This window comes from Henckelia pumila, chromosome 1 (assembly GCF_033568475.1).
Source record: "Henckelia pumila isolate YLH828 chromosome 1, ASM3356847v2, whole genome shotgun sequence".
Lineage (NCBI taxonomy): Eukaryota > Viridiplantae > Streptophyta > Magnoliopsida > Lamiales > Gesneriaceae > Henckelia > Henckelia pumila.
The window spans coordinates 149,070,605-149,214,783 of NC_133120.1; the positions used below are offsets into that span (position 1 = coordinate 149,070,605).

General features: G+C 37.1%; 7 protein-coding genes across 8 annotated transcripts; 6 read left to right on the forward strand and 1 right to left on the reverse strand.

The window, feature by feature from the left end:
• The first annotated feature begins 33,576 nt into the window (after positions 1-33,576).
• LOC140874195 (uncharacterized) lies at positions 33,577-34,746 on the forward strand. Its single transcript, XM_073277476.1, has one exon. The coding sequence runs from the start codon at positions 33,577-33,579 to the stop codon at positions 34,744-34,746; it is 1,170 nt and encodes a 389-aa protein (XP_073133577.1).
• A 140-nt stretch (positions 34,747-34,886) lies between these two features.
• LOC140874196 (uncharacterized) lies at positions 34,887-36,617 on the forward strand. Its single transcript, XM_073277477.1, has 5 exons — positions 34,887-35,037; positions 35,137-35,348; positions 35,394-35,741; positions 35,928-36,023; positions 36,228-36,617. Exons 1-5 carry the CDS (start codon positions 34,887-34,889, stop codon positions 36,615-36,617), a joined length of 1,197 nt encoding a protein of 398 aa, XP_073133578.1.
• Positions 36,618-36,650: 33 nt separating this feature from the next.
• Positions 36,651-37,430, forward strand: LOC140874197 (uncharacterized). The gene has a single exon (XM_073277479.1). The coding sequence runs from the start codon at positions 36,651-36,653 to the stop codon at positions 37,428-37,430; it is 780 nt and encodes a 259-aa protein (XP_073133580.1).
• An 843-nt stretch (positions 37,431-38,273) lies between these two features.
• On the forward strand, positions 38,274-38,669 carry LOC140874198 (uncharacterized). The gene has a single exon (XM_073277480.1). It carries the CDS (start codon positions 38,274-38,276, stop codon positions 38,667-38,669), a length of 396 nt encoding a protein of 131 aa, XP_073133581.1.
• Positions 38,670-50,842: 12,173 nt separating this feature from the next.
• Positions 50,843-89,459, forward strand: LOC140878606 (sister chromatid cohesion protein SCC4). 2 transcript variants are annotated; one of them, XM_073282230.1, is made up of 14 exons: positions 50,843-50,897; positions 59,055-59,366; positions 59,685-59,836; positions 60,747-60,888; positions 61,223-61,339; positions 63,968-64,469; positions 64,611-64,649; positions 64,870-64,991; positions 66,589-66,735; positions 84,167-84,256; positions 84,342-84,466; positions 85,761-85,966; positions 88,797-88,921; positions 89,036-89,459. In XM_073282230.1, exons 2-14 carry the CDS (start codon positions 59,154-59,156, stop codon positions 89,222-89,224), a joined length of 2,169 nt encoding a protein of 722 aa, XP_073138331.1. In that variant the 5' UTR covers positions 50,843-50,897; positions 59,055-59,153; the 3' UTR covers positions 89,225-89,459. The 2 variants fall into 2 exon arrangements, with proteins under 2 accessions (XP_073138331.1, XP_073138327.1); XM_073282226.1 differs by lacking the exon at positions 50,843-50,897 and having other exon boundaries at positions 59,046-59,366.
• Positions 89,460-98,114: 8,655 nt separating this feature from the next.
• On the reverse strand, positions 98,115-99,488 carry LOC140874199 (uncharacterized). Its single transcript, XM_073277481.1, has one exon. It carries the CDS (start codon positions 99,486-99,488, stop codon positions 98,115-98,117), a length of 1,374 nt encoding a protein of 457 aa, XP_073133582.1.
• A 15,348-nt stretch (positions 99,489-114,836) lies between these two features.
• On the forward strand, positions 114,837-116,702 carry LOC140874200 (uncharacterized). Its single transcript, XM_073277482.1, has one exon. It carries the CDS (start codon positions 114,837-114,839, stop codon positions 116,700-116,702), a length of 1,866 nt encoding a protein of 621 aa, XP_073133583.1.
• The last annotated feature ends 27,477 nt before the right edge of the window (positions 116,703-144,179 follow it).

The window sequence follows — 144,179 nt, forward strand, 5'->3', positions numbered from 1 at the left end:
AAATCACTCGTACCCCATGATCACGGACCGAAGTCCCTTCACGCATGCGGCACGTCATCAACTCCTTAACAGTAGAGAACCTTTCAGCCCTCGACTGAGCCCCAAAAAGTTCCTTGAGTTGCGTGTGAATGTCAGCAGCATTCACCGTGTCCTCAAATCGCCTCTGGAGTTCATCAGACATCGAGGCTTGCATATAGCATTTGGTCTTGATGTCATGGTCACACCATGCATCAAGTTTGGCCAATTCCTCCGGACTTATGTCAGCTGGTGCTTCCTTCGGAGGTGCTTTCTCTAACACGTAGAGCATTTTCTCCGAAGTTAAGACAATCTTCAACTTCCAGAACCATTCCGTATAGTTGGCGCCAGTCAGCTTGTTTTGTTCGAGGATCGAGAATAAAGGATTTCGCGAATTCATTGTATGAAATACTGAAAAGGAAAAACAGACATATATCAATGATTTTTTAACAATTTACTAAGACATAAAATAGGCGAATTTAATTTTATGAATCTCACTCCCACTATTTTAACGATTTCACCACCCTCTAGTGAAAACGGGAAACTTTTTCCTTAGTGAGAACATGGAGTCCAATTGACAAACTTATGGTCCCGAATAATATCAGCCAACCATAATTCTCAAAAGGTAGAGCCCAATTGCTTCCAAAGCAACCCCCATGTATTTACCTCATGTCCAATAAGGGCCCAATAATATGACGCCGTTTAAAGTGACATGTCAAGATGACCCATCAATATTAAGTTGTGATGGACGGTCGCCATGTGGATCCCCCAATAATATGAGCCGATCCCATGGGAGTTCCACCCAACTTACAACATTTGTCGATCCAATGTACAGCTTTCCGACGGACGGGCCCCCCAATAATATGAGCCGGACCGTATCCGCGGTGATCATCACATACATTGACCGTTGATGGAAGGTAGGAACATTTAAACAATATTTAAATTTCCTTTATTTATCTTGATATAAATTTTAAATCATATTTAAAATGAGGGATTTTATTTATAAAAATATTTGTCTCATCATATTTAATTTATTGCATGCATTGCCGGATTCACGCAATTTATGTCTAAACATGCATACAATCATAATATCACATATTATATAGGATGATCGATTCCATTTCTAATTGACCGTGGTTGCCAATCACGGGTCTTAGTCCAATCCTAGGTAATATGCAGTATGCAAATGCAATCCTATTACATATGCTTCCAATTTACATTTCTTCAGTCTTCATTGTCTGCTGGGCCCACCATCTTCAAATCTTGATCTCCCACTAAATCTAATGTATTTACAATAAATAACAATGACAAGTAGGGGATACATTTTTAGGGGGTGGGAACGGGCTATAAACCAAGCCCACTTTTATTACATATGACATTCATATCGGGCCATAAACCAGGCCCATTAATAAAACCAACAACAATAAAGACAAAATGTAAATTCCTAACATACACTACAAAATTGGTCATGGCAATCGATCATCCTTATCCAATAACATTTAATTCAAAATTAATTTATTGGATAACATGCTGTGGCAATTCAAATTTAAACAAGATAAAATCATATTTTATATATAAAATCACATTTCACATATAAAATCATATTTTATCTCCATATCAAATAAAATCATATTTTATCTATAAAATCCAATTTTACAAATAAAATCATATTTTACTTAATATATCATAAGATCATATCTTATCATCAATTGTACCAAAATAATTGATTTCAAAATTCAATTTACGGATAAAATATTAAAATTTTCCAAAAATTCAAATTTATCCAAAATCAATTTTAAAATTTACGGACTCGAACAATTCGATCCGAAATCTCGTGAACCAATCAAAAACAATTTTTGACCGGACCAAAAATAAAATTTTAAATATTAAAATTAATAAAAATATAATTTTTCCCGCGGGCCGCCCGGGACATTCCCGGGCCGGCCCGCACCCGGGGCGCGGGCCGGGGGCAGCCCGGCTGCCCCCTTAGGGCGGCGCCGAGCGCCGCCCTGCGCAGCGCCTGGCGCTGCACTCGGCGCCGACCCTGGGCAGCGCCGAGCGCTGCCCTGCGCAGCGCCCAGCGCTGCGCTGGGCAGCGCACAGCGCTGCCCTGGGCGGCGCCGTGCGCCGCCCTGGGCGGCGACGGTCGCCGCCTTGGGCGGCGCCGTGCGCCCCCTTTGGGCGGCGGCGACGGTCGCCGCCTTGGGCGGCGCCGTGCGCCCCCTTTGGGCGGCGCCGTGCGCCGCCCGGGGCAGCAACAATTGCTGCCCCACCGGGCAGCGATCCAATCGCTGCCCGGGTTTTGCCCCGAAAAAAAAAATTTTTTTTTTTTTTATTTAAAATATTTATTTTGTTTCAAAAACCGAGACTCAAAAATTTTGTACAATTGATTAATTCAATCGATTGATCTGAGCAACCTGGCTCTGATACCACTGTTGGAAAACTGGCGAGTTCCCAGACCAATTACGATTGATACCCGGTGCAGCGGAAGTTTAAAAATTTTCTCATGGAACGATTCCATGGTGTGGGTATCAACCGTTCATCGATTGAATTACGTGTGTGTAAAATTTAAATAACAATTAAATAAATTTTACCTCAAATCTCGCAACGAGATTAATGGACACCAACAGAACAATTCTGCTCTTGTTGTCTCTCCCTGGAACCGATGAACGCCTTCAATCAGGTCCACGAACAGAGGTTTAATCCCTCTGATAGATTGCACTAGAAAATCTATCAGAAGTTTTCTGCGAAGAGAATACACGAATTTGATTCGTTATTCCTTACTGTGATTCAAAATCACAGACCGGAATTTCTCTGTGACAGAGCAAGGGGGCGGCCGAAATATTATTTGAGAGAGCTAGGGTTTTTCGATTTTTGCTCTCAAAAATTATGACCTGTTGTGTGTAATTTCTGTACTGAAATAACTTATTTATAATGCAGGCCACTAACACCTTAGGGCCCATTAGTCATAAGCTGGGGCCCGACAAGCAAAGCCCACTCGTTCAGAAATTAATATAAAATTCATCGTGACTCCGATTGATGAAACGATTTCACCAATGTGCACAGAAACCATTTCTGCACGTTTTAAAGTCAAAATAAATTTTCCTGAATCCGAATTCAGTGGTTTCCAAAAAATGTCCATCCCTATGTCATTTTAGGAAATCCTACTCCCTTACTCTTATTTAAGAAGTCCAACTCCTTAGTTCATTAAATTTAACTCTTTAAATTTAACTATCTCAACGGGGATTAAAACTCCATTACACTGTGTGACCCTCAATGGTTCAGGGATACAGCTAGCCGTGGGCTCACAACTCCTTGTGACTCGGAACAACACTTTCCGACTTGCCCAACGAATCATGGTAAAGCGCCTAGCAACATCGCCCCATGATTCCCTAGGTATCACTGATAGTGCCTACAAGAACCAGTAGATTTTGGTTAGCGTACAGTACGGTCCCTTCATCCAAATATCCCGATCGAATCAACAACCATTGGTATATCGAGAGTCGCTCAAGATTCGATAACTATGCAATACATCTTGAAGATCAAATTAGTGACATCGCATGTGCTACTAAGAAACCATTTCTTAAATCACATCAAGTACTCTGGCCAGAGATTTGTCACACTAATATCTCCTCAGATCGCATAGGATATCCACACTCGCAAGTATGTGGTGAATCCTTGACAACAATGCATTGACTCCTATATGTGTCGTAACTGTACCCAATCTCGACACCTGATGACCCCTCAGAGTCGGTAAACGAGTCAAAGCACAGTACTAGCATATAGAGTCTCCATGATGTTTCAAGTCGTAAGGACTAATGGTGTACAACCAAAACCGCGGACTTTATCCACTCGATAAGTGATAACCACTTGGAAAGTCCGGATAGGGTAGTTCGACTATTCATCCTATGAATATCCATTTGCATGCTTCGAACATCTCCATGTTCCCTACCAATGAAACGTGGTACTCCGCATCGCAAATGCTAGTCTCAAACTCGAGCGATCCTTATCCTTATTATCGGACGGCTCAATCGACTAGGAACGGTTTTAGAATATACAGTGGCTATAAGATGTATTTCATGATAGACATCTCCATGTTCTACCACATCTTACATACACTATAGTATATTCAAGGTCTTTATCAAAACAACAATAGTATATCACAATATAACAATATGAAGTAATATAAAGTCATTGCCATAAAAGTGTAAATAATATTAAACAAAAGATTGTTTATACAAAGAGTCAACAAAGCCCATAGCCACACAGTTGGCTCACTGGGCACCCACTCTTACAAAAGATTCTCACAATCTCTGGACACAATCCTGATTATATTCCTTGCAAAGACGGTGCAACAAATTAAGACTAAGGTAGCTTACCTCAATAACCCACCTGGACAATCATCAAGGCTTCACGGGCATAGGCCATGCTTCCCTCTCGTCTTAATTAGTCTTATACAATCTTTAACATCTGATATAATCCCATTACTGATGAGATTAATCATCATGGTGCAATTTCTCCTATTCGAGTCTAAGTCTTGACACAGCATCCCATCCAGTATCTTGGATAACTCATATTACAGGAAGACCATAACCACAACTCTGGTAACAACCCCTAGTCATTGCTGGTATAATCCGTCTACCTACTAGATCCACTAGTCTAGAAGTATCTCATAGGTCAAAACCTATCTGCTCAGAGTACACGCTTGTCAAGAAGATCCTCCAAGACTGGTTCTCACAGCAGAACACTCAAACTAATATCTCTGGCACATCAGACGATATCGAAACCCACTGATATCAAGCTCGATATCCAAACCACGGTCATACCCTGTTGTGACTGCTGCCAAATCCCTAGACTAATTAGCCTTCCCACCACCAATTCTGAAGCACGAAGGCTCCCAAGAAATCCTCTGAAGTACAAAGACTCCTAGAGTAACACTAGCGTAGGGTCGCGCCCCATCACGTCTAGTCATGGTCATAGTCCACAACTCTCGGCATATACTGGACCTGGTTCATGATGAAAACCCATCATCACAATGTCGCAACCTAGAAGGTCCAACATACTACTGTTTTAAGGAAACAACCTAGAACAAACCCAATGTTCTAACCCGAAAAATATTCTCATGCCTACTGATGAATCACCTCATTGCTGGCACTAACTTAGGTCACCTTAGAAAATGCCTAGACTAAACATAAGTCACATTGTTCTAATCGGCCCAATCAAACCCTATGAGTTACCACAGTTGAACACTAATCAACTAATCGTCATGCCAAAACTTAGCAAAATCACTTGTAGATTATTCACGAATTGCTGGATAAATACTACATGTATCATTACTTCAAGTTATGAACAAGTTCTTTATTACAATCTCATGTAATACATACAGTATTCAAAATACAATGAAAATGTACAACCAAACTTGAAATGATACAACCAAAGTATGATGATTCATTACAACTGAAATACTGTTTACAACTACAACAATACAGTATTTAAAATCATCGTACTAGTCTTCGTTTCTTGATCATGAGGTATTTACTCTAATTTCCAAGCATCGACATAAGCATGCTAGTAGAGTATATTTCCTCAATCTCCCCATATCTCTTAAAGATCTGCACGAATACATCCGAAATGATCCGTTAAATGAAAGATCTTAATTTCAATCTCTTAAAATACGAGTGGAGAATCTTCAGAGTAGTGTCATCATGGTATGGACGGTACAGATGCAAACATCAAGTAAGTTCCCACCAATCCTCTGGCATCCGGTACTCGATCCAAAGCTAGGATCCACATGAGTAGAAGTCTCGAAAGCTCGGACATGATCCATCGCTCCTGTCCGCACTTGCTGGAATTCCATAAGCCAAATCTTAAAATTCCTGCCGATGATGATAATCTTCGGGAAACCTAATCACTGCATCATCAACTCTTCCAAGGTCTCATCAATCCTACAAGGATAACCCAAAGAGTCTCATTACTATCTCCCAAGTCTCTTGCATGCATTCTCTGATACCAATAAATGTAGCGACCCAGCCCGGATCCACTACCTAATCAGAGTTTAGAGCATAAATAAGCATGAATTTAAAATAAATCGCTGCGGAAGACATAAATAAAAGCAGACAGGCAGAATACACTCGGTTAAACAAATTCTATTATACAACCCAATCGAATAAATAAGCCTAAAGGGCAAAAACCTACATCTAATCCTGCTGTTTCCAAGGTCACTGGCCACTCCAAGCTCCTGATGCTCAAACCTGACCTACACCTGCCCCGTCGAATGGGGTGTCCAGACACAAAGAAAATATTGGACGTGAGCGACTACTTTCAATAAGAAAGCAATGATATATAAAATATATGCTGCACGTAAATGACTTTAAAACAATGTTTAAAACCAATAAGCTCCGGGCGCCATGAATACACAGTACCGTGCTGAGAGAGCGACTCCGCAGGGTACTCGTATATTCCCCTATCAACTATAGCGTCTACTCCACCGTTGTGGTTGCTCCTAGTGATAGCAAAACCAGAGGCTGAGCATCCCCAAACACGAATCCATAAGGAGTAACTCATCACCGATGGAAACTGTCATGACTCATATCATACCATATGCAGTCTACCGTAAAAACATGCATGTGCTAAAGCCGTAAAACATGGTAAAACATATAGCACATACTCATGCAACACATATATCATGTTGGCCATCTCAGTCAGTACTTACTTACCTTACTGCAGGCGTTTCCTAGCAGTCCCACTCTAGGTTCCAAGCCTATCATCAACTCTACAATGCAAATACTCATGCATCATTCAATAAGCTCTAAAAGCCTTAACTAAGCTATTGCATACTCCTAAATATTTTTAGGAAGCAAAAGCTATACGTGCGTCCGTCGTCAGCCCGCTGATGATAATTGCCTCAAAACTAGGCCACAGCTCCGCTACGATGCTTGGATCGCCATTCCACTTCCGAAATCCCAAAAGGACATCTAGAATTCTCTAGATCTAAGCTAGAAGGCTAAGAAATCGAGAGAGAAAAGAGAGAAGGCGCGTTTGAAAATGAAATCTTGGCCCCCTATTTATAAGTGAAGTTCGGAGCCTCCGATCATCCAAAGTCCCATCAATGACGTCACCAATGACGTATTATTCTCGGACAGCTGGCCATGTAGTTCGGATCCTCCAATCCATTTCGGAGCCTCCATTCCAGTTCGGATCCTCCGAACCCTCCGAACTCTCGGAACCTTCCCGGCCATTTTTGAGTGTCTTGGATCCATTTCTGGACTTCATTAATCCATTTGAAATTTTCTTAATCATGTTTTACTTAGTATCAACATGATCCTACAATTAGTTGCTCATTAATTGTTAATTCTGGATACGGGTCACTACATGAATGCATTTCAAGATACGATGCAATGTTAGGATGCCTTTGTTTCAAACATCTGTACAAGTCATCAAATTTAGACACTTTGTATGCATTTGTTGTTTTCATAAACAAATCAACCCCACCTTTTCCGCCAGACACTCTTTTAAGATTTTGTGAAAGATGTCACGAGCAATGTACATGTGATGCATGCTCATACACAGTACGTACAGCATTAATAATAGATATATGTCTGTCATAAATTATTACCATGTCAGGATCATCATTAATAAACTCCTTCAACTGCTGCAAAAACCAAGTCCAAGAATCATCATTTTCAGAATCAACAATGCCCCATGCTATAGGATACTGATGAAAGTCACCATATTGAGTTGTAGCAACAAGTAAACAGCCTCTATATTTGCACTTTAAAAATGTTCCATCAACAAATATAACTTTTCTCATTCTACGAAATCCATCAATGCATGCCCCATATGCTAAAAACATATATTTAAATCTACCTGTTGAATCTGTCACCAAATAATTTTTTGAGTCTTTATTCACTTTCTCAATCATATGCAAATACGAAGGCAATAATTCTATAACTCTCTTCAGGGCTTCCAAGTAACTTATCCAAAGCAACTTGTCTTCCCCTCCATGATTTGAAATAACTAATTTCAGCACCTTTGTTTTGCATCATCGTGATAATGGTTTTTGGTTCAGGTAAGCTGAGTTGTCCTTTAAAATTTTCAACCAAAATCTTTGCTACAAAGTCTGAAGTTTCTTGTCGGTGCATTTTCCTCCGATATGAAAGGTCACAAGTATGGATGTTACGATAAACACGTACAGAGAATCGTGATGAATTCTGTATTTGAGATGCACGTATTTTCCATTTGAAACTCGGTGTCACACATATAACATCATAAACTTTTTTGTTGGATTTTCGAACATCTACTTCAAAGGAGGCATTTAAACAAATCTTAAACAGCTCTGTTTGAAATTCATCTTTGCTCTCAAACTCTTGACCAACAAAAAAGTTAGACAAATCATTAAATGAATAAGTCACATTACCTTTAACATCTTTTACTAGTGTATTCTGTGTTGTATACAATGCACGCTCATCAACATAATTCTCTTCACGATAAGAAGATGCAACTTGTGTATTTCTTGGTGAACACAATGTAAGCTCAACATGATTCTCTTCATTCACAGAATGCTCCACTATTTCGGTCACCACATTATCAATCTCTGTTGTTTCATCCACCAAAGCTTCATGTTCATTCATTCCATTTTCTAACTCATTTTCAAAAAATACACCGTCAAAATATTCATCATATGTTCTATTATCACCATCATAAACTTCAGTTTCATAATCGGCAACTCTCTCATCATTAAGATCTCTACATACTTCAATATCTCTTGCATTGTCATTTGTTTCAACATTAGTTTTGAAGCCACTTGTTTTGATCATTTCAATATGAAGCAAAGGTCTAACATGTGAAACGCCAAAAGACAGATATGTTTCCAATTCTCGTAAGCTTTTTATATATATTGGTATTGGATTGCATCACTCAAATTTTGGCAAGTAACTTAGCTTCAATACCATATCTTGCCTATCCAAATGAAGTGTCTCAAAAATTGCATCTTCAATATCTTCAATACTCACATTACTCTCATCAATAGATATAGCATGTCATCCCGAATTACTTCCACCATACCATGAATATTTATGTTCACAATCAGTCTTCTACTCGCCATCAAAATTAATTAAGATTTGAATCATATCTCGGTTCATAAAATCTGTAACAAAAAATAAAAGAATAATAAATAACCTATTGAAAATTAACCAACTGATCGTAACCGACTGTAATATAAATCTTAACCTACTGAAATTTAACCAACCGATTTAATTCTTGCAACAACTGCAATATATAACATAACCAACCGATCGAATGCTATTAACAGACTGTACTATATGGCTTAACATACTGAAATGTAACCAACTGATTTAATTCTGTCAACCGATTGGAATATATAACGTAACCGACTGAAATAAATGATTCAACAAACAATGACATATCAAATTACATGACAAATGGATAACCCACAAACATTAAAACATAAATGAGCAAACAAAATACTTTATATATATATATATATATATATATATATATATCTAGTGATAAAAAAATTTGTGAGAAGGAGAATGCCATTTAACTTTGATTTTTCATCTAGATTTCTTTGGATAGAATAAATGATGAGGTCACACAATAAATTAAATGAAAATTGAGAACAGTTGGAAAGAAGAAGGAAGCAGAAATGGAACCGATGAACTGAAGAAGAAGTAGAAATGGAACCCGAGAGGGAAGCCGTTTTTTTTTGTGGGTTTTTGTTCTTTCTCAATGCTCACAAGACCCAAACCCTTATTAACTATTAAGTAGTATTTATCTTAAATATTAAATTAAAAAAGTCTATTGACCAAAAAAAATATGAGAAGCCTACAGACTTAAATGAATTTTGTTGGGGGACCATTTGCAATGCTACAAATTTTCCTTCAAAAACTTGCACCTATAAAAACCTAAGTTTAAAATCCCAAATTAAAGTATTAAATTGGGTTTTACTAGTCCGAGTTTAAGAAAATTCTAACTTTTGAAAAAGTTAAAGAATAAGCTCAAGATGCGCTAAAAATGATTTTTGACACCTGAAAACTTCTAAAATCAAAATTTCATCTAATTTCCTCATTTCTCCCAACTTATAACTCTGGAAATAAAATCTTGGAATTTATCGCCGAAATCCACCATCGCCGTATCCCAGAACTGGAAGTCACTGAACTCAAGAATCTCAAAAATAACAACTTTATAATTAAACAAATAACATCTAGAGGAAATTTAAGCACTAACTTAGGAAATAAAATCAAAACTTTAAATATTTTGATGTCACGGCGATAAATAGTATATTTAAATAATAGCAGAGTAATTAAAATAATTTAAACAACTAGACGAACGGTTAAAAGTCATTTAAATAATACACAAGCGGAATAAAAATCTTTAAAACGACCTGGACAGTTAAAACCATTTAAATAAATAATCTAGGCATTTAAAATAATTTAAAATAACTAATCGATAAACTTAAATTATTTTAAATAAATAAAATGGACAATTCAAATCATTTAAATAGGCAAATATTAAACATTTAAAATCATTAAAACAATTAAATTACACAATAAAATCATTGAATAAATAGATAATATTTTATTAAAACATAATTCAAATAAAAAATTTAAATCAATTAAACTAAAAATAATAATCATAATATTTATTTAATTTAATGCATGCGATTTAGTAAATTGGATTTTTAGGTGATACAATTCCCTTATCAAAAACCAATTAATTCCTCAAATTTCCTAATCTCCTATTATCAATCTTAATCTCATATAATCTCGATTAGGCTAATTTGAGGGCGTTACAGTTATGTTGTTTTAAAACTAAGGCAGTTGCTTCTCTTTTATAAACAAAAATTTTGGAATTCGAACAGTCTTCCGACTGTCTAAACAACAGAACAATAAATCTAAATAAAGGATATAGAACTTCTCAAGGTAGATCTAATTCATAAGATATAGAGTTAGAAAACAAGGTATCCCTTGAAGATGTCAAAAAGAGGCTCAAAGAAAGTTATAATGAGCATCCTTTGGCATGGTGGGATAGAAATCAACTCAAAGTCAGCCTTACTTTAAAAAAAGACAAAGAGTATGAATTCGTTAGATATAAGTCTATCCCAATGAACATAACAGATCAAAGGGATATAAGGATGATTATCAAGAAACATTTGGACCTTGGTCTAATAAAGGAAGGAGTTTCACCATACAGCAGCCCAAGTTTCATAGTCAGAAATCATGGGGAAATAAAGAGAGGTAAGCATAGTCTAGATATTAACTACCAAGGTATTAATAAAATTCTGGAGTTCGATGGGTACTCATACCTAGTAGAGAACACTTAATCAGTTGTGTCCGAAATGCTAGAGTGTTCTCAAAATTTGATTGAAATTCTGGGTTTTATCAAATTTGGATGAAAGAAGGTAGTAAGAAATTCACATCCTTCTCTACACCACAAGGACATTATATTTGGGAAATGAGGAAAATCGAATTCCTTGGCATTGATATTGATGAATCTGGAGTAATTTTATAGCCCCATATTGTGGAAAAGGTACAGAATTTTTCAGATAAACTCAAAGACGTAAAACAAATCCAAAGTTTTCTCGGAGTGGTTAATTTTGCAGGGATGTTCATAAATAACCTATCAATGTACAGGAAGGTGTTCAGTCATTTTTTAAAAAAGGATGCAAGGTTTATATGGATCGATGAACATACTAAAGAGGTAAACCAACAAAAAGAGATATGTAAGAAAATCCCGAAAATGGCTATACCCGTAGATGAGGATGATTTGATTTTATTTACAGATGCCAGCGACGATTGGTGGGCAGAAGTCCTTACTTTATCGATCCAACCCGGATCCACTACCTAATTAAAGTAATTAGTGCGTGCAGTAATTAATTAAATCATAAAGAGCGGATGATTTAAAATACAACAAATCTAATCAACAGAATAAAGCCAACGACAGTAAAAAAAATGTATAATATTCTTATACAACCAAATCGAAATTTTTAGGGTAATAAGCCCTACCACTAAACTCTCACAGCAACTGGCACCGACCTCACTCCTGGTGCGAACCTCCTGGACCGTCCAGCCTCAAACCTGACTCGCCACAAGGTATCCCAAAAACACCAAACAGAGGAGCGTGAGCATCTACTCTCAATACGGAAGCAATGATATATAAACAAATATGCAGCATATAAGTGAATTTAAAATCTTGGGTAAAATAGTCTGCTCAGGGCGCCACCGAATATACAGCACCTTTCCAGAGAGCGACTCCGTAGGGGTACTCGTATATTCACCCTATCAACTATAGCGTCTACTCCACCATCGTGGTCGCTACTAGTGATAGCAAAACCAAGGGTTGAGCCTGTAATGCCCCACTGTATCAAGACGGGTCTTTTCAGCGTGCTTATGTCCTCACTCACACGCACCCTGGAAAACTTTTCAGGGGGTCACCCATCCTATAATTGCCCCAATTCAAGCACGCTTAACTTTGGAGTTCTTATGTGATGAGCTTCCGAAAAGAAGATGCACCTTCTTCATATGAATAGTACATATGAAATCTTTTAAGCCCTCCTCAACCATGTAGTCCCATACCTACACAGTCTCAGAATCCCTCTCATTTCGGCACGGGATCGGTTCATTCATGTCTCCCTCCGCCTAGAAGCCTACCAGGAGCCGCTCATTGTCCGTGCAACCTCTTGGCACCGGCGATCACTCTCTGCCTCTTCAGCCCCGGGCGTCACATGCCCACCAGCTTCCGCTTGGTTCATCCCCGAACCATACCGTACTAAGAGAGGTCGGCTCTGATACCAATTGAAATGCCTACTACTAATAAATGCGGAAAAAATTTTTTTAAAATAACTAAGAATAATACTATACATATATGCGCATACATATATGTATAAACATTAAAAATACTGCTAATAAATAAAATTCTTTAAAATAAAAACTTAAATAAATAATAATATTAAACCACTGAAAATCTCTCGTCGTGCTAAATAAAAATAATAAAATTAATTCGCTCAACCACTGGAAACTGAAAATACGAAACATGTTTTATAAAATCTCAAAGGTACTCAAACATGCAAGACTCAATGCGACGGTCACAGGGCCACTGCCATGCTTGATCATACATCCTCGCCACCGGTAGGAGCTACAAACGAATCATCACACTCACCTGCACCATATAGCGTAGTGAGCCTAGGGGCTCAACATGTCTAACCCTTTATAACAAGGGTTAAAAATAATGCATCACATAATCATACTAATACATATAATATCATGAGTATGCATGCATGCTCTTAAAAATGTGCACTGTAGACTCTTGCATACCATATCTTATAACATAACATCCATCATACTAATCATATAATCCATACGTAAATAGAGCATGACTTAATCATAAGTAACTGTGAAGGTTATATCCGTATATGTGGCTCGTAAACATGAGCGATTGATCAGTCTGAGAACCATCGTACGTGGCGGTGGATAAATCCACCTCTATGCTGGTAGTAAACTACCTCTGTGTCAGTGGTAAAACCACTTCTATGCCGGTAGTAGAACTACCTATGTGCTGGTGGTAAACCACCTCTATGCCGCCACATAACTTCAATTTCCATAAAAATATTTTTCATGCTCAATTCTTAATCATAAACATATCATAAAACTCTTCATGTATGCATGCACTTAAAATATGTCTGTAATATATATTTAATTAAATTTTCATAATAAATATACTTTTACTTAAAATAGACTTCATGCATAAAAATAATTAAATATGCATTTCGGACTTAGTTTATTTTCATGGATTGGTCCAGACTGCTGATCACTCACTCTAAGTCCATTAAACTTAAATAAAAGCCCAATGGAAATAAATTCTTAATTAAATGTCATTATTCATAAATGGACCTAAATAAAAATATTTAAGTCCATTAACTTAAGTTAAGCCTAAAAATCATGTTTTATCCCAAATAACTTAATTAAACTTAATTGGGCCTAAATAAAGATATTAAGCCCACTAACTTAATTAAACCCAATAAAACTCTAAACTGGCCCAAAAATGCACTGACTGACCCGAAAATTCTCATGGGCTCCCAAGCCCATAAAAATCATTGGGCTAACTTAAATAAATTATTTAAGGTCCAAATAAAATTATTTGGAGGCCCAGATAATTTTCTAACTAATTATTAAAGCCCAAAAACCAATTAAACTCTTAATTAATTAAAAATTAAAATACTCGAGCACGGCCCACCTAACCCGGACCCGGACCCTACTGACCTGACCCATGACACCCCAGACCCGACCCGGACCACCCAGACCCAACCCAGCCCGAAACCAACATGCACAGCCCGTTTTCCTTTCTCCACCAAAACCTGCGCAGACCACTCTCCTCTCAGCGGCGTCGGCCGCCTTTCTCCGGCCACCAACGGCCGGAGTACCACCACTTACATCTAGCCAACATCAAGACCTTTCCATCAAGCCAAAAAGCAACCAAAACCGTGACCTATACTGCACAAACGACCCAATCTTCCAAGAACCCTAGTCCTAGCTGCACCCTGTGCGCGACCCTCTTATTCCGGCCGTTCGGCCGCCTAGATCCCGCCATCACTGGCCGGGATACTACTGGTAAAACCTTCCCCTATGTCTTAGGGTTCTAACCCAACTGAAATCACCCTAAAACATGCTATGTGGACCGAGAACGAGCCAATCTCCCAACGCTGCGCAATCTGCGCGAGCTGTTGCACCAGCTTATTTGGCTTTGGTTTCGGCCCTTCTTGGCTCAAACCACTCAAACCAACTAACCCTAGGGACCCTAAGGCAACCCTCTGAACCATGAACCAGCAGCCAACCCCATCCCATGGCAGAAAACGTGAGCATCAATCGTGAATCATGAAGAACATAAGGGCTGTGCAATAACTCATTCAAAACCTTGCATGAAATCCAATAAAAATCAGAACCAAGCACGAATGATTTGTCATAAAACATGTAAATAACTTATATGGTGAGAAAAGAAGAGATTAAACATGCATTTGATTTAAATCGAAGCTTCCACGTGTACGGCTCCGGGACGACGAATCTACGAAAAACTCTAAATTTTCTTGAAGAAATTGGCTATGGACGTTGTTTGCTTCTGTTGAAACGTGAAGAAGGAGGTGGAGGAAAGGGGTTGTCGGCTGAGTGGGGTTAGGGTAGGGTAGGATAGGTTTTAGTTTTAAAATTTTATAAATAGGATTAAATTAGGATAAAAACTAATTTGAGATAATATCATACCTAAATAAATATTTAAAAACTCAATAATAACTTATTAATCTGATAATAAACCAAAAATCCCGAAATAATAATTTAGAGGATTTTTAAAATTTAATAAAAGTCATTAAAATGGCTTATTTTGGCTAAAAATCAACCCTTAAATAAATATATAAATAAACACTAAAATTTACTTGACAAAATACCTTAAAATATTATTTTAAGGCTCATAAGACTCATAAAATATTTTTGGCTAAAAAGATTGGTATCTCGTGCGTCCACGGTCCCGTCTACGCGCTCAAAATAATAAATTCCTTAAAAGTCTAAAGTTTCCATAATTATGGGTTAAATACTAAAATAATTTAAAACATGCACATAATACACATAATAACACATTAGTAATATTTAACTTATATTTTTAAAAATTTAAATAATTAATTTCCCTAATTATGCATGCGAATTTACGTATAAAAATTTCCGGGTGTTACAATTCTCCCCCCCCCCCCCCCCTTAAATTGAATTTCGTCCTCGAAATTCGACTGATCAAACTCTAGTAACGGAGTCCTTCAAAAATCCAATTTACTAAAACCACTATTACATATCTAGTTCCCAAGTTTCGGTATCCCAAAAGTCATGCTTCTGCTGCGCACTCTGATAAACAAAATATTTTATCCTTCCCAAATCTATTTATTTAAACGTGGTGACTTGAACGTCAAACTCAATACAGCTTACTTAGTAATACCAACCACGCGAACCCTTAAGTATTATCAAAGATTATCCAATTCTTTATCAAACTAACTCCACAATTATTCTTATTCTCAAAGATTCAAGATCTTAATACAAAACATATTTATCATCAATTTATACCTCATATAATTAAGAGTACAAACTTAAAACCACAAACCATCAAACTATAACCTTATGGTACAATTGCCATCTCCAAGAAAATCATGACTTCTTCGTCAAAGGAAAAACCTTAATAGTTAAATGAATGACAATATGATATCTGTGAACACAACTAGCATAATTTGACACATGCGGACTTAATTCCCAAAATATATATTAGCCTCTAAAAAGTAACATTTTAAATTCACCAAAGAAGAAAATGATACAACCCTCGATTAATCGATCTTGCGAGGAATCCTACTCTTGCCTTAAGCAATAATTTTATTGGTATCACAAAAACTTAATACCTCTTATCGGAATTTACCTTTATTTTTTCTATTTATCGCTATACCTTCATAAAAATTTCCTAGATAGGCCCGCTACCTCTTACCATCAACAACCCAATAATTTACCAATGAAATCATTCTAACTTAAAATCAATAAGTTACTACAAAAAATCAAGTGACAACCCATATATCATAAATATCAAACTTAGTTTTAACAACATAAAACTGAATTCCCAAATTCGAAATTTCTTGTGGTCCACCTGTCATATAACATGTCTTGGGCATACTGCGTCACCACACATTCTTCACGTAAATTGCAATGCATAACTAAGTATTTTAAAACTTTGCTAAGTAAAGTCTTAAGTCATAACATATGCTCCTGATAAATCATAATAAAACATTTAAAACTTACAGACCGGTAGTAGGATTTTTGAGCTTCACGTGGCAGTAGGACACCCTCCAAGGACCGCGCTCTGATACCAATTGTAACGCCCCACTGTATAAAGACGGGTCTTTTCAGCGTGCTTATGTCCTCACTCACACACACCCTGAAAAACTTCCCAGGGGGTCACCCATCCTATAATTGCCCCAATTCAAGCACGCTTAACTTTGGAGTTCTTATGTGATGAGCTTCCGAAAAGAAGATGCACCTTCTTCATATGAATAGTACATATGAAATCTTTTAAGCCCTCCTCAACCATGTAGTCCCATACCTACACAGTCTCAGAATCCCTCTCATTCCGGCATGGGATCGTTTCATTCATGTCTCCCTCCGCCTAGAAGCCTACCAGGAGCCGCTCATTGTCCGTGCAACCTCTTGGCACCGGCGATCACTCCCTGCCTCTTCAGCCTCGGGCGTCACATGAAATAAACACTAAAATTTTCTTGACAAAATACCTTAAAATATTATTTTAAGGCTCATAAGACTCATAAAATATATTTGGCTAAAAAGATTGGTATCTCGTCCGTCCACGGTCCCGTCTACGCGCTCAAAATAATAAATTCCTTAAAAGTCTAAAATTTCCATAATTATGGGTTAAATACTAAAATAATTTAAAACATGCACATAATACACATAATAACACATAAGTAATATTTAACTTATATTTCCAAAAATTTAAATAATTAATTTCCCTAATTATGCATGCGAATTTACGTATAAAAATTTCCGGGTGTTACAGAGCCTCCCCAGACACGAATCCATATGGAGTAACTCATCACCAATGGAAACTTCCATGACTCACATCATACCAGATGGAGTCCAGTGTAAAAACATGCATGTGCTAAAATAGTAAACATGGTAAAATACATAGCACATACTTATGCAACATATAAGCATATATATCATGCCGGATATCTCAGTTAGTACTTACGTACCTCTAACACTATAGGCCCAATCCTAGCACACCAGTCTAGATCTCACGCCTACAAGTTCACACTACTGCATCTACAATGCAAATACTCATGCATTACTAATTAAGCTCTAAATGTCTTAATTAAGCTATTCCATACTCCTAAATATGTTTAGGAAGCTAAAGTTATACATGCGTCCTTCGTCAGCCCCCTGTTGACGATTGCCTCAAAACTTAGGCACAGCTCCGCTACTAGCCCCGTAGCGCCTAGCCACTTGCGGCTCGTCAATAGGACACCTAGAAAGCCTTAAAACTAGCTAGAAGAAGAAGAGAGGAGAAAGAGACTGGGTGCACTCAAGAATGAGCTCGGCACCCCCTTATATAGACGGAGATCGGATCGTCCGATCTCGGGTTCGGAGCCTCCTATCCAGTTTGGACCGTCCAAACCCTCCTTCCGATCTCTCCTGGCCATACACGTGTCTAGCTTTCAGAGGACGCCTGCCGACACTACTTCGGAGCCTCCGATCTCACCTTCGGAGCGTCCGAAGTCCCCTTAGTGATGTCATCAATGACGTAATATTATGGACAGCTGGATGCTATAATTCGGAGCCTCCGATCCGGTTCGGACCGTCTGAACTCCTTCGGAGCTTTCGATCCTCTGATCACAACTTCCGAACCCTCCCTAGTTCGGACCCTCCGATCCCTGACTTCGGACCGTCCGAACTCAGGAAAATCCTAAATCATAATTTAATCCAATTTAGATTAATTAATTGTGATTATTCTCTTAATCACCTTATATTGGGTAGGGGTCATTACACTTACTAAGCTCACTCCAGATGGGGAAGTACCATGCAGATACTGTAGCGACCTTTTTACAAAATCTGAGAGTATCAGATGACATATCAAAGAAAAGGAATTTTACGCAGTTAAAAAGTCTTTTGAAAAATGGCCTTTATTTTTACTTGATAAAAAATTTACCTTAAAAGTTGATAATACCCGGGTAAAAGCTTTCTTAAGGAATAAAATTGAACCTAAACTAGAGAAAGCCATATTATTAAGATGGCAAGCTTTTTGTCAAAATTATATTTTTGATATTTTTATTATTAAATCTCATGAAAATATTCTTGAAGATTTTTTAACAAGAGATGGAATGCAGTGACATGGATTCCATCATAAAAATTCAGATGCATCTTCGGGAACACCTTGGGTTGCTTCAAACCAAGTTCAACAAGTTAGTCATTAATGCTGAAATGACTGGCAGGTTACAACAAGCTGATCGGATCAAAGTATCTAATCGAATTACAGGATGTTTTCAAGCTCAAACTCAACTTTGGGCTGCTATTCAAGGGCCAATTGTGAAGGCTATAGAGAAACCAATGGTTTCTCATAAACATGAAATGATAAAATCATTGATTTTACAAGAAGAAAAAATACAACCATTGGTTGTAGAACAAGACGTTGGGGATTCTAAAACCCAAGAAACAAGTGTTAATCTATCATCATCTTTTGATGAATTGGATGAAGCAACAATTGATGAGCAAAACTCATCAAGTCAACCCTCCGCCTCTGGGTAAAATAGGAAGGGATCAATCTTAGGCCCAATACTGACAAGGAAGAATCTAATATTGATACTAATCCAGCTATTATTTCTCCATTCCAGGTTTATCAAAAGGTGGGAGAAATTGAATACAAGGAGTGAAATGAACCTGAACACTTGCAGGGTTGATGTTGCAGTAATATATCCAAGGATTTGGCTGAAAAACAATTTCAATCCTAAGGATGCAAAACTCTGGTATGAATTTGGGGCTTTGGACTCAGTTTATACAATATCACCAGACTTTCCGGAGATATCACAGTTACCAAAATAGATACATGAAGAAGTCCAAGAAACATGGGCAAATAATGATCATTTGTCCAGAGGAGATGTGCTAGAGTTATATTTTTCATTGCAGCTCCATAACCAACAGGGAAAGGATCACAAGAACCCTTTCATTTCATCAAGCTGAGGAGACCTGATATAAATAGTCATAAATTTATCAAGGATCCTAAAATTGAAGAAATACCCTTGGTGTCCACTTTCGGAGAAAATGAAATGTCAACCAGAAGGGCATGAGGTATTTGGGTTTGTCTTACTGAGGTGGACAAATTCAAGTTTCCGTTCAAATTTTATTAGAATTCAGTGAATGGATCGTTCTTGTTAAACACAATGACAGGAAAAACTACGACTTTTGTGGAAGAACTCTTCGAAAAGAAGAGGAACCTTTTGTGGAACAACAAGCTGCCGGAAAATAAAGAAACTCGCCTGAAATTTTGTAACATGGCTCATATCGGACGATGATTAGAAAATATTTGCCCAGAATGTTCAAATCAGAAGGAGCCAACATTTGGAAAAACCTTTAGACCCCGAACAGATCGGAAGGATTTTTTCGAGACAAGCAAAGGTGGACTGGGATCACTAAAGACGCGTTTTCACAGGGGCCCAATTCAAAAGCAAAAGATGTCCCGACAACAATAAAAAAGACATGCGAGGAGAATAAAGCCAAAAGTAAAAGACAGGCATGTGACTCTTGCACTAGTAAAAGATGCCATCAATAATGGCATAAAAAATACAAGACAACTGTAAGATTCCCTGAAGTTTTTTGGTGAAACGAGTGAAACTACAGCTATAAATACAGTCATTTGAGAAAGTTGAAGATATCGATCATTCCCTTCAGTTTTCTTACAAATTAAAAATATTATAATATTTCTCTTTCTACGTTTGTATTAAGTTTTATAATTTTATGTATTTCAAGAACAAGGCTATGATGAGCAGCTAAACAAGTTATCTCCTCCTTTTCAAAGAGTTTGATTTATTTAATAATATGTTGTCTGAATAAATTTTCGAAACTCTTCCATATCATGTTGTTTTCATTCAAAAATTAAGCGATTACTATACGCCTTAAGGCAGGAAACAAAATAAGGATGTGCTAGGTGCTGCTGAAGGAGTCTGCGACAGGAACCATCGGTTGCAATCGCGTGTTTCGGTTGTGAGGAACAACCTGTAAAACCCGGAGGACGTAACCCAACAACATCTTGGTCAAAGAGGTAATCTGTTTTAATTTACTTACGGAAGCATGATGGGATTAAGCTTTATAATAATAAAATAGAAAATAAATGGCAGAATAGTTATTATTTATCGGGTGTTTGGCTAAACTTATTAAAAAGAGCTTATAAGCTCCTAGTGCTTAAAAGCTATTTTATAAAACAGTTTTTAAGCTGTTAGAACTTATTTTAAAAATATGCTGTTAAAGTGTTTGGAAAACCTTATTTTAAACAACTTAAAGATGTTGATATGTTTGGTATTATAAGATTTTTTTTATTGTCTAAATTACCAAAAAGGGTATAATTCTATGAAATAAAATTTTGAGTTATATACATACGAAAATAGTTTTAGAATAAATATATATTATAAAATAAAATTGTTTTAATATTTTACTTTAGAAAAATTTATGTGATTTGTAATTTTTTTAAAAAATAATAATATTTAATATTTAATGGGTGGAGGATATGATGGAGATTTATGAAAATATTCAAGTATATTTTAGAGAGATAAAATATTAAAATAAGATATTGTTGAAAAAAGTATATCTCCCCTTGCTTTTTTTTTAAAAACAGTTTATAAGCTATCAAACAACTTATTTTGACAACTTATAAGATGTTTTTAAAAAATTTTGCCAAATAAAATTTGAGAGCTTAAAAGCTCTAAAACAGCTTATAAGCTGTTTGAAAGAGCTTTTAAGCTCTGCCAAACACGCATTTAGTTTCAAGGTCATATTCGAGACACTTTTTAATTAATAAGAGATATTTTTAGGATACGAAAAACAAAAATGATATATTTAGTACAATAATGAAAATATAAAGATATAATTAAGATTTTTTCTGAAAAAATACCTACAAACTTACCCAATCTCTTGAACATTGTCGTTGAAATAAAAACAAAGACGAAGTTTATATACCCCCATTTGCGCCATTAAAAAAACTAGACCAATCTAAAATGTTGTTTTAAAAAGTAGACCATGCAAAATTTTATTTTGGTCAAATGACCTCTTCCAAATAAAATAAATAAATAAAAATGCATATCAGAAGAAACGCTTAGGCTGGTGAAACCCTTCCCTCTATCTCCAACAGCTCTTCTTTTCTTCTTCATCATTTTCTCCACCATTGATCATCTCTCCTTTTTTTTTCATTCTTCCTCTACAATACTCAAGATAACATTGTAGTTTTGTTTTTTCTTCTACAAAGCCTCAACTTTTCTCAATATAAAAGGATGTGAAAGCTTAGGTAAGATTTTATTTTTTCGCAAAAAAAATCTACTTTGTTTGAAGATTTACTGTTTTGTATTATTGTGTATATATTGTAAACAAAAATTTTCATATTTTTTGTCTTTGATTATTCAGTTTCCCAAAACTACAAGTTCAGTCGCCCAACTATGTTATTCAATCGTCCAAACTGTTTAATGGGCAAAAATATATTTTTGTTTATAGATTTAATGCTTTTTATTATTGTGTATATATTGTAAACATAATTTTGCATATAATTTCATCCTTAATTGTTAGTCGCCCAACACTATAAGTTCAGTCGTCCAACTATGTATTCAGTCACCCAAACTGCTTAATCACAAAAAATATATTTTATTTATCGATTTACTGCTTTGTATTATTGTATATATAGTGTCAACATAATTTTTCATGTATTTTCATCATTAATTATTCAGTCGCCCAACACTATATGTTCAGTCGCCCAACTATGTATTCAGTCGCCCGATCTGTTTAATCGCAAAAATCTCTTTTATTTGTTGATTTACTGCTTTGTATTATTGTGCATATATTGTAAACATGATTATTCAATATTTTTATCCTTAATTTTTCAGTCACCCAACATTATAAATTAAATTGTCCAGCTATGTATTCAGTCGCCCAAATTTATATGTTATGCAATCTGTATTTTTTGACATCATTATCACTTATTTTGTATAGGAATGATGATCATCCAGACATTGATTAATTCTAATGGGGAGTGGAATATTGATGAACAAGAAACTTATACATGGTTATGCAAATCAAAAGAATGGACAGCGATTTCAATTGATGATGGAAATTTGACCGTAGACGTTGTTGTGATTGAAATATATGAGATACTTGGCATGAATAAATCAGAAAATGAGTTGAAGTTCAGTTATTTACCATTAGTAGATACATGCAAACCATGCCCAATCTATATACGTGATACACGATCGTTGACGACATATTTATCATTTGGTGATGCACGTACTAGACCCGTGTTGCATGTGGAAGTCATTAAGATTTGTGATATTGGAGTTCATAAAGAAAATGATAATGACTTTCATGTTCACTTTGGAGACGTGGATGTTATAAATGCATATGTTAGAAGAGAAGAATGTGTTTTTGATGCAAATGTAGGATGTGGAAGAAACGAGTTTGATTTGGATATTAATGGTTTAAATCAAGGTACACGTGATGAATATTTTGATTGTACTTTTATCCAAGATGGTATCGAATTGTCTGCGGCAACGAAAAATGTAATGGTTGAAGAAGATAATTCCAATGAAACCTTGAATCAAAATGATGATTTCGATCGACCAAGAACACAAAGTCCACATGTTGATTATCATCACTCTGATATAGTGGAAGTGAGCACGCAAAATTTGTTGGAAATCAGTAATGGTGTCGATGTATATTCATTTACTGATGGATCAAATTTATCAGTTGGTCAAGAGTTCAGCAGTAAGGCTGAACTTAAGAAAGAATTGACAAAGATTTCTCTGAATGCTTCATTTGAAACATGGTTTGTAAGGTCGACGAAGAAAATTTATGTAGTGAGATGCATTACAAAAAAATGCAGTTGGAGAGTATGAGCAACACAAAAAAAGAATTCAACTCAGTTTCAAATTCGAATTTATTGTAACACACACACCTGTGACCTTTCTGACAGACGAAGAAGACATCGACAAGCAACTTCTGTTGTAGTTGCAGATGTGTTGGTAGAAAATTTTAAAGGGCAACAAATCATCCCTGCACCAAAAACTGTAATGACGATGATGCAGAATAAAGGGCTTGGTGTTAGCTACTACAAAGCTTGGATGGGCAAACAACTTGCTCTTAAGCATTTGAGAGGAGATCCGGAAGAGAGCTACAGAATCATGGCAGCTTATTTATTTGTTGTTAAGCAGGTGAACAAAGATATCGTAACTCATTTGGAGATCGACTCTAGTGGAAGATTTAAATACATGTTCCTGGCTTATAAGGTATGCATTCATGGATTTCGTAGAATGCAAAAGGTTATAGCAATTGATGGTACTTTTTTGAAAGCAAAATACAAGGGTGTTTTACTTCTTGCGACAACCCAAGATGGAGATTTACATCAATACCCCATTGCATGGGATGTCGTTGACTCGGAGAATGAAATGTCATGGACTTGGTTTTTGGAGAAATTGCATGAATTGATTCCAGATGATCGTGATTTGGTAATTATCTCCGATAGACATGCTGCCATTATCACTGCAGTTGTCGTGGTGTACAAGCATTCACATCATCTACATTGCACATGGCACATTTCACAAAATATTGCTACCCATTGTGGTAAAAAAGGTGGTGGAGTTGAGTTGTTCATGAAGACTGCTTATGCATGCAAAATATCTGAGTTTATCATGTTGTACGAGAAGTTGAAAAATCAATACCCGAGTGTGACTGCATATCTCGATAAAAGCACTTCACCGGACAAATGGACTAGAGCTTTCTGTCGAGGTAAACGATATGATATTATGACAACTAATGGGGCTGAGTCGATAAATTCTAGATTGTCCGAGGAAAGAGAGTTGCCAATCATAACGATGTTGAATGCACTTCAAAGTATGGTTTCAGTTTGGTTCAACAAACACCGCACATCGGCAGAGTTAGCCTCAAGCAGAACAAAGTTAACTCCATCGATAGAGTTGATTTTGCGAACCAGGTTTAATGAGTCATAGTGCCTAAAGGTAACTCAATTGAATTATTCTGAATATCATGTAGTTGGCGATGATACGGATGAAGTGGTTGATTTCTCCACCTACTCGTGTAGTTGTTGTGTGTTCCAATGTGATAAAATCCCTTGTAAGCACGCATTAGCAGCTTGTCATCTTGCAAATTATGATATCTACGAATTATGTTCACCTTATTACCTCGTGCATATGTGGCGCCAAGCCTACTCGGGTACCATTTACCATGTGCCTCATCAAAGAGATTGGAAGATTCCCGAAGATATTTCTATTTTGGAAGTGTTGCCTCCTCACTTCAAGGCAAAGCGAGGGAGACCAAATAAACAAAGGAGGCCATCTACTGGAGAGTTTGGATGACAATGAAAGAAAAAATGCAGTATATGTAATGATGTTGGACATTATAAGTCGACATGTACTCCTAACACCACTTGATGTAGTAGACAATATTGTTTTTTAAAGTGGTCAATCAAATCTTTATTTCATGTAGTTTGACAATTATAACTATTGCAATCATTTTATGTGATGTAATTCACGAGTTATAACTATTTATCATATAATGATATACTTACGTTGATGTTAAAGGCTATAAATTTTAAAACTGGGGTAAAATAGAGCAAGAGCGACCGAAGGCTACTAAGTCATGTGATAAAAGGTGATGAAATTCAAGAGTTATAACTATTTACCATATAATGGTATATTTACGTTGATGTTAAAGACTATAAATTTTGAAACTAGTGTAAAATAAAGAAAGTGCGACCGAAAGCGACCGAAGTCGACTGAGTCATGTGATATAAAAAGGTGATGGAATTCAAGATATAATGGTATATTTACATTGATGTTAAAGACTATAAATTTTGAAACTAGTGTAAAATAGAGCAAGAGCGACCGAAGGCAACCGAAAGCGACTGAGTCATGTGATATAAAAAGGTAATGGAATTCAAGATGTAATGGTATATTTACATTGATGTTAAAACTCTAAATTTTGAAACTAGTGTAAAATAGAGCAAGAGCGACCAAAGGCGACTGAGTCATGTGATATAAAAAGGTGATGGAATTCAAGATATAATGGTATATTTACATTGATGTTAAAGACTATAAATTTTGAAACTAGTGTAAAATAGAGTAAGAGCGACCAAAGGCGACCGAAGGCGACTGAGTCATGTGATATAAAAAGGTGATGAAATTCAAGATATCCATGTGAATATACATTAAAAGATTGAAATATCCTTAGAAACATTATTTGACTCATTTTTTAACTAATATCTCTCGGTTGTCATTCAGTCGCCATCAGTCGCTATCGGTCGCTCTTAGTTTTTATTTGGCTTATTCATCACTTGATTCAAATTTTGTAGCTTCATATCCATGTGAATATACATTAAAAGATTGAAAATATCCTTAGAAACATTATTTGACTCATTTTTCAACTAATATCTCTCGGTCGTCATTCGCCAACAGTCCCTCTCGGTCGCTCTTAGTTTTTATATGGCTTATTCATCACTTGATTCAAATTTTGTAGTTTCATATGCATGTGAATATATACATTAAAAGATTGAATATATCCTTAGAAACATTAATTGACTCATTTTTTAACTAATATCTCTCGATCGTCATTCGGTCCCCATCAGTCGCTCTCGGTCGCTCTTAGTTTTTATTTGGCTTATTCATCACTTGATTCAAATTTTGTAGGTTCAAATCCATGTGAATATACATTAAAAGATTCAAAATATCCTTAGAAACATTAATTAACTCATTTTTTTAACTAATATCTCTCGATCGTCATTCGCTCGCCATCAGTCGCCCTCGGTCGCTCTTAGTTTTTATTTTCCTTATTCATCACTTGATTCAAATTTTGTAGCTTCATATCCATGTGAATATACATTAAAATATTGAAAATATCCTTAGAAACATTATTTGACTCATTTTTTAACTAATATCTTTCGCTCGCCATTCAGTCGCTATCGGTCGCTCTTAGTTTTTATTTGGCTTATTCATCACTTGATTCAAATTTTGTAGCTTCATATTCATGTCAATATATCCATTAAAAGATTGAAAATATCCTTAGAAACATCATTTGACTCATTTTTCAACTAATATCTCTCGGTCGCCATCGGTCCCTCTCGGACGCTCTTAGTTTTTATTTGGCTTATTCATCACTTGATTCAAATTTTGTAGCTTCATATCCATTTGAATATGCATTAAAAAATTTAAAATATCCTTAGAAACATTATTTGACTCATTTTTCAACTAATATCTCTCGGTCGCCATTCAGTCGACATCAGTCCCTCTCGGTCGCTCTTAGTTTTTATTTGGCTTATTCATCACTTGATTCAAATTTTGTAGTTTCATATGCATGTGAATATATACATTAAAAGATTGAATATATCCTTAGAAAAATTAATTGACTCATTTTTTTAACTAATATCTCTCGATCGTCATTCGCTCGACATCAGTCGCTCTCGGTCGCTCTTAGTTTTTATTTGGCTTATTCATCACTTGATTCAAATTTTGTAGCTTCATATCCATTTGAATATACATTAAAAGATTTAAAATATCCTTATAAACATTAATTGACTAATTTTTTTAATTAATATCTCTCGATCGTCATTCGCTCGCCATCAGTCGCCCTCGGTCGCTCTTAGTTTTTATTTGGCTTATTCATCACTTGATTCAAATTTTGTAGCTTCATATCCATGTGAATATACATTAAAAGATTGAAAATATCCTTAGAAACATTATTTGACTCATTTTTCAACTAATATCTTTCGGTCGCCATTCAGTCGCCATCAGTCGCTATCGGTCGCTCTTAGTTTTTATTTGGATTATTCATCACTTCATTCAAATTTTGTAGCTTCATATGCATGTGAATATATACATTAAAAGATTGAAAATATCCTTAGAAACATTATTTGACATATTTTTCAACTAATATCTCTCAGTCGCCATCAGTCCCTCTCGATCGCTCTTAGTTTTTATTTGGCTTATTCATCACTTGATTCAAATTTTGTAGTTTAATATGCATGTGAATATATGCATTAAAAGATTGAATATATCCTTAGAAACATTAATTGACTCATTTTTTTAACTAATATCTCTTGATCGTCATTCGGTCGCCATCAGTGGCCCTCGATCGCTCTTAGTTTTTATTTGGCTTATTCATCACTTGATTCAAATTTTGTAGCAACATATCCATGTGAATATACATTAAAAGATTAAAAATATCGTTAGAAACATTATTTGAATAATTTTTCAACTAATATCTCTCGGTCGCCACTCAGTCGCCATCAGTCGCTATCGGTCACTCTTAGTTTTTATATGGCTTATTCATCACTTCATTCAAATTTTGTAGCTTCATATCCATGTGAATATACATTAAAAGATTGAAAATATTCTTAGAAACATTATTTGACTCATTTTTCAACTAATATCTTTCGGTCGACATTCAGTCGCCATCAGTCCCTCTCGGTCGCTCTTAGTTTTTATTTGGCTTATTCATCACTTGATTCAAATTTTGTAACTTCATATCCATGTTAATATACATTAAAAGATTTAAAAGATCCTTAGAAACATTGCTTGACTCATTTTTCAATTAATATCTCTCGGTCGCCATCAGTCGCTATCGGTCGCTCTTAGTTTTTATTTGGCTTATTCATCACTTCATTCAAATTTTGTAGCTTCATATGCAAGTGAATATATACATTAAAAGATTGAAAATATCCTTAGAAACATTATTTGTCTCATTTTGCAACTAATATCTCTCGGTCGCCATTCAATCGCCATCAGTCCCTCTCGGTCTCTCTTCATTTTATTTGAATTATTCATCACTTGATTCAAATTTTTTAGCTTCATATCCATGTGAATATACATTAAAAAAATTGAAAATGTCCTTAGAAACGTTATTTGACTCATTTTTCAACTAATATCTCTCGGTAGCCATTCAGTCCCCATCAGTCCCTCTCAGTCGCTTTTAGTTTTGTTTTGGCTTATTCATCACTTGATTCAAATTTTGTAGTTTCATATGCATGTGAATATATACATTAAAAGATTGAATATATCATTAGAAACATTAATTGACTCATTTTTTTAACTAATATCTCTCGATCGTCACTCGGTCGCCATCAGTGTCCCTCGGTCGCTCTTAGTTTTTATTTGGCTTATTCATCACTTGATTCAAATTTTGTAGCTTCATATCCATGTGAATATACATTAAAAGATTGAAAATATCCTAGAAATATTATTTGAATAATTTTTCAACTAATATCTCTCGGTCGCCATCAGTCGCTATCGGTCACTCTTAGTTTTTATTTGGCTTATTCATCACTTGATTCAAATTTTGTAGCTTCATATCCATGTGAATATACATTAAAAGATTGAAAATATCCTTAGAAACATTATTTGACTCATTTTTCAATTAATATCTCTCGGTCGCCATTCAGTCGCCATCAGTCGCTATCAGTCGCTCTTAGTTTTTATTTGGCTTATTCATCACTTGATTCAAATTTTTTAGCTTCATATGCATGTGAATATATACATTAAAAGATTGAAAATATCATTAGAAACATTATTTGACTCATTTTACAACTAATATTTCTCGGTCGTCATTCAGTCGCCATCAGTCCCTCTCGGTCGCTCTTAGTTTTATTTGGCTTATTCATCACTTGATTCAAATTTTGTAGCTTCATATCCATGTAAAAATACATTAAAAATTGAAAATATCCTTAGAAACATTATTTGACTCATTTTTCAACTAATATCTCTCGGTCGCCATTCAGTCGCCATCAGTCCCTCTCGGTCGCTCTTAGTTTTTATTTGGATTATTCATCACTTGATTCAAATTTTGTAGTTTAATATGCATGTGAATATATACATTAAAAGATTTAATATATCCTTAGAAACATTAATTGACTCATTTTTTTAACTAATATCTCTCGATCGTCATTCGGTCGCCATCAGTCGCCGTCGATCGCTCTTAGTTTTTATTTGTCTTATTCATCACTTGATTCAAATTTTGTAGCTTCATTTCCATGTGAATATACATTAAAATATTGAAAATATCCTTAGAAACATTATTTGACTCATTTTTCAACTAATATCTTTCGATCGCCATTCAGTCGCCATCAGTCGCTATCGGTCGCTCTTAGTTTTTATTTGGCTTATTCATCACTTGATTCAAATTTTGTAGCTTCATATCCATGTGAATATACATTAAAAGATTGAAAATAACCTTAGAAATATTATTTTACTCATTTTTCAACTAATATCTCTCGGTCGCGATTTAGTCGCCATCAGTCTCTCTCGGTCGCTCTTAGTTTTTATTTGGCTTATTCATCCCTTGATCAAATTTTGTAGCTTCATATCCATGTTAATATACATTAAAAGATTGAATATATCCTTAGAAACATTAATTGACTCATTTTTTTAACTAATATCTCTTGATCGCCATTCGGTCGCCCTTCGGTCGCTCCTTGACTTATTTCATACTTGATTCAAATTTTGTACTTTCATACCCATGCTAATATACAGTAATAGAGTAAATATCCTTAAAAATATCCATTGACTCACCTTTTTACTATATCGCTTGATCGCCATTCGGCCGCCCTCAGTCGCTCTTTGGTTTATTTCACATTTGATTCAAATTTTGTACATAATATCCATGTTAATATACCGTAATAGAGTAAACTAAACTTTCTTAAAAAATTAAATGATTCACTTATATAAGACCAATTTCTAAATTGTGGGATCCAAAATAACACAAAACACTATTTCAATACAACCGCTGCAGATATTAGTGTTTGTTTGCACTTGTACAAAATTTTAAAGCTACAAAACATGCAACACCCACCAGTTCAAGTCTACAAAATCCAATCTTCATTCCATACACATGCTGCTAAATAAGATCTACATGAGTCGATTATCTTGTCATTTATTTCATACGGACTGAGCCCTGCCAATGCAACCTCGATAATCTTGATCACCCATGCACCGCAATCACCTTTGCAAGAAACATGTTATTAAATTACACATCAAAGAATTGAAAAATAAAATTACATTAAAGTTAGTAAACAAACCTAGCATTATGTTGAGGGAAAGACGGTGGTCGTGTAAACTTCCATGTTCAGTTGTTTCTACACCCAAAATATTCAATAATTGAGGAATAAGAACTTTCAGTGGACGAAGATATGACTCCATATCAATATCTTTGTTCAAACTGATTCTGCAATCATAAATTAAGATAGATGTGGACTTTATATCGATTTTAACAGCGACCCAATGGTCGGGGACATAGTAAGGCACAAGGATAGATGATACAACTTTCCACCGTGCTGCTTTCCATTTCCTAGATGATCCTCTAGTCATCTGAATTAATGTTTCCCACTGACAGTGAGTCATACCCTTACAATTCTTGAATGGACATCATCCAAAAGTCCGCTAAAATAACCACTCATTATGGCAATGTCTTGAGGTACTAAATGAGGATATTTCTTTTGAAGCAGCAAAAACTCATTCATGCACTCATCAATATGTTATAATAAGAAAAAAAATGATTATCATCAAAACATGAAGAATGAGTATATAAATTAAATAGATGAGATCACTTATACTCATAGAAGATCCAAACCATGACCTAGGCAAGAGCAAATTATTAAACCATTCCTTATCATAGGCAGCCATTAGGCATTGACGAAGACCTTTCATTGCTTTAATTTTCTCCTTCAAAGCTATAATTAGATTCTCTGAATTTGCTATTTGAAGTGGTTTAAATGTGCCATTATATGGTCCAAGTGATGGCTAGATAATACAGGGGGTGTCTCTGATAATTGCATGAATGGAGACAATAGGTACGATGACTTCTTGATTTTCCTTTTAACCCTCACATATGTTAATAAAGCTTTCTTGTCACCATTATTGTTCGCATCTCCAATTAACTGGGCATCAGAAACTCCTTCATCGACTATTACGTTTTGGGGAGTATGCATGACATGATTGCTTATTTGGATCATGGAATGCCCATTTAGAGGAGATGTAAAACCCATGTGTAAAATTATATATCTTAAAATATTTAATAAAGTAACATGACTTATTAACTAACGCATGTGACTTACCCTTTGATGGCAAAACTTCTTCATCAACACATTTGCTATCAAATATCTTTTGTCTTTTTGCTTCTGGAAGTATAATAGTTAGCCGAAAGGGTGTCCCTGCTAGAGTTTTTTCTTGTTTATCTACCTGTTCAGATACCTCCTTAAGCTTCTTCTCAATCTTTGCAAGTCTTTCATCCACACATGCTTGCAATTTTGTAAACTTCTCGTCAATATAATCCCAAAGTTAGATAAAATGATTTGGGACACTAGGAGAACATGGATCAATATGTGTGGAGGTATGTGGTTGACCTTCTTCTTGACGAAGTGGAGGTGACTGCTTGTCATGTACATCCACTTTTCGGGTTTGCATATTCTCAAAATAATTTTTTTCTTCGAGAGGTGCATCAGCTGTTTCAGGGCATCTATCTCTTTTAGGACTGCTATCTGCATAGCAGTATACGCTTTCTCTCTCCGACAACAATGGCAAAATATGAGCTAAATCATTGTCTGAATCATGAAATTGACCATTCACAATGTGTGGGGATTCTAGTTCCAGTTCTGAAGGTGTCAACACACCGATAACCATTTGTAAATTTCAAATAACAATATTCTAATGGTTAATTACAATCGAGTATTCAAAATATTAAATAAATAAATCATTGACTAAATATTCACCCGATTTAAAGACTCATGTGATGCTTTAACAACTTCATTGTACTTTGGAGATGATTTCATATGCCAATCATTTGAAATCCATCCACACATGCGCGGAATAATTCTGTCAAATCCATCTCTTCGCTTGGCAAACTTCTTTTCAATGCCAGGAATACATTCATATGCAAGAATCTACATATACAAATGTACAACTAAGTTAATATCAAATATATTGACTAATAGTTGAAAACAAGTAAAATATCTTACTTGTAATGGATAACAAATCCGTTCAAGGTAAACGCTCCATATTCGACAATCTTGTCTTTCTTCTTTTTTTTTTATTTAGTTTGATTTGAGTTTGATACCTCGTGAAATTATTTTAACCTGAACCTGTTCATTATGGGTGTATGAGGGTTGGCCCAATTATTGGATTATTATTAGAAAAGGTCCAGCCCAGATTTCTACCTGTTAGGTCTTGTCCTGGCCTGGGCTGTTATTTATGGGCCGACCCGAGTTGGGGCCCAATGGACTAAGCATACATTCCTAGTTCAAGTAGGACTCTGATGCTTTGGAGATAAGCTTGATCATTCTACAGATATTCATAAGATAGGGATAGACTCAAAAACGGTCCAATGAGTGAAGAGTCCTACCACAGGACGTGTTATAATTCGACTAGGTAATTTACTCTATTTTTCCTATAAATACAGGTACTGTTATGGTTGTGTTCATTCATTACTCATTATTCACTATTCAACACAATCACATTCACGCACTCATATCTTTAAGTTTTCACATTAATCATATCCTCTACCTTCAAGACACTGACTTAGGCATCGGAGGGGTCACGCCGAAAACACCTTCAGCGCCCCCCTGACCTAGCTGTTGCTTGTGCAGAGTTCACTGGTACCCGACCCGACCTGCTTCATCTAAGATTTTGAGGATCCATTCTACCAGACCAAACCCGAGGTAAAAAATCGATATCATCAATTGGCGCCGTCTGTGGATATTTGAAGAAAAAGAGTTTCGATGGCTAATCAGAATGGAGAGAACCCAAATTTGGAGCAGTTGATAAATCAAGCTGTCCAGAGAGCTTTGGCAGAAAGGGGTGAGGCCAATCCCCCTCATCCCGATCAGAATACCCACCTGGAGGAGATCAAAAAGTTGAAAGAAGAGGTGGAGCAGTTAAGGAAGAAGCAGGCCAAGTACCTAGCTACCACAACAAGAAACATTCCTTTCACTCAAGAGATATTGGACGCCGACCTCCCCAAACAATTCAAGTTGCCTCACGTCGGGGAGTATGATGGTAAAGGAGATCCAGAGGAACATCTAGCACGCTTTGAGAATGCAGCTCTGCAGCACAAATATTCTGACCAAATCAAGTGCAGGGCTTTCCTTACTACTCTTATAGGACCAGTCCAGCAATGGTTCAATATGCTACGCCCTGGGGAGATAAAGGAATTCAAGAATTTTAGCAAATCCTTTTTGCATCACTTTGCTAGCAGTAAAAAGCATCCTACCACTACTTTCAGCCTCTTTGCAATCAAGCAACGAGAACATGAAAATTTGAGAGCATATATCCGTGGGTTTAGCGCCTTGGCCCTCGAGGTACCCATGGCTACGCCAGACCTACTTATCAGTGCCTTCATGCAAGGGCTAGATACAAAAGATTTTCTTAAATCCCTAATAAAGAGGCTGCCAGAGACATACGAGGAGTTACTCGCCCGAGCTGAGAAATACGTCAATATGGAAGAGATTCAGGTCTCGCGAGCAGCTGTAAAGAGGGAACGGCCTAAAATTCCTAAGAACAATAGGGTTCCAAGTAGCAATTCAAGGATGGGACAATCATACCGACCCGCACTATTGGGTGAATTCACCTCTTTCACTCCTTTGTGCATGAGCAAAGTCCGAGCTCTTCAAATTTGTGACGATCGGAAACTCGCACAAAGTCCTCCATGGACTGAGAAGGGACCTCGAAATAGGGAATCGGATAAATATTGTCACTTTCATAATGAGTACGGGCATACTACGGAAGACTGTTGTCAATTAGATCAAGAGATTGAAAGGATAATACAGCAACATTCTGAAATAAAAAATATATTGATCCGTCAAGAGGGGTATCGCCCGAACAGGAGACAGCGAGGAAGATCGAGACAGAGAGCCCGAATTTCTCCCCCCAAGAAAATTTCAATTGCCTAAATCAGGACCAGCCCAGGGAGTACCGAGCTCATCAAAGACCGGCTCCTCCTACTCCAGGAATTATCAACATGATCTCTGGAGGTCCTACCGATGGAGATTCCAATCGAGCTAGGAAAACTAGCAGTCGAAAATTAATAAATATGGAGATTGACAATCAGACTGTCCACACTAGCCCGACCCTCTCTTTTGGGCCGGAAGATTTGAAGGGGGTTTTTAGCAACCATAATGATGCACTGGTAATAAGGGCCACGGTCGCAAACTATGATGTAGCTCGGATATTTGTGGATTCAGGCAGTTCTGTCAATGTTCTATTCCAGGAAGCAATAAATTAAATGGACTTGGGACAGTACAAGATGGAGCCCATTGTAACATCACTATTTGGTTTCACAGGCCATGCCATCCGACCTGTTGGGTTAGTACACCTACCTTTAACTCTGGGAAGAAACAACTCTCACAAAACCAGAATTGTGAGCTTCATTATAGTAGATGCTCCATTCGCCTATAATGCTATACTAGGCAGACCTGCCATGACCACTTTCATGGCTGTGGCATCAGCTCTGCATCAGAAAATGAAGTTCCCAGTGGGTAATGAGGTCGGGGAAGTATAAGGTGATCAAGTTATTGCACGCAAGTGTTATGTGGAGGAGGTCAGAATAGAGCAAAAAGTAGCCAGGACTGATAATGTTGACAGACCTGGACTTTCTGGCATGGAAAAGGTCAACCTGATAGAGGACACATTTGTCACTGCTGAAGAAGAAATTGAGGAAATCATGATCTTACCTCCTTCTGGGATGGTAAAAATTGCTCGCAACCTTGAAGCACAGTTGAAGCAACTGCTACTGGAATGCTTGGAAAAAAATAAGGATGTTTTTGCATGGTCAGTTTCCAACCTGGTAGGGGTACATCGTGAAGTAGCAGAGCACAAGCTCAATGTAATAAAGGGTTGTTGCCATATTATTCAAAAGAAAAGGCACTTCGGTCCTGAAAAAGATGCGGTAATAAAGGAACATGTGGACGAGTTACTCAGGGCTGGGCATATTGAAGAAATCCACTTCCCGACCTGGTTGTCCAACATAGTCTTAGTCCCAAAATCTACGGGAAAATGGCATATGTGTGTAGATTTTTGAGATTTGAATGAAGCATGACCTAAAGATTTCTACCCCCTACCTAGAATCGATCAGCTTGTCGATTCAACTGCAGGGCATGAGTTACTCAGCTTTTTCGATGCTTACCAAGGGTATCACCAAATTTCCTTAGCCAAAGAGGACAAAGACAAGGTGAGTTTTGTCACATCAACATGAACTTATTGCTATGTGTTCATGTCGTTTGGACTCAAAAATGCCGGGGCAACATACCAAAGATTAATGGACAAAGTATTCGAGCAGCAAATTGGAAAGAATATTGAAGTCTACGTTGATGATATCCTGGTCAAGACCCACACTGCCGACTAGTTTATTACTGACCTGGCTCAAACATTCCAGACGCTGAAAAATTATCAACTGAAGCTAAACCCTAGCAAGTGCACTTTCGAAGTTCGGGCTGGAAAATTTCTGGGATACATGGTTACAAGAAGGGGAATCGAATCTAATCCAGAAAAAGTTCAAGCCATCATCTCTATGAGCTCCCCTAAGAATATACAGGAAGTACAAAGATTAACAGGAAGAATTACAGCACTGGCCCGATTTATAAGCAGATCGGCAGACAAAAGCCTACCTTTCTTTAAAGCACTGCGAAAGACGAAAGATTTTGAATGGAGTGATGAAAGTGAAAAGGCTTTTCAGGATTTAAAAACCTACTTAAAGCAATTGCCTGTCCTAAATAAGCCTACTCAAGGGGAAGAGTTGTTCCTCTATCTGGCTGTTACTCCTTGAGCAACCAGTTCGGTCCTTGTCAAAAAAGATGGAATGAATCACCAACCCGTATACTTTGTAAGTCATGCCTCGAAGGGACCCGAGCTCAATTACCTAACTCAAGAAAAGCTTGCTTTAGCTCTGGTCATCACAACGAGAAAATTAAGGCCTTATTTTCTCTCGCATCCTATCACCGTACTCACCAATAGTGCTTTGGGAAAAATCGCAGCTAATCCAGATGTATCGGGTAGACTGGTCAGATGGATCACAGAATTGAGCGAGTACGATATCAAATATGAACCTCGAACAGCTATAAAAGCTCAAGACCTAGCTGACTTCTTGGCAGAAATAGTTCAGCTAGAACAAGAAGAACTATGGAAGATTTTTGTAGATGGGTCATCATGTCAGTCTGGGAGCGGAGCTGGAATTGTGATCATCTCACCTTGGGGTGAAGAAACTAATATTTCAATCAGATTAGACTTCAAAGCCTCAAACAATGAAGCAGAATATGAGGCATTATTACTTGGACTCAAAGCGGCACGAAACTTAGGTATCTCCCGAGCTATTCTGTACTCCGATTCCCAGTTAGCCATTCAACAGAGTAACGGAAAATTTGAGTGCAAAGATGGGAAGATGTTGAGGTATGTCAAAGCACTAGACAAAGCCAGAGAGGGGTTCACCAAGTTGAACTTGGAGCTCATCCCCCGAACTGAAAATATCAAGGCAGACCACTTGGCCCGCCTATCCAGTGCCCTCAGCAACCGGCCTGATCCCATTGTTCCAGGCTGGGAACTTGTTTCTCAGTTGGAAACTCTCGATGATATTATAGCTTAGGTACCGGAAGGAGATTGGAGATATGATATATATCAGTATCTGACCAAGAAAGAATTACCAAGCGATAATAAGAAAGCAAAGGAGGTAAAAAGAAGGGCTCTTCGCTTCATCATGATCGATCAAATCCTGTTCAAACGATCTTTCTCTCAGCCTTTGTTAAAATGTTTGGGGCCTGACGAGGCTAATTATGTACTACGAGAAATTCATGAAGGGTCTTGTGGCAGTCACCTGGGCAGTCTTGCCCTAGCTCGAAAAGCACTTCTTGCGGGATTCTTCTGGCCTACTATGCGGAAAGACTCATCAGATCTGGTTAATTCATGTTATAATTGCCAAAGACATGCTAACCTACAGTGGAGACCTGCAGAATACATGAAGGCAGTGGTGGCCGCTTGTCCTTTTGATCAGTGGGGAATGGATATTGTAGGACCATTCCCTGTTAGCACGGGGTAGAGAAAATTTTGGCTGGTCGCGGTCGACTATTTTTCTAAATGGGTGGAGGCCGAGCCCCTAGCTAAAATTACAGAAAACGAAGTGCTCAATTTTCTATGGAAAAATATAGTTTACCGCTTCGGGATCCCTCGCAGGTTGGCATCAGACAATGGGAGACAGTTTTGTGGATCCAAAGTTCGAGCATGGTAACAGGAAATGAAGATCGAACAGGTTTTCACCTCTGTAGCATACCCGTAAGGGAATGGACAAGTCGAAGTTACCAACAGAACGATAGTCCAAGCTCTTAAGACACGACTGGATGCAGCCAAGGGCAAGTGGGCAGACGAACTCCCTTCCGTATTGTGGTTTTACCGAACTACAACTCGATCTGGTACGGGTGAAACTCCTTTCAGCATGGTGTATGGGACTGAAGCTGTTCTCCCGGCAGAAATTGGACAAGAAAGTGCTAGGATAATGGCATATGGGGCAAACAATCAAGAACTGCGAGCAATAGATTTGGACTTACTTGAAGAGCACATGTCCCGAGCTGAAATTAGGCTCGCAGTCTATCGCAAGCGAATGACCCAGGCCTACAACAAAAGATTATACCCTAAGGTTTTCCAGGAGGGAGACCTGGTTATGCGAAAGATACAACATCCAGGGGAAAGAGGAAAGCTAGAGGCCAAATATGAAGGCCCATTCAAAGTGATAGGAAAAGCTGGGATAGCTGCATATTATTTAGAAGATGCCCAAGGCAAGAAGGGTAAAAGGTCATGGAATGCTCAGCACTTGAAAAAATACTATCCCTAGTAGCTCAGCTCGGGCCTCGTCAAATAGCTCACTAAGCTGGTTCTTAACCAGCTGTCTTTTTGCGTTATTTATTTTGTAATAGCCAGTCCTGTTTCGTTTACTTCAGGGCCAGTCCTGTTTAGCGTCAATTTTGTTTTGGAACAGTATTGTTGCAAGAGTCAGTTCTGTTTTATGGAACCTATCCTATGATTTTTGGTAGCATTCTTTATTCAAAGCCCAGGCAGGTCTACCACTCAAAGTCCACCTCAGTGGCCCACATCAGTGAAATTCAAAGCCCAGGCAGGTCTGGCACTCAAAGTCCACCTCAGTGGCCCACATCAGTAGAATTCAAAGCCCAGGCAGGTCTGGCACTCAAAGTCCACCTCAGTGGCCCACATCAGTGGAATTCAAAACCCAGGCAGGTCTGGCACTCAAAGTCCACCTCAGTGGCCCACATCAGTGGAATTAAAAATCCAGGCAGGTCTGGCACTCAAAGTCCACCTCAGTGGCCCACATCAGTGGAATTCAAAGCCCAGGCAGGTCTGGCACTCAAAGTCCACCTCAGTGGCCCACATCAGTGGAATTCAAAGCCCAGGAAGGTCTGGCACTCAAAGTCCACCTCAGTGGAATTCAAAGCCCAGGCAGGTCTGGCACTGAAAGTCCACCTCAGTGGCCCACATCAGTGGAATTCAAAGACCAGGCAGGTCTGGCACTCAAAGTCCACCTCAGTGGCCCACAACAGTGGAATTCAAAGCCCAGGCAGGTCTGGCACTGAAATTCCACCTCAGTGGCCCACATCAGTGGAATTCAAAGACCAGGCAGGTCTGGCACTCAAAGTCCACCTCAGTGGCCCACAACAGTGGAATTCAAAGCCCAGGCAGGTCTGGCACTCAAAGTCTACCTCAGTGGCCCACATCAGTGGAATTCAAAGCCCAGGCAGGTCTGGCACTCAAATTCAGTAATATTAAAAGCTTAGGCAGGACTGATGTCAAAAAACCCACATTTTGGTTTGTAATTAAAAATCCAAGTATGGTTCGATCTCGAGGATTGAAATAGGGCTTAAATAGCTTATAAAATTGTGCTGATTTTTATTCATCCAGTCTGGGTACATGTAGGTCGGGCTTTAATAATTCACAATGAATTTGATTTTCATTCATCCAGACCGGGTACATGTAGGTCGGGCTTTAATAATTCACAATGAATTTGATTTTCATTCATCCAGACCAGGTACATGTAGGTCGGGCTTTAATAATTCACAATGAATTTGATTTTCATTCATCCAGTCCGGGTAGATGTAGGTCGGGTTTTAATGACTTAATAGATTTTTTCTTGACTGTCATTCACAATAAATAAAAGCGTGATAGAATGTCAATATAGAAGCCCGAATTGGCCAAAAATATTCATTCACAAAAAAACAAAAACAATGTATCAGCCCGACCTGGGCAACAACAACAAAAATCAATGACCGCTCAGGGCCTATAATATGGATCATATTGTTCAGAAAACCAAAAAATTAAGCAGGGGCATCGTGGGGCTTAGAGCTCTGGTCAGGATCTGATGTTTTCTCTGGCTCGGCTTCCTCAGAATCCTCATCTGGCATGTCATCAAGAGCCTTCGTACAGTCCAGGAAAATGGCGGGGTGCTCGGCCTCGGAGAATCCATTAGCCCTGAACTAGGCCAAGCACCCTTTAAAACCCTCATCAAAGAAGGTAGTCGCCTTCTCCGCCACCAAATTAGCAAAGTCCGCAGAATTCAGGAACTCTTTCTTCCCGACCTCCTTGGCAGCCTCAAGATCTTTGGTCAGGGCCCGCACTTTGCTCTCCAGCTCGATCTTGTCCACCTCTAGCTCAGCAATTTTGGTATTGGCAGTCTCCAGAGCAGTACGGCATTACTCAACTTTCACCTTCATCCCGACCCGTTCTTCCTCATATTCCTTCTACATCTCACGAGATTTCCGTGTGAGTTCAGAAATCCGAGCTACGAAGGCCTCCTGGTTCATGGTGTGTTCCTCCCGGGCTTTAAAAGCTCGGCTAGTGATCTCCCCTCCCCAAGCTAGAGCCTGTGAAAATATAAAGGGTAAATGCCAGCTCGGTATACAAGGTAAGATTGAAAAATTGCAACATACCTGCAGGGATGCCAGAGCAAAGTTCTGTTCAGCTTCCAAGTTTGGCACCGCTTGTAGGATTTTTAAGTCAAATCGGGAAATCAAGTTCTGCATTATGCCCAGGCACCCTTGGGGGTCGGGCTTTGAGAAAAAAGACATATCTGGAACCCCGGGCTGATCAGGCATTCCTTGAGGCTCAGCATCAGGTAGGGATTCGAACTCCACTATTGGTTCCTTGCCACGAGCTTGGGATGAGGAAACAATGGGCGGCTGCTGAAGCTTGAGAAGACCAGCGCTGTGCTGGTCCTTGGCTTTGGAGGTTTTATTTTTGGATGGCTCGACAGGAGGGGGCTCAGGATGAGCACCGGCTTCACCTTCTGTTTTCTTCCTCTTCAGATTCTTTAGAGCAGCTCGGAAATTAGCAGGCATGGTTGCAGATTTGATCCTGTCATCTAAATAAAACAAGAAGCAATAAATAAAATGCACGGGTTTAAGTTAATCTAGATAAGGGTAGCACGGGTACAGGGGTACTACCTCCATCCCCTTCGATCTCTACTCCCTTCCCACTGAAGCCGTAATGACAGAGCAGATCATCCTCAATCAGGTTTTCAATGTTAAAGGTTTGCGCGGACATGGTGTTGATAAAATTGGTGAAGTCATGAGTGGGTAGAGCTGGGGGTTCAGGGGTGGTGAAATTCATAGCCCAATTGGACCGACAATCCCAGGGCTGGTTGGGTTTAACAAAAAAAATACCTGTTTGTCCAACCCTTGTGTGAGGTAGGCTTACCCTTCAAAAAGGGGTATTTGGGTCGCATGGAAATATAAAAACGACCCGGGACGGTTTTCTTAATTTGTAGGAAATAGGTGAAATTTTCTAACTCTAGTGGAATTCTAAAAAAACAGAACAGGACAGCTAGAGATAAGATCAAATTAAAGGAGTTCGGGGACAACTGACTAGGACAGACGCAGAAATATTGACAGAGTTGTGACACACAGCTCGGGAGAGGAAATATCAAGCCCATTTTTACCTGATCTAGGCTAAAACTTAGAAAGTCAAGGGGAGGTTTGTGAGCTAGGTCCTTCCGACCTTGGATTAGGAGGTCATAACCCTCAGGCATACCCGATCTCTCTCTGATACTATGTCCCGAGTCAGGACTTAGGTGGGAGGCCAATATTTCAAACCATTGTTTACCCTTAGTAGTTAATCGGGCCTCATCCGACCTTAGTCTATGCAATCGTTTTAGTTTTTCCTCTCGGGTCTCGGACAAATCCAGATCTGAGTTTGGATTATCAGAGTCGGAGGGCTCGGGAGAGTTGGGTGCATCAATAAATTCTACTATTTCCTTAATAGAAGTCTCCTCTGGAGATGACATATTAAAAGAAAGGTAATACTTACAAATGGAAGGGCTGTAGTGGTGGTAACGATACAAAGCAGGACGGGAACAGGCAGTCCGGGTCGGGCGAGCTCTCGAAATTTTGACAGAGTAACAGCGCGAGTGAAAGGTAAAAATCAAAATTTTTACTGACATATATATATATATATAGGTGGTGAATTGATCTGGACCGTTGATTTTTAATTTGATCTATGGCTCGGGACGGGACAAGTCAGGGTCTTCTCAGCTTTGGGAGGTGAACCGTCAGAGGGAATCTGGGCCATTCATTAAAAGCACATCACGCGGATCCTGATCTGGACCGTCTAAAAGAAACACATCACATGAATTCAATTCTGGATGTTCGAATGAAGCATGGGTAGTTCGGGATCCGGACTGAATTATTGGTCTAAAATTCATTCTTTTTTCAGACCAGTTAGGGAGGTACTATTGATACCTCGTGAAATTATTTTAACCCGAACTCATTCATTATGGGTGTATGAGAGTTGGCCCAATTATTGGATTATTATTAGGAAAGGTCCAGCCCAGTTTTCTACATGTTAGGTCTTGTCCTGACCTGGGCTGTTATTTATGGGCCGACCCGAGTTGGGGCCTAATGGACTAAGCATACATTCCTAGTTCAAGTAGGACTCTGATGCTTTGGAGATAAGCTTGATCATTCTACAGATATTCATGAGATAGGGATAAACTCAAAAATGGTACAATGAGTGAAGAGTCCTACCACAGGACGTGTTATAATTCGACTAGGTAATTTACTCTATTTTTTCCTATAAATACAGGTACTGTTATGGTTGTGTTCATTCATTACTCATTATTCACTATTCATCACAATCACATTCACGCACTCATATCTTTAAGTTTTCGCATTAATCATACCCTCTGCCTTCAAGACACTGACTTAGGCATCGGATGGGTCACACTGAAAACACCTTCGGCGCCCCCCTGACCTAGCTGTTGCTTGTGCATAGTTCAATGGTACCCGACCCGACCTGCTTCATCGAAGATTTTGAGGATCCATTCTACCAGACCGAACCCGAGGTAAAAAATCGATATCATCATAAATAAAACAATTCCACAAAAATAAATTATAATTAAAATTAAAAACTCTATAAAAATAATATAAAAATATAGACTTACCCAAAATTCTTCATCTGCCATTTTGTTATAAACTTTAAATGTATGGTTTGTCGTTCGATGTTTAAATGGTCCTTGATCAATGAACTAGACCATTGATTGATGGATAATTTCAATGGAACTAAGAGAATAACGGTCGGTCACCTAAAGAGGAGAAAAAATTATATTAGTTCAACATCACTCATAAAATACCCATAGTAAAGATAATCATATCTAAGAATTGAACTCACGCGTAAACAATTTTATAAATGACTTGCAAAAAAGAACTAAATTAACATATTAATCAATGTTTCTGTTGATTCTTGAACACCGAAGAAGAAGAAATCTCCAACAATTTGGGGCGAGGAATAGTCCCGGACTCCCTTTTTCCTCTTTCGCAAGACTGGCAGACTACTTTTCCAAAGTAAAACATAAGGCAACCCAAAGGCAAAAATCAAGAATACCAACCTGGTGAATCCTTCACCGACTATGTAAAGTAAGAGAATAAACAACAAATAAATCCTATTCAAAATAACTCGAAAAAAAATATTGGAGAATGTGAAGAAAACATATTAATCATTGGTTTGCATCTACCAAGTTCCAACTAACACTCTCGAATAAAACGAACTGAAATACCAGTGATACAATTTACTAAACCAAGGCTACAATGTTCAAAACACCGAAATTGAGACAAAACTACCAAAAAAAAATAAGCAATCAACTCTGAGAGAAATGTTGAAATAAACGAAATACCCCCTCAAGCTCGTTGTAACCGATGAAGTTGAGAGAAAATGAAACAAAACAAAACCTGGATCGAATTGCAGTCAATTTCAATAGCTAGCATGGTGGCCTGAAGCTGAGACATCAGCGGCCTAGTAGCTTTGATGCATCATTCCACAAACTGGGTCACTGGAGTAATTCGGAGGCTAGAGAACTTATGGCACTAGTGTGTAGTGAACTATGCCTTGTCTTTGCGGAAGTGGCATCAGGCTAGCAGGGATTTTGTAGTCGTTCCGAGTGGACTCGATCGGCTATGGTGAACTGATGGGTTTCGATGGAGGAATTATTCAGCATTCCCGGGAAGCGAAGAACTCCATGGAAAGTGAGTTCAAACGTTCCAATTTCTGTCCGAATCCGGATCCCTTAGCGTCTCTTCTTCGAGCTCTACTTGGCTTTCTTTCTGTCGGGAGATCGGATGATGCCCTTCTAATCTGTTTAAGAGACGATAAATTGAATTGGAAAGACATGGAAATAAGTTAGGGTAAAAAGTAGAAAAAAGAAATTAAATAAAAAAAGATTTAAAATGGGGATAAAAGGGGCATTTCAAGTGTTATTTTTTAAAATACCAATTTGCGATGCGCCTTTTCCCCATGTTTCCCTATCCCATTTTCCCCGGGGCTGGTTAAAAAAATAGGATTAGTTTGGGGAGTATTTTAAAAAAAGGATGTTGACTTATTTTTTTAAAAAAGAGTGAGTTGACTCATTTATGTTATAATTAAAATCAAATTTTTATTAATAAAACTAATTAATCATATGGGTCATTTATGTGATTCTAGTTGTCGTCAGTTGCCCTAATTTTTCCACAAAAGGTGTGTCTTCTTCTTCGTTCTTTTCTTAAACTCCTTCGTTCTTCTCTTTCACCTGGCTGCTCCTATAATTTCGATCATTGATCTATGAAGTAAAACATCTATTCCAAACATCGTCAGGAAAACAAAAAATTATCTCACTTCAAACTCAAGTAAGTTATCTCCTTTTTGTTTTAAAGCAAACATTAATCCGATCTCCAAGCCATTTTTTTCATTTAAAAATTTTTGATCAAAAAATGATGGTGTTGGAATAAGTTGGGTTTGATTTTATCAGAGATTTTTAGCGTTCTGTAGCGCTCCAAAAATTATGTGTAGATCATGAGACCATGGCAGACCATGGTATGGTCTACCCAGAGAAATATGTCATGGGTTAGACCATATGGTTGATACAAAAACTTTCGGGCAGACCATGGCAGAGATATATGTCATGGGTTAGACCATGTTAGACCATGTTAGACCATAGGTAGACCATGGTTGACCCAGAAACTCTCGGACAGACCATGGCAGACCATGGTATACCGTGAAGAGTTTTTGTTATTTTTTACTAATTAAAATATGTTTGTTCACATAAAAGTTTTGTGAATTTTGCAGGTTATGCCTACATCTATCATTGTTTCTATGGTTGACGGGAAGCGAGTGAAGACCATGGAGAACTATTGGCAGACCATGAGATCTCTTGTTAGACCATGGAAAACTATTGCCAGACCATAGAAAAGCTATTGGCAGACCATGGAAGCTTTTGTTAGACCATGAAGAACTATTGGCTAGGGATGGCAATGTGTCGGGTTTAAACCCGACCCTGCATCAAACCCGGCGAGGTGGGTCCACAAATGGGTCCGGGGCGGGTCTCGGGTTTGGACAAACCCATCCCGGACCCGCACCGCCATGTATATATGTATATATAAATCTAAAATGTACATGTATATATATAAATATAAAATATATATGTAATATTAATAATATATAATCATATTTTTATACTAAATAATTAATATTTTATCCATAATTTTAGTGTATAATATTATTGTATTGAAATCAATTTATTTTATTATGATATATTTAGTATAAAATATATCATTAATATAATATTTTTTTGGTTAATAATTATTAATTAATTACAAATTGATCAATTTTAACTTGTGAGAATATATTTTTTTTTGTTTTAAATACTATCAATATATATTTGAAATTAAATTTAATTATTTTTGTTAATTTTATATTTTTTAATTTAATAAATTTAAAATTATTTAATTTCTGGCGGGTCCAACGGGTCTAATCCAAATTAGACCCTCCGAGTTCGCGGGGCGGGTCCAAAGGGAGGCGGGGCGGATCTCGGGTTTAGCCAAACCCACCCCAGACCCGCCCCGTTGCCATCCCTACTATTGGCGGACCATGTGATCTAACGTAAACATGAAATCATTTCATTCTTATATTGTAATATGTATCATTATATAACATAATCATGAAATTTATGAATTCATATCTTAAATGTATATAATAATATAATATAATCAATAAAATCAGTTGATTTATAGTCAAAACATTTATAATCATATAAGTGAAATTAGTGGATACATATCTCATTTGATTTCTATATCAAAATATGTATATCTTATAACATAATAATGAAATTAGTGTATTCAAATCTTAAAATATGTATAATAATATAACATAAACATGAAATCATTTGATTATATATGAATGAAATCAATTGATTCATATATCAAAATATGTATCATTATATAACATAATCGTGAAATTAATGGATTCATATCTTAAAATATATATAATATTTTAACATATGAATGAAATCAATTGATTCATAATATAATAATATAACATAATCATTTGATAAATATAATAATATAACATAAACATGAAATCATTTTATTATTATATCAAAATATGTATTACAATATAACATAATCGTGAAATTAATTGATTCATATCTCAAAAAATTACAAATCAAAATAATGTCCATCGATTAGTATGATCGATATGTTACTATATGTATAATCATATAACATAATAATGAAATCAGTTGATTCTTATATTAAAATATGTATAATCATATAACATAATAGTGAAATGAGTTAACTCTTATATTAAAATGTATATAATCATATAATATAATCATAAATTAGTTGATTGATATGTTACAATATGTACAACCATATAACATAATTGTGAAATCAGTCGATTAATATATTACAACATGTATAATCATACAACATAATCGTGAAAATAACGAATATATGTTACAATATGTATAATCATATAAAATAGTAAAATCGGTTGATTCTTATATTAAAATGTGTATAATCATATAATATAATCATGGATTTAGTTGATTGATATGTTACAATATGTATAATCATATAACATAATCGTGAAATCAGTCGATTAATATGCTACAATATGTATAATCATATAACATAATCGTGAAATCAGTCGATTAATATGTTACAATATGTATAATCATATAGCATAATTGTGAAATCAGTTGATTCTTATATTAAAATATGTATAATCATATAGCATAATAGTGAAATTGGTTGATTCTTATGTTAAAATGTGTATAATCATATAATATAATAATGAAATTAGATTATTGATATGTTACAATATGTATAATCATATAACATAATCATGAAATTACTCGATTAATATGTTACAACATGTATAATTAGACAACATACTCGTGAAAATATCTGATATATATGTTATAAATTGTGGATTCATATGTTAAAATATATAAGATTATAGAACATACTTGTCAAATTATGTATTCATATTTTAAAAGCACGTATGATTATAGAACATACTTGTCAAATTAACGGATTCATATTGTAAAATATATACGATTATATGTTAAAATGCTTGTGATATTAGCGGATTCATATGTTAAAACAAGTATAATTTTAAAACATACATGTGAAATTCGCGGATTCATACGTTAACATGTACAAATATAAAACATACTCGTGAAATTAATGGATAAATTGTTAAAACATGTACAATTATTAATGAACATTGGACAAAATTATGTAATTACGTGTCAAAATTATGTAATTATCGATAAACTTATGAAATTAGTGGATTCATATGTTAAAATGCGTATGATTATAGAACAAACTTGTGAAATTAGTGGATCCATATGTTGAAACATGTACGATTATATGTCCACATTTGTCAAAATTATGTAGTTACAGATCAAAATTATGTAAATATTGGTCAAACTTGTGAAATTAGCAGCGAAAAAATTATTTGCCTACCTAATTTTTTTGACAAACAGAGCAGTTAAAAATACAAATAAATGCGTTACAAATAAACATGTATTATGAAATTGATAATCACCCTATCCCATTGTGTTCTGCATCTCGAATTTAATGAAACCTGAATTTTTTGCGTATGTAATTTCTGCGGTGCGCTTTAGGTCTTTCTGCAGCGCGCCGGAATGTTTCTTTCGCGCTCCGAAAACCTTGTGTCCGGACAGACCGCAAGCCTAAGTGTTTGGGTCTGACAAATTTTGGTCAGACCCAAACACTTGTTTGCACTGCGGAAAGTTGCTTTTCGCAGCGCACCGTGGAAACGTTGGGTTTTGGTCAAACCACAAGCATAAGTGTTTGGGTCTGACAAATTTTGGTCAGACCCAACTGTCAGACCGAAACACTTGTGGTTGGTCAGACTCAGACCTTTGTCAGACCCAAACACAAGTGCTTGGGTCTAACCAAACATGTGTTTGGGTCGGACAAATTTTGGTCAGACCCAAACATGTGCTTTGTCAGACCCAAGTATATGATTGATCAGACCCAATTGACGAAAAAAATAGAGGAGAGAGAAAGAGAAATGACGGGAGAATAGTTTAAAATTAAAAAAATATGTTAAAATATATAATAATGTTAAATTGAAGGACAAAATGGAAAATGAAAAGATCAATTCCTTTTTTTAAAGAAATCAGAATCCACTCCCTTTTCCCCAATTTTCCCTCTTCCCCGAATTCACACGGGTTGGTTAAAAAAATAGGACTCCCATAGTTATTATTTAAAAAATAAGGATTTTGATTTTTTTTTTTAAGAAAAAGGAGTTGACTGTCCGTACACTTTCTCCAAAATAAAAAATAATAAACCAAAAAAACTTGGATCGACTAACCAAGACAGCAAAGTTAGTCGACCCAAATTTAAAAAAATAATTCTTGGTCGACCCAAGTGTTCATTGTGCTTGGGTCGACCAAGCACAATCATATGCTTGGGTCAACCCAAGCATTTAAATTTGGGTCGACCATAAACCCAAGCATATGCTTGGGGTGGACCCAAGCATATAGATATGTTTGGGTTGACCCAAGCACTCAAGGTTTATGGTCGACCCCAAGCATATCCATATGCTTGGTCGACCCAAACAAAAGCTGGGTCGACCCAAACATTTTTTTTGGGTCAACCCAAGTATCAATTGTGCCTGGTCGACCCAGCCCAAGCTTGTGCAGGGTCGACCACGCACAATTGATACTTGGGTTGACCCAAGTTTGAGTTTTGTGAAATTAGCGGATTTATATATTAATATATGTATAATTATATAACATACTTGTGATATTAGTGGATTCATTTGTTAAAACATTTACGATTATAGAACATACTTGTTAAATTATTGGATTTATATGTTAAAGCATGTATCATTGTAGAACATAATCGTGAAGTTAACGGATTCTTATGTTAAAACATATATCATTATAGAATATATTTGTGAAATTAGCGGATTCACGTGTTAAAACACGTACGATTATATCACATACTTGTCAAATTAGCGGATTCATATGTTAAAGTATGTACGATTATATAATATAGTTGTGAAATAATTGGATTCATATATTAAAAAATGTATCATTATAGAACATACTTGTGACATTAACAGATTAATATGTTAAAACGTGTACGATTATATAACATATTTGTGAAATTAACGGATTCGTATGTTAGGTCAACATACTTGTGACATTAGCGGATTCATATGTTAAAACATGTACGATTTTAGAACATACTTGTGAAATTAGCGGATTCATGTGTTAAAATATGTACGATTATAGAACATAATCATGAAATCAATAGATAAATTGTTAAAACATGTACAATTATCAATGAACATTGGAAAAAATGGTGTAATTATTGGTCAAAATTATATAATTATCGTTCAAACTTATATAAATATCGACGGTCTCTTTATATCTCGAGTCAAGTATCAATTCGCGGATTATAGGTCAACATACTTGTGAAATTATCGGATTCATATGCTAAAATATGTACGATTATATATCAACATACTCGTGAAATAATTAGATCCATATGTTATTATGAATGTTTTTTTAGACGCACAATGTTTATCAACATACTTGTGAAATTATTAATGTTTTTTTAGACGCACAATGTTTTTTCCGCAGCGCGCTGCGGAAAATAACTTTCCACATCTCAAATTGGGGTCAACCCAAGCTTGTTTTCCGCAGCGCGCCGCGCTCTGCGGAAACTTCTTTTCACGTCTCAAGCTTGGGTCGACCCATGCGTGAAAATCTTGGGTCAACCCAAGAGCTGACCCAAGCATGGGAAAGCTTGGGTTGACCCAAGTTTGGGTCTACCCAAGAGTTTTTATACTTGGGTCGACCGAGACCCAAGCATGAGTAAGCTTGGGTCGACCCATGCGTGAAAAATCTTGGGTCGACTCAAGAGATGACCCAAGCATGGAAAAGCTTGGGTTGACCCAAGTTTGGGTCTACCCAAGAGTTTTTATACTTGGGTCGACCGAGAGCTTTTTTATCTAAGCATGAGAAAAATTGGATAGATCTATGTTTGGGTTTATCCAAGATTTTTTTTGCTTGGATGGACCCAGAACAGAAGCTGGGTTAAAAAAAATATTTTGATTTTTAACTTTAATTATTTTTTTTTAATAACTTAATTGAGGGTATATACTTAAAATAAAAATTGGATCCTTTTTTTTTAAATACGTTGGGTTTCAGTCCCTTTCTCCTAAATTTCCCAATTCACACCAACAAACAGAAAATCGAGGGGTGGTTAAAATAGTATGATTACTTTGTGAAGTATTTAAAATAAAGGGATGTTGACTATTTATTTTAAAAAACAGGGAGTTGACTCATTTGAATTAAAATTAAACCTAATAAATAAATAAATTAAAAGAATTAACAATGTCAGGAGGTTTATTATTTGTTTCTTCTCCCCCAACCAAATTCTCCCGCAAAAGAAACGGGAAACCTATAAAAACCTGCAATCTTCTTCATTTTTCTCTTCATCTGGATGCTAGTCCTTGAGCTGTGAAAAAAACCTAATCTATTTCAAACATCTTCTATTGCTCATTCATCTGTATTTGAAACAAAATTTTATCAAAGTACAAGCGCAAGTAAGTTTTCTCCATTCTTGTTTTTTAAGAGAGTTTTGTCCATTATTGTTGAATGTAAGCATTTATCTGATTTAAGTCGTTATTCTTTTCATTTAGCAAGTCCAAATAAAAAAAATGATGTGTTGGAATCTGGGTCGATTCAAGGAACCCAAGGTTTGGGTAGCTTGGGTTGACCCAAGCCCTGGGTTTACCCAAAGCTTGGGTCGACCCAAGCCTTGGGTTGACCCAAGCTCTGGGTTTACCCAGGGCTTGGGTTGACCCAAGCTCTGGGTCGACCCAAGCCCTGGGTAAACCCAGAGCTTGGGTCAACCCAAGGCTTGGGTCGACCCAAGCTTGGGTAAACCCATAGCTTGGGTCAACCCAAGCTACCCAAACCTTGGGGTTCCTTGGGTCGACCCAGGGTGATCCAAGCCTTGGGTCAACCCAATGAGTTTTGGGTCGACCATAGTTGACCCAGAATTCATGGCCAAAAATTTTTTGGTTAACCATAGGTAGTTCTTGTTATTTTGTACCCAGAACTCTTTTGGTTGACCATGGGTAGATCATAGACAGAGCATGTAGTGTTCTTGTTATTTTTTGTGATTAAAATAGTTTTATTCTTATAATTTATGTGAATTTTGTAGGTTATGCCTACGGTAATAGTTGTTCATTTCGATGGTAGATGGGAAGCGAGTGAAGAAAACGTATATAAATGGAATCCCGGATCGAATTCAAAGTTTGCAGCTATTCCAGTATATGATGATTTTTTTCTTCTTGAAAATTTAAATCGTGAACTATATAGAGCTGGGAAAATAGAAGAGTCTGCCAACTTGAGGTTGAGTTACCTTCTAGAGTTGTCGTGCAACATTCAACCGATTTATATAGAGAATGATCAAGATTTGAAAGCATATCTGTATTTTGGTTGTCCGAAAATGAGGCCAGTGCTTAAAGTTGAAATTGAACATGTTGGTTTTTTGGATGTTTCTGATAATGTGCATGAAGTTGGTATTGATGAAGGCAATACTAATTATAACGATCAAAACTCTTATGATGATTATTTTGATTTGAATATTGTTTCTTTGGATCGTAATAATATTAGTGAGGCTTTTGATGAGACAAATGTGGTTGCAAATAATGAGGCCGTTGTGGTTGCAACTGTGGATATTGATAGCGAGCCAATTGTGGTTGCAAGTAATGAGACAGTTGTGATTGCAAGAAATGAGTCAGATATGGTTGCAAATGTGGATATTGTTAATGACACATTTTCATTCACAGATGGTTCAAACTTGTTTGTTGGTCAAGAATTTCCAAACAGAGATGCGGTGAAAAATTTGTTAAGAAGAATCAGTTTGGAAGCATGTTTTGAATTTGAGACAGTAAAAAGTAGTCAGGTGGTGTATGCTGTGAAATGTACCGTGGCTAATTGTAAGTGGAGAATCTGGACCTCAAAGATGAAAGATTCACATGTATTCTCCATTCGAAAATATTGCAATACACATACTTGTGATTTGACGGGGAGGCGTAAGAGAATCCGTAGAGCTAGTTCGGTTGTTGTTCGTGATATGTTGATGAATAATTTTCAAGGTAATCAAGTACAAATAACACCGAAAGCGGTCATGGCGATGATGCGCAATAATATTAATGCTGATATATCATATTACAAGGCTTGGAGAGGAAAAGAACTAGCAGACAATATTTTGAAAGGTGATCCTACCAAGAATTTTACTCTACTGCCTTGTTATTTGCACATGGTTGAGAAGATGAACCGAGGAAGCATAACAGACATATGTGTTGACGAGAAAAATCGATTCAAGTATATGTTTCTTGCTTTTGGTGCGTGTGTCAGGGGATATCGAAGCATGCGAAAATGTGTGTCAATTGATGGTACATGGTTGAAAGGCAAGTACAATGGTGTTTTACTTGTGGCATCCGCACAGGATGGAAATTATCATCAATATCCTTTGGCGTGGGGAATTGTCGATGGTGAGTCTACTTCTTCGTGGAGTTGGTTTTTGACAAAGTTGTTAGAAGTAGTACCAGACTCGACTGATCTGGTGATAATTTCAGACAGACATCAGGGAATAATTAATGCTGTTTCTAGTGTTTATAAAAATGCACATCATGGTCATTGTGTGTGGCATTTATCCCAGAATTTGAAAACCAGGTGCAAAAAAAAGGGCGCAACGGAAATGTTTTTGCAGATTGCAAAAATTTATAAGCAAAACGAGTTTGATGTTGCATACAGTGATTTTAGGAAGAGATATCCTGAGGCTGCGCAGTTTTTGGACGAAAGAGATACACTTGATCGATGGACTCGAGCATATTGCCCAAATACTCGTTACAATATTTTGACGACAAACGGGGTTGAATCAATCAATGCTAGACTACTTGAAGAGAGAAAGCTTCCTATAATATCACTTTTAGATTCTTTGCGGAGACTGACATCATCTTGGTTTGTCCGATATCGTAACGCATCGTTAAACCAGTGGATTCAACTATTAAAACATGTATCATTATATAAAATACTCGTGAAAATAGGATATACATATGTTATAACTTGAAAGATTATATATTAAAATCGTTAAACCAGTGGATTCAACTATTAAAACATGTATCATTATATAAAATACTCGTGAAAATAGGATATACATATGTTATAACTTGAAAGATTATATATTAAAATCGTTCAATCAGTGGATTCAACTATTAAAACATGTATCATTATATAACATACTCGTGAAAATAACGGATACATATGTTATAACTTGCAAGATTATATATTAAAATCGTTAAACTAGTAGCTTCAGCGGTTAAAACATGTATCATTATATAAAATACTCGTGAAAATAGGATATACATATGTTATAACTTGAAAGATTATATATTAAAATTGCTAAACCAGTGGATTCAACTATTAAAACATGTATCATTATATAACATACTCGTAAAAATAACGGATACATATGTTATAACTTGAAAGATTATATATTAAAATCGTTAAACCAGTGAATTCAACTATTAAAACATGTATCATTATATAAAATACTCGTGAAAATAGGATATACATATGTTATAACTTGAAAGATTATATATAAAATCGTTCAATCAGTGTCAACTATTAAAACATGTATCATTATATAACATACTCGTGAAAATAACGGATACATATGTTATAACTTGCAAGATTATATATCAAAATCGTTAAACTAGTAGCTTCAGCGGTTAAAACATGTATCATTATATAAAATACTCGTGAAAATAGGATATACATATGTTATAACTTGAAAGATTATATATTAAAATTGCTAAACCAGTGGATTCAACTATTAAAACATGTATCATTATATAACATACTCGTAAAAATAACGGATACATATGTTATAACTTGAAAGATTATATATTAAAGTCGTTAAACCAGTGAATTCAACTATTAAAACATGTATCATTATATAAAATACTCGTGAAAATAGGATATACATATGTTATAACTTGAAATATTATATATTAAAATCGTTCAATCAGTGGATTCAACTATTAAAACATGTATCATTATATAACATACTCGTGAAAATAACGGATACATATGTTATAACAAGATTATATATCAAAATCGTTAAACTAGTAGCTTCAGCGGTTAAAACATGTATCATTATATAAAATACTCGTGAAAATAGGATATACATATGTTATAACTTGAAAGATTATATATTAAAATCGTTAAACCAGTGGATTCAACTATTAAAACATGTATCATTATATAAAATACTCGTGAAAAGTTTCTTGGTCAACCCAAGAGTTTCTTGGTCAACCCAAGAAGTTTCTGGGTCAACCCAAGGCTTGGGTTGACCCAAGCTCTATTACCCAGGGCTTGGGTCGACCCAAGGCTTGGGTCGACCCAAGCTTTGGGTAAACCCATAGCTTGGGTCAACCCAAGCTACCCAAACCTTGGGGGTTCCTTGGGTCGACCCAGGGTGATCCAAGCCTTGGGTCAACCCAATGAGTTTTGGGTCGACCATGATTGTAAATCGTTAAACCAGTGGATTCAACATAATTGGGAAAATAAAACCTTAAATTCATCAATTCAAAAGAAATAAAGATCAATGAATAGTCCATTGATTATCAAACATATTACAGAGTAAAAAAAATCTAAACTCAGTTACAAGTTTGTCATCTAACTTTAATACTAGGTGATCACTTTTCTTGGATAAAGCATATCCAGCAACGGCGAGGACAAATGCTCCTGAATCCTCACTGTAAAATAAAAAAAAAATGAAACTATTAGTCATCTGTCAATGATAAACATATTACACATTAGAGATATGATAACGTACTGTTTAATCTGGGCTTTGAACTCATCAAACATTTTTATAGACCATGACCTCTCAGGATGTGGGTTGTTCCCAACAAAAGATAGCAGACGAGCAACGTTGATAAGTATAGGCCCTATGTCCTCATCCAGATCTTTGCACTTAGGATCGTGCTTTCGCTGCAAATCATATATAGTGCACTTATTGACCCCTGAAACGAGTTTTAGTAAAAACCATCGTCCATCTCTGTGGACTGGGATGAGGATTATTCGCGCCTTTGCCCAGGAGACACAAGGCCATTTTGGATCCATCCCTTTAACCACCCCTACCACATTTGTTTTGAGAATTCGGTTTTCAACTTCATCCACCACGGACATCGACACATAGAAATGCCTATCCATCAGGGACACGTTTGTTGACATCACTTCAGGATGTTTTAGCTGAATCTCGAGTAATCCACGGAGAGCTTCACCCATGAGCTAAATTCGACAGAAGAATATTTTTCAAAGATAAAAAATAATTGATCTACAAATGTTCACGAATTTTAAATGCTTACACAAATCGTGACGAGCGAATTTGCGATTGTCATGGGCTTGTAGAACGATTTGTCATAATTGTCATAAAATCCTTTTATTCTGCTAGGCGAACTTACGAGCATCGATGCTCTAACTCGAGCCAACGAGTTGTTTACCTTGAAAGTCAAGTACTCCACAAATGGCCTCACACCGTCACAACCTCTCGACGTGGTTGCCTCAGAACCTGACATAACCGCATTAGGAGTCACCTAAATATCTAAAAACATAAAGTTGATCATTTATTATGTTATGATATACATAAATATATACGTAAAAAAATGCATTAACTCACCTTTAAAGGATTCCTCTGGTATAGTTGGCAGCTCAACTCGGCTATTTTTGGGAAACAATTCCCTGATCATATTATCATCAACACCTAACAGTATACATCAAACAACTTAAAATTAAAATGACAATTTTAATACATAATTCTCTTATGTGCACTTAATTAAAAATTACTCACCAACGTCTGCCTCAAGTACAGATGATTTTCTCTTTTGCCTTCTGCTATAGACCATGCTATAATCTCTCTGAACATGTACCGCCGTCTGAGACCTGATCTCAGCCAAACCTGCTCTAATCTGTTCAGTCAAACTCGATCTCAACTCATCAAAACCAGCTTTCATTTGCCTTATACACGCTCTGGTGTCGATAAATTGTGCTCTCATCTCAAGACGCAATGAGTTAACGGTATCATCCAATTCACTCAAACGCCGCCCAAAATGATGGTCAAGGGATGATGTGCGGCGAGTAGGATTGGCTCCAACGTAGACTCTAGGCCCCGTACGAATGGGACGAAGAGTGCTAGAGCTGGATCTAATGGCATCAGCAGAAGGGGTGCTGGAGCTGGATCTAGTGGCTTCAATAGAAGGGTTGTTAGAGCTGGATCTAGTGACATCATGCTCGAGAGGGTGCTGGCTGCATATAACAGCCTTACCCTGACTCCACAACTCTAGTACCCGAGTGGTGACGACATCTGGTGCAGAATCAACAAAAACACCGGTGGTATAATACGATGACATGAGCTCCTCATAAGTAGGAGTCAAATATCCAACACAATCCTATATTTATTTAAAATCGTATCAGATAAATAAAAAAAATTATGTCCACAGCTACGATATCAAATTAATTAATATTACTTACGTTTATATCACAGGCACCAAATGCTGCACTAACATCAACATCAGACGGGGCACGATTTGCAGGCCACATGTTCGTCACCCACTGAAACATCCTGGGCAAAATCAAACCGTCTACCATATCTTTTCTCTTGGCAAACTTTTGTGCCACACTAGGATAATATTCATAAGACAAGATCTGCGAAAATTATTTCAAACAATATTATTATTATAAATAAAAATAACAAAGTCACTTTTAACATTCAAAAAATGATATACCTGCAGAGGCAGCACAAAACCACATAGAAGAAAATTGCCATGAACTTCTTTACAACCATGTCCCTGGGAAGTATATTTCTTTAAAAGGTCCTTCTTCAAAGATTTGACGGCATCATGATAGGCTATTCTACCCCAGGGATACTTATTAAACCTATCCAAATCATCTATAAGACTTAGACATGTACGGTCGACCTTCATGTTTTTTTTCCTACTCCCCCCACAGAATACAGCAGAATAAAAGTAAAGATTAGCCATCTTCAACTTCTCCACATCTATCCCCACAGTCTCATTTTGTCCTACGGCAGTAATCTTTGTCTCCAAATCACTAAGAAAAATTTGAGACTTACCAACAAAGTGTCTCGAGACAAAGATACTTTCTACATCTGGTAGATCTGTCGGCTCTATACTGCAGCTGAGACCTGTTATTAAACAATATTCTAACATAGAAAATCTAACTGGCCTTTTACGCACGACCATCCAAAAATCATCACTACCGTTATCAACTATCTGGCTACTCATTAGATACCACATAATTTGACTTGAAACATTAAAATCTCGGTGATACCTAACGAGGTTACCAAATGGTGACTGATCAAAAAACGTTGCTATTTCCTCGTTGTTCAGATAGTTATGAATCTTCTGGGCAGTCTCTTTATATCTCGACTCAATTGTCAATTTCACACGAAAAATTGCATTTCTGCCCAGTTTTGTTGGCAAATATACCTATGAAAAAATAAAAATAAAACAAATACATTAGAACAATAAAAAATAAATACTGAATCATGGATCAAACAAATCTATGTATCTAGCCAAGCTCAAGTGAAACCCAAGCGTGGGTCAACCCAAGGCTTGGGTTTACCCAAGGAAGGCTTGGGTTGACCCAAGCTTTGGGTCGACCCAAGCCCTGGGCAGAGCTTGGGTCAACCCAGGGCTTGGGTCGACCCAAGCTTTGGGTTGACCCAAAGCTTGGGTCGACCCAAGCCCTACCCAAGCTTTGGGTCAACCCAAAGCTTGGGTCGACCCAAGCCCTGGGCTGACCCAAGCTTTGCCCAGGGCTTGGGTCGACCCAAGCTACCCAAACCTTGGGTTCCTTGGGTCGACCCAAGCCCTTGGATAAACCCAGAGTTTGGGTTGACCCAGGGCTTGGGTCAACCCAAGCTACCCAAACCTTGGGTTCCTTGGGTCGACCAGGGTGACTCAAGCCTTGGGTTAACCCAAGACACCTAAGACCCAGTAAATATAAATTTTTTAAATATTATCAGATCCTTGTTAGCCATTTGATTCATGGAATTTGATATGTGTTGGATGAGAATGGATTTAGAGAGAAAAAAAAAGTGACCTGCGAAAAGGGGGAGGGAGAATGGAGATGAGAGAAGGAAGATGGGTGAAAACTGGGAACGTTGGATAATGAAATATTTGGTAGAAACAAATAGATTTAAGTTTTTTAAAAAAGTTAAATAAAAGGATATATTAATAATTTAAACAATGAATCCTTCTTTTTAAATACGATAGAATGCACTCCCTTTTATCTAAATTTCCCGAAAATCGAACAAAGAATGCTTCGACAGTGAAACTCTTCAAATTTCACAGTTCCCAATGGCCGGAAATCCCCTTTGTCCACCTCCTCTACAGCTACTGTGAAAAGCAGCTGTATATGGAAGCGGTGGCGGAAGGGCTTTGGAATCTGGCGGAGCAGCACGAGCAGAGGAAGGAGATAGGGAAGGCGGTGAAATGCCTCGAAGCCATTTGTCAAAGCCCTGTTTCTTTTCTCCCAATTATCGAAATCAAGACCCGCCTTCGAATCGCTACTCTACTTCTCAAGCACTCCCATAATGTCAACCACGCCAAAGCTCATCTTGAACGCTCAGTATGCCTTTCGTTTTCTGCTGCCTGTGCTTTTGCAATATTTTGTTGTATTTGCTAAATCTTGAGTTTTACTACTTTACCTTTCATTTACCATGTTCTATGCAAAATTACCTGTTTTTCTCTCTGCACCGTTTGTTAGAAAACCCTGCATTTGTATTTTTTAGATTAGATTTGTATCCTTTGTCACAACATCTCTTAATATCGTGGAATTTATGCTAAACAAAACATTGATTGCTCAGGTCCAAGGTTCCCGTGTATAAAATTCAATTGCTTGGCAAAAGTGTTCTTTCATTTTCTGATCCACTGTTAACTGCTGCAGCAACTTCTCCTGAACTCTATTCCTTCTTGCTTTGAGCTCAAGTGCAGAACATATAGTCTGTTGAGTCAGTGCTACCATCTAGTGGGAGCGATTCCTTCACAAAAACAGATGCTGAAGAAGGGTTTAGAACTTTCTGCAAGTTCTGGAGATGGGTATGCACTATATATGGTATTTGTGCACTCTTTCTGTTTTCAATTTCTGCTTATTGGTCCTATAATAGGTACCTCTAGGTATCATTTTAGAGCAGGTGGGGGATCCTCATATTAAATTCAAATTATAGAGATATAATCTTAAACAATACCATTGAGAACCTACTGAATATGTTGATCTTGGAAAATGCACATCCTGGCCTAAGTAAAAATGTCCCTCGGTCTAATCACCCAAATTCACAATAACCTACTGTAGTACTATATTTTTTTCGTTGTTGCTTTAGATGGAAAGCAGTTGAACAGAACCTCTTTTTGCTGTGAATGACAAGACTGCTATTTTAAGTCTTTATATTTCCCTTAAAATCACTCTAATTTCTGAACATTTAGCTTCAGTGGTTTAATGTTTTGTCATATTTGCCTTGTCTTGAGTTTCAGAAAGCAGTTGTGTAAGCTTCATTATTACTTATAATAGAAACTAATAATAGTAGCAGCAACACCACACTGAAATCTTATATTTTCTGAAGAGGAATGAAGAATCATTTACGTAGCATTCGAAAGATGTTATCATCCAATTTTTGAGTCTATTATGCTCTTGATTATTGAGCTCTTTGGTTTTATTCTAGATGTAACAGTAACGGTATTGCCTTCATGAATATCTGAAGGCTAAAAGTTATCCTTTGGAATCATTCTGCGATGTTTCTGTTTTATCTGATATTGGATTTCTTCTAAGAATATACTTTCCATAATGCTATTAGTATCACTTGAAAGCGCTGCTTGTGTGAGGAAGGATAAAAACTTTGAGTTTGATATCTTCTTATGCCTTTGCAAGCATGATTTTAACCCTAAGGTATGCCTATTCTTATGCCTAATCATAAGTTTGTGCTCTAAACCTGCTATGGATTGCTCATTGAAGGTTTGTGGGAAGATTATGGTCTTGCAACTTCATTTCTCAGCTTGCAAATGCCTTGGTAATTGAAGGGGACTATAATGGGTCGATTTCAGCTTTACAACAGGGACTTGCTTCTGCAACAGAGATGTGTTATCCGGAATTGCAGGTCCTCCTCTCAAAATTGAGAATCAATAAATATATTGATGGTAAAAGCATTGCAGTTTGGATTAATAAAGAACTGTTTTGCTGGAAGTTTAAATCACTCGTATCACGTGATCTCAATACAATTGTGGTGGTGTTTTATTTACTTAATTGTTTTGGCAAGCCTATTAGCTATTCATGTACCATTCATCTCGAAAGTCTATGATGTGTTTTTATTTATATTAAGCAATGGTCATTTTATTATTTAATTTTTCGTCCAATAGTTATGTTTTTTATATGATCAGTTCTTTTAGCTGTGCAGATGAGCGTCTAATTCTGTTTTTTGCTGTGTGGATCAGATGTTCTTTGCTACGTCCTTGTTGCATGTGCATGTGATGCAGTGGGACAACACAAGTCTGGTAGCGGAATCTATTGCTAGATGCAATGTGGTATGGGAATCTGTAGAGCCAGATAAGGTAAGAAAGTCCTCAAGATTTTTATTTTTGTTTTAACTTCCTTCTCTAACTCTCTACTGTTTCTAACTGGCCTACACCAATTTGACTCAGAAACTGTTTTCGAATCGTGTGATTGATATATTCGATATCTCGGAAAACTGTCCAATCCTAGTTTCTGTTGTATTAGTTGTTGAGTCTTTTCACTTCTAATTTGTTGGGGGATTTACTGTTCTTATGAAAGTCCACGTTGCACACAGCACAAGTATTCACCATCAGTCTGACTTTTAGACCATTCTGCTGCCAAGATAGACTTTAGGTGTGCGGCATACTATGCTCTCTTTATCTGTAATTTAATCCCCTGTTTCCTCATTGGGTTGATTGCAGATAATATTCCAAAGTGTTCTTTGACAAAATCCTTAACTATCATATTTTATGGGAAAACTGAAGTATAAAAATACAAAAGAACTTCTACTTTTTAACTCACTGTCCGTCTGTGCCTTAATTCAAAAGGGAGCAGCCAAAATTGGGTGAGAGCATACACAGTCCTCGACTGGTTTACAAGTAAGAATAAAAGACTTTGAGAACTTAGCACAAAATGATCCTAGCTTGAATGAGTGTGCTATATCAGTTGTTGTGAACTTGTGATCTTGAAAGTTCGACTGAAAACTTGAATGCAAAGATAGCTTAGAATGCGTAGAAAGTTGGAGAGGTTCTTCGACCGATCTTCATGCCTATTTATATGCATCGATTGTAACGGTTATAAATGTATTCAAAAATATCTGTTCCTCACGATAAATATCCGTCGCTTTGTGTTGTGATTCTTGTAGATAATTTTTGAAAGAAAGTACATTTTGCGCACTGTCACTGTTGCGGCATCTACAATGTACGATGTTTATATTCCCTAAATAGCTAACAGACAAATCTGAAGTCTTCTGAGTATGTTGAGAATGTTTTAAATATTAAGACTGACGTGCTTGAATACCGCTGATATGTGTCATTCGTCTTTAACTTCAGTTCCGATTAGATCAATCGAGTATCCTTGACTAGTCGAGAATAACTTTCCTGTTAAGATTAAGTCAAGGTGCCTAGTTCAGTCGTAGTTTTCAGTCGTCAAATACTCTGCTTTATCCAGTTTTGGATTACATGAAAGTTTCAGTCGTCTAGTCTAGTCTACTAATTCCAATTGTGGTTTAAGGAGTAGTTCACCGACTTCAATTCACTTGTCCAGTTTAGTAACTCAGGTCAGTTGCCTAACTTCGTCCAGTTGAGTTACTTAACTTTATATCTTATTTGTGCCTTAGAAAATTTTGTTTAACACCAAAACTTTATAATTGGTTTCCCAACATATAGTTTTGTTACAAATAAAATTCTGCAGAGTAGGGATTACAACGAATCCAATCCCAAGAAATCAGTGATAATATCTTTCCAGATATATCCATATCATGGCATAGCATAAGTTCCAATCTCACAATTGTCTAATACTAGTCAATAAACTGAACATAAATGTCAGTCTTTCTTAATTCAGAGGACCTCAGCCTTGTCCTTGTGTAAGGAACTTCTGTTTGACGGCTAGCTAGAGTTTCTTTTGTTTATCATCCCTCACACCTGTGTAGGGGCAGAGCTACTTTAGGGGCTAGATAGGGTAAACCTAGCCCCTTGGCTTAGTGTACCAGATCAGTGTTTTAAATAGCGCGCCACGTAGCGCGCTATAGCGCATTTTTATGGCGTAGCGCTACATAGCGCTATAGCGCATTTTTATGGCGTAGCGCTACATAACGCTATTCTCAGGAAAAGCGCGCTATAGCGCAAATAGCGTGCGCTATAGCGCAAATAGCGTGGGCTATTTGGGCAAAAAATAAAGGCTCATAATTGGCATATTTTGACCAAAATTAAAGGTTCAAACAAGCAACTTTGGGTCTTGTTAATGTGGAAAAGGACCATATGGATGTTGAAACTATATTTTGGAATCTAATGATTAATTATTATGGTTTAATGGCTAATTATATCAATGATTTACCTATATATAAGTATTTTTCTATTTTTTATTAAATAAATTAAATAATTGTCACGCACGAATAGCTTGCGCAATGCGCTACGCTATTTACACTACGCTATGATAGGACAAAAACGCTACGGGCAAACGCAACGCTTTTTAAAACACTGGTGTGCATATATGGGTATGGCTTTTAAGAAATCCAGTCCTTGAGCTTGATCCATATATATGTTTTGTTTATGTGTTTAGAATGTCTTGCTCATGGCTTAGAATGCATATACATGGTCATGGGTTTAACTTTTAATTCTCAATCTAGTCCATGTACTTTGTGTGTGCGTGTGGCTAATTGAAACAATATTTTTCATAAAATAATATTTTGTCCAGTTATCTTCATCCTCTTGAATGGATTGACTGTTTGAGCATAGACAAAGAATGAAGCATAACATCTAATGGCAATACACACATTATATGACTTTTGATAGAGATTGTATTCTGCATATACATCCATGAACTTCATTTGCAAGTCTATATCCATTATAATATAAGCGAATTATAAATATTTTCTTTTCCTTCTTGGAAGATCTTGCGCTACTATCTGCTGAAATTGAGAATTTTTCTTTCTTGTGTGCCATGTTCCATGTGTTCAAATGAGACAGCAAAAACAGTGCCTCGGCTTACTGTTCTATCATGAGCTTCTGCACTTGTTTTACCTCCTCCGGACATGTGACTACAAGAATGCTGCTGTTGGCATTGATAAATTGGACGCTGTTATGAAGTCTGATTTACTGAGAATGCAGCATGTTCAAGAACTAACCATTGAACTTGATTCAGTAAATAATAGCCTCCTTCATTCTGATTTGAACCACAGAGACAGAAATGCTCTTACTAAAAAACAAGCTAAGCTTAAAGAACAGATCGGCAGTTATAGTGGGATGAGTTCATTTGGGAAAACAACTTTGGAACCTGCGTATTTTGGAAATGTGAAGAGAGCATGGGCTGAGAAGCTTGAGTTGGCCTTGCCTCCGATTGATGGTGAGTGGCTGCCAAAAGGTGTGGTCTATGCATTGGTAGATCTTATGGTTGTGGTCTTTAGTCGACCAAAAGGACTATTTAAGGAGTGTGGAAAGAGGATTCAATCTGGAACGCAAATCATTCAAGGTTCGTTTTGAAAAGTAAAACACATTTTTAGTATCATTCTTTGTACCTTCTGCATTATGACAATTATTTTCCAAGACCAAAGCATATCAAAACCGCATTGGACACCTCAAACTTCTAACGAGCCCTTTGTCTTATTTTTAGAGGAACTGGTTCAACTGGGCATTACCGATGGTGTCAAAGGTGAGTTTTGTGATTGCATTATATATCTGAAATAATAGAATGAAGTATGTTTCAGAGGCATGGGTTTTAGCTTCAGTCAGGAGCACTAGGCTCCAAACGAACAAAGAATTATCATCTCTGCTAATGGCGACTGGTTTATGAAAATGATCTGTTACATAGTGATTAGCAAATATATCTTAGAAGTCTTACATATCTTTTCTCAAAATGTACTGGATGCCAGAAGCGGAATTGCAACATTCAGCAATTTGGATTGCCGGTGTGTACTTGATGCTGCTCATGCAGCTCCTTGAAAATAAAGTAGCAGTTGACCTTACACGAAGTGAATTTGTTGAAGCTCAAGAGGTTCGTTATTACCTCAATATTTGCTATATATTATCTTTGCAAGTCCTCTTCACCTTTTTTATACGCTTGAGCTGAAATTTCCATGCGTGTGAAGCATGTGGGCGATATAGGACTTGAAATGGATATCATTTAGCTGTTTTTTTGTTCAAGTGTTGTGCATTTCTAATGTAATCTTCAGACTGCCTGCCTTTTAAAACCTTTTTTTGTTGTTCAATTGCTTTTGGCTGAAAATAATGTCAAACTTTTACTCCTAGAAGGACACTATGTACCCATCCCCTTACGAAAGCCTAAATGCTTGTCAGGTTGAGGTTGGAGTACTTATCTAATCCTCAGTCCTCTAGGTTTAGGCAATACTTATGTTTACAACCCTTATGGCCGTCGTGCTCATGAGACCCTTTTCTCCAAAAAAAAAAAAAAAAACTCATGAGACTCTATTGCATATGGGTTAGAGCAGGGGAAACAGACTCTGATTTTTATTTTCTTGTTTGGTTGGAAAGTGAGAGGCAGGACAGGGGAAATAGGAGGTGTGGGGCGATCCACTTCTGCAGATTTCTTTACGCTGTAAAATGGTGAAGTCATTTGAGTATTATACTAAGCTCCATAGTTGTTAAAGAAGCGCGACCATATCCCAGGCGCAGTGGGTTAATAAGGCCAGCCCAGGCGTGCGCTTGGACTCGCCTTTGAACCCCACTGAGGTAGCGCGCCTCGGTTTTTTTGTTTTTTTTTAAATTTATTTTCTGTTTTAAATTTTGCTATAAGAAAGGGAAAGTCTACCAAATCCTAGAACAGAATAAATGGGCCTAAGGGAAGTTATATATTTTCCCTTTTTTAATTTAAAAAAACATTTAATTGAGGTTTTATTTACCAAAATATTCGAAAATTACGTCTATAGAAATAGATAACAACTATAAACTAGAACCTAAATTGTCAATCTTGTTTAAACTAGAATCTAAATTGATTGAGTAGAAAAATTAGTAGAGAAAAACCATACACTTATGATGGTCGAAAAGAAAAGTAAAGAAAAAAAAAATTGCTAATAGTAGCTGATTTCTTAACTACACAGAATATACTAAAAATAAAATCTCAGTATCCTTATCCTAGATTAGAAAAGTAAAAATAACGCAGAAATATGCGGAAGATGAAAGATTTTCTGCACTCTCAAAATATATGTACTTTACCATAAAATAATAGCACTAGATAAATATTTTTTGTGATATGATATATTTTTGCTTTGCTTAATTATTTCAGTAATAGTGTGTTGTCATATAATAGCATTAAATAAAAATATTTTTCTGAAAAATTAATAGTGCGCCTTGCTTCGTTAAGGCGCGCGCCTCGCCTTGCGCCTTGCACCTCAGGCTTCAGGAACCCTTTGCGCCTTAGTGCACCATGCACCCGTAACAATATGCGAAGCTCACGACTTCATGAGCAATCCTTTACTTGTGTGTGTCAAGCTCAATTATGCAAACTGATTGACCTGTTGGTGCTTTCTCTCCTCTCTTGATACTTTAACCTTTTTATTTATCTTTTAATTTTATCTTGGCATTAACTTTTTAGGATGTGATGTGATAATGACTCTAATTTCATCACTTTCCAGGCTTTGGTGCAGATGCAAAATTGGTTTGTACGCTTCCCGACAATCTTGCAGGATTGTGAGAGTACTGTTGAGACACTAAGGGGGCACTACGCTCATTCAGTTGGCTGTTACAGGGAAGCGAGTTTTCATTTTCTTGAAGCTTTTAAGGTAATGTCTCTGTATCTGCTTGCTCACCATTGTAATTTTACATTAATAAGTTCTATCGAGTTTTTCTATTTATAATCTTTACTTTTAGCTGTGTTGAGAAGTTTAGCTGTGTTGAGAAGAAAATAAGTTAAATCAAATGATATGAGTATCAGATAATATCCGCATACCACACAGGTAGAATATCAACGGGCTTGCAAATATCATCTAAAACCCACTGCTAACAATACAAGAAAAATTTATGTTTTTACTGAACACACATATTCTCTGATTATTCCTTTTAAGTTGGAGCATATCGATACATCGCTTGGAACTAAAAATGAGAATAAGCCTGCTCTTAAATCCTTTGTGAAGATATAGATAATCTGTAAGAGAGTGCTGGTTATTTTTTCATTACATCAGTGAACACAAGGACAAGTAAACCTGTTTATGTTTGTTCCTCTCATGGAATACATGATTATAGCAATGATGTTAGCTGCCTAATTGTCATTGTGTAATGTGTATGGGCATAGGAGTTGAACATTGTAGACCCATTTCAGTTAATTAGTCTTCAATCACACTAATTCACATGCTGCATGCGCCGAGCTACGCTTTTGCACCAAACTTTGAAGTCTTGAACCTACAGTTTGATTTTACTTCTCCAAATCACCATATTTTTTTTACCTACATAAGTACTGACCATATGTTATTTTCTTAATCAAGTTTATAACCAGCATATTTAATGTCCAACAGGTTTTAACTTCAAAATGCCCATGGTTCCATATAATAATCCTGTTCTTAGGGATCTTTTTAATAAACAAGTATTCTTAAGGTAGGTCTTCATTGTACGGACTTAGGCTTCTCCATAAACGACTTACAGCTTCAGTAAATGCTAAATAGTCAGATATACAATTTTTCCATTAAGTGTCCTCAAATGTCTCTTAATCTTTAGACCACAAATCTTAGTCGAAATCAATAGGAGTGGTCTCAAATTTATACACAAGTAACTCAGTTTCTTGTAAAAGGTCAAGTGTATATTTCCTTTGAGATATATCAACTCGTGATTTGCTACGGGCTATTTCTATGCCAAGAGATAGAAAGTATAGTTTAAGATACTTTTTGACGACTTTTAATATGGTGACAAATATAGTGTGAGTTGAATGGCGAAACCCGACAGACACCATTTAGTTATCGCTATTCAGAATCCCTAAGGGTGTGGCGGGGACCATGGAAAAGTTAATGAGGAATTTTTTGTGGGATGGGCCGGACGGGGACAAACATTGTCATCTGGTATCTTGGGAAAAGGTTAGCTTGCCAAAGAGTAGGGGAGGGCTGGGAAAAGGTTAGCTTGCCAAAGAGTAGGGGAGGGCTGGGGATCGGCAATATCCGTTCAAGGAATAGAGCCTTGTTGGGTAAATGGTGGTGGCGTTTCTCGGAGGAGGGTAATTCGTTGTGGAAGAGGATTGTGGCAAGCAAATACGGCATGCATGAGAATGGATGGGATGCGGGACTGGCAAAACATAACACTTTTCGGAGTCCCTGGAAGTTCATCTCTAGGATTTATCCGGATTTTATTCAATCAGTGAGGTTAGAGGTCAAAGGGGGAAATAGAATTAGGTTCTGGGAGGATTGTTGGGTAGGGCAATTCTCATTTCAGTTTCTGTTTCCTTCACTTTTTCAGATCTCTAGCGCTCATAATAAATCCATTTCTCATTTTCTTTCTAGTGAGTCCATCTCTTCGTTAAATTCTCCTTCGTGGGATTTGCATCTTCGTCGTAATATTAGGGATGAGGAGTTGGGTGAATTGTCTAGTTTGTTGGAGGTTTTGGGTAGGGTTAGCTTAGTGGAGGGAGGGGAGGATGTTCGGAGGTGGAAGTGGGTTGATTCAGGAGTGTTTTCAGTTAAATCCTTCTTTGATTCCTTCTTCTCGGATGATTTGTATCCAAAATTCGATCTTTTCCACATAATCTGGAAGGCTAAGATTCCCTCTAAGGTAAAGGTATTCGCATGGTCAGCGGCCTTGGGAAGATTGCCGACTTGTGATGTGATTCAAAGGAGGTTTCCGAATTGCTCCTTGAGCCCTAATTGGTGTGTTTTGTGTAAACAAGGGGCGGAGAGTCAAGATCATTTGTTGGTTCATTGTACATACACAAGTTTCTTATGGTGGTTGCTGCTGCAGGAAGTGGGTTTGTCATGGGTGGCACCAGGTTCCACGAGAGAGCTATTCGGAGCAGATTTGGGTTGGTCACTGGGAACTAGGGGGAAAATTTTGTGGGGTGTTTTATTGCATTGCGTTTGTTGGATTGTGTGGCTAGAAAGAAACAGAAGGATCTTTGAAGATGAAGAAGATTCGATTGAAGTTAGTTGGACAAGATAAAGTTGAGCGGATCAACTTGGTTACACAATATAAAAGAATTTCAACCTTTTGCTATTTCAGATTTGTATAGGGATTGGAGCTTAGCTTTGAGCTAGATTTACTTGAACCTCTTTTGAGGATTAGTGGATCACTGGTCCACAATTTGTACTTTAATTATTTTAATTATTAATAATATTTGTATTTCTGATAAAAAAAAAAATATTGGGCTTCATACCTATCAGCTGTACCAACTGGCTTGTTTTCCCTTGTGAACACCTTTCCGCAACCACCGGGCACCAGTATGAGTCAACTAGTGCCTCTAGGTATAGATACAAGATTTCACTTCCCTTTGGAAAGTAGCGCATACATTTCTTTATCCATAGCCTGGTTACACTCTTGATTGGCCATTGCTTCTTGATAAGACCTAGGAGTGATAACAGTACACAAGGAAAGGAGAATTGCTCATTAGAAATTTTTTTTATTAAGGCCTTTATGAATGACAATAGGCATATCTAAAATCAGAAACAGGCTGGTGATGGTTAGGATCAATTTTTAGTGTTGATCACGAGAGACCCTCTGTATTTATTCTTTTGGAAATACACTTGCAATGGTTTGGGCATCAAGATAGAGATAGACATATCATTGGAGGAAGGATCTATAGGTCGAGGAAGTGGAAGAAAGAGACCTGATCCATCTATCTTTGTGGAATGAAAATAGGAGAAGCTTAAAAAAAAGGATACATCAGAAAATATATTACAGTAGTCCTTTTCGGAATGAGAATATCCCACAAGTACAATGTATCAACCCATCGAGATCATTCATGACCAATGACTCTGGGCTTTAGTGCAAAAACTGGCCGATGAACAAACAAATATTCAAAAAGTATCTCTGTCACGATCACGAGCCACGGATCTGGTTACGGGTCGATGACGATTTTCTTATGTTTCGGAGTTTTACGTCCTTGTTTACCTATTTTTATTGAGTGATGGAAATTGAGGCTTGAATAACGAGAGAACCTCACGATCTCTGTGAAGATAATTGAGAATAAAACTTGAGCTGCTTGTTTATTTCATTCCAATGGTATAAATACAAGCAAGCACCTAATCTGGATAACAATATTTAAAAATCTAAGGATAAAACCAATCCTAACAAATTGATAAAACCAATCCTTAAACTGGATAAATTCCCCAAGGAATAATCCACTTATTCAAAAGATAACAAAGGATAAACAACCAATCTTCTAAGATGTGAGTGATCGAAATTTGCCATGGGTTCGTCTTTGATAAGTTATGTCTTTTGTGCCTGGAGCATTATGGGCTGCCGAGGTCGTAACATTATCCCCACCTGCAGAAGTGTGATCGTCCTCGAGCACAAAGTAAGGAAACTGAGATTTAAACTTGTCTTCATCAACCCAAGACGCATCAGCAGGGGACAAGCCAACCCAGTGGATTAAAAATTCACGCCGGCCATGACAGGAGCGGGAGTCCAAAACAGCCTGTGGGAACTGTGGCGAGTCTGCAGTGGCAACTGGCGGAAGCTCTGAGCTGTAGGCAGTTTCTCCCTTGAATTGTTTCAAGCACGAGACATGAAAGACAGGGTGGATTCGGGCAGAATCTGGAAGTTTTAGCTTGTACGCCACCTGGACGACCCTTGTCAAAACTTCGAAAGGACCGTAATAACGTGGTGAGAGTTTCTTGTTGGAACGCGAGGCAACACTCGACTAACGATGAGGATGAAGCGTAGTAGCACTCTATCCCCGATCTGAAATTGAACATCACGATGTGAGGCATCATAATGGTCTTTCATTGCGGTTTGGGCTTGCAACAGTTTGTGTCGGAGGTGTTCCAACATCTGATCGCGTGACAACAGTTCTTGATCGACAGCCTCGATCTTAGAGGTACCGGGGCAGTAGGATAGAAGGCGCGGGGAAGGCCGACCATACACGACTCAAACGGTGTCGCACGGAGGGACGAATGGAAGCCCGTGTTGTAGCAAAACTCCGCCCACGATATCCAAGAAGACCATCTTTTTGGGAAGTCCCCAGAAAAACAACGCAAGTACATTTCCACAGTACGGTTGACCGCTTCTGTCTGCCCATCGGACTGCGGGTGATACGCCGATGTGAAGCAAAGCTGGGACCCACTGAGTCGGAAAAGCTCCTTCCAAAAACTGCTGGTAAAGGTGACATCCTTATCACACACAATTGATTCTGGCAGTCCGTGCAACTTGAAAACATGATCAAAGAACAAGCGAGCAACCGAGGGCGCCGTATACGGATGAGAGAGTGGTACAAAGTGGGCATACTTTGAGAACCGATCTACCACCACCAGAATAACATTTTTGCCCTGTGATGATGGAAGCCCCTCAATAAAATCCATTGAGATATCAGTCCACACATGTTGTGGAATTGGTAGCGGTTGAAGTAACCCTGCTGGTTTGTGGTGTTCGACCTTGTTTCGTTGGCAAGTTAGACAAGTGGCCACGAAATTCTTAACTTGAGAACGCATTCCTCGCCAATAGAACTCTCTGGTGATGTGAAAAAGCGTCTTTTGGTAGCCTTCGTGGCAAGAGTTATGAAGGAAAGCCACAATGGTCGAAGTGATGTTAGAATCTGATGGGATGAATAATTTATTATTGTACCATAAGACTCCATCTTTAAAGTCCCAAGGCCCCAAAGCTTCCCCATTTCGAACCTTATTGATAAGAGGCTGCAGGTCCTGGCGTGATGATAATTCTGACTTAATATCATCCACCCAAGTAAGATGCGGTACGGACAATGCGCACACAGAACCCATTGCTTCTGCATCTCGTCGTGAAAGTGCGTCGGCAACTGTATTGGTGCGGCCAGATTTATACTCCACCTGAAAATCAAAGCCCAAAAGTTTACTAACCCAGTGCTGTTGTGGCGAGGTAGTGATACGCTGCTCCAATAAGAATTTCAGACTATAATGATCTGTGCGGACCACAAAAGAATTACCCCAAAAATAAGCCCGCCAATGTCGGACTGCCTTGGCTAACCCAATCAATTCTTTCTCATATGCTGGAAGCTTGCGGTACTGCGGAGCCATGGTGTGGCTATAAAAGGCAATTGGGCGTCCTTTTTGATGGAGGACAACACCTATTCCAGTTTCTGATGCATCGCATTCAACCACACAAGAATCTGAAAAATTAGGCAAGGCAAGAACTGGTGTGGTTGTGAGGGCTGCCTTGAGAGCCTCAAAGGAGCGAGATGTATCCTCCGTCCATGTGAAAGAATTTTTTCTGAGAAGACGGGTAAGCCGTGCTGCAATGATTCCAAAATCCTTAACAAATTTACGGTAATACCCCGCAAGACCCAAAAAACCTCGAAGGGCACGTACAATAGTATGTAGCGGCCACTGGGCAATGGCTCGAATCTTTTTTTCATCTACCTTAACTCCGGACTGAGTGACAACATGACCCAAATATGACACTTCAGTGGTAGCCAATGCACATTTCGATTTCCTGAGGAAAAGTTGGTGTTGCTTGAGAAGCGAAAAAACCAAGCCCAAATGTTGCAAGTGATCCTCCCAAGAAGCACTATAAATAAGAATGTCATCAAAAAAGACCAAGACAAAGCAACGAAGATACCTTCCGAATATGTTGTTCATGAGGGCCTGAAAGGTGGAAGGTGCATTGGTAAGCCCAAAAGGCATTACCAAGAACTCAAAGTGGCCATGGTAAGTTCGGAATGCTGTCATAGGGACACTATCTGGGTCCATTAAAACTTGATGATACCCAAAAACAGTTCACATTTGTTGAGCCAATTCAGTGGATCAAATTTCCCATCAAAGTAAGGAAAATCCAATCGTGGTAATTTGGGCACAAAGAAATTCTCCCTGTCATTATTGCGATGGGATTCTTTGTACTGGAAGGTATGGGAACCCTTGTGGCTATTTTCCCCTTGTTGATCATCCGTCGGATCCTTTCTCGAATTTGTCACCTGAAGCGACAATTCTTCGAATCTCCTCTCCCAGTTTCGTTCCCGCTGTTCTGCCGCCAATTTGTCTTCTTTATGCACGACTAGGAGTGCCTCGAGCTGTTTTTGTAATGTGTTTAGATCTCCCATAACCGCTGTCTCTGATGCCAACTTGTCACGTTCACGAGCCACGGGTCTGGTTACGGGTCGATGGATGTAAAAATCGTCGATGACGATTTTCTTATGTTTCGGAGTTTTACGTCCTTGTTTACCTATTTTTATTGAGTGATGGAAATTGAGGCTCGAATAACGAGAGAACCTCACGATCTCTGTGAAGATAATTGAGAATAAAACTTGAGCTCCTTATTTATTTCATTCCAATGGTATAAATACAAGCAAGCACCTAATCTGGATAACAATATTTAAAAATCCAAGGATAAAACCAATCCTAACAAATTGATAAAACCAATCCTAAAACTGGATAAATTCCCCAAGAAATAATCCACTTATTCAAAAGATAACAAATGATAAACAACCAATCTTCTAAGATGCGAGTGATCGAAATTTGCCATGGGTTCGTCTTTGATAAGTTATGTCTTTTGTGCCTGGAGCATTATGGGCTGCCGAGGTCGTAACAATCTCCGTAGAAAAGATGATATTCGATTTATTAAGGGACATCCACACAAAACATCCTTGCCGAAAAGGTATTAACCTCTATATAGAGATGATATTTTATGTATCATGTGACATCCACACCTATGTTGCATGGATACGGGTACGGGATCGTATCGGATATGACGATACGGAAAATTTTGAAAATATAAGACACGATACAAGTAGGATACGGCTATTATTAAAAAATATATTAATATTATATATATATACATACATATATTTAGTATTAAAAAAAAAATTAAAAATCCTAAAGATAGAAAAGGGGGGAGATAGCAAATATGGCATGCAAGAGAATGTCTCAATTTCAGATTTATTAAGGGATTGAGCTTTTGTCGATTGTTGATATGAGTAGGGTCATGCTTAGACTTTTGTTGTTAGCGGATCACTTGTCCGCCTATTCTAATTAATAGCTTTTCCATAATTAATTTAATATTGTTTCTTATAAAAAAAAAATGTGGCCTCCTCCCAGTTAAAAGACGAAGATTTTAGAGAACCTACACCAAATCTTCCGCTCTTTCTGGTGTTATCTTGTCCCTCTTCAATGAGTGTATGAAACTTCAGGTGCTCCAATTTCTCTCACAACAAGATGAAAAAGAAGGTTGCCCAAGTAGCTTTAAAGCTAAACTTTGAAGAGTTGGTGCAGAAGCACCATGAATAACCCACCAATTAGTCGGAGGCATCAAACCTCGATCACGCATTGCACCATTATCAGAAAAATCATCAATGACCTATGAAGAAGAGGCAAACTCCTCATTGACACTTATTCGTTCGGATGAATTGGAGTAATATATTTCAATGCACTTTTTCCTTTCCCTTGAAACTTCGATGTCCTTAGAGGAGGAAGACGATTGGGAGATTCTTGAGTTGGAGCCACTCATTGCTATAATACCTATATAAAAAAATAGGTAGTTTAACATGACTCATGAACTAATGTTTTTAATGTGCTAAAACTTAGAAACTTAAAAAAAATTTAGAGCTTTACCTTGGATTCAAAGAATGCGCCAAACAATGTAGAGGTGTGTTGCTTTTATTTCATCGCTCCACCAGAATATTATGAACAACCTCATAAAACTTTGAATCTCCACTATGAGGCCCCTTCGAGAGAACAACCCTCATTTTCTCTATCATTCCATCCTATCATTCCATCCTACCACTCATAGACTAAATGTAGACAAGGTTAATCAGTGACGGCTTTCCTTAGCATCTCATGATTTGGACTTGTGAAAACAAGTATATAATAATTTTTTTCCTAAAATTGATCATCCAATATCTTGTACTCCACTACTCTGGCCTTTACTACGCCACCCTCCTTGTACAGATCTCATCTTTTGACTAATCACCATGTTTTCAAGACATTTCTTGATTTATCTGAACCTTTTAAGCATAATGATCGTGGAAGCAAATCGAGTATCCGCAAGTGATAACATCTTTAAGTTTGAGTTATCGATAAACATCGATAATCTCATATTGTGATTCATTTAAAAAAATTTTGATCATTGAAGCATCACTTGCTACTTCTGCTATCCACTTACATTCATCCAAGGCTTATTTGTTTTGCACCGAGTCAGTCGGTGCACAAATATTCTTCAAAGCAAGATTCAGTTTGTAGAACACGAGTCCAAAATATGTGTGTTCACTTTGACTAAACGAGTAACCCCGCAGCTTTGCATACAACAGCATTATCGGTGACCACTTGGACAACATTCTGATGCCCCACTTCATTTATGGACCTTCACAATTTATCGCCACAGGACCATGTTTACACACGACCATGATATTAATTAGCGGTCTTCTTTGCGCATCCGACTAGTGTTTTCATAATCGGACCATTGATCGAACCGGTCTACCTAAAAAAACGGTCCAACCGGTCGGACCGTTTTAACCGGACGGTCGAACCGGAAAACCGTTTATATAATATAATATAATAAATAATATATTTTGAGCTTTAAAAACTCCAAGCAGATTTTGTTGGCTCAAACAATTTTTCAATATAAGCCTTTTCTTTTTGAAGGAGTGAAGTTCTCAATAAATTGGATCCGGTTGGAAGATAACGTGGAATTGTTCGACGATGAGAGAAGTAGAAAGATTGAGGAACGAGAACGACCGAATGGGTAATTTAGGGTTTTTTTAAGGCCAATTCATTTTAATCTGTTTATTAATTAGTCCTCCGAAATTTATTGTTTTTCAACTTAACCCCTAAAACTTTTAATTATTTGAAATTAAGCCCAAATGTACCTGGAAAACGTGTCCAGGTCGTGTCCACGCCGTACCCTAACTGTATCCAAAACGTATCTGACCGGTCAAACTTTTATAAAGTCAACGACACAGGTTTTTCCGTATCCCATACCCGATACTCCAAAAAAGTTTTTTAGGGTAACCCTAGCTACATGGATAGTAGCATTAGGTTATCTCATTTTGGGAGCTAGTCCTTGATGTCCAAAAAGCTAGCAACCTAGAAGAAAGCGTTCCTATCGAGAGGGAGTAGATTGACTTTGATTTCAGCAGTTCTGAATGCTCTTCCATAATGTCTTTATCCAAGGTCCCCTGAGGGCTAGCGCAAGCCATCCATGGAGAAGATTATGATGGAGTTTTTGTGGATGGTCCTGAATGGAGCAAGCCACTTGGTCAATTGAACCAAGTTTTGCAAACCGAAAGAGAGAGGGGACTGGGTGTCGGTAACATTTGTATGAGGAACAAGGCTTTACTAGGAAAATGGTGGTGGTGTTTTTCTAGTGAGAGAGAGTCGTTATGGAAGAGGATTATTGTTAGTAAATACGGGTTGCAGATTATGGGTTAGGATGTGGGTCTAGCGAGGAACATTACTTTTAGGAGCACTTGGAAATTATTTTAAAGATTTATCCGGTTTTTTTGTTGGAAAATGTAGAACCGCCGGAACAATTCCGGCTAAAAAATTTCTACAAATTCGATCAAATCGAATAACACCAGAAGCAATTTCAAAAATCATAGAACATACACATGAATATAAATTAGTGAAGAATTTAAATTTGATAATTAAAGTCTAGAAGCCAACCTCTTGTAGTTTTCCTCTTTGCGTAGTGTATCTTGTGTATGTAGAAACCACAACCTTCCAAACACGATTCTTCCATTCGACGGGAGCGAGTGGGCGCTCAATTTATAGAAGCTCCAATAAATCAGATAAACAATTAAACTTTTTGATCAATTTATCCAATTTATTAATTTCATTATTATTCCACTAAGAATATGAAATTGCACTCTTATTCATTATGGAATATTTTACTCTGCTAGAAGAGCAGTCCATTGATAAAATCATTACCTATGGATTAATCATCCATAGACAATTCGTAATTTGGAATTAGAAATTTTCCGTTTACCTCTCCAATTACTTGTATCCTCATTTAGCAGTATTTCACTAATGGAGTTTAATCATCCATAGACAATTCGTAATTATGACACTGTACCCAATTAATTTATGACACTAGAATCATAGAACATACACATGAATATAAATTAATGAAGAATTTAAATTTGATAATAAAAGTCAGAAAACCAAGCTCTTGTAGTTTTCCTCCTTGTGAATCTGGTGTGCAGAAACCACAGACTTCAAACACGATCATTCCAATCTACGGGAGCGATTGGGCGCTCAAGAACACGCAGAAACTCAAAATTTTTCTCTACTTGTTTTGTCATCACATGAAAACGTAGAGGGGCTTGTCTTTCTTTGATATTTTAATGTTCCCCCCTACTCAAGAATACATCATCCTCAATATATAAAATTGAGATGGCAAAATCTTGAGCGGTTGAGGGATCTCGAAATTCAAAATTTAAAAGAGTAGAAAATTTATCAAATTTTTTTTTCCCAAAAGCAAACCAGCCGATAGCTTCTTTTCAGATTTTTATTTTTATTTTTGTTTTAAATAAAAATATTAAAAGAAAGCATCAACTTTAAAATTGAAATCGAAATGTTCTCAAAATTTCCTTTTTCCTTTTAAAGTCTGTTATCTTTTAATATTTCAGGATTTCTCAAATCCTAAACGATTTTTAAATTTTTGAATATGAATCTCAACAGATCCAATTTTTTAAATATCAAATAATATACAATATATATTCTCAATATGTAAGGATATTATTATAAAATCCAAATCTGTATTATCTAATAATTATTTATATTATATTATAACTAATAAATGTCTCATGTTTAATCATATTTATCTACAAGCCCTTGAAGAAATGGAACAATTTTCCATTGTTACATTTGACTTCTAAATTGTTTTTCTTGTTCGTCATTTATTAAGAAGGCGTACTGGGGATCAAGGACCTATAATTAGAAGTTTCATTAAATCAGATAAACAAGTAAACTCTTCGATCAATTTATCCAATTTATTAATTCCATTATTACTCCGCTAAGAATATGGAATTGCAATCTTCTTCATTATGGAATATTTTACTCTGCTAGAAGAGCAGTTCATTGATAAAGTCATTACATATGGATCAATCTTCCATAGACAATTCGTAATTTGGAGTTAGGAGTATATAATCACCTCAGGATTATGATTTGTCAGTATATGATCATCTTATGATTTAATTAGAATTTCACATTAATAATGGAGTTTATTATGAAAAAAATAATCAAATCTGTCCAAGCCCTACATAATCTCATTATATATAAATGGAGTTATTTGCACCAACCACCCCTGTGAAATATTGAAAATGCACACTTCTTTTCTGTGAAATTTTAATAGGCATCTTCAACCCCGAACTGTTAAAAAATATGCACACTCGCCCCTTCAGATGAGTGATTGTTGCGCACGCGCACCTCATGTAACTGGGCAAAAATTTTGATATTTTTTTTGCACCAAATACCCTTGTGAAATATTAAAAATGCATATTTGATCTCTGTAAAGATAATTTTTAAATCTATTCAACCCATAATACACAATTTTTATTAAAATCTAATTATTAAATATTTAGCAAACATTTTTCGTTTTATTAATTTTATTTTTAATTTTAAATTTATTATGATTATATAATTGTTTTCTAAAAAATATTATTATTTTATCTTGTTATCTTTATTTTATTAAACTTTCTTCTTGTTTCCAACCACTCCATTAAAAATGCATTCAAAAACGAGATTTAAATACCTAAAAATACCAAAATATTAAATCAAAATGATAAGTACCAAATATTTTTAATTTTATTTATTTTTATTTTCAAATTTATAATTTATAATTAATTTATTTTTAAAAAAAATTATTACTTTATCTCCTTATCATTATTTTATCAAATCACTTCGTGTTTTCAAATTCTCGATTAAACTTTATTCATAAATAAGGATTTAAATATCTAAAAATACCAAAATATTGAACCAAATGATAAGTTATGAGTGTTACTTTTTCGATTTAGAATTATATAAGAATGTTTTTCTTTATTATTTATTACAAATTGTGCAATTCATATTCTCGAAAAATTTAAATTTTGGTTCAATAATATATAGTCCTAAATCGAAAAACAATATGTTTGAACCTATCAGTTTAGTTCAATATTTTGGTACTTGAAATTACTTAAATATTTGTTTATGAATGCATGTTTAATGAAAAAGTTGGAAATACGAAGTGAATTTAATAAAATAATGATAATAGGATAAAGTAATAATATTTTTTAGAAAATAATTAATTAATGATAATCAAATTAAAATAAAAAATAAAAATTAATAAAACAAAAATTGTTTTCTAAATATTTATAATTGGATTTTATTAAAAATTGTGTATTATGGGTTTTTTCACGGGGGTCAAGTATGCATTTTTAATATTTCACAGGGGTATTTGGTGCAAAAAAAATATCAAAATCTTTTTCCAGTCGCATGAAGGGTGCGTGCGCAACAATCACTCACTTGAAGGGGCGACTGTGCTAATTTTTTAAAAGGTCAGGGTTGAAGATGCCTATTAAAATTTCACAGGAGAGACGTGTGCATTTTCAATATTTCACAGGGGTGGTTGATACAAATAATTCTATATAAATGCCCCTATCTAGATGTCTCCAAATCGACGGTCCGGATAAGACGGTCACATTCCAAATGTTCATGGGTCGCATTATTGATTCTTTAATTAAAGATCCAATACTCAACAAACAAAATTGTTCGATAATAAATGTCACTTTTATTAATAAAAACATGTACAATTACAATGCTTTAAGGGCACTATCCCCAACATGTTCTTCAGTTGGTGAGCGTTGTCGTAAAAGGGGGCAATAAGATCAGATTTTTGGGAGGATAGATGGCAGGATTCAACATCTAACTCTTCCTTTCCTTCTTGGAATTTCCACTTTCGACGGACTGTCGGGACCTAAGGGATGAGGAGCTAATAATCTGAGTGTACTGCTGGGGTCCTTGGAAAAGGTTAGTTTGACCGTAGGGGTCAAGGATGTTAGGAAGCGGGTATGGGATTTCTCGGGGAATTTTTCAGTAAAATCTAATTTCGATTCCTTTTTTCCAGATAAAATATGTTCCCCATGTTTCGCTCATTTCCACTCCATTTGGAAAACACCTAATTCCATCTAAAGTTCAAGGGTTCTCGTGGACTGCTGTGCTTGGAAAATCACCGACTTGCGAGATGACACAAAAGAGGTATCCCACATGTTCTCTCTGTTAGCAACCAAAATTTAATACTGAAAATTGTATATATCCCAGAGCAAGCTGTGTAAACCCTAGCTGAAATGCTAGTAACTACTAGCCAAAGCTAGTTACAAAGTACAGAATAATAACCGAATGAATCCTCACAAGATAAAACTCTTCACGTTTTATTCCTCTTCACTCACACATCTAGATTCTTCCATGGGCTTGAGACTTAAGACTAAAGTCCATAACAATACCACCATCTCGAAAATCAGCCTTGGCCTCAAGGCTGAGATTTAGAACTTCATCTTCTATGAATTCAGCATCCTTAACTATCTCAAAACCAAGTTCAAAAAACTCATTACCAAAATAGAGGAGATAAAGAGGATACTCTTCAACCCACTCTTTAGTTATCTCAGATTTGTTGACTCTTTTGTAAAATCCCTTCACTACAGCTACGTCCTGTGCAGTAACAACATAGTCTCGCCCCCAATAATCCATCACAGTTTTTGTACCCGCAACAAGATTTTCTCTTTCATCCTCAGTAATTGCATGAGCAATTAACAAGATTTTCTTTTCATCCTCAGTAATTGCATGAGCAAGGTATTCAAGTATACAAATGTTTCCCAAATCCTCATCAAGGAGAATAGAAGAGCTAATCAAACCCCAATACCCCAAGAACCTTTCAGTTATAAAACCACCAACACATTTATTTGAGTTGTCCTCTCCTTCAACTTTGTATTGAAGAAATGCAACACCCTTGCTCTCATACGCCAAAAGAATACACCAAACAACCATATCTTCCCAACGCAAACCTCGAAAACCACACCTTTATTAAGAAGATGGTGAATGCTATCGCACAATACTCTGTTCAAAAGTACAAATCTTCGGCCTGCAACTAAGTTGACAATTCTTCCATAGTGATGGCAGATTGTGCATATAGGCCGTTTCTATCTCGATTTCTGCGAACCTTGGATCCACGATTCATTTTCAAATGCATAAAGGTTGTAGTTGGGCCAAAGGCCCATTCTTCCTTCCAACCCTTGCCCATAAATATTTCTAACCTTGCCCACTCTCCTGCCACCCCATTGCCCTTTTCTCCTTCGATAAACGCCTGCCTTGTCCACCAGCCATACCAACTGGCAGATCAACTAACATGCTTGCTAAAGAAAGATCCATCCAAACTGAACCCTAGAAAACCCACCTGACCCAATAAATTTTCAGTCTTTTCAATTCGCTTCCTCACTATCTGACTGGCGTCAGTTATGGATTCAACGCCGACTGCCCGTCGGCCGACCCCTGGGTCGATGGTTGATGACCCTCCGGCCAACCCTAGCTGATGGTTCCAACCTCGGCTCCCTATAGATTTGTCTGCTTTGGCTTGTCTTATGATTTTTGACGCTAAGTTCAATAGGCATTGATTCTGTTGGTCTATTTCTTTTTGTTGGGCCCAACATGTGGCATAGCCCAAGTATCTTTTAGTTCTAACCCATTTTGAATATATCCAAACCTCAACAACAACAAGAGGCAGTACCGGAAATCCATTCCACCAACTTTCACCCATCCAAGGCCAACACATCTCACTATCACCATACTTGTCAACCCTAATCCAAAAAATCACTAAAATGATTACCTACCTCCAAACTGCGGAAATAATTATATTTGGGTAGTGCCGTAGTGGGCTATTTCTCCGTTCGCATTCCCATCTCTGACCCCTTTAATGTTGTGGCCCAAGGGTTGTTTTCCTGCCAAATCCAATTGCTCCAAGAGAACGAACAACCCGGTGTGCACGCCCTTGACCATCTGCCGTCTTTGCATCAGCGAAGCACGACACTCTTCTGGTTTCATGGATTTTCGTCCACAATACCGTCCGATTAACACTCTGGTGCTGATTTCTGGGCGTCGCACAACCCTGAATATCTCTCTCATCTGGCCGTCCTCGTCGAACTCCACCACTTTGGGTCGTTCAGTTTGTTTTAGATCACCACCAAGAGGATCTGAATACTCTGTCGATTTTTCCTTAACCTCAACTTGATTTGAATCTTGAATTATTTGGGATAAATGAGGTTTAAGCTTCTCTGCACAATTATGAAAAAACTTCTCAGCCAACGTCTTTACATTTGACGGAGCCTCCTCACTGTTATGTTCCTTGGCAGTCAAAATGGGCGTGAGTAAAGCTAAAGTTATATCCTCATTCTCTTCTAACACAAGAGTCATTACAGCCTCCATAGATTCGAAAATAATTTCCGAGTGTTTCACCCTCATAGCTCTAAGAAAGTGCAGGAACATCTCAATAATCAACTGATTGCATTCTTGATCCAACATGATAAAACATGACCTGATCTTAGCCATGGTTTCAAGAATGGAGACGCTCTTTATGTGAGCTCTGCTGTTGAACAATGAGACCATAAGTTCAAAAACCTTCCTCATTTTGTCATCATCATATGGAGCATTTGGTGCCGTAATTCTGGTAATCTTGCTAATGCAAGCAGCTACTCTTACTTTTATCTCAGCATCTGAGTGATTGAGAAAGTTTTCTGCTATCAGCGCATCCATCACCGGTGACTGATCCACCTTCGCCAGTAGCTTCTCAAGTCTATCAAGGAGAGAGAGAAGTTCCTCCAGAGATCGAACGTGTTGAGAAAGAGGAGCACCAAATTTGTAAGTCGTCCTTCTAGCTTCATGTCCAACCACGTGGTTGCTATTTTTCCTTCTAGCTTCATGTCCAACCACGTGGTTGCTATTTTTCTTCTCCTCCGATGATGATCCGGCAGGTCAGACCAATTGTTAGCAACCACAATTTAGTGCCGAAAATTGAATATATCCCAGAGCAAGCTCTGTAAACCCTAGCCGAAATGTTAGTAATTCCCTAGCCAAAGCTAGTTACAAAGGACAGAATAATAACCGAATGAATCCTCACAAGCTACAACTCCCCACGTTTTATTCCTCTTCACTCACACATCTAGATTCTTCCATGGGCTTGAGACTCTTGGGCCTCAATCCAATCTATCAAGGCCCATAAGACTAAAGTTCATAACACTCTGTCCAAGTTGGTGTGAGTTCTGTAGGCAAGAGGAGACCCAGGATCATTTGTTCATCCATTGTCCTTTTATGAGCTCAATCTGGTTCAAAGTTTTGAAGGATTTGGGTCTGTTTTGTGTTCTTCCGATTCCACAAGAGATTTATTTGTGGAAGATCTTTGTCGGGATTTGGTCAGAAGGGGGAGAATTTTTTGGGTGGTCATATTTCATCGCGTATGTTGGTCGGTGTGGTTAGAAAGGAACATGAGGATTTTTGAAAATGAAGAAGACTCGTTTGAAGATCTTTGGGACAAGATAAAATTTAGGTTTCCAAGTTGGACTTCGAAGATTGCGGATTTCGAACCTTTTACGGTCTCAAATTTGTGTAGGGATTGTAATTTAATACTATGTTCAAGTGACTTGGGTTTTAACTTTATCATGTGTGGAGCTCTGGTCTGCATTTTGTAATTATTCTTCTTTTTAATATAATATATATGCTATTGTTTCCGGGGAAAAAAAATCCATCATCTAAAGCATACTCTCCTAATAATGCTATATGAATTCATGCTTTAATACAACACGGATTTTCTAACAAGCGGTCTTCGTTTCTTTATTTTTCACGTGCTACTTGGTAGTCTTCTTTCGAAACATCAACTAGAAAAACATGTAGGATTTATTATTTCCCCTTAAATCTAAAAATCAATCTACCATTTTGACCGCCGTTTCATTTTTAGTTCGTAGGGACTTGTACGATAATGGGTTAGATATGTCATAGGTTGGTTGGTGTACTTGGGAGTTTTGTTGAGATTGGTGTATGAGACTGCAACTTCCACTACTTAATGAATTTTTGCTTTTGTGAACCACTGCTTGGAATGTAGCTGACACGGAGTAAATCAACGCAAGCCATGTGCAACATCTATGCTGCAGTCTCATTTATCTGCCTTGGTGATGCTGAATCTTCTTCAAAGGTGGCACCTTCTCCTTAAAATTCTAGAGTTTTAGTGTCCATATGGCCTTGTTAAGATATTATTATGCAACCTAATTTTCACACAGGCTGTTGATTTGATTGGACCCGTTATGGGAGTGATTGATTCTTTTGTTGGGATGCGAGAAAAAACCAGTACCCTTTATACTTATGGATTTCTTCTGATGAGGCAACAGAATGTACAAGAAGCCAGGTAGTCGTTGAATGAGACAATGCTTATTTTATTTTGTCAATTTGTGTTCATTAACATGCTAATTTTCGTTTTCGAGTTCAGCTGTATTGCGTCCTTTTGCCGATCAAAGATGTTAAAAAATTTGCTCTACTTATAATTTTGTAAAGTTGCATCCCACCTCCATCTATTAAATTGTTCAGATGCAAGGTATCATAAGTCTATCTATATTGCATTCAATTTTCTTAGTTGGACAGGAAATATACATTTTGGCCTTTGGGTGACTGAGTTTTACTGTACTTCTCTCGTGTTAATGGGTATAAAAATCAATGTTTAAGTAGTTATGTGGCATCTCATTTAGGCTCATGCTAGAGTTGGCACTTACTGTTACTGTCTTTTTTCCCATCTTTTCAATAGTTATTCTGATTAATTGGAATGCTACCAATAAGATGCTTACCAAACTGTTTTCATGGAGACATTGGGCTGGCATTTCCTATATTAAGGTGAAATTTGTCCAGCATGGGAAACTGTGTTTTTGCATTTTCAGTTGGAAAAGGGAGTAGAAGCTAGTAGATTGTGTTCCTTAACCCCATTTGCTCGGTTTTAACCTTGAGTAATACAACTGCCAAAAGTCTGTTGAATGTATTGAAATTTTGATTCAGATAGAAAAGGATTTGATGCTACCTTGACCGAAGGAGTAAGGATGTGTTTTTTCAACAACAAATTTTGGATTGAATGCAAAAATGGGAAGGCAGAGAAGTGATATTTGAAAGTGATTTCTCTAGATATGAGTAACCCATGATTTCTTTCTCAGTTGAAGTTATTGCAATTGTTCAAATGGAGATAATTGAAAATTGTTGGGAGGTGAGATTTTTTAGTATGAGGCCAGAAAATGATTCTAATGTATTGGGATTGCGCAAAATCTATTTAGTTTCTGTTTGGTAGGCAACAGGCCTTGGTCAAGTCGGGCAGTATTTATTATTATGTTAAATTATTTAACAACTTGAGATCCTAGAAGTTCTGCAGCATGCTGTCAAGCATTAGTTCATAAAATCCGATTTATTCCTTGCTTTTTTATTATTTCATAAAGCTTCTATATCTTCAGTTGATTATGGAAGTTGTTGATATACCAGTCTAAGATTTTGCTCACCTTGAAAAGGAAAAATTTCTTGAGCAAAGATGTCCCGTAGCAGATCTTATACTTGATTTCATTGGGTTTATTAGCTGACACACAGGGAAAAGCCCCAATCCAAATTAATACGTATATTGAGATCCCTCTAATCTCTCATTTCTTTACATAGTCTATAATTTAATGCAGACTCCGGCTGGCCTCCGGTTTGCAGATGACTCATACTTTTATGGGAAATCTTCAACTTGTTTCGCAATATTTGACTCTGCTTGGAAATTTGGCACTTTCCCTGCATGACACTGTACAAGCTAAAGAGATCTTAAGATCTGCGCTAACATTGGCAAAGAAGCTCAATGACATTCCAACTCAAAATTGGGTTCTGTCCAATTTAACAGGTATATACAAGAGTTGGGCTCTTGGACTTTCGATTATCGTGACTGTTTTGTCAGAGACAATTTCATGGCATTAGTAAAATTTTAGACAGATAAATTGATTTATTTCTTGTGTGATCTGCATTTCCATTTTATGGTAGAAAATTATGATTATTTACTCCATTACCTCTGATGCAGTCCATATCCGCAGTTAAATGAGCGCAAAGCTAGTAACACAGATTGTGTGTTGCATCTTCATAATGGAAGGTGTGGAATGGAGTCCTATTGATAGTGAGGCTAGGTTGGAGCTTGAGAGACCTTTTTGAGAGGGGGAGATAGAGAATGCAGTCTTTGAAAGCGATGGGGCAAAAACGCTGGGACCAGATGGGTTCACAATGGCAGTTTACCAAGAATGTTAGGACATTATAAAGATGAATTGGCTGGAGTATTTCAATGAATTATTTGATGGGGGAATTATCAATGGCATTAGCAACGAAACATACATATGTTTGATACCAAAAAAACTAGAATCAGTTCAAATTAAGACTTTCATCCTATCAGATTGGTCACCAGTCTTTACAAAATTAGCGCAAAAGTTTTGTCCTCGAGATTAAAGAAGGTAATGCCTCTCACAATAGCAAACTCTCTGAGTGCTTTATTGAAGGAAGGCGGATTCTAGATTGCTATCTTATTGTAAATGAGCTGGTGGAGGGATTTAGGTTTAAAAAAAGAAGTGGATGGGTTGATTTTGAAAAAGCTTATGACAATGTCGATTGGAGTTTCATGGATTTTGTTATACTTAGGAAGGTTTTGGGGAACGGTGTAGAAGATGGATTAAGGCATGCCTTTCGAGTGTGTCTTTCTCAATTCTCATCAATGGTAGGCTGAGGGGTAAGTCCAAGGGTGTAAAAAGACTTAGACAAGTCGACAAGGCAATAGCAATGGATCTCATCTGAGTTTGGGAGGTAGGTAGAAAGAGGGTTGAGAGTTTGCATATTCAGTTTGCGGATGATAGTATGTTCTTTGTAAAGAAGGATAGTCATTTAAGTTTTTTGTTGAAGGCTTTGTACTCTTTTAGCGAGATGTAAGGGTTAAAGGTCAATTTGGATAAAAGCTCATTATTGGGCTTAATCGTGAAGAAGAGGAAGTGGAAGGGTTAGCTAGAGAAATTGGTTGTGGGACAGGGTCTTGGCCCACTAGATAATTTGGGGTTCCATTAGGTGGAAATCCTTTAAAAATTTCTTTTTGGGAGCTAGTACTTTTCAAAATGTCCAAGAAGCTAGCGAGTTAGAAGAAAGTGTTTCTATCAAGAATCTCAGCGGTGTTGAATGTTTTACCAATGTATTTTATGTCTTTATCTAGGATTCCTCGGGGGTAGCGGAAGCCATGTAGAAGATTGCGAGGGATTTCGTGGGATGAGCCAGATGGGAAGCACCATTGTCACTTGGTCACTTGGGACCAAGTTTGTAGACCAAAGGAGAGTGGGGGCTTGCGTATAGGTAACATCTGTCTGAGGAACAGGGCCATTTTAGGTAAATGGTGGTGGAGATTTTCCAGTGAGAGGGAGTCATTGTGGAAGAAGATTGTGATTAGTAAATATGGATTACAGGATAATGGATGGGATGCGGGCCTAGCTAGGAGTGCTACTTTTAGAAGTCCTTGGAAATTTATTTCGAAGATGCATCTGACTTTTCTCAAGTTAGTGAGGGTTGTGGTAAGAGGAGGAAACAAGATCAGGTTTTGGGAGGACAGGTGGTGTGGGGATTCCTCATTTCAGGAACTTCTTCCATCATTATTCCAGATTTCTTTGGCTCATAATCAGCCTATCTCTCACTTTTTCTGTCCAATCCATCATCCAACTTTTCCATTCGTTCATGGAGTCTACACTTTCGTCGGGACTTGAGGGATGACGAGGTGATCGACTTGAGAGTTTTGCTGGGGTCCTTGGACAGGGCAAGTTTGATTGAAGGAGTTGATGATGTTAGGAAGTGGGTTTGGGATTCCTTGAGCCTTTTTTCAATGAAATCTTTCTTTCCAGAGGATACTTTTCCCTCATTTCCTCTTTATCATACTATTTGGAAAGCGCCGACTCCGTCAAGGTGCAAGTGTTCTCGTGGGCTGCTGTGCTTGGAAAACTACCGACTTGCGAGATGATGCAATTGAGTTACCCCACTTGTTATCTTTGCCTAAGTTGGTGTGTGTTGTGTAGGCAAAAGGTCCAAAACCCAGGACCATTTGCTCATCCATTGTCCTTCTACGAGTTTTCTATGGTTCAAAGCTTTGGCGGAGTGGGTCTGGTTTGGTATCCTTGAGATCCATTAGGGATTTATTCGTGCAGATCTTGGTCGCAATCTAGGTAAGAGGTGTAGAATTTTCTAGGCGGTGGTAGTTCATTGTATATGTTGGTTAGTTTGGTTGGAGAGAAATAGGAGGATTTTTTAAGATAAAGTTCAGGGTTCCGTGTCGGATTTCGAAGAATGTGGAGTTCAAATCTTTTTCAATTACAGATTTGTATAGGATTGGTGTCTAATATTACCCCAAGATGACTATGGTTTTTACCTTATCTTGCGTGGAACTCTGGTCCGTTTTCTGTAATCAATATTGTCTATATCTTTATTAATATAGTTTCGTTTCCAATAAAGAAAAATAGTAGAGTTAGCACATTTAAAACCATGGATTTTTATCTTTATTTCTACTGGTTATGTGAAAGATCAGTTGCTAGAACAATGAGGCTACAAGGCTCAATGTCGGTGCATTTTCTTTGCGTTTTTTTACAGAGTTTGAAGTTGCTTTTTATTTTTGGCGTGCATGTCAATATATTTCATTCTGGTAATCTGTCTATCTTCTACTTCAGCTTTGTACCAGCAATCAGGGGAGAAACAGAGTGAAATGGAGAATGTGGAGTATCAAAGGAGAAAAGTAGAAGATTTGCAGCAAAGGCTTGCCAGTGCACGTATATCCATTCATCATAATGAACTGGTAAAGTCATTGTGGTCTTGTGACTATCTGTCATTATGATCAAGTGTTAACAGAAACGGAAATTGCATTTACTGGTATTGGAACTCACCTCATATTCATGCATGCATTTGATAGATTAGCAAAGTAAAACTACAAGCTCCTCAATTGAACGAGTCAAATATTAAGCGATCTATGGTGGGCCCTTCCCAGAGTGTCGGTCTTGACATTCCAGAATCGATTGGTTTATCTGCTCCATGGCCAACGCGTTCCTCAGCTAGGCTTATGGATGTCGACATTGCGAGGCTTGGGAAGAGAAAAATATAGCAGCCCTAGTGTAAATTTACTTGTTCGACATATTACAGCATGAAGTATTATAACCATTATAGTGTGTGAAGCCCTGTGGTGTTATAGAATCTTTTCCGTGTGAAGGTTTTACATTGTATATTTAAATGTTTAACACAAATTTTTCGCAACTCAGCTATTTATTTGATGTAGTTTTATGCATAGCGTGCTTTCTATTTCAGAGAACTAATTATAAAGGGATCAGCTGTTCTGTTTGTGTGGAGCATCTTCTTTCATTTCATAAATTTCTGCACTTCAACCGTTTAGAGAATTGATATTTTGTGTGGTCCTGTATCCATGGCTGCTCAAATCATTGTTTGATGTTCTGTGTCACAGTAATGGTTGCTATCGCGGATTTGAATGTTGAGCAAGAAATTATTAGGTTCTAATAATTTCATTTCAGCTCAAATTTTTTTTTTTTTTTCACCTTGCTTGAGCTCTAGAAGTTGCCGTGCTTTCACTTCACTCTAAAATGCTTATATTTTCCATAATGCGAGAGAAGGGGTGGGAATGGGGATGGGGATGTTTATAGAAAACTAATAATTAAGATTGGAAAACAAAATCCATCTTACGTTGTGGTTACATGGATTTGACTCATATACAAGTAGCGTGTTCAAATTTCGGATAAAACATAAATAACATAAATCCAAATTGAAAAAACCAAACACGGAACCGAAAATCGAATTTTCAAATTCGGATATAAATGTTAAAATCTAAACTTATTTGGTTCGATTTTTTATTACATATGTCAAAATCGTGCCGATTGAAAAAATTGAAATTTAATTAAATTAATAATTATATTTATATTATATATTTTACGGGATGATATTTAGTGAATGGAAGAACATTTTTAGTGATTTTTAGTTGATTATTCTTTGTTGAAGTCATTTAAATTTTGAATTTAAAATTTTTACGAAGAATTACGTAAAAAGATAAAATATAATATTTTAAAATATATTTATATTAATAATTAAAATAATTATATCAAAATTGAAATAACCGAATCGTTATGTTATATTAGAAAACCAAACCGAACCGAAGAAAAAACGGTTCGAATATTGGATTATACATTTTTAAAACCGAAATAAAAAATCGAAAATCGAACCGAATCGTCTGATGAACACCTCTATATACTGAATCGTTATGTTATATTAGAAAACCAAACCAAACCGAACCGAAGAAAAAACGGTTCGAATATTGGATTATACATTTTTAAAACCGAAATAAAAAATCAAAAATCGAACCGAACCGTCTGATGAACACCTCTATATACAAGGATCAAGCAGCCCCATCACGAGGCACTTACCATTCAACTCATCACACCCCCTATGGCCACAAAATACCATAATCTACATCAACTCTGATAATGCATAGCATATACATTATAGAATCGGTTGACATGTAAAAGAGCAATAGGAGTGTGCAATTGGTCAATTTGGTTACTTCAATAGTTCTAAATATTGAATACTTCCACCGATTAAAAGAAATCATCAATTGTTTTTTAGAAAAATAAAGTAAAAAGATAATGTAAAAGTTAAATGACCCAACTGGTTGTTAATGCAAGTTTTTGTTTTGTGAAAGCTTTTCATTTGAGTGAAACAGTGCTGATTGTTTCACGTATGAGGGAGCACTGAAATAAATGACTAGAAGAAAAGAAAACCGGTTGTGTTGAATGGTGAGGCAATATCCGATCGGTAGTTATCGCTTGCTTCATCCCATGATCACCGAAAACCAAACTGCCCCCCCTCCCCCCACCCCCCACCTTTTTTTTTTTAATTTTTTATTATCAATTTATTTGGACATACGAAATGTATGAAATAGTTTCTCTGATACACTAATTTTTTATAAAATACTAGCGACCGAAGCACACGCGCTGCGTGTGCGAGATAATTAAAGTTTAAAGTCTATTTTAATACGATACAATGACATTTTTATAATGAAAATATTGTGTGTGATATGTATTTATATTATTTTCATCGGTGTACTTGACAACATTTTTAGAACAATAATTATATTGAAATCAATATCACCAATTCACCATCACTATGCAAACATAAAAAATCAATAAATGATTTAAATTGAATATCTACCATTATTTAAAAAATATTGAAATTAGAACATATTCATCTTAACCTTCACATTGCAACATTTTGTATCCCCTAATTTTCACTTATTTATAATAGCTAGACATAAAACTATTAAATGTATATCTCATAAACATGAGATATAATTATTTGAATCAATTGTTCAAAACTTGTCTTCTTATTTGCGACAATCGTAAAACTACAGGAATAAAAATTATAAACTGAAAATTTATTCTATTACATTGATGTAATATTCAGTAAGAATAATATGTAATTTATGTAGTACCGTTTTTATGTCAATACATTGGTAGGTCTGATTTTTTTTCTGTCAATATATAAATAAGGGTAAAAATGCAAGAGTATAATGCAATAATAAGTAAGGTTATTTTTTTTTTCCTTTCAACTATAAGCTCATATGTGAGACCTCGGTTCTAATCATCTAATCTCGAGATAAACAATAATTAAGCATATAAGATCCAAGATTAAAAGCAAAGGAATTTTTTTTTTCCGGATGAATAGTGCCGCGCTCGATCCTACGAGTTCGTAGGATCGAGCGCACCACAAATGCTCTAGGTGCTGCCCGAGAAATTCAAGGGCTGCGCTCGATCCTATGAACTCGTAGGATCGAGCGCACTAAAAAACGCAAGGTTTCTGCCTCAACAAAGAACAGGCCGCGCTCGATCCTACGAACTCGTGGTATCGAGTGCGCCCTCTGCCCAAAAAACAACAGAACAAAAATTAAGGCGAACCAACTCCATTCAAGCCATTCAATACTTCAAAATAAAACATGCATCAACACATTCAACATGCATATTACAACACAAGATAGTTATAAAGTTATACATCTAATCCAACTAATAGAACATGCTTTCAATCTAAGTTTACAATCCAAAATACAAATCGAGTTCGAATTACAATTCGACTTCTAAAACACCAAGACCTCACTCTATCAACTCGACCACCTATCCATGCGATCTTTGACTCGGTCCTGCCCCAACTGTTTCCAAGCACACATACAAAGATAAGACAACAGCCGGATAATTCGGTGAGAATAAAATTCTCAGTAAAAGAGACTAACATGAAATCTCCCATAAACATATCACAACATGATATGCATCAACTTCCACATAATATAACAACTCAAGATATACATACGAAATCCATTCAAATGCGGAATTAAAAGGATATGCATGACTTCAAAATCCGGGATTATCAAGTCTGGATAATCTAAAGGTACTCCGGTTATTCTCTTCCTCTTATTGGGATCCCGAGGATAAAATATCGCACAAATCACACCGACTCTCCCTTCGAGGTGGATAGTGAATATTCCAATCCTCTAGACTCTGAAGCAACTATATAGAGTTAAGTCGGTCATTGCAGTAAATCGCCTGCCAATGCCCCCTACTATAGTTCTCAGAACGTCTAACTTAAAATGAATAAAATCCATTGGCTCAATATGAATGCAATGCAAATCATAACTCATTCAATAAATTCAAGTAAATCAATTAACATGCAAGTATGTGATTTTTCTGAAACACTCGAATCAAGTCGGATTCGAGTCACTCGTTCCATTTCCAGTCTAAGTCATCTTATACCTCTTCTCAAGACGTCGATGCTCCAAACCTGGAAACAACAACAATAAACTCATTCAAATACTCCCTCGTATCTACTTCATACGGTAAGAATTCGATGTTGGATCATAAATCCAACGCTGGGCTTATATGTAAATAATTATGTGTTGTGACTGTCAAATAAAGTTAGCCCATAAAAGTGATCTAAATAAGATTTCGGTTTATTTGGGCTTTAATGTATCTAATAGGGTGTGACCTTTAATGTGTAGATACTAGTGGGCTTTTCTATTTGATTGATGGGCTTAAATAGAATCCCAAAATATAAATATAGGGTTATGGTCCCCAGATCACACGACGTCTAATCGACACAGTCATTCTATTCTATTCCCATCGATAGATAGAGAGCGTGAGAGAACTGAAAGAACTCTCAAGACAAATCGTGTTGATCTGGAAGGCCAAACCATGTAGGTCTACATCGGTATCAATTGTTAAGAATTAAGGTACGCTTCCGCTTCAGTTTACAGTATTTAATCTTAATGATTTATCATGATGATTCTGGGTTTAAATTTATGTGGGAATTTTTCCCTAACAAGTGGTATCAGAGCCACTCATGTTTAAATCATTGGGATACGATTTATATTTGATTTGGTTTAATAAAAAACAGAGAATTAAGTGTTCGAATCAAATTCGAATTTTTCAGTCCAGAATTTATTTATTTTATTTTTTTTTATTTTCGGATTAAAAAAAAACTGGAAAAATTCGATTTTGTTCGAATTAGGGTTAGGGCCGCCGGAAAATCGCCCTAATCGGCCGGCTTTCAGGCCGTTTCCGGCGGCGATACATGAGGCGTTTTGTTGCCCACCTTAAGGCGCCTCAGATAGTGCAGATACCTTGCCGGATTCAGTCGCACAATCGTCCGATTTCGAAGCCTCAGTCGCGCATGGTTTGGTCGCGAGCTTCGATGGATATTGGACGTAATTCCGGCAGTTTCTGGGCAATCGGGACCGGTGATGGTGCAGTTGTGGTCGTCTCGCTGTGGACTGTCATCGGTCGGTGGTGATTGGCAGGAGTAGAGGCGGCGGCGGCGGCGGCGGCAAGGAGTTGAGGAAGGTGATGGTTAGGGTTTCCTATTTTTCTTAATTTTCGAAAATTCGAAAATTTAAAATTTTTTTTTTTTTTATTTTTTATTGTATTTTTCAGATTTAGGAAAATTTTTGACCCATCACATATTTTTGGATAAAGTTTAATTCGGTTATAAACCCATTTTATTTTGGGTTTTAAGGATAATTTGGCTTAAGGTTTAAATTTTCAATTATTCAAATAATTATAAGGTTATTTTTATATATTTTTAAAATTAGTTGATTAAAATCAATTTATTTTAAAATATAAAAAGTTTTGTATATGTAATTTTTATGAGTATTAATCGGCCCAAAGGAAGATTAATATTTAATATTATTAGATATATGTTTAAATAAGGGTAAAATTGTGATAGTTATTCGGTTTTCATGTGAATAATAATCGGCCCAAAGGAAAATTATTATTTGACATTTATTTACTATCAATTTTCGGTATCCCTTATTAGGTTTGCATTATTTGAATTAATTGATTATTTTTTTATGGATTAAGTTTATCGGGTCAATATACATGGGTCAGTTAATTTTTGAATATACGGGAATTCAACCCGAAAAGATCACCCATGACCAGTAAATTGCCTGATTTTCCCACCAGTCGGCATTGATCTTACGATCAATGGTTAAATAATTAAATTTGACCAAAATACTTAAAATTTATTTTTTAAGAAAAGGGTCAATTTTATTTGATATTAAATTTGAATAAAGGAATAGTTAAGGTATATATATTTTGGAATAAATTGATTGAAGCAATATGTCGCCAAAGTGACCTCTATTGTGGAAATTAATTTGTTTTGAAATATAAAATATTTTGTACATGTACCTTATGTAAATAATTAATCGGCCCAAAGGAAGGTTATTATTTAACAGAATTACATGTGCAGTTGTGGTAATAAATATGTGATTATTATTTGGTTTTACATATGAATAATAAATCGGCCCAAAGGAAGGTTTATTATTTGATATGTTCTTATGATCAGTATTTGATTACTACACCAAGATATCATTTACAAGTTAATATTTTGTCCAAAGATGAAATATTAATGGAGTGCCCGGTATCTTGAGATGGGGATTGCCTTTATTTGAATTTAATACTACTTATTTGGGGCATTTTTGTGAGCATATTTAATTTATTGATAATTTTCTGTTCAGTTATTATTTGAATATTTCTGCTAGTTTTACTGTCTGCATCAACTTTATTCTGACTTTCAAAGATTATCGTTACTTCCAGTTATGAAAAAGTTAACATCTTGATAGTTTTTTGGAATAATGATCAAAGACAATGCAATAAAGATTGATTCAAGTATACCTTTATGAACTAGAGTACCTCTTTTGAAAGGAGTGAGATAGAAATGTATGAGAAATTAAATTGCATGTTTGATGATCATTAATGTAGTCATTTAGGAATCATTAGGGCAATATGTCGAAGAGATATAACTACAGTTAAGAATCACCTTAAGAATATTGAAAATGAGGTTTGTCAAGAATGAAAGGGTGAATTTTGTACGTTCTTGACAACTTCACTTTCAATGAGGTATAAAGATAAATGATTAAGGATAAAGTAAGCTGCAGATATAGCACTTCAAAAGAAACAACAAAATAAACCGAGTTAATCGGAAAATAATATTGTTTCTTTTGTAGAGCTAAAAGGCTCATGAAAATAAAGTTTCTAAATTTGGTTTGTTTTAAGGTTAATTTATCTTTGATGTCACATCTGATGGATACATTTTGATGTCATCATCAGTGTGTCTATGCGGGGTTATTATTATTGCTAAAGTTCAAATGATGATGAAAGATTCATCAGTGTACAATGGCAAAACAGTTAAAGTTGAAATAATTGAAAATTTTATATTATTGTTAAAACCTGAGTTTTATTTGAATCTGAATGAAACATTTATTGTACCGACTTTCAGACGGAATAATTTTTATTTCTATTTTGGGCAAATTCGGTTTATCTTGCTCATTTGGAAATGAAAATTTTGGTTGTTTCATGATTCAAAATTGGTTGGTTGATACAATTGTTTCATTTAATGAGCCCTTGCAATTAAGTTTACAAGACTCAAAGATAAAAATAAGTAAATGAGAATTCAGTTACGTTGTAACATGAGATATTATCCGGATGGAGAATAAAGAAACTTATGTATGACGAAATTCTCAATCCTTTAAATTTAACATATTTTGATATTTGATTTAAATGTATAAAGGGAAAACAAACAAATTAAAGGAGATCTGAAGTCAACAAGAATTTGGATGTCTATGAACTTATAAATATGGATATTTGAGGGCCTTCCATATGGTTTTTTGGAATGATCAACAATAATTTATATTGTTCATAGATGATTATTTTAGATATGACTTTTATATCTCATTTATGGACAAACACTAATGACTGCAGCATATATCCTTAACAAAGTTGATTAAAGTGATTCTTAAAGATCTAAGGGGTAAAATTTTTATGGTCCCACAATTAATTTGATTCTCACTTAGGAAAATGCTTGGTTTTTGAGGATGTCGAGTTTGTGGTGGGAGATAAAGTTTGAAAATTGTCTTTAAGGAATAATATTTTAATATTCTTACAGGTGTTAATATTTTAATACTATACCGGCTCCAATCTTCAGAACGATCCAACTTCTGCACCCTCACAACCCAACGGCCTAAAAACAATCTGTAAAAGAAGTAATAAAGGCTCGAGATAAACATACAACTCAATCGAAGACTTGGCTCAACAATTCAAACCGAACTAAAGTCCAAAACTCAAACCGGCGGCATAACAACTATATTCTGATCAATCCAAAACCACAGACAACAGTTAATCAATACAAAGAGCTCAAAATAATATCAACACAACCAAAATGGCTCAAACCCAACAAATCTCCAAAACCCAAATTTTGAATAATCTTCCAAAAATCATAACAATTCCGAACGACGCTCAAACTCAAAACCGACTGAGAATAAACGATCAGAACTCTGCCAAGAACAACATACTCGAAACTCAGCCGATTCTAACAACATCCAAAAAATGGAAAGTGTCCGATCGAAGAAAAACTTACGCTACAACGGAGCTCTCGTTGCCGTGATCGCTAATCTGCCTTCAGAATTAAATTCCAACGGATGGATCGAGCTCGGGGTGCAATCTGAAAGCTTGAAGAAGTGTTTCCCAAGCTTCAATGGAGGGAGAGAGAGACGAGAGAGAGAGGAAGGAGAAGGAGTGGAGGAGGAAAAGTCAAAACCCTTATAAATATCTAACAAATCCCAATTTTGCATTTTAGTCCCTGAAAATTCTGAAATTTGCAAAATTGGACCCCGATCAAAATCAAGTCGGCTCTCGAACTCTGTAATCTCTGATTATCTCAATTAAACTCAATTAATATAAATTTGGGGCGTTACATCATATGTACCTGAACAATTTTTTTTTCTTCTATTTGTCTTCGTTTCGCTATGCCTTTCTTTAAAATTAACGGGAACAAAAATTGTAAAACTTAAATAGACATTAAACACACTGCATCAATAAAATCTTAAAGAGTATATGTTGTCATACCTTTGTTATATCCCATCCTTCAATCCAACAAATTCTCTTCATACTATAAAATAAATTAAAAAAATATAATCATAACTTTCTACGTTAAATAAAAAAAGATAGGTTGTATAGTAAATTTTCTTACGTATGTCTCTTAAGTTTTCAATTTTTTTTTAAAATCAAACGTCTAAAGTCAATTATCTTCATTCCAATTGTGATTTTTCAGCCCAAACCAATAATCCGCTTCCTTGTAGGCTTATCAAAGTCAATGTTAGATGAGACTTATTTATAAAATTATACGTAATTAGAATTAAAATAACAATTAATTAAAATATACCATATGCAACATAGCATTCAACCGCAATACATTTTGTTGATATATATCTTGTAATAGCATCCACATGCATGAACTGAATATTTCTTGTCGCATCAGTGTTGAACTGCATCTTGAGTTTTACGACATCGCCTGCTATTCAAAAAAAAAAAAAATGAGTTGTACAAATTAATAAATAGATTTTTTTAAAGATATTAGGAAAAAAAAAATGATATCTCACATTCATGTTTTTCTCATCAATTTGGTAGCATTATGCCTCTGTACACTACGTTTTTGGTGTACACCCCTGATCGATTTTGTAACTTCCCATCTTTTACTAAAATTTTTGTTGATCTTTGAGAAACTCCTCTAGAAAGTGCGACATACAGTTGACCATGATTAAACACATGATTACGCAGGAAAATACAAATATTTGGTATTGTTTGACCTTGTGCCTTGTTTATGGTAAGAGAAAAACTTAATCTTACGGGGTATTGTCTGCGTGTCAGTTCAAATGGCAGTCCTGAATTTTCTTCACTTTTCATAGGCATTCGATGAAGAAAATATCGTGTACCCTTGTGAGGACCTGTTATGATTTTTGCATCTATGAAGTTCCTCCCAAGATTGTGGCATATTAATCTTGTTCCATTGTAGAGTCCGAGTTCCGGTGCAACATTCCTTAGGAGCATAATTGGACATCCTACTTTCAATGTGATTCGATGTAGTAGCAAACCACTCAGACAAAGAGAATTCAAAAACTCTTCTTGGAAAAGATTGATGTTATCATCTTCTACAGAGTCCCAAGATGTGTATACTTTTTCTTCTCCGAGAAATTTTAAAATGAGAATTTCATTGATTGCATCAACATCTACATTTTTTGTATTGATAATAGCTATGTCAACCATGTAATTTGCATCATGTACATGGTCTGTCATATCTGGAAAAACAAAATCAATCAATTGCTGAATTGAATTTTCACTTTCCCATGGTATGATCATCGAATTCGGCAACTTTATAAAATTACCACCTACAGTTTCTTCTAAACCATCACCAACACGTAAAAGAAATTGTGAGAACTCAATATCTTGGTCAGATCTCATATTTTGTTGCAAGTGTAATATCTTCACTGAATTCCAAAACGACGACCTTGAAATGCTGGCAGCAATTTGATCTCGCATTGATCCTTGTTTAACAACCGGTAATACTTGCCTAAAGTCACCACAAAAAATAATAGTCTTTCCTCCAAATGGAAATTGGTTATCCATTATATCTTGGAAAGTTTGACTGATAGCTTCAAAAGCATAACGATTTGTCATTGGAGCCTCATCCCATACCACAGTTGTTGCACGTCTTATTAACTCAGCAAGATCTGACTGCTTGTTAATCTTGCAAAGTGTTGATGCCGTCGATCTTAGTGGTATTTGGAGGCGTGAATGTGCAGTCCTACCACCATGTAACAATGTTGCAGCAATTCCAAAAGTTGCTACTGCAATTGCAATTTTACCATTTTTTCGTAACTGTGCCAGAATTGATCGATAAAGAAAAGTTTTACCAGTCCCACCTGGACCATTAATGAAGAAAATGTTTGAGTGATTGCGCATAATACTTTTCATTATAGTATCAAAAGCCATCTTTTGATGTGCATTTAAATGGTCGATAGATCTCAAATCTCCTTCAGGTATTTCAATCGAGAGCTCTTCCTCGATTATTCTCGGTAGTGGGAAATCTCCTAAAAAGTCGATACTTATTGGTGGCAAATCAAAGTCATCCAATTTTTTTTATATTGATGCAACAATCTTCGTATCTCAAGAAGCAATTTATTTGTGATGAATAAACTATTTTCTGAAATAGATCTACCATAATCTTCAGACATATATAGATTAAACTCATCCCAAAGTTCTCTAACTCCTGTTGGTTGGCAAAAGACCAATATGGACACAAACAACATAGTGAAGATGACATGTTAGAAGAGCATGCTTCCTGCAAACATTGACGAATATAATCATCTTGTTGGAGAAGACCTCTCATTTCAGCTGCCTCTTTGAATGTTGTAGATGTAATCCCATTTACTTTCCTCAGTTCCTCAAAAGAACTTGACCCTTTAACATGGTTCAAAAGTATACGAAGGTAGAACCTGTCGCCTTCAGATGGTGAAACAACATATATCCTTCCTACAACTTTATTTTGGCTTCGTCGACGAATCCAATTTTTTCCAGATTGTATCCACGCATAATATTGTGGGAAATCACGATATAAGTACTTCTCAACCATGGAAGGATTAGAATTCATTTTGAAAAATTCAATAAGCATAGTCTTCGAATTGTCTTCGTCTGCAAGTATATCGCCTAAGGATTGATCTGGATTGAAACGGATTAAATGCTCATTCGGTAAATGTATTTGATGTTAAACTCTGATATGATATCGGTTGTACGTGAGACATTTGCTGAATCACGGTGTCATCAGTACCTTGTATGAAAAACATATTTAAAGCATTATTCATAATTATTCATAAAAAATTCGAGGATCATAATTGTTGGAATTTTAAAGATTTTTGGTGATAGGTTTTTAAAAAATCAAATTAAGGAATTTTTTGCTCAATATCAATTTGTATGTTAATTTGTTTGTTATTAAAAATCCACGTATTTTTTAATATTTAAATTTATTTATTGAAATGCAATTAAATAGTCATATATTTTGAATTAATAAAAAGAATTAATAGATTGTAAAATTATACGGTGTGATTAAATATATGAACATATAAAAAATAAATATAATGCTATGTTTAAATAAAAGGTATAAATTAATAAAATATAAAATTATAATTTATAAATGCAGATAAGGTTGTTATAAAAAATTTTAGAATTCAAATTTTTTTGAATTTTATGAATTAAAATTTGTAGAAGAAATATTATACAAAATATAATATCGATTAATATAATGAATGCTTGAAATACCTTGAGGACCATTATTTGTGGGTTGTTCACATGTGCTTGTACTTCCTCGGTGAAAATTTGATGTTAAACTCTGATAAGGTATCGGTTGCACGTGGCAAATTTGCTGAATCATGGTATCATCATTACCTTGTATGAAAAATATATGTAAATTATTATGCAAAAAAAAAAAGATGTATATATATTTAAAAATTAGAAATAAATATATAATTTGTATGTAGTTTTAAAAGAGAAGATAAAATTATTTTTAAAATTAGTTAAAATTTACATATCACATAAATTATAAATGAACGAAATTATAAATTAGAAATATGAATAAGTATAAGAATTTTGAATATATATTTTAAAATAAATTACCATATAATTAGCTATGTTGAAAGGCATAATTTTCCATTTTGAAAGTATATTATTTAATGAAATAGAAATCAGTAATTTTTATAGAAAATAAGATTGAAAATAAAATTTTCGGATTGTTACGAAATTGATATAATGCTATGAAAATTTCCATATTGAAACGAAATTGAAATGTTGCTCAAAATAATTCCATATTGGTACAAATTTGAATAATATACAATTTTAAACTGAATTATATAATGCAATTTTTATAAAATATATATATATATTCTAAAATGTTTCATAAGTGCAGAAAAGTAACCTTAAAAAAATTTCCTTAACTATATATAGAGTAAAAATCTTTCACCTTCGTGTATACATAAAAATTTGTATATATTTTAGAATGTGAAATAAATATATAATTTGTTCCAATTTACCTATCACGAATATATAATTTTTTAAAATAAATTATCATATAATTAGCTATGGTGAAAGACATAAGTTTATAATTTAAAAGTATTAATTTTAATGAAATAATAAATAACTAATCTTTATAGGAAATAAGATTGAGAAGAAAATTTCAGATTGCTACGAAATTGAAATATTGGACAAAAAAATTCCATATTGGTACGAATTTAAAATAATATACAATTTTAAATTGAATTATGTAATGCAATTTTTTGAAAAAAAACATAAATATTCTAAAGTATTTCATAAGTACAGAAAAATATCCGGGAAAAAAATGTTCCTTAACTAATATAGTTTAAAATCTTTCACCTCCATGAGAAGATGTAGAAGGTCGGGTTCTCCTCCGATAAGCATCTTTTCGTTGTGCCAGATATATAATCCTTTGATCATTAGTCATTGAATGTCGTCTTTGTCTGTCTAACAGTCTTCGTTGTTCACGTCACCGAGAAATGCCATTTTCTCCTTCTGTAAATGAAAATGACTAATATAGTGAATTAATACATGTAAAAAATTAATAAATAAACGAATTAAAACAGATAATGGAAATTAAAATAGATACCATCATTAATGATTAATATAGTGAATTAATATATGGAGAAAATGGAATAAATAAACAAATTGACCAATATTGAAGCATGATTCAAGGAGCTTTGATACTCATGTGGTGTCCATTCAATTCGAGTTCTTCCCAACCAGAAACATCAGAATCTCAGCCTTAACCCCCTCCAATTCATCATCATCATCTCAAATTTTCAAGAAAACCCAGCACAATCCCAATCACCAAACACAGAAACAGAAGATTATATTAAAATTGCATTTGCCAAAGCTGAGACATCTAAAGATTCCATAAAGCCCAATCCCACAATTTCTTCTTTTGTATTTCATTATAATGTTATCTAATGATAATGAAAATGAAAATAGATAACATAAAAAATGACTAATATAGTAAAGTCGATATCGAGCGAATTGGAAGTAACATTAGAGACATTCAAGACCGATTCAGGAGGAGATGTTATGCGCTCATTCCCATATCTTCTTTGTTGGTAGTTTGACCGGCGGCGGGAAAGAAGTTCTTGTCGTCGTTCTTCTGTCATTGATTGTCTTCTTAATCGTTGAAGCGCAGTGTTTAATTGACATTTATGATTATCACTCGGATTAGCAGAAGCAGTAGTGTGTGGGCGAGAAGAAGCCATTGAAGCTATATTGGTATAAATAAACCGAGATGTGAAGATATTTAGAAAATAAGTGAGAACGAAAATTATGGATAAAACGTCACGAAATTTTTATAATGTAGTGAAATGAGCAAGGAACAGCAGAAAAAAGAATTACATTCATGTGCTAGAATTTAACAAAGCACATGAAACAAACTTAAATATAAGATAGTATTAAAAATAAATTTTAAAATATATATAGTATTTGTTTTTCACTTGCAAATGATGAATAAAACAAATAATGAAAAAAATAGTTTAACCTTAGAATTTTGGACCATTCTTAAATTGATTGACCAATTTTTAATTTTTTTAATATATTTTTGGAACCTATCATTTTGGGGATATTATTTGAAAATGGTTGTTCGATATAAAATAAATTTATCAGGAAAAAAAACACCAATAATACGAACATTAATTGCAGAAAGAAATGAAACAAAAACAATTGGCATCTAAAAAATCAACACAACTCAGAGAATCTGAGAATTAACATATAATGATAATGAAAAAGAAACAATCTCTACAACGAGTATGAAAGAAGAGAGTTTCTCACCGTGTTTGTCTTGTTTAATTGATGGAATGTGGAAAATATACCTCCAGAATGCTGCAGCCATTGAGAAATGAGGGGAGGGATAAGGGGAAAGAATATCGGGTTGTTTGTTAAAATGAATATGTGAGGATAGTGGGAGATAATTACCTAATCAAAATGAATAATAAAATCCACGTGGAGATAAGAATGAAAGTTTGTATCATGATATTTGGTAATTTTTTTGAAGTCTTCTTATCCATATTTATAAAACATGTTAAGAGCACTTTTTTGACAAATAATTATATGATTTATAAGGGTAAAAATGTTATTCAAAACATCGATATGATTAAAAAAATTTAAAGGTAAAAGTCAACATAATTTAATTACCATCCCCTACCAAATCATGTGAAATACCTCAAACTGATATTGTCTTTTCTTTTTCACCAATCGCCATGTACGACCACCCCATAAACATAAAAATGTCATCCTGTTATTTTTCTCAAGAAAACATCAAGTTCAATGAAGTTCCAGGTCGTCTAAAAAAAGTCATCCTCTTTTTTTCCCTAAGAAACCTCAAGTTCATGAAATAAAAATTTAATCTTTCATGTCTCATCGCATAATTATCATCACTTATCAGAGACACGCAAAATCCACAAAATAAGCCCATGTACAACACCAGACTTTGCACCAAGCAAAAAAATATACCTGATTCAATTTATCAAGAGTGGCTAGAGTGTAAAAGTTATTGTAAAAGTTAAATGAACCAAATACATATTTATATTTAAATTGGTAAACTTAAATCCATAGTTTTAATCGTCAAAAACAGTCTTTCTACCGACTTTGTGGAAAATCGGTTGGGCATATAACCATAATAAACAACATTTTAAACCATTTTTATCTGTTGGGCGAAAAAAAGTCGTTTAAGAAATATGAGAAATAAAGGCTCAAAAGAATTAACTCGAGTTGTATTCTCTAAGTTTGGGATGCTCAATATCCTTCATGGATTCAAATTTTTCGGACATATTTGGTCGGAGATTTTGTTACACCTCTGTTACTAAAGGATTTCTAGGTGAAGATGGAGTGTTATGGAACTTTTCCGGATTTTTCTGATGATTATTCCTATTTCTCAACATTTTTCTTACCATTTTGAATCCAATTCCTTTTTTCCCCTTTTCCTTGAGTTGAATTCCCTTTCTTCTCTTGGCAGACTATTCTGATTAATTTTCGTCCATTACGAGAAAAATGAGTTTGGTATATACCTTATTTAATTATTTATAAGGGATGACAATAAGTCGGGTTTGGATAAGATTCTATGCCTCCGTCCTCTTCTCCATTTATTGTATCTATTGGAAAATAAATTTGATTCATTGAAGAAGAACCGAGCAAACATTGATATATTGTCGGTTAATAAGAATTCAAAATTACAGAGTAGAGGAAGGCTGTGACCTATTTATACTAGTGCCAACTAATATGATGAGTAGGAAATCTTGCTGACTAAGCTAGTACACATAAGCTACAATTTACTTCTCAATTCTAATACTCACCCTCAAGATGAGAGTGTATATTGTGCACTCCCATCTTGGACAGAAGAACTCTGAACCGTGATGACAATAAAGGCTTGGTAAATAAGTTGGAGAGCTGCAATTCGATGACACATACATCAATTTTACAACCCCCTCTTGCACTTGTTCTCGCACAATGTGACAATCAATGTCGATGTGTTTTGTTCGTTCATGCAAGACGGGATTAGATCCAATGTGTATGGCTGCTTGAATATCACAAAATAGCATTGTTAGTTCATCACCTTGCACGCAAAAATCTTCAAGAAGAGATCTAATTCACATTAGTTCGCATGTAGATGCTGCCATATACCTGTATTCAGCCTATGAAGAAGATCTTGAAACAGTTAGCTGCTTCTTTGATCGCCATGAGATCATGGATTCACCAAGAAAAACACAAAACCTAGTAACTGATATTCGTGTATCTAAACGCGCTCCCCAATCTACATCTGAGAAGAACTTAAGTTTAAGATCAGACTTGCTCTTATATAATAAGCCCTGACCAATCGTTCCTTTAATATATCTCAGAACATTCAACGCTGCTTCCATGTGATGAGTCCTCGGTTGTGAAACAAAATGACTCAATTTATTTACCACATAAGTCAAATCAGGACGAGTAATTGTGAGATATAACAAGCGACCAATCAACCTTCTATAGGCAAAGGAATCAGATATTCAATCTCTATCATCATGAGTAAGTTTTGTGTTAACTAGAAAACCTGCTTTAGTGCATAGTTTATTTGACAAATTAATATACCACTTGGAGACCTAGAAACTTCGAGTCCCAAGAAATACTTCAATTCTCCCAAGTCCTTTAAACGAAACTTGTTATTAAGATACTCTTTTAATTCTTTTGCTTATTTCTCACTGTTGGTGGAAATCACCATCTCATCAACATACACCAATAAAGCAACAAAGATACATCCTCATGTCCTTAGAAAAAAATTAATTATCTGCATGAGATTGGAAAAAACAATGCTCAATAAAGTAGCAGAGAATTCGACAATACCCCAGACGTAGAGACATGTAGACTTCCTCCGATAAATCACCGTGAAGGAAGGCATTGTTAATATCAAGCTGCAACAAAAACCAGCCCCTAGCGGTTAACAAGAAACACCTTAACTGTAACAAGTTTAACAATAGGAGAAAAGGTCTCAGTGTTATCAATACCTTCATGTTGCATGTACCATTTTGAAACCAAATGGGCTTTATAGCGTTGCAAAGAACCATCAGCAAAAAAATTTCTCCTTCTATACCCAACGACATCCAATAACAGATTTTCTCGAGGGCAGGGGAACTATGGACCAAGTACCATTGAATTCTAAATCTCTAAGTTCCTCAGTCATATCATATCTCCATTCAGGAATAACAACAGCTTGAGAATAGTTCTCTGGTTCAATGATAGAATAAATATCATACACAAAAGCACGATAAGAAGGAGACAACATATGAGAGGAAAGATAAGAACACAAAGGATGAGCATTAGAATATGGAATAGGAGAGGCAACAATATAACAATGATAATCACGTAAGTGATGTGGTGCAGTAACAGTACGCCGAGATCAAGTGCATTGTTGTACATTATCTGGAGTAGATGATTGGAGAGAAGGAGAAGTATTGGTAGGTAGGAGATGTTCAAAAAAGAATTTGAAGATGATAAAGATGAAGACGTATCCTTGAAAGGAAAAGAATCATCATGAAAGATTACATCCCTGGAGATGAAAAGTTCATTTGTTTCTAAATTCAACAAATTAAAACCCTTATAACCAGGTGGATAACCCATGAAAACAGACTTAATAGCTCGAGAAGAAAATTTGTCTCGAGAGGAAGGAAGAGTTGATGCATAACAAAAACACCCAAAAAATTTCAAGTTTGAATATGACGAACTTTTTTGATATAACAATTCAAAGGTTGTTTTGTGTGCAAGAACATTATAAGGTGTGCGATTGATTAGATAAACCGCCGTAGGAACACAATCTCCCCAATAAACGAGGGGTAAGTTTGATTTAAATAGAAGGGTTCGAGCAACATTTAAAATGTGATGTTTTCTCTCAACAAAAGAGTTTTTCTGAGGTCATTCTACACAAGAATAAAAATGAACAATTCCCTTCTGGTGGAATAATGTAGTAGCCCGTAACCAAAATCAATAATTAAGGAATTAATCATAATTACTTGGGTAGAGTTCGGAAGCTCCGATCAGGATCGGAAGCTCCGAACAGGATCGGAAGCTCCGATCAGGACCGGAAGCTCTGATCACCCCTATCCGGAGTCAACAAGTGATATTTTGACACGTGGCAGATCAGGATCTTCGGAAGCTCCGATGGCAGGATCGAACATTCCGATCGAGGTTCGGACGTTCCGATCAAGGATTGGAAGTTCCGATCGTTGTCTATAAATAGAAGGCCGAGGCTTCACTTTCATTTGCCAATTCCGAGTTCTCCTTTCCATTCTAGTCCTTTTGGAGCTGTTCTAGTCTTCTTAGGCTTGGTCTGGAGGTCGGCGAGGCGTTCGGTAGTCGTAGCGGAGTTGTGCCCAAGTTCTGGAGGCATCAACATCAAAGGGCTAACGACGAACGAAGGTATAGCTTTTGCTTCCTATAAATATTTGGGAGTATGCAATAGCTTAGTTAAGGCTTTTAGAGCACTTTAATGATAGTAGTATCATTTGGCAGTATAGAGCAGACTATAGGCGTGGACCTAGAGTTGGTAGAGCTTGCACTATTTTGAGGTACGAAAGTACTGTTCGAGATATCCTGACTGAGTATGCATGTATTATGTGACTGCATGATTTATATGCCATGATATTATGCTGCATTCATTTGCATATTGCTGTATCTCTTTCGAGATGTCTGTTAGTAGGGTTGTACCCTATCCTGTTAGTGGATAGACTTCCATCGATTTGGGTCCGGCGTATCCACGGTTATCTCGGTATGGGAGCCACCTCCTGAAGCGACGGCACAACGTGCTACATACCAGGGCCCGGTCTGTCTCTGTTATCTGATCCTTGACCTCGAGTCTATAGGGAGTTCACTTTGCATGCATGTATACTCATACTCTCGTACTGAGCATTTTATGCTCACGTCTCGTACTCTGTATTTTCTGGACACCCTATTCCATGAGGCAGGTTTGCGATTGGACGAGGAGGGTGGATCCAGGAGGGGCTAGTCAGTGGTTGGCCAGCTGGAGCTTCGTCTAGGTTTTACTACTGTTGTTTGGGTTTATACAGCTATTCGATTTTGTTGTATATTATTGGATAAATTACAGATTCCTTTACTTGGGATTGTATATTGTTTATGGTTTCCGTAGTTTTATTCTGATATCTGTTTAATTAAGTTAATTGCATGCATAAGTTCTGTTTAGTAGGTGATCCGGGTAAGGGTCACTACATTTATAGTATCAAAGCATGCAAAAGAATTCTTGGGATTTAGTCTCATCTTGAGGTATTTTTGTAGATGGCAAATCATGACGACCGGAGTTCTCATGGCAGTGTTGGTGGGCATTGGGGTGATGCCGATCGGGAGCCTCGTCGAGAACGGCGTCATCGTCATCATGACGACGAGCGTTTCACTGTGCGTCGATTCTTAGCTATGGGTCCTAAACCCTTAGTTGGAGGTGAGTCTCCGGAGGATGCGGAGAACTGGTTAGACCGCATGGAGACGACTTTTCAGAATTTCCAATGCACCGAGGAGCAGAAGGGCTATCTTCTGGATGGGCGTGCGCGCAGGTGGTGGAGGTTTACTTCTGCACCTTTTGTTGCGGCGAGAGGAGTGGCCACCTGGGCCGAGTTCCGCACAGCTTTCCAAAAGCGATATTTTCCTCCTGCACTCCGTCAGTCAAAGGCAGGCGAGCTACTGAGTCTGCGACACAGCCATGTCTATCGACGAGTATCAGCAGAGGTTCTTTGATCTGCTATCCTATTGCCCCGAGATTGCTGATAGCTCAGAGATGAAGTATAATCTGTTCCTTCAGGGCCTTAACCCTGAGATCCATGACCGTGTGGCGGTTGGCGATGACATGTCCTACGAGGGTTTGGTGAGCCGTTGTCACCAGGCGGAGGACAGCATTCGGTGGAACAGGTCCTTCCCTCAGTCGAGGCCTGCTAGTTCTTTGGGTCCCCGTGCCCAAACTTTCAAGAAGTCTGGATCTACTTCTTCTTCCTCTGGTTCTGGAGGTGTTGCCCGTTTCGGTAAGAAGGACAAGTGTGATCACTGTGGGAAGAACCATCCATCCGACAAGTGCCGCAGAGCTTCTGGAGCTTGTTTCCGTTGTGGAGAGACTGGTCATATCCGGAGAGATTGTCCACTGTCTGGGGGAGGCGGTTCTGGTTCTGGTTCAGGATCGGGTTCTCAGGCCACCGTTCAGCAGAGGTCGGAGGGACAGTCTGCTGGGAGTTCTCATTTGAGGCCACGAGCTTCTGGCCAGGTGTTTGCCCTGAGACATGATCAGGCTGTGGAGGAGAATGAGAAAGTCATCGCAGGTACATTTCTGCTTTATGGTATACCTGCTCTTGTACTTATTGACACTGGTGCATCTCATTCCTTCATTTCTGCACGTTTTGTTAAGAGGCATAAGTTACCATGCATTGCACTAGACGTAGTGATGTCTGTTTCTACTCCGATGGGCCAATCTGCTTTGGCTAAGCGTCTAGTGATGGGTTGCCCTTTAGAGTTCGAAGGGAACATTCTGTTAGCGAATCTCATGGTCCTGGCGATGGACGACTTTGATTGCATTCTGGGAATAGATATGTTGACTACCTATCGAGCTTCAGTGGACTGCTATCAGAGATTAGTACGCTTTCATCCAGAGGGGAGTGAGAGTTGGTTTTTCTATGGTGAGGGAGCGCGACCCCCGATGCCTTTGGTATCAGCTTTGAGAACCTGTCGAGCTCTAGAGTCTGGCGGGGAAGGCTACCTTATCTATGCAGTTGATTTGTCCGCTGAGAGTATTGGGATAGAGAGCATTCCTGTTGTAGATGAATTTCCAGATGTATTTCCTGATGAGATTCCGGGTTTTCCTCCTGCTAGGGAAGTCGAGTTTGGCATAGAGTTGATGCCGGGTACTTCGCCTATTTCTAGAGCACCGTATTGTCTGGCTGCGTCAGAGATGCGTGAGTTGAAGAATCAGCTACTGGATCTTTTGGACAAGGGGTACATTCGTCCTAGTGTATCTCCTTGGGGAGCTCCTGTTCTCTTCGTGAAGAAGAAGGATGGGTCGATGCGGCTGTGCATTGACTATCGGCAGCTGAATCGAGTCACTGTGAAGAACAAGTATCCGTTGCCTCGTATTGATGACTTGTTTGACCAGCTGCAGGGCACATCAGTTTACTCCAAGATTGACTTGAGATCTGGGTATCATCAGTTGAGAGTCCGTGATCAGGACGTAGCCAAGACTGCATTCCGTACTCGCTATGGGCATTACGAGTTCCTAGTGATGCCATTTGGTTTGACTAATGCGCTGGCTTTATTCATGGATTTGATGAACCGTGTCTTCAGGGAATACTTGGACAAGTTTGTCGTGGTCTTCATTGACGACATCTTGGTGTATTCACGTAATATGGAAGAGCATGTTTCTCACTTGCGGTTGGTACTACAGACTCTTCGAGATGAGCAATTGTACGCCAAGCTGAGCAAGTGTGAGTTCTGGATGGATAGAGTGGTCTTTCTTGGCCATATCATATCCAGGGAGGGGATTTCTGTTGATCCAAGCAAGATTGAAGCGGTACTTAATTGGTCGCGTCCGACGACAGTTGCTGAGATCCGTAGTTTTCTTGGCTAGCAGGGTATTATCGTCGCTTCATTCTGAACTTCTCTCAGTTAGCTCGACCGTTGATGCAACTTACCCGCAAGGGTGTGGATTTCGAGTGGTCCTCCGAGTGCGAGGATAATTTCTGTGAGCTTCGACGGCGATTGACTTCTGCGCCGGTGTTGGCATTACCGTCAGGATCTGGAGGGTATGTAGTTTACACAGATGCTTCTCTTCAGGGGTTAGGTTGTGTCCTGACTCAGAATGGGCATGTGATCGCATACGCTTCTAGACAGCTGAAGCTTCACGAGGACAACTACCCAGTCCATGATTTGGAGTTAGCAGCCATTGTGTTCGCTTTGAAGATCTGGCGTCATTATCTGTATGGCGAGAAATTTGAGATCTTCACCGACCATAAGAGTCTCAAGTATTTGTTCACTCAGGCGGAGTTGAACATGAGACAAAGACGTTGGATGGACTTGCTTAAGGACTATGATTACGAGATTAAGTACCATCCGGGAGCTGCTAATCTCACCGCTGATGCTTTGAGTCGCAAGGTGCGACTATCCGCACTTCAGACTTGTTCGATGTCTAGTGCGATCAGTGATTGTTGTACTTCAGGTTATACCTTCAAGCATAAGAAAGGTATGCAGAGTATCCAGATGTTTGCAATATTATCTGAGCCAGCCTTGTATTCGAGGATCCGAGATGCTCAGATTTCTGATTCGAAGACCCAACATTTAGCTCGTCTAGCTAACGAGGGTATCTCGTCTGGATTTCATTATCAGTCAGATGGCTTTCTGTGTTTGTCTGGTAGGCTTGTGATTCCACAGGATGAAGAGTTGCGAGAGGAGATTTTGTCTCAGGCACATCGCACTAAGTTGAGTATTCATCCTGGGAGCAACAAGATGTACAAGGATCTTCGTACTCGTTTCTGGTGGAAGGTAATGAAACGCAGTGTTTATCAGTTTGTTTCGAGATGTTTGGTATGTCAACAGGTCAAGGCAGAGCACCGACGACCTGGAGGATTGCTTCACAGTCTGCCTATTCCTGAATGGAAATGGGAGTTTATCACAATGGACTTTGTGACCCATTTGCCGTTATCCCTGAGGAACTGTGATGCTATCTGGGTTATGGTGGACCGACTCACCAATTCAGCACATTTCATTGCCTATAGCCGAGAGTACTCTGTGGATCGCATGGCACGGATGTACATTCAGGAGATCGTTCGACTTCATGGAGTGCCTGTGAGCATTGTCAGCGATCGGGACCCCAGGTTTACTTCTAGATTCTGGGGGAGTGTTCAACGTGCGATGGGTACTACTCTCAGTTTGAGTACAGCCTATCATCCGGAGACTGATGGTCAGTCAGAGCGCACTATCCGTACGTTAGAGGATATGCTTAGAGCGTGCGTCATGGATTTTGGTTCAGCCTGGCAGGATCATTTGCCGTTGATCGAGTTCGCTTACAACAACAGCTATCACACTAGTATTGGGATGGCACCTTTCACTAGTAGAAAAATGGGCTTTTACTTCGTTAGTTTTTACTTCGTCAATTAGTAAATACGAAGTAAAAGGTAACAATATACTTCGGTACTAACCAGGATGAAGTAAAAACACACCTTTTACTTCGGTACTTGAAAAACGCGGGCTTCACTAATTATTTTGGACAGTATTTTACTTCGGCACACTATAATTGCTGAAGTAATAAGTAAAAAAATTAATATTTTTATTATAATTGATGAAGTAAAAAATAAACGGATATTTTTACTCAACACTTGTGAAAAACAACACACGATCCGATCCCCTTTCTTCTTCGTTGTGGGAAAGAAAACCTAGCTAGCTAGCTGCTCGATCCCTTTCTTCTTCAGCCGCCCCCCATCAACCACTGCCGGGAACCGACGCCAACACCCTATTTCGAAAGAAAAAGGTCTTAATCTCTCTATTTTTTTTTTCAATTTATGTTTTACATGTTTTGGAAGATTTCAGTGCAGAAAGTATGTTTTCTTTTCTATCTCTGAACCTTTTTTGCCGAACAAAATCCTTCTCTATTGATTCATTCAACTTAAATATTAGCCATCATTAATTTCGTTTTGATTAAAATCCTTCTCACGGCCCAACTTCTTTTCCACCGTATGAGAAACGACCATTTAGTTAAATCTTTGAAGTGCAAGGTTAATCATCATACATATTTAGTTTTTCTTGTCAAAGGACGAACCCTATATATCTCTGTGTTTAGGCCCGCGAGCAAATGTGTTCTTTAAGCTTTGTTCCCGTTAAAAAAAATTCTTTAGTAATTCAGGTTTTGATTTGATTCATCGTCTCTCTGTTCCATTTGTGTTAGCTGTGTTATTGTGATACTCTATCTATATAGTTATGCTTGCGCATATAGAGGAGTGTTGTATGTGGTGTGTGTGTGTGTGTGTGTGTGTGTAAATATAGTTTATCTGTGGAGGAATTTGGTTTTTTAAACATTCTGTAGGCTAGATTTTGTTTTGGTTTGGGTTTTTACTTTAAAATGCAGGTATTTTTTTTCTTGAGTGGTTTCCACAAATATGTACCTTGAACATTGAAAATTATAAAGCATATTGTGGTACTAGAGCTGCTTTAGGTGTTTTGAAAATATAGAAATGTCAAATGTTAGCCTTTTTTCTTAAAGGAAATGACTTTGAGTTAGTCGCCACATCATAGTTTTCATAATTCTGCTATTTCTTAAAGCGCTTAGCTTCAGTTGTTCAGAATGCATGAGTTGTTGTGTCACACAGTAGCTTGGGAATGATGTCAAATAATTTGTGCGAGTTGCTATTTCAAGTAACAACATTTTTTACGTGAGTATATTCTATGCCATTGTGGTTAGAAGCAGCTTTGGTCTTTGGTTAGAGAGTTTTTCATGTAGGGGCTTGGGGACAAGTTAAGTAACATGTAAGGGTTTGATGCAAAATATAATGGGAAATTGATACTGAGTAGATGACAGTTTGAATGGAGGAAACACTGAAAAAAAGTTACCTATCAATTCGTTTGGTCTTTGGAGTGTTGGATCCAACACTGGACATGCCTGAATCATTCGACAATATAATGCTAGTAATTTATTTTATGTTGCTTTCTTTGCTAAACAATCTACTGTTCTGTTAGTTACCACTCCATCTGGTGTATTTTTTTTTGGTTTTCCTGCACTATAGCTTCTGTTGCTTCAGCAACAATTTGACAAGTATTTATTATTTCCCCTCGCGTAAACATACAAACAGTACTTATTATATTTTGTTGATTCAAATTGTGTCGTACATTATTTAATTTCCTCCTATTAACTTACTTGATTTAAAAAAGATGCAATTTTCCCTTGTGAAACGTAGGTTTACTCAATATGGCATGTTATTCCTTTCAACATGTATCAATTTCAAAGAGGATTCGAGATGCACAAAGAAAATAATTGTGATATTGTGTTGGTTTATACTCTATACACCAGTAGGGCAATGATAAAGCATTTGGTAGTTTTCTTTCACTCACAATGAGCTAAAAACTATAGCATGTGTTATTGATTTTGCTGCAGCTACTTTTCAGACACAAGCTGAACTTGAAAGTAGCATCCTAGCTCTAGCCGCAACAAAAGCAGGTATTTTTTGAACTTTTTCTGCTTCAGTGGACGTTTAATGTGCTTTGAAATTAAACCTGGTCGCATATTTTCTCCATGTGCTTACAATATTTTGATTATATGATGATTCATTGTTCGCATTGGGAATTTCATTTCTTATGCTTGTAATTGTGCTCGATAAGACTGCTAAATTAATTTCCTAGCCTTTGTGCTTGAAAAATTAAGTTATTTGTCATTTTTTGTTTAAATAAATTAATATTTTGCATATTATATTTTTTATTTCTGTTCAATAGTAAAATTAATTTCCCGTTTTTACTTTGAAACCAAAAGTATTCATTCTTGATTTTGAAAATAGTTTACTGTATTAGAGCTTGGCTCGGTCATATTTGAATTTAAAATTTTTTTCTGGAACTATTCCTAAAATTAGCATTGATTTTTGGAGTCACAATGATTTTTAAAAAAATCCCTTTGGTTTTTAAAAACCAAGTAACTAGTGCTTGAAGTGGAAATCATTCATGATTCTTGTATATTAATCTTTTAGTATTTGTTATTATATATAAATTTCATAAATTTAATTGTTTGTTGAAGATAAGTTGTGAATTATGGATAAATCTTGGATTCGCTCGGATAGAAGATCCAAACAGTATCAGGAGGGTGTTGAACAGTTCATCAGCAGTTGTTTGCAAAATCTCCACGTTGACCCCAATTTCATTCATTGTCCTTGTTGCAAATGTATAAATCTGAAAAAAGGACCGGCTACATCGATTCGAGAGCATCTTTTTTTTCATGGTTTTAGTCAAAATTATGTTAATTGGATTTGGCATGGCGAGTCTGCCGAAAATGATAGAGTAAATTGGAGTACCAACCAGGATCCAACTGATGATTATCACAAAGACTTTGAAACAACTAATATGTGTGAGGCAGCATACGAGAACTACACAGAAAATCCAGAAGAATTTGTGAAGTTTTTGGAGGACGCAGAGAAACCATTGTACAATGGATGTAAGCGTTACACAAAGTTGAGTGCACTAGTGAAACTGTACAATACCAAAGCCAGGCATGGGATGAGTGATGCTCTATTTTCAGATCTATTAACAGATTTTGGGGATATGCTACCAGATAATCACAATATGCCATCTTCAACGTATGATGCAAAAAAGACATTGAGTTGTTTGTCGTTGAGCCATGAAAAGATCCATGCTTGTTCCAATGATTGCATCCTTTATAGAAAACAATATAAAGACTGTGTAAGTTGCCCTAAATGTGGCTTGTCGCGTTGGAAGCTAAACAAGAAGAACATTGAGAAGAAAGGTGTTCCTGCCAAGGTGATGTGGTATTTTCCCCCCATACCAAGATTCAAACGTATGTATAAATCTTTAGAGACCTCAAAAAATTTAACTTGGCATAAAGAAACCACAAGAGTTGCTGGTCAGTTACGTCATCCGTCTGATTCACCATGTTGGAGGTTGGTTGATCATATGTGGCCCGACTTTGAAAGTGAGCCAAGAAATCTTCGCTTAGCACTTGCAGCTGATGGCATTAATCCCCATAGCAACCTTAGTAGTTGGTACAGCTGCTGGCCAGTCATGTTGGCCACATATAATCTGCCTCCAAACATGTGCATGAAGAGGAAATTCATAATGTTAACTATGCTCATTTCTGGACCTAAACAGCCAGGTAACGATATAGATGTCTACCTTGATGTCCTAGTTGAAGATTTGCAACGATTGTGGGAAGGAGTTGATGGTGTCTATGATGCTTATCGAAAACAGTTTTTCACTCTTAAAGCAGTTTTATTATGGGCCATCAATGACTTTCCAGCCTATGGTAACCTTAGTGGATGTACTACACATGGTTATTTTGCATGTCCAGTATGCGGAGAAAATACTTATGCAAAGCATTTGGAAAATGGGAGGAAAATGTCATTTTTTGGTCATAGAAGATTCTTACCAAGGTTTCATCCCTATCGGAGGCAGACTAAGGAGTTCAATGGCGTAGAAGAAGATGGAGATACACCTACACCATTATCTGGGGTTACCTTATATGACAAGCTTTCGAACATAAAGTGTGAGTTTGGAAAGAAGATCAGTGTGAAAGGTAAAAAGAGAAAGAAGGAGAAGGAGAATAATGTGGAAGGCAGTACAGATGAAAAGGATTTAGGAGCAACAGATTTCAGAAAATGTTGGAAGAAAAAGTCAATTTTTTTCAATCTTCCTTATTGGAAACACCTGCATGTTAGACATTGTCTCGATGTGATGCATATCGAGAAGAATGTTTTTGAGTCCCTCATTAATACTTTGATGAATGTTAAAGGAAAAACTAAGGACAATGTGGCAGCTAGGTTGGACATGCTTCAAATGGGAGTTAGGCCTGAATTGAGACCTGAATTTGGAGAGAAAAAAACATATCTTCCTCCTAGTGCATGCTCATTCACAAAAAAGAGAAGTTACAAGTGTGCCAGTCGTTAATGGATATAAAAGTTCCAGAAGGTTACTCATCGAACATGAAGAATCTTGTGTCCATGTCTGAGCTGAAGTTGTCTGGTTTGAAATCTCATGATTGTCATGTTCTAATGCAGCATTTCCTGCCAATACTCATACGTGATGCGCTGCCAAAACATGTTAGATACGCCATCATAAGATTTTGCTTCTTCTTCAAAGATATTTGTAGTAAGGTTATAGATGTAGCCAAGTTAGATAAGCTGCAATCTGACTTGGTTGTTATGCTGTGCTTATTGGAGCAGTATTTTCCCCCTTCTTTCTTTGATGTTATGGTGCACTTAACAGTCCATCTTGTTCGAGAAGTCCGATTATGTGGACCTGTTTGCTTCCGGTGGATGTATCCATTCGAAAGATGCATGAAAGTGTTTAAGAGTTATGTTGGCAGTCGAAAACATCCTGAAGGTTGCATTGTTCAGAGATATTCAGCAGAAGAAGCAATTGAGTTTTGTTCTGAATACCTCAATGAAGTTGATCCTGTTGGGATCCCTCAATCAATCCGAGACCCCAATTCAAACGTTCCTGGCTTCTTAGCATGTAACACACCAATGACAGTGCGACAAAGTGATATGCTACAAGCACATTTGACAGTGCTGGAAAATACTGGAGAAGTATTTCCCTACATAATGTAAGTTATGGCATTAATACTTAGTTCTGCACTTCTTTGATCTGTCAATATCTGCTGTCTTTTAAAAATTAATGGAAAAATATTTCCACAGTGAACACAAGACCTTTCTGAAATCGATATTTCCGAAAAAAAGAAAGATGAAAGATGGATACAAGATGCCCACAATAAGAGGTTCATTGACTGGTTTCGTGCAAAGGTTGGGTGGATGAATAAATATTTTTTGAAGCATTTTGCGGTAATTTGCATCTACTATTTTAATCACTCTTTCAAATTAAATAAATTACAGGTGGCTGCTGAAATAGACAGCCGCAATGGTGGAACGACATCGACATTGACATGGTTGGCTCATGGACCACGCTCCCAAGTCATCAAGTATAGTAGTTATGTGGTAAATAACAATTTATACCAGACAAAGGCGCGAGATGATGAGAGAGTTTGCCAAAACAGTGGGGTTTCTCTAGTTGCAAACACCATGCTTGTTAGTAGTGCCAAAGATAAAAATCCTTTGATGGCCGATGTGTCTTTCTATGGTGTGATTGAAGAAATATGGGAGTTGGACTATCATCAATTTCAAGTTCCACTTTTCAAGTGCGCTTGGGTTGCAAATGACAAAGGAGTAATAAACAACGACGAATGTGGCTTCACCTTGGTCAATTTGAACAAAAGAGGGCACAAGAATGATGAATTTGTCCTTGCAAGTCAAGTCAATCAAGTCTTTTATATTGATGACCCAGCAAGAAAAGGATGGTCTATTGCCAGTGCCAAATAGGTGTTACGAGGGGGAGGATGATTGTTCGACTAATATTCCCGAGACCCGACCAATTGACAATGTTGTTACTCATGAGATTCCCGTTCATGGAAGATACTTTAGAACAGAACATGAGGGTGTCTGGGAATCGAACAGAAAAAAAATGATGTTTTGCACTTTTATATCATTTTTTGTTATGTATGAGTGAAGACACTCTTTGTACTTCTAAAATTTATGTTATGAACTTTTATTAGTTTTATTATTGTTATTATTTATTTTGATGTTATGAACTATCTTGTCCCTTCCTTACGTTTATGTATATGTTATTATGTTTTTGTTATTATTTATCATGCTTATTTTTATATTTATGTTATCATTATATGTTAATAGTGGTTTGAATATTCTTATGCAGTGGACAACACATATAATGAGTAAGAGAAGGCAGAAAAATAAAGATGCAGTTGAGGAGATGCATGGATTAAGTGTTGGTAAGACTAGTGAAGATGCAGAGCCACATGCACTTACTCATGGAGAAGAACATGTAGATGTGCAAAAGAACAAGCGAGGTCGTACGATGATGGCTAAGCGAACTGCAGCTGCAAGATGGGGAAAAAAAGCAAAGATTGACTATGATGACTTGGGGCGGCCAACATACAACTCAAATGGGAGGGCACTTCAATCATACATTGGCTCCATTACTAGATCCATGGTGCCAATCAATATAAAATCGTGGCCTGATGTTCCAGAAAACATAAAACAGAAGGTTTGGGAAGAGATATCGGTAAGTTTATCTTCCAAACATAATAAATATGAACATTAATTGGTTCAATGTTGTATTACTCTCTACATTGACAGCTTTCTTGTCTATACACAGAAATTTTCTTTATGGGATTGAATCCATTCGATTCAATAATTCAACTAACATATTCTGGTTTCAGAATGTCTTTGAAGTAGCGCCACAAAGCCAGTCAGCTGTGATGAGTTCAGCAGCTCAAAAATGGAGAGATTTCAAAAACAAATTGACTAGTCGATATGTCTGGCCCAACAGAAATAATCCAGAAACGTTGATTTCTCCACCAAGTCAATATCAGCTACCAGTAGCAGATTGGAAGGCTTTTGTGGATGCACGACTGAAAGAGTGGGTGCCCGGTGAGCCAACTTGTGGCTAAGGGCTTTGATGACTCTTTGTATAAACAATCTTTTGTTTAATATTATTTACACTTCTATTAATGGCAATGACTTTATCTTTCTTCATATTGTTATATTATGATATACTATTGTTGTTTTGATAAAGACCTTGAATATACTATAGTGTATGTAAGATGTGGTAGAACATGGAGATGTCTATCATGAAACACATCTTATAGTCACTGTATATTCTAAACTGTTCCTAGTCGATTGAGCCGTCCGATAATAAGGATAAGGATCGCTCGAGTTTGAGACTAGCATTTGCGATGCGGAGTAACACGTTTCATTGGTAAGGAACATAGAGATGTTCGAAGCATGCAAATGGATATTCATATGATGAATGATCGAACTACCCTATCCGGACTTTCCAAGTGGTTATCACTTATCGAGTGGATATAGTCCGCGGTTTTGGTTGTACACCATTAGTCCTTACTACTTGAAACATCATTGAGACTCTATATGCTAGTACTGTGCTTTGACTCGTTTACCGACTCTATTGGGGTCATCAGGTGTCGGGATTGGGTACAGTTACAACACATATAGGAGTCGATACTTTGTTGTCAAGGATTCACCACATACTTACGAGTGTGGATATCCTATGCGATCTGAGGAGATATTAGTGTGACGAATCTCTGGCCAGAGTACATGATGTGGTTTAAGAAATGGTTTCTTAGTAGCACATGCGATGTCACTATTTGATCTTCAAGATGTATTGCATAGTTATCGAATCTCGAACGACTCTCGATATACCAATGGTTGTTGATTCGATCGGGATATATGGATGAAGGGACCGTACTGTACGCTAACCAAAATCTATTGGTTCTTGTAGGCACTATCAGTGATACCTAGGGAATCATGGGGCGATGTCTCTAGGCGCTCTTACCATGATTCGATGGACAAGTCGGAAATTGTTGTTCCGAGTCACAAGGAGTTGTGAGCCCACAGCTAGCTGTATCCCTGAACCATTGAGGGTCACACATAGTAATGGATTTTTAATCCCCGTTGAGATAGTTAAATTTAAAGAGTTAAATTTAATGAACAAAGAAGTTGGACTTCTTAATTATGAGTAGAGGAGTAAGATTTCCTCAAATGACATAGGGATGGACATTTTTGGAAACCACTGAATTCGGATTCAGAAAAATTTATCTTGACTTTAAAAGGTGCAGAAATGGTTTCTGTGCACATTGGTGAAATCGGTTTATCAATCGGAGTCACGATGAATTTTATATTAATTTCTGAACATGCGGGCTTTGCTTATCGGGCTTGAACTTATGACTAATAGGCCCTAAGCTGTTAGTGGCCTACATTATAAATAAGTTATTGCAGTACAGAAATTACACACAACAGGTCACAAAATATTTTTAAAACCCTAGCTGCATTTTTAATAAGTGGCCGCCCCCTCCCTCCCTCTGCTCGAAAAATCCAGCCTGTGAATTTTGAATTACAGTCTGGTTTAACGGATCAAATTCGTTAATCTCTTCGTAGAAACTTCTGATAGATTTTCTAGTGCAATCTATCAGAGGGATTAAATATCCGTTCGTGGACCTGATTGAAGAACAGTTCGTCCATCAGTTCCAGGGATATACAACAAGAGCAGAGCAATCTGTTGGTGTCCAAAATCTCGATTCGAGATTAAAGGTAAAAATTTTATAATTGTTATTTAATTTTTACACACACAATTTAATCGTAAGGTTGATAACCATTATGGAATCGTTCCATATAAAAATTTTAAACTTCCGCTGCACCGGGTATCAATCCTAATTGATCTGATCGCCGCGTTCTCCAACAGTGGTATCAGAGCCAGGTTGCTCAGATCAAGCGATTAAATTAATCGATTGTACAAAATTTTTTTAAGCCTCGGTTTTTGAAACAAAATAAATATTTAAAAATAAAATTTTTTTTTCGGGCAAAAACCCGGGCAGCGATCGCTGCCCTGCGCAGCGCTGGGCACTGCACAGGGCGGTGCACGGCGCTTCCCTGCGCAGCGCTGGGCACTGCACAGGGCGGCGCACGGCGCTGCCCAGGGCAGCGATCGTCGCTGCCCTAGGGGCAGCCGGGCTGCCCGGCCCGAGCCCTATGGGGCGCGGGCAGCCCGGGAATGTCCCGGGCGGCCCTCGGAAAAATTAATTTTTTAATTTTTAAATTAAATTTTAATATGTTAAAATTCTATTTTTGGTCCGATCGAAAATTGTTTTTGATTGGTCCACGAGGCGTCGGATCGAATTGTTCGAGTCCGAAAATTTTAAAATTGATTTTTGGATAAATTTGAATTTTTGGAAAATTTAAATATTTTATCCGTTAAATTGAATTTTGAAATTAATTATTTTTGGTACAATTGATGATAAGATATGATCTTATGGATATATTGAGTAAAATATGATTTTATGTATAAAATTGGATTTTATAGATAAAATATGATTTTATTTGATAAAAAGATAAAATATGATTTTGTATATAAAATAAGATTTTATGTATGAAATATGATTTTATCCTTTTAAATTTAAATTGCCATTGCATGTTATCCAATAAATTAATTTTGAATTAAATGTTATTGGATAAGGATGATCGATTTCCATGACCAATTTTGTAGGTGTATGTTAGGAATTTACATTTGTTTTTATTGTTGTTGGATTTATTAATGGGCCTGGTTTATGGCCCAATATGAATGTCATATGTAATAAAAGTGGGCTTGGTTTATGGCCCATTCCCACCCCTTAAAAATGTATCCCCTACTTGTCATTGTTATTTATTGTAAATACATTAGATTTAGTGGGAGATCAAGATTTGAAGATGGAGGTGGGCCCAGCAGACAATAAAGACAGAAGAAATGTAAATTGGAAGCTCAATGTAATAGGATTGCATTGCATACTGCATATTACCTAGGATTGGACTAAGACTCGTGATTGGCAACCACGGGTCGATTAGAAATGGAATCGATCATCCTATATAATATGTGATATTATAGTTGTATGCATGTTTTAGACAAAATTGTGTGAATCCGACAAGCATACAAAACTTTAAAAATGATGAGACAAATTTTCATAATTAAAATCCCTCATTTTAAATATGATTTGAAATTGATATCAAGATAAATAAAGGAAATTTAAATTTGTTTAAATGTTCCTACCTTCCATCAACGATCAATGTATGAGATGCTACCCGCGGATACGGTCCGGCTCATATTATTGGGGGGGCCCGTTCGTCGGAAAGCTGTACATTGGATCGACACATGTTGTAAGTTGGGTGGAAATCCCATGGGATCGGCTCATATTATTGGGGGATCCACATGGCGACCGTCCATCACAACTTAATATTGATGGGTCATCTTGACATGTCACAATAAACGGCGTCATATTATTGGGCCCTTATTGGACATGAGGTAAAAACATGGAGGTTGCTTTGGAAGCAATTGGGCTCTACCTTTTGAAATTATGGTTGGCTGATATTATTCGGGACCATAGATTGTCAATTGGACTCCATGTTCTCATTAAGGAAAACAGTTTCCCGTTTTCACTAGAGGGTAGTGAAATCGTTAAAATAGTGGGAGTGAGATTCATAAAATAAATATCGCCTATTTTATGTCTTAGTAAATTGCTTAAACAATCACTGATATTTGTCTATTTCTTTTCAGTATTTCATAAGATGAATTCGCGTAATCCACTTTTCTCGATCATCGAACAAAATAAGTTGAATGGCGCAAACTATACGGAATGGTTCCGTAAGTTGAAGATTGTCTTGACTTCGGAGAAGATGCTCTACGTGTTAGAAAAATCTCCTCCAAAGGAAGCACCAGCTGACGTAAGTCCGAAAGAGTTAGCCAAACTTGATACATGGTGGGACCATGATATCAAGACCAAATGCTATATGCAAGCCTCGATGTCTGATGAACTCCAGAGGCGATTTGAGGACACCGTGAATGCTGCTGACATTCACGTTCAACTCAAGGAACTTTTTGGGGCTCAATCGAGGGCTGAAAGGTTCGCTACTGTAAAGGAGCTAATGACGTGTCGCATGCGTGAAGGGACTTCGGTCCGTGATCATGGGGTACGAGTGATTTGGCTCATACAGAAGTTGGTAACCCTTGATTTGGTGTTGGAGCATGAACTCAACGTGGATTTACTACTTTTGTCTCTTCCTTCTTCGTTTGACGGATTTGTGGTGAATTTCAATATGAACAAGATAGAGGCCTCCCTTGAAGAGATGGTCAATATGCTTGTGACATATGAATCCACATTAAAGAAGGATAAACCGGCTTTCTTGGTGGGCTCCTCTTCTTCTGCTAAGAAGGGGCCAAGTACAAAGGGCAAGAAACGTTCTGCCCCACCCAAGAAAATCGAACTCGAGAAGAAGTGCAAGACAAAGGCTTCAAACATGAAAAAATCCAAGGATGTTTGCCATTACTGCAAGAAGCCCGGTCATTGGAAGCGTAACTGCAAGGAATATCTAGAGCAGTTGCGAACTGCGAAGGGTATGTTCTATATTGAAATAAATGTTTCACTTAATACTTCTTGGGTATTGGATACCGGATGTGGATCTCACATTTGCAATGATTTGCAGGTGATGACAAGAAGTCGCAGGCTTAGAATGGGTGAGACCCAGCTGAGGCTCGGAAATGGTTCCAGAGTTGAAGCTAAAGCCGTGGGAGATGTTTATTTAATTTTGCAGAACGGTTTTAAGTTACTTTTAAGAGATGTTTTATTTGTTCCGGATTTGATTAAAAACATTATTTCTGTTTCTATGCTTGATAGAGATGGTTATTCTTGCAATTTTGTGAATGGGATTTGCAATATTTACAAGAATGAATGTTTGATTGGAAATGGACAACTTGAAAACGATCTATACAACTTAAAACTAAAAGACGTTCCAATAAATTATGTTGATAAACCGGCAACAACAAACAAAAGGAAAATCGATAGCCAAAACTCAGCAAACCTTTGGCACGCTAGGCTAGGTCATATTTCCTCAAGGAGGATGAACAAGCTAGTGGGAGAGGGCATGTTTGATATGTCTGATATTAACTCTCTACCTACTTGTGAATCCTGCCTGAAAGGAAAAATGACTAAATCTCCTTTTAAGGGGAAACCTGAGCGTAGTCAAAATCTGTTGGATTTAATCCATACAGATGTTTGTGGTCCATTTAGAGTTGGTACTCAATATGGCCACACCTACTTCATTACCTTTACTGATGATTATTCGAGGTATGGGTATTTATATTTAATGAAATATAAGTCTGAAGCGTTTGAAAAGTTCAAATAATTCAAGGCTGAAGTAGAAAACAAGCTAGGTAAAAGTATTAAAGCACTTCGATCGGATCGAGGTGGAGAATACTTAAGTACCGAGTTTTTGGACTATCTAAAAGAGAATGAGATTCTCTCTCAGTGGACTCCTCCTATGACACCACAGCTTAATGGTGTATCGGAGCGTCGTAATCGAACTTTGTTGGACATGGTTTGGTCCATGATGAGCTTCACTGAGCTTCCACCTTCGTTTTGGGGCTATGTGCTTGAAACGGCGGTATTGTTGTTGAACAACGTCCACACTAAAGCAGTGGACAAAACACCATACGAGTTATGGAATGGCAAAGCTCCTAAGTATTCGTACTTGAGGATTTGGGGATGTCCTGCTTACGTGAAGCGGACAGTGGGAGATAAGTTGGATAATCGATCCAGCTTATGTTATTTTGTAGGGTATCCGAAGAATTCAATCGGATATTATTTCTATTATCCTGCTGAAACAAAGGTGTTTGTTTCAAGGAATGCCACCTTCTTGGAGAAAGAGTTCTTATTGGATAAGAAAGGCGAGATGATGGAACTCGAAGAAATTCGAGAAGAACCCGAAATACAAAATAACGATCCTACACCTCAGGAACCATTGATAGACACGCCTGTACCTAGAAGATCCGAGAGGACTTCTAGACCTCCTATTCGATATGGTCTTCTTCTTGAAGGGGATCAAGATGAACCCGATGTTGGATGTGATCCAAGAAACTTCAAGGAAGCAATTTCTGATGCGGATTCAAATTTATGGCTTGAAGCTATGCAGTCGGAAATAGATTCGATGCATACAAACCAAGTTTGGTCTTTAGTAGATCCTCCCGATGGAATTGTTCCAATAGGGTGTAAATGGATCTACAAGAGAAAGCTTGGGCCTGATGGTAAGGTATTGACCTACAAGGCGCGATTGGTGGCAAAAGGTTATACTCAAAGACAAGGAGTTGACTATGATGAAACCTTTTCACCAGTTGCAATGTTCAAGTCCATAAGAATCCTTATTGCCATAGCAGCATGGTATGACTATGAGATATGACAAATGGATGTGAAGACTGTTTTTCTTAATGGAGACATTAAGGAAGAAATCTATATGAAGCAGCCTGAGGGGTACACATCCATGGGAAGCGAGCATAAGGTATGCAAGCTTCAGAGATCAATTTATGGTCTAAAACAAGTATCAAGAAGTTGGAACCAGAAATTTGATGAAACAATAAAAGATTTTGGTTTCATAAAGAATCCGGAGGAACCATGCGTGTACAAGAAAGTAGTTAAGGATGCTGTGACATTCTTAGTACTTTATGTTGATGACATCCTACTCATTGGGAATGATGTAGGGATGTTGCAGTCAACAAAGATATGGTTATCAGGTAGATTCTCGATGAAGGATTTGGGTGAGGCATCCTATATTCTAGGGATACAGATCTATAGAGATAGATCTAAGAGAATGATAGGACTCACTCAGTCAACCTACATCGAAACCATATTGAAACGGTTTTCAATGGATGGGTCCAAGAGAGGACATCTACCCATGTGTCATGGAGTTTCTCTATCCAAGTCTATGTGTCCCAAGACTGATGAAGAGATAGAGAAAATGACACATGTACCATATGCGTCAGCCATAGGTAGTATCATGTATGGGATGATATCTACCAGACCGGATGTAGCATTTGCTCTGAGTGTCACGAGCAGATATCAAGCTAATCCCGGTCAATTGCATTGGAAAGCCGTGAAGGACATTCTTAAGTACTTACGAAGGACTAAGAATATGTTCATGGTATATGGAGGAAGAGAACTAAAATTGGAAGGCTATACCGACTCTAGCTTCTAAAGTGACGTGGATGACTCGAAGTCAACCTCTGGATTTGTGTTCATGCTCAATGGCGGTGCTGTCTCTTGGAAGAGTTCCAAGTAGGACACCACAACGGATTCCACCACTGAAGCAGAATACATTGCAGCATCAGCTGCTGCTAAAGAGGCCGTTTGGATGAGGAATTTCGTCCAAGAGTTGGGCGTCATTCCTGAAGTTGTTGGTCCAGTCCCAGTGTACTGTGACAACACGGGTGCCGTTGCTCAGGCAAAGGAACCAAGGTCTCATCAAAGATCCAAACACGTACTGAGGAAATACCACATCATCCGGGAGATTGTGGAAAGAGGAGACATCACTGTCGAAAGAGTGGCCTCTGCAGAAAATATCACTGATCCACTTACTAAGCCCTTGCCAGGACCATTATTTGACAAACATCGCGAAGCAATGGGTCTACGTAGTATGACTAGTTGGCTTTAGGGCAAGTGGGAGATTGAAAGAGTGGGTGCCCGGTGAGCCAACTTGTGGCTAAGGGCTTTGATGACTCTTTGTATAAACAATCTTTTGTTTAATATTATTTACACTTCTATTAATGGCAATGACTTTATCTTTCTTCATATTGTTATATTGTGATATACTATTGTTGTTTTGATAAAGACCTTGAATATACTATAGTGTATGTAAGATGTGGTAGAACATGGAGATGTCTATCATGAAACACATCTTATAGTCACTGTATATTCTAAACTGTTCCCAGTCGATTGAGCCGTCCGATAATAAGGATAAGGATCGCTCGAGTTTGAGACTAGCATTTGCGATGCGGAGTACCACGTTTCATTGGTAAGGAACATAGAGATGTTCGAAGCATGCAAATGGATATTCATATGATGAATGATCGAACTACCCTATCCGGACATTCCAAGTGGTTATCACTTATCGAGTGGATATAGTCCGCGGTTTTGGTTGTACACCATTAGTCCTTACTACTTGAAACATCATTGAGACTCTATATGCTAGTACTGTGCTTTGACTCGTTTACCGACTCTATTGGGGTCATCAGGTGTCGGGATTGGGTACAGTTACAACACATATAGGAGTCGATGCTTTGTTGTCAAGGATTCACCACATACTTGCGAGTGTGGATATCCTATGCGATCTGAGGAGATATTAGTGTGACGAATCTCTGGCCAGAGTACATGATGTGGTTTAAGAAATGGTTTCTTAGTATCACATGCGATGTCACTATTTGATCTTCAAGATGTATTGCATAGTTATCGAATCTCGAACGACTCTCGATATACCAATGGTTGTTGATTCGATCGGGATATATGGATGAAGGGACCGTACTGTACGCTAACCAAAATCTATTGGTTCTTGTAGGCACTATTAGTGATAACTAGGGAATCATGGGGCGATGTTGCTAGGCACTCTTACCATGATTCGATGGGCAAGTCGGAAATTGTTGTTCCGAGTCACAAGGAGTTGTGAGCCCACGGCTAGCTGTATCCCTGAACCATTGAGGGTCACACAGAGTAATGGATTTTTAATCCCCGTTGAGATAGTTAAATTTAAAGAGTTAAATTTAATGAACAAAGAAGTTGGACTTCTTAATTATGAGTAGAGGAGTAAGATTTCCTAAAATGACATAGGGATGGACATTTTTGGAAATCACTGAATTCGGATTCAGAAAAATTTATCTTGACTTTAAAAGGTGCAGAAATGGTTTCTGTGCACATTGGTGAAATCGGTTTATCAATCGGAGTCACGATGAATTTTATATTAATTTCTGAACATGCGGGCTTTGCTTATCGGGCTTGAACTTATGACTAATGGGCCCTAAGCTGTTAGTGGCCTACATTATAAATAAGTTATTGCAGTACAGAAATTACACACAACAGGTCACAAAATATTTTTTAAAACCCTAGCTGCGTTTTTAATAAGTGGCCGCCCCCTCCCTCCCTCTGCTCGAAAAATCCAGCCTGTGAATTTTGAATTACAGTCTGGTTTAACGGATCAAATTCGTTAATCTCTTCGTAGAAACTTCTGATAGATTTTCTAGTGCAATCTATCAGAGGGATTAAATATCCCGTGGACCTGATTGAAGAACATTTCGTCCATCAGTTCCAGGGATATACAACAAGAGCAGAGCAATCTGTTGGTGTCCAAAATCTCGATTCGAGATTAAAGGTAAAAATTTTATAATTGTTATTTAACTTTTACACACACAATTTAATCGTAAGGTTGATACCCATTATGGAATCGTTCCATATAAAAATTTTAAACTTCCGCTGCACCGGGTATCAATCCTAATTGATCTGATCGCCGCGTTCTCCAACACGACTAGATCCATCGTGGGAGGTATTTTAAGTTTTTCCAGTATATTTTAACAAATACTAATTTCCGTACTTAACTGAATTAAATTCTGATATAGATTACTCATGAAAAGCAAAAGGAACGGACCAAGCATTGTAAATATCACCATAGACTGTCTCGAAAAGGTTACATTAGATTGGAGGCTGAGCTGGTAAGCTTTTGATCATTCGTTTAACAATTTTTTCGTGTATAATACACTGTCTTCTTTTGTTGAATTCACGTACTTGTAAGATTCTAAAATTTTGAATTGCAGAAGGAGAAAAATATAATTGCCAGAGATGAAGAAGTTGACAGATCAATTCTTTGGCGCAAAGCTCGTGAGGACAAAGCTGGAAAAATTATAAACACAGAGACATCAGAAATCGCTGCAAAAATTGTAAATTTTTAATTTTATCGATTTCCATAATGCCTTCATATATATATATATATTTCTTGGATTAATTTGTTATGCTTATAAATGTAGGATGACTTGTTGGAAAAGAAGGAGAGTGGAGAGTTCAAAGTTTCTGGAATGAATGATGTCCTAACCATTGCATTAGGCAGCCAGGAACATTATGGGAGGGTTCGAGGTGTCGGCGGATTTGTAACACCTCAAGTTTTCTTCAAAACTCCTAGAAAGAAAAGGGAATCAGTCCCTACAACTACGATGGAAATCTCCCAAAAACAGTTGGAAGAGACTAAACTTTTGAAGGAGGAGTTGGAGAAACTGAAGGCACAACTTGCTGCTGTTATGCCAATCATCACCGATCGAGCTTCTGAGATGGTAGCATCAAACAAGTCATCTGAAATTCAGGGCCCAAATGCATCCAAAAATCTGACCCCAAAGCTTTCTGATGATTTTGAAGGTTTTTATGAATGCGGCCCTCCAGACATGAAGGTTATTTATTACTCTAAGGCCTGCATAGCCAGCCTGTTTTATTTCCCTTGGCTAAAATAATTGAAGTCAGTTTTTATAATAAGTGCATGCCATATATATCACTATATAAGGCCTGCATAGCCAGCCTGCATCATCCCTAACTCCCTCAACCATAATCTGCATGTTGGCCATGGCTTACTTGGTAGCTGTTAGTGCAGTACCAGATTAATTAGTCAACCACTTGGTTGGCCAAAACCGTGGGTGTACCAAGTTTTTCGGTTATTGAATTATATATGTATATATGATAATTTATTGTTCTTGAAGGGGAAAAAATGCCACCTTGTCTTGAAAACACGTGGAGATGTGGTGGCATATGGCACAATAATATCAAGTGGAGGTCCAAATGTTAAGATTCAAGATCTTCCACTTGGGGAAGAGAACTTCAAGGTGTTGATTGACGTTGTCCTAGATGAAGCAGCGGAGCTTCCAATCCCAATGAATTGTGGACCAATAGTCATGAAGGATTCACTTGGAGCCATCGTTGGTTGGCCAAAAGTGTTGGTAATTTTTCCAAGGACAAAGGTATTTTAAAAGCTTCAATTTTTTATATGTTTGTAATTGTCATATATGTTATTTGGATAATTTTTTACTTTATTCTAAATTGTACGAATATTCTAAATTGTAAAAAGAGAAACCTCAACCATTTGCAATTATGGATGTTTCTGGACAGCGTCAAAAGTTCATGGAAATTGAAAGAAACTTACCCATGGCTTGCAAGTATATCTACTCATATGTTGTTAGGTTGATGGGCGAAGATGACAGCATTCACATAGAGTTTGAGGAATCTATGTTTGGACGTTCTCAAAGCCTACGGTTGATTAGAGAAGATATCGTTCAATTTATGGAGATGAGGGAGATAGGTGCGAGACAGATTTTGGTTTACATGGGGTATGTTGTGTTGCACTTAATTTTTTTGTTTGCATATTTAATATTTTGTTTGGTTTGTGTCCATTCTATGATAAATTTTTCACCTATGTATGTAATATTGAGTGCAGTCACCTATACAAATATTTGAAGGAACAAGACCGAACAGATTGCATTTCATTTGTGGATCCTGGCCACTTACCTACATGCCCACTTGACAGCGATGGCAGCCACTTGTCACAACATATCGCTAACCAGTTGGAAGCGGTTTGTAGAGACAGCGTATGCCTCATCCCATACAACACTGGGTATGATTTTAGTTCTTTATAAATATATAATGGATACTAGTCAATTATTTTATGTTGTTTCTAAACTTGCAACTTATTCTTTCAACTTCACATTGTTTTAGGTACCATTGGATCTTGACCATCGTCAATGTAGCTGAAAATATGATATATTTGTTGGACTCTTCTACAAACAGATGCCGAGACGATGCATGGAAAAAGATAGTGATGAAGTATGTAGTATATTATATGCAGTCACTTATACAAATGAAAAAAAAATAACTTGTTACTTTTTAAATGTAGTGGGGTCAAGCTGTACAATGCATCGAGGGGTATTCCTAAATGGCCAAGTTTTAAACAACTGACGGTATGTGGTGTGATTACGTATGAATGACATTAATTGATAGGGAAATATTATTTGGATTGTGATTGATGCAATTGAGTTTCAATATTATTATAGGGAAATCTGAAACAAAGTGGTGGCGTTGAATGTGGATATTATGTGATGAGGTATATGAAGGAAATAGTTGAATGTGAAGTTCTACGGGTGGAAACGATGGTGAGTTTCAAATTTTAATTTATGCTCTGATTTATTTAAAAAGGAATCACATGTTCTTCTGTTAGTGCTTCTGTTAGTGATGGTTTTTCAGCACTAAAACTTCTGTTAGTGATGACTTTTATTACCATGGCAAAAGGAATCACATGTGCTTCTGTTAGTGATGGTTTTTCTCAGCACTATAACTTCTGTTAGTGATGGTTTCAGCACTATAGCTTCTGAATCACATGTGCTAAAGGATCGAGCAGTAGTTTGCTGTGTCTCAAGCCCTCCCTTGCCTGGTTTCTTGAGCCTAGGATTCAATGCACTTGCATGCTTTTACTTGCTATGAGAATAAATTAGGATTGTGTGTGGGTTTTAGCTAGTTTCTCATGAACTGAAGAATTAACTGCTACATGGTTTCAATGTTTGAGAATCCTTGGCTATGACGAGGTTCTTATTTTTCATTTTTTAGTTTATATATTGTATGTAAGTTTTGCATTTGAAATTTTTTGCAATTTAAATTGTCAGTTGATTTTAATGTAATAGACTCATATACCATGTCCATTACTGAACTTCTTATGTTATCTTAATGGACACCCCCTGTTTGGTATTTGACAGTTAGAAACGGCTTGTTTATTGGTTTTCTTGATTGGGTTGAGATTTCACATAATGTAAGCACAGAGTACTTAGATATGCTGTTGGAGAGGATGTTATCAAAATGGAAAGCCAATTTTGTTGTTCAATGGACATATGAAGCTGTATAAATTCATTTTTTATACTTGGGATTGTTCATATAACTGAAGGGATGATATATGCGTGGTGGTTTGTGTACACTTTTGCTGCTTGTTTTGATATTGGAGTTTATGAGTACTTGTACACTTGCCATTGTTAATCTTGAGCATTTTAAATAACACAATCTGCTAAGAATCGATCTTGGCAGCAAATATATTTTAAATTGTCAGCATGCTAACACAATCTGCTATGAATTTGTTTATGTTTTGAAACCCATAACAATTAAGCTGATCATACATGTCAGCATGCATAGCAAATAGGTTGCTTATTCTTTTTTGGATTTCAGTTTGCAACTAGTTGCCTTGTTGGTTTACCGTCACATTCCTATCTTTTTTTGAATTTCAGTTTGCAGGATGCGTCAAGAATAAGGCGTACAGTCAAGAACAATTTGATGAAGTTAGAAGTGAATGGAGTGAATTTGTCTACTCACATGTAGGTGGTTGAATATGTTATTTCAAATTGGGATAATACTTTGTTTTGAGCAAATACATGTGGATGTGTACATGTTTAGGTGGTTCAATATGTCATTTGAAATGGGATAATACTTCTTTTTGAGGAAATACGTGTGGATGTGTACACGTATAGTTTTGATAAAATATGTGTGGATATGTGCATATAATTTCGGGTTATTTCGTTGGATAGAGTACTTGTTGATTTATGTATGTGTCATTTTGGGATGAATTTATTAATTATTAGTGTATTTTTAAGTTGAATCTGTGTATTTATGGCATTATTGTATCTAAATATTAATTTATAAAATGTGTTCTATTGCTTCGGCAATTTTAGAATAAACGAAGTAAATAATTATCTACTACTTCGTATTTTAATAAAAATACTGAGGTAAAACATATTCTATTACTTCAGCAATTTCATTAATAGACGAAGTATAAGAAAGCATTTTACTACGGTAATATATGAAATTAACGAAGTAAAAGATATTATATCACTTCGTCTGATAACAAAATTGATGAAGTAAAAGCTTCAGTAATTCATTAATAAGTGACGTAAAAGATTGACTTTTACTTCGGTAATAAATGAAATTATAGAAGTAAAATATAATATTTAACTTCGTATAAAAACCGAAGTATAATAATAGTTTTTACTTCATTAAAATCATTAAATACCGAAGTATAAGAATAGTTTTTACTTCATTAAACTCATTAAATACCGAAGTATAATCATAGCTTTTACTTCATTAAACTCATTAAATACCGAAGTATAAGAATATTTTTGACTTCGTCAATTATGAAATGAGCGAAGTAAAATATATGTTTTTACTTCGGCATTGGTCCTATTTTGCCTCCAAAAAATTACCTAAGACTTCGGTAATTTCTCATATAAGACTTTGGCAATTCAACGAAGTAAAAACATACCCTATTACTTCACGTGACACTACTTCGGTAAATAAAGGTCCTACGACTTCGGTTATTAACCGAAGTCTTAAGCCATTTTTCTACTAGTGTTTTGAGGCGTTGTATGGGCGACGTTGTCGTACTCCACTCTTCTGGGAAGAAGTGGGGAGAGACGGGCTGAGGGACCGGAGTTTATCCAGCAGGCGTCAGAAATTGTTGATCAAATCAAGAAACGGATTAAGACTGCACAGGATCGTCAGGCCAGTTATGCTAATATCAAGCGTAGGCCCTTGCAGTTCGAGGTCGGGGAGAAAGTGTTTCTGAGAGTGTCACCTTTCCACAAGATTCTCAGATTTGGCCTTAAGGGCAAGTTGTCTCCCAGATTTATCGGTCCGTTTGAGATCTTGGAGAGCATTGGCGATTTGGCTTATCGACTAGCTTTGCCACCGCATCTATCCAGTATTCACGACGTGTTCCACGTATCTCTGTTACGACGGTATGTAGCGGATGAATCTCATATTCTGCAGTGGTCTGAGGTTCAGGTAGACAAGGATTTGACTTATGTTGAGAAACCTCTTCGTATCCTGGATTATAAGGATAAGGTTTTATGGAACAAAGTCATTCCTTTGGTTTTAGTTCAGTGGCAGCGCCGAGGCGCTGAGGAAGCTACTTGGGAGCTTGAGTACAGGATGCGTAAAGACCACCCTGAGTTGTTTTGATAACATTCTTTAAGTTGTATTCAGTTGCAAACTCTGTAATCGTTTGATTTGAATAAAGAATGTTTTTGATTTCTGTATTTGCATTCGGTACTTAAGATCTGATTTCAAGGACGAAATATCTTAAGTGAGGAAGAATGTAGTAGCCCGTAACCAAAATCAGTAATTAAGGAATTAATCATAATTACTTGGGTAGAGTTCGGAAGCTCCGAAGGTGAGTTCGGAAGCTCCGATCAGGATCGGAAGCTCCAAACAGGATCGGAAGCTCCGATCGATATTACTTCAGGCATGACGTGTGGCAAGATCGGAAGCTCCGATCAGGACCGGAAGCTTCGATCACCCCTATCCGGAGTCAACAAGTGATATTTTGACACGTGGCAGATCAGGATCTTCGGAAGCTCCGATGGCAGGATCGGACGTTCCGATCGAGGTTCGGACGTTCCGATCAAGGATCGGAAGTTCCGATCGTTGTCTATAAATAGAAGGTCGAGGCTTCACTTTCATTTGCCAATTCCGAGTTCTCCTTTCCATTCTAGTCCTTTTGGAGCTGTTCTAGTCTTCTTAGGCTTGGTCCGGAGGTCGGCGAGGCGTTCGGTAGTCGTAGCGGAGTTGTGCCCAAGTTCTGGAGGCATCGACATCAAAGGGCTAACGACGGACGAAGGTATAGCTTTTGCTTCCTATAAATATTTGGGAGTATGCAATAGCTTAGTTAAGGCTTTTAGAGCACTTTAATGATAGTAGTATCATTTGGCAGTGTAGAGCAGACTATAGGCGTGGACCTAGAGTTGGTAGAGCTTGCACTGTTTTGAGGTACGAAAGTACTGTTCGAGATATCCTGACTGAGTATGCATGTATTATGTGACTGCATGATTTATATGCCATGATATTATGCTGCATTCATTTGCATCTTGCTGTATCTCTTTCGAGATGTCTGTTAGTAGGGTTGTACCCTATCCTGTTAGTGGATGGACTTCCATCGATTTGGGTCCGGCGTATCCACGGTTATCTCGGTATGTGAGCCACCTCCTGAAGCGACGGCACAGCGTGCTACATACCAGGGCCCGGTCTGTCTCTGTTATCTGATCCTTGACCTCGAGTCTATAGGGAGTTCACTTTGCATGCATGTATACTCATACTCTCGTACTGAGCGTTTTATGCTCACGTCTCGTACTCTGTATTTTCTGGACACCCTATTCCATGGGGCAGGTTTGCGATTGGACGAGGAGGGTGGATCCAGGAGGGGCTAGTCAGTGGTTGGCCAGCTGGAGCTTCGTCTAGGTTTTACTACTGCTGTTTGGGTTTATACAGCTATTCGATTTGGTTGTATATTATTGAAAAATTACAGATTCCTTTACTTGGGATTGTATATTGTTTATGGTTTCCGCAGTTTTATTCTGATATCTATTTAATTAAGTTAATTGCATGCATAAGTTCTGTTTAGTAGGTGATCCGGGTAAGGGTCACTACAAATAAAGTAGTGAAATTAAGTTCTGGCGCATTGTCACTTCTTACTCCCTTAATTTGAGCTTCAAATTGAGTATGCACCATTTGATAAAAAAACAAGAAAAATGTGTTGCACATCAGATTCACTTTCAAAATTTAGATCCAGGTAAAACAAGAATGATAATCAACTATTGTAAGAAAGTATTTATATCCTTCAACCGACAAAGGATTAATGTAGTAACTCGTATCATGTTTAAATTTAATTAAATGTTAATCATGATTAAGGGTTACAAAACACATGATCAAGGGATTAAATGAGATTAAAAATAGTTGAATTGTGTGTTAAAAATATGTATTAGTAAATATCGGTTTATAGACGATATTAAAATGCATATTTGAGTTCATAGCACACAGGAGTTGAAATAACTCAAATCGGGTCATGTTTTAACCCCAAATGAATAAAAAAGTACACACATTTAAACACATGTACACATATTATATTGTGATAAGATATACATATATATCACGTTATCTTCACCATCATCATCATTTCTCTCTCCTCGTTATCTTCCATTTTCCCGTTACTTTTCTCTCTCCACCACCGCCATCTTCTTGCCGTCATAACTCCGCCTCCGGTCGCCAAAACTTGAAATCAAATATACGGTTGGAATCCTCGCGACGAGATCTATCTATTGACACCCATTTTGCACGTTTTTCTCGAAAGCTGCTTGAACCCAACTCCGATAGTCGCCTCTTTGCCACAACATTTCGCCGCCGTAAGTTGCCAGAACGTGAAATTGATTGATGGGTTTTGTTCCTTATGCAGTAATCTTTGTTTTGATATAAATATTGTGCAGAAAACCCGCAAATTTGACAACCGCCAATTTCCAGCTGTTTTTGCCATCGCGCCGCTGCCTGTTGTTGTCGCTGGCCACCGTTCAGATTAGGGTTGATCTTTTTTAGTTGTTGGGGCTTGTTTCGAAGCTTTGAGATATAATTTTGAACCTATGGTTTCGACATCAACGGGCTAATGACGAACAAAGGTATGGTCCAGGAATCTTATTAAGAAATAGGAGTATTTGTTAGTCTAGTTAAGACTTTTAGTATACTATAAGTGATATAGTGATTATATACTTATAGGTTTGGACTTGAGTACCCGGATAACTAGGTTGCTTGAGTTGCATTATTTGAGGTACGGACGTACTATCTGAGATACCTTGGTTTAGTATGCATATTCTATGTTTGCATGTTTTATGTGGCATTGGTTATATGTGCATTTATTATGTCACATATCTTATGATGCATACATTGGAACGTTGAGCCTGTTTTCAATTGATACTACCTTTAGAGGGGTCGCTCAGCCCCATGATATTTTGTGGATGGATACCATAGTTTTGGATCCGGATATATCCACAGTTTATAGTATGGGAGTACTTCCTGATGTGATGGCCCAGTGTGTTATATATCATGGCGCCTTTGCTGAGCAGTGTTCTATATATGATAGGTTTCCGATACCTTTTACTTGCATTATGCATTCATAGCATGTGAGATACTGCTGTCCATCCAGCTTTGACCTAGGAAGGAATCCTTGAATATTCTCCACAAGTAGTTGGAGAGATTGCCATAAAGATCTTGTCTCATCTACCAGATAATAGACCCAACAATATTGGAAGGATCTAGGTAGATTAGTAAGAGCTCGCGCGGAAGGAGTTCTGCTAGCATGCTTGTATTGATGCTTGGGAGAGGCTTACGAGAAACTATACGTTCAAAATAGTATATACCAGGATGTATACTACAGAAGGTTGTATGAGGTATCATAGACATATCGTATGTTTTGTATCAAAATTTGTTGTAACAAGTACTTTGGATGTAAGTATTTGGATCATTGGTATTATTGATTCAAAACTCTTGGAATTTCTTAGTGGTTGTAACTACAAATTTGCAATAATAATTGTGTTAAACTTGGTTCAATGGTTTAATGTTTATTATCAGTGATGGATCATTTAGGAGATCTATTTGTTATTAGTTGATTAGTCTTCGACTATTGCGACTCATAGATTGTTTGAGTAAATCTATTTTGAGTACTTACCATGTTATTAGTTCTAGGCGTTTTCATAGAATGGTAGTGTAAGTTTGTGAGTTTTAGGTTGTTTCCAGGGATGATGTCTTTTATCAGGGGCATGATTCGTACAAGTTGCTGTATGATTTGATCTGGGTAGTTTCATAGACTAGTTAATTTAGGTTGAGACCTTGATTGGTTGTTGCCATGGATGATAGGTTTCATCAGGGGCACGGTGGTGGTTTGTACCAGGAGTTGTGGATTGTGTTGGTTTTCGTTTGAGACGGGTGAGGAGGCACAAATCTATGTCGGTGTTACAGGGAGGATTTTATTCCAGATGGGCTTACAGGGAAGGCTACCTCAATCTTGATGTTTTACGCAGTTGCAACCAGGGGTATAATTACTAGGAGGATTTTTCAGTGATAGCTCAATTCTTTTGATTGATTTTGGTACTGGTTAGTGCCAAGAGATTTAGTGTATTGATCGTCTGATTTCTTTAAGAGATGCGGATTAAGATTTTCTCTTGATAGTATTATCTGAGACAGTAGACATCTCATTGACTAGAGTAAGTTTAGAACTAAGTGTGCAATGAAGTGCCTATCTTAGATTGGACTCGGATAGTTCTGGTGATTAGATTCAGTCTGGTACAGGAATTCGTACCGGTGGTTACTTGGGGTTATCATATGACTCTGTTAGAGGTAGGAAGGATAAATATTAGTGTAAAATTTTTGTGATTCCATCATTCTTTGAGAAATGTAATTTCTTGATTAAACATTAATCTAACTAATTGATCAAAGGAACTCTAAGTTCAGAGTATGGTGATCAATAGTATTAGATTTCAGTAGGAATCAGGGACCGAGGACAATCGAAATGACTTAATCTATATTTTGAGGCTGAGTATGAGCCGCATTTAATTGTTATCAGTAGATGATACAATTGCGTTGAAATGACTTGCAGTTCTATCATAGTGAGATGAATATATACTAACTATGATTGGTTAGAGTTCTAGGAGCCGGTTGTGCTTTAGGACTTGACAAGGGAAGATTACCCTTTAGAAACTGTTCATGAAAATCGTTAGAGTGTTTACACTCAGGATTTCGAGTAAAACAAAGAGTTTAGCAGAATGCGAATATCTCTAATAGGGAAAGAGAGGTTTGATTTTGGGACCTGAGTATGATTAGTTGAGATACCTATGCTGCATGGGGTGGAGTGGGACTCTACGAGTTGCAGTGGTATCTTTTGCTTTGACATGTTTTAGAATCAGTGCTTTGTTGAGAGAGAGCTGGGTCTTTTAAAAAACTAGTTATGCGACTTATTGATCCGATCTAGATATAATTTACTCTGTGAGTGGGATTGGATTTTGCAGCCTCTTGGGCGACTCAAAGCTATGGTAAAATTAGAATAAGTGTGACTGTTGCCAATAGGATTTAGCATAGTCATAGTAATGACCAGACGAGGGAAATGACGGTAGCTGAGACCTGCAGTATTTTGGGTCTGGCATGATTATTGTCATTGATTTTCCGGAGTAAGTTTGATGATGCACTAGAATTTTGCCATGATTGTTTAATGGGAGTAGGTTTGGGTGCTAAATAGATTGCGACAAGTCTTGAGGATGTAGCACCATTGGATATCACAGTTTGTGATTATATAGACAAATGGGTTAGGACTTGTTAAGACTTACTCTTGCTAGTAAGGAGATAAATCATATTCTTGTTTAGAATACTTGGAATGCGGTCTCAAGTACTGAGATAGGTGTAACCCTTCGATTTGGAATGTTAGTGCCAGGAGTTGTACTAACCAACATTGAGTATCCAACAGATTTCGAGATTTTAGTTTTCAGGAGTTGAGCCTAGAATTTTATATACTGAGAAGACAAGTGGATGTGGACAACGACATTGTCATATCACGAAAGACCTGGCGGAGTTTTTGCCGTTCTCGCGATAGTAGTTATTCTTGGGGCATAATGATCTAGCCTATAGTATTAAGGACGACTCGGTTATGTCTTCTGGGAAATGGTTTAGTCGGAGGTCTTGACTAAGAACTTTTGGGCACAGTTAGCCTATAGGAAATATTGCAGACGATTGTCAATCGTAGATTAACATTGGGAACATCAGGACCAGTTACAGATCATAAAAAGGTGATACAGTGTAATTGTATTGAGTCCATCTATTTGGTATTAATAGATGATAGTTTAACATAGGTTACCTAAAATATTTTCGCGGAAGCCGTGCGTTTCCAGGGTGAACGATGATGATTTGAAATGGATGATTGCAATTTCACAAGGTGTCTGTGGCTAGATAAGTTACGGTAACTTAGATTTTCAAGTCAATATAGTTCTTTCGGTATGAGACGGTACCAAGGGAGTAGTGTAGTGACCCAGACCAAAATCAACTACCAACAGAGTTTTTAGCATGCAATTACATCTTAAACCTTAAATAATTAAATCCATATCCACTTATCCGAACACGATCGGATCATCCGATCCTTCTTCAGATATTCCAATCTCTATGGAGCCTCCCATCTCAAATCATGCTTCCGAACTCTATACACTTTGGATAGTCCGATCCTAGGGTTTGGATCATCCAATCCTTCCGAACACTTGGAACACTCTTGACCATTTTTGAGTGTTTTGAATCCATTTTTCAACTCCTTAAACTCATTTGAGAATCTCGTAATCATGTTTTAGCCAATTAATCATAAGTAGACACTTGATTAACTTAATTTTGGATATAGGCTACTACATTCTCCCTCACTTAAGAGATTTGCCCTCAAAATCAGGACTAGGATAACCGAACAAAATAATACTGAAACAACTTATTATTACAATACTGCAATTTAAAATACAATCAAAAGAACTCCGGATGTTCAGAACGCATACGACTATCCAACTCCCAAGTCGCTTACTCAATGCCTCGACGCTGCCATTGAACCATGACTAGAGGAATGCATTTATTCTGAAGAACTTTGTCTTTTCGGTCAATACTTCTGAGCGGTCTTTCCACATACGACAAATCCGGCTCTAACTGTACTTTTTCCGATGCATAATGTGCGACTCATCTGCAATGTAATGACGAAGTAATTACACATGGAACACGTTATGAATGCTGTAAAGATACGACGGTAACGCCAAACGATAAGCCACATCTCTGACTTTCTCCAAGATCTCAAACGGACCAATGAACCTAGGCGCTAAATTTTCCTTGAGACCAAATATCATCACCTTCCGGAAAGGTGAAACTTGCAAGAAAACATGCTCCCCTGACTCGAAATGCAAAGGTCTACGCTAAGTGTTGGAATAGCTAGCCGGCCTATCCTGTTCAGCCTTGATCCTCTTTTTGATCATTTCAACTTTATCCACAATCTTCTGAATCAATTCTGGTCCCTCAACCAGTCTTTCCCCTACTTCATCCTAGAATAAGGGCGTTCGACAATGCCGACCATAAATAGCCTCAAATGATGTCATGCCAATACTGCGATGATAACTATTGTTATATGCAAACTCTATCATCGACAGATAATCTTTCCAAGATAAACCAAAATCCATCAATGTAGTCCTCAGCATATCTGACCATCAGTCTCTGGATGATACACTGTGCTGAGACTCAAAGTGGTACCCAAGGATCGCTGAAAACTACCCTAAAACCGTGAGGTGAACCTCGGATCTATGTGACTGACAATACTCAGCGGCACTCCATGTAAACGCACAATCTCCTGAATGTAAAATCTCTCCATGCGATCAAAACTGAACTCGCGATTGTATGGAAGAAAATGAGCAGACTTGGACAATCTGTCCACCACAACCCAAATGGCATCACACTGCCTAGAAGACGTCGGCAAATGGGTGAAAAAATTCATCGTCACACGATCCTAATTCCACTCCAAAATTTTCAAAATATGCATCAGACAACCTGATCGACGATGCTCCGCCTTAACCTGCTGACAAACAATGCATCGGGAAACATACTGGTAAACACAGCGCTTAATCTCTTTCCACCAGAATCTCGTACATAGATCCTTGTACAGCTTAGAACTTCCTGGGTGTATGCTGAATCTACTACGACGGTCTTGAGAAAAAATCTCCTCACGTAAAGACGAATTCTCAAGCAAAACCGCTCTACCAGACAAACACAACAAACCATCGAACTGAAAATGGAAACCAGAGGTGTTTCCTTCCCGAGCAAGCCTAGTTAACTTTTGCATATTTGGGTTAGAAATATGAATTTCTCAGATACGAGCAAACAACGCTGGCACAGCTAAAACTTAAAATACTCGAATCCCTTGTTGATCCTTGTTGTGGTGAAAAGTGAAACCCAAAGAACACCACTAATGAACAACACTAGAAAAAACACTAGTATGAAGGGAACTAACATAAACATTATGTAGTAGCCCTGATCCATTTTACAAGATTAATTGAGTAAAAATGATTAAGCAAGGATTAGAGGCTTAATTTGGATTTAATTGGACAATTTTCAGAATTTTGGCTAAGGGAAGTTTGGAGCATCCGAACTCAGGATCGGAGCTTCCGATCAGTTCGGAAGCAATGTTAGAAGTTTGGAGGCTATGTCAGGATCGGAGCTTCGGAAGTAAGATCAGAGCTTCCGATCACTGTTAGGCCATGCACACTTAAGTTGTGTCAAAGAGTTTGTACACGTAAGATATCGGAGCCTCCAAACAAGGGATCAGAGCTTCCGATCTAGACCTTCCACAACGTGGCATTCATGCGGGTACTGGAGCTTCCGATCAGGCGATCGGAGCTTCCGATCATTGAATAAAAATAGGCCATCCGAGCTTCACAATTTTCACACCAATTCCCAACTCTTCTCTTGGTTTTTGGGCTTTCTAGGTGTTTTGGGGTGTTTCCTGCCTTCCTAGGCTTGGTCCGGAGGTTGGCAAGGTGCTTCGGGGTTGCAGCGGAGAGGTGCCCAAGTTCTGGGGCAGCCGTCATCAGTGGGCTGACAACAGACGCAGGTATAGCTCTAAATGTTTATATTAAATAGGGAGTATGCTATAGCTTAGTTAAGGATTTTAGAATAAAATTATAATGCATTAGTACTTTGCATTGTAGTGCGGACTATAGGCTTGGACATAGATCTAGTTTAGCTTTCCTTAGTATATGAGGTACGAAAGTATTATTCGAGATATCCAGATTGAGTATGCATGTATTATGTGTTTGCATGTATTATGCGATTGCATGATTTATATGATACATGTCATGATTGTATGTTGCATACATAAGCATATTGATCCAGTATCTTTGAGATATCCTAAGTAGTAGTAGTAGGGCGCTCACCCTACGAGTTCTGGATGGTTGGATACGTAAATCTTGTGTCAGGTCACCATTATGGTTGGAAACTTGTACTAGTATCAGGTCACCATTATCCACTGGTATATGAGACATTTCTTGATGCGATGACGTAACGTGCTATATAACCTGGGCCCTATGAGCTTGTTTCTTGACCTGAGTGTCTTGGTACCCAGTTCACCTGCATATATGCACGTATAATACCGTATACTCATACTCTTATACTGAGAGTTTTATGCTCATGTCCCGTACTTTGTTGTTCTGGAAACCCTATTCCATAGGGCAGGTTTGCGGTTGGATGAGGCGGATGGTTCCAGGAGGGCTTAGACTTCAGATGGCCAATAGGAGTTTTGTCTAAGATTTCAGTTGTTATGTATTCGGGTTTATACATTTTGGATTTTGATATGGTTGTATAACTGTATTTACAGATTCCTTTCTTGGGGATAGTATTTTGTTTATAGTTTTCGCTGTTATTTGTGATTATTTGTTTTATTAAGTTAAATGCATGCTTAAGATTCTGATTAGTAGCTGATCACGGTGCAGGTCACTACATTTATGGTATCAGAGCATGCATAGTAATCTTGGGATCTAGATTTTTGAAATTGGGGTTAACTTTTAATCATCGTGTAGATGCGGGATTTGGTGACGAAAGTAGCCATGGCAGCGTAGATGGACGCTGGGGTGATCAGGGCGACCGAGAGCATCGTCGGGATCGTCATCACCATCGCCATGATGATTTCAGGCGTTTCAGTATGCATAGGTTATGTAGATGGGTCCTAAACCATTGATCGGAGGAGAATCACTGGAGGATGCGGAAAACTGGCTATGGCGTATGGAGGTTTGTTTTCGTGAATTCAGATGCACTGAGGAACAAAAAATGGAGGCTCTTGATTTCCTTGTGGAAGGACGAGCTTGGAATTGGTGGAGTTCTGCATCTGCATCCTTTATTACAGCTTGAGGAGTAGCTACTTGGGAAGAGTTCCGCACAGCTTTTCATAAGCTGTATTTTCCTCCTGCACTCCGACAAGCGAAGGCAAGAGATTTGCTGAGTTTGAGGCAAGGATCGATGTCGATCGATGAGTACCAGTTGAAGTTCTTTGAGTTGCTGCCCTATTGCCCCCATATTTCTCATAGCACCGAGGCAAAGTACAATCTGTTCCTCCAAGGCCT

What these genes read in the sequence shown, in the direction of transcription:
- LOC140874195 (XM_073277476.1), top strand. Translation starts at nt 33,577, where the DNA reads ATGGCTAATCAGAATGGAGAGAACCCAAATTTGGAGCAGTTGATAAAT.
- LOC140874196 (XM_073277477.1), top strand. Translation starts at nt 34,887, where the DNA reads ATGGAGATTGACAATCAGACTGTCCACACTAGCCCGACCCTCTCTTTT. An exon ending in TCGGATATTTGTGGATTCAG is followed by an intron (nt 35,038 to 35,136) that starts GCAGTTCTGTCA and finishes TTGGTTTCACAG; the next exon opens with GCCATGCCATCCGACCTGTT. An exon ending in TGGGTAATGAGGTCGGGGAA is followed by an intron (nt 35,349 to 35,393) that starts GTATAAGGTGAT and finishes TATGTGGAGGAG; the next exon opens with GTCAGAATAGAGCAAAAAGT.
- LOC140874197 (XM_073277479.1), top strand. Translation starts at nt 36,651, where the DNA reads ATGAATCACCAACCCGTATACTTTGTAAGTCATGCCTCGAAGGGACCC.
- LOC140874198 (XM_073277480.1), top strand. Translation starts at nt 38,274, where the DNA reads ATGGTGTATGGGACTGAAGCTGTTCTCCCGGCAGAAATTGGACAAGAA.
- LOC140878606 (XM_073282230.1), top strand. Translation starts at nt 59,154, where the DNA reads ATGGAAGCGGTGGCGGAAGGGCTTTGGAATCTGGCGGAGCAGCACGAG. An exon ending in AATTTGTTGAAGCTCAAGAG is followed by an intron (nt 64,992 to 66,588) that starts GTTCGTTATTAC and finishes ATCACTTTCCAG; the next exon opens with GCTTTGGTGCAGATGCAAAA. An exon ending in ATTTTCTTGAAGCTTTTAAG is followed by an intron (nt 66,736 to 84,166) that starts GTAATGTCTCTG and finishes CTTGGAATGTAG; the next exon opens with CTGACACGGAGTAAATCAAC.
- LOC140874199 (XM_073277481.1), bottom strand. Translation starts at nt 99,488, where the DNA reads ATGGCTTTTGATACTATAATGAAAAGTATTATGCGCAATCACTCAAAC.
- LOC140874200 (XM_073277482.1), top strand. Translation starts at nt 114,837, where the DNA reads ATGGATAAATCTTGGATTCGCTCGGATAGAAGATCCAAACAGTATCAG.